The 112,039-nt window shown below is 39.6% G+C and overlaps 7 protein-coding genes across 18 annotated transcripts; 5 read left to right on the top strand and 2 right to left on the bottom strand.

Moving 5' to 3' along the window:
* Positions 1-3,879: 3,879 nt before the first annotated feature.
* Positions 3,880-48,345, top strand: dnmbp (dynamin binding protein). Of its 2 annotated transcripts, XM_065949528.1 has the most exons (17): positions 3,880-4,233; positions 15,162-15,316; positions 16,625-16,747; positions 19,125-21,389; positions 39,736-39,944; positions 40,505-40,604; positions 41,345-41,492; positions 42,636-42,653; positions 43,913-44,112; positions 44,204-44,334; positions 44,430-44,534; positions 45,084-45,212; positions 45,316-45,648; positions 45,768-45,956; positions 46,081-46,279; positions 46,381-47,075; positions 47,242-48,345. In XM_065949528.1, the coding sequence occupies exons 2-17, from the start codon at positions 15,172-15,174 to the stop codon at positions 47,425-47,427; spliced, it is 5,175 nt and encodes a 1,724-aa protein (XP_065805600.1). In that variant the 5' UTR covers positions 3,880-4,233; positions 15,162-15,171; the 3' UTR covers positions 47,428-48,345. The 2 variants fall into 2 exon arrangements, with proteins under 2 accessions (XP_065805600.1, XP_065805601.1); XM_065949529.1 differs by lacking the exons at positions 3,880-4,233; positions 15,162-15,316; positions 16,625-16,747; positions 19,125-21,389 and adding an exon at positions 27,095-28,964.
* A 1,015-nt stretch (positions 48,346-49,360) lies between these two features.
* On the top strand, positions 49,361-55,035 carry LOC109996860 (hyaluronan-binding protein 2-like). 2 transcript variants are annotated; one of them, XM_065950038.1, is made up of 14 exons: positions 49,361-49,491; positions 49,607-49,634; positions 49,721-49,816; positions 50,056-50,166; positions 50,962-51,078; positions 51,173-51,289; positions 51,395-51,566; positions 52,128-52,219; positions 52,307-52,568; positions 53,088-53,230; positions 53,315-53,452; positions 53,668-53,721; positions 54,305-54,450; positions 54,530-55,035. In XM_065950038.1, the coding sequence occupies exons 1-14, from the start codon at positions 49,408-49,410 to the stop codon at positions 54,683-54,685; spliced, it is 1,716 nt and encodes a 571-aa protein (XP_065806110.1). In that variant the 5' UTR covers positions 49,361-49,407; the 3' UTR covers positions 54,686-55,035. The 2 variants fall into 2 exon arrangements, with proteins under 2 accessions (XP_065806110.1, XP_029136480.2); XM_029280647.2 differs by lacking the exon at positions 53,668-53,721.
* A 963-nt stretch (positions 55,036-55,998) lies between these two features.
* LOC109996879 (hyaluronan-binding protein 2-like) lies at positions 55,999-61,872 on the top strand. Its single transcript, XM_065949864.1, has 13 exons — positions 55,999-56,140; positions 56,267-56,279; positions 56,561-56,647; positions 56,741-56,851; positions 57,186-57,305; positions 57,564-57,680; positions 57,976-58,147; positions 58,562-58,653; positions 58,772-59,018; positions 59,112-59,254; positions 59,561-59,698; positions 60,510-60,652; positions 60,978-61,872. Exons 1-13 carry the CDS (start codon positions 56,078-56,080, stop codon positions 61,137-61,139), a joined length of 1,608 nt encoding a protein of 535 aa, XP_065805936.1. The 5' UTR covers positions 55,999-56,077; the 3' UTR covers positions 61,140-61,872.
* Positions 61,873-61,878: 6 nt separating this feature from the next.
* Positions 61,879-83,042, bottom strand: nrap (nebulin-related anchoring protein). 2 transcript variants are annotated; one of them, XM_065949862.1, is made up of 43 exons: positions 82,787-83,042; positions 81,877-81,971; positions 81,650-81,737; positions 78,857-78,961; positions 78,534-78,641; positions 78,302-78,406; positions 78,052-78,156; positions 77,833-77,940; positions 77,642-77,749; positions 77,281-77,388; positions 76,382-76,498; positions 75,541-75,645; positions 75,269-75,376; positions 74,831-74,935; positions 74,588-74,686; positions 74,355-74,459; positions 74,108-74,215; positions 73,891-73,998; positions 73,588-73,785; positions 72,560-72,664; positions 72,364-72,462; positions 72,178-72,282; positions 70,695-70,802; positions 70,407-70,564; positions 70,123-70,276; positions 69,918-70,022; positions 68,135-68,233; positions 67,774-67,878; positions 67,540-67,647; positions 67,202-67,315; positions 66,914-67,111; positions 66,618-66,722; positions 66,224-66,322; positions 65,956-66,060; positions 65,754-65,861; positions 65,337-65,648; positions 65,142-65,246; positions 64,163-64,261; positions 63,942-64,046; positions 63,735-63,842; positions 63,109-63,420; positions 62,266-62,421; positions 61,879-62,172 (listed from the first exon to the last, which is right to left on the bottom strand). In XM_065949862.1, exons 1-43 carry the CDS (start codon positions 82,850-82,852, stop codon positions 61,879-61,881), a joined length of 5,415 nt encoding a protein of 1,804 aa, XP_065805934.1. In that variant the 5' UTR covers positions 82,853-83,042. The 2 variants fall into 2 exon arrangements, with proteins under 2 accessions (XP_065805934.1, XP_065805935.1); XM_065949863.1 differs by lacking the exon at positions 78,857-78,961.
* Positions 83,043-84,357: 1,315 nt separating this feature from the next.
* Positions 84,358-93,375, top strand: casp7 (caspase 7, apoptosis-related cysteine peptidase). Of its 3 annotated transcripts, XM_020651202.3 has the most exons (7): positions 84,358-84,494; positions 84,798-84,916; positions 87,821-87,972; positions 88,060-88,188; positions 89,543-89,718; positions 90,066-90,204; positions 90,319-93,375. In XM_020651202.3, exons 2-7 carry the CDS (start codon positions 84,798-84,800, stop codon positions 90,543-90,545), a joined length of 942 nt encoding a protein of 313 aa, XP_020506858.1. In that variant the 5' UTR covers positions 84,358-84,494; the 3' UTR covers positions 90,546-93,375. The 3 variants fall into 3 exon arrangements, with proteins under 3 accessions (XP_020506858.1, XP_065805732.1, XP_065805733.1); XM_065949660.1 differs by lacking the exons at positions 84,358-84,494; positions 84,798-84,916 and adding an exon at positions 85,299-86,722; XM_065949661.1 differs by lacking the exons at positions 84,358-84,494; positions 84,798-84,916 and adding an exon at positions 86,791-87,165.
* On the bottom strand, positions 93,252-97,788 carry si:ch211-28p3.4 (zinc-binding protein A33). 6 transcript variants are annotated; one of them, XM_020651193.2, is made up of 6 exons: positions 97,711-97,788; positions 97,493-97,588; positions 96,445-96,672; positions 96,296-96,315; positions 95,363-95,505; positions 93,252-95,204 (listed from the first exon to the last, which is right to left on the bottom strand). In XM_020651193.2, exons 1-6 carry the CDS (start codon positions 97,744-97,746, stop codon positions 94,627-94,629), a joined length of 1,101 nt encoding a protein of 366 aa, XP_020506849.2. In that variant the 5' UTR covers positions 97,747-97,788; the 3' UTR covers positions 93,252-94,626. The 6 variants fall into 6 exon arrangements, with proteins under 6 accessions (XP_020506849.2, XP_065805726.1, XP_065805727.1 ...); XM_065949654.1 differs by having other exon boundaries at positions 97,505-97,588; positions 97,711-97,774; XM_065949655.1 differs by having other exon boundaries at positions 97,493-97,567; positions 97,711-97,761.
* A 2,404-nt stretch (positions 97,789-100,192) lies between these two features.
* On the top strand, positions 100,193-111,663 carry LOC109996862 (pleckstrin homology domain-containing family S member 1). 2 transcript variants are annotated; one of them, XM_065949987.1, is made up of 17 exons: positions 100,193-100,304; positions 100,755-100,792; positions 101,078-101,175; positions 101,267-101,382; positions 101,550-101,684; positions 102,407-102,482; positions 102,592-102,621; positions 103,608-103,661; positions 103,938-104,009; positions 104,150-104,236; positions 104,438-104,478; positions 104,678-104,716; positions 104,812-104,937; positions 106,970-107,086; positions 107,665-107,760; positions 109,010-109,145; positions 109,249-111,663. In XM_065949987.1, exons 2-17 carry the CDS (start codon positions 100,768-100,770, stop codon positions 109,318-109,320), a joined length of 1,320 nt encoding a protein of 439 aa, XP_065806059.1. In that variant the 5' UTR covers positions 100,193-100,304; positions 100,755-100,767; the 3' UTR covers positions 109,321-111,663. The 2 variants fall into 2 exon arrangements, with proteins under 2 accessions (XP_065806059.1, XP_065806058.1); XM_065949986.1 differs by having other exon boundaries at positions 100,194-100,304; positions 101,264-101,382.
* The last annotated feature ends 376 nt before the right edge of the window (positions 111,664-112,039 follow it).

The following is a 112,039-nucleotide window of genomic DNA, read 5'->3' as shown; positions in this document are numbered from 1 at the left end:
ACAAGCGTTAATTTGTGTTGCTTAAAGAAAATAAGTCAACGTAAAATGTTATTTATTTCATGTAGTGTTTGTCACTTAACAATATATTTTCTTAAATAAGTGTGTTATGGTATAATATACAGAATAGGTTGGAGCTAGTACACACTGCAGATACTGTAAACACTCTCACGATTCTTTGTCAGTGCATACACAGTCATGAATGTTTAATACATACATAAGCACACAGTTTGAATATGTCTTTATTTTATTCTGAAGGTTTTATATTAGATTGTTTGTTTTGTTGATTTGAAGCTCCTGTATAGAGACTTTTAGCGGCTAACAAAACAGACTGAAATTCATTTCTGATGCTTATTTAATGTCTGCAAAAGCAAACCAGACGATCAAGAAGAAAATTGATTACTTCAATATTATTTATTTTTAGTGCCTGCAATTGTTGCTTCCAGGTTCAGGTGACAGAAGAGGTGATAGACAGCATGCTGCAGAAATCGCCTTTGTTTATATTAGTGATATGTATTGCTGTTTAAAATAAGCAGGATGCCATTTTTCTTCAGAAAACGTTACTCACACATTTCAAGGTCAAGATCAGCAAAGAGATAAGGTGAACTACTTTGTCCACAGGGGGCGCCAAAGTCGACACGAACTCAAAGTTCCTCATGGGAGCTTTAACATTAAATTAAAAGTGTTACATATTGCAAACGTACATGTTTATATGTACTTTCCAGTTAATTTCAGAAATAAATGATATAATTCAACACAAATCCATACATTTTTGATAAAGTTAACTTCAATATATGTTAGTTAACTTGAGGTTTATCAAAGCTAGTTGTTGGTTCTGATGAAAATAGGATTAAAGGTTAGCAAAAGCTGCGCTCACATGGGATGATGTTCAAGATAATATCAAAACTCCATATGACACAATCATGACTATCTAAGCTGTGATTATTATTGTTTCAGATTTTAATAACAATTGCCATGATGTGATATATGAAGCTGATCCGTGTATGTCAAGGTGTGTAGCAAAGCTTGCAGATATGTAAGTCTAAAAGTGAGCCTGTTTTTCATATGTTTTTCAACCTGACCCCTCCTTTTCCGTGACAACACTTGAAGCCAAAAGCATCCAACGCACTGGGTTTCCTGCTATTGTCCTGCACATACTAGATCACAGATGAGGAAGCTGTTATTACTGCAGACACAGCGAAAAAACTGGATCCAGTGTTTCACACCACAACATCCCGAAGCAGTGGCCGAGAAAAGGATTACCCAACGTATAATCCCTTATGCAACAACCATGATTTTCTCTCTCTAAATAAAGGTTGTTGTCTCAATGATTGTCCCAAATGAAAGATCTGCAGCCACAAACAGAATACAGGTTACACCTTCCTGCTGGGTGTCAGAAAGTCCTAATACAGGGTTACATTTTCTGCACAATACTGGAGTATAACATTGGTTAAATCGTGCAAAATGAATAGTGAGACTGCGATGCCATACACAGAAAGATGATTCAGTTCCATAAATAGACAGTGCTACTTCCTATAACTGCAGAATGGTGTGAGGCCTGGGTGGATGGCCAACTCAAACATGTGCTAACCTGCACAGGAATGAGTTAAATGAATTGAGGAAATGTTCGTGTTGTTGTTTTTTTTTTGTTATCCTGTACCACAAAAAGTTTTTTTTTGTTGTCACGTGTATTTAACAAACATCACAAAGCTTTATTAGGCTGTATGAATGTAGATTTTTTGCATTTTGTAAAGAGGAATTATATCTGTAAGCAGCTACATTTTCTTTGATGGGGAATTTATAGGGTATTTTTAAAAAGTGGACGTGATCTATCCTGCTGCATCAAACTGATTAAACAGATGGACTCTAGGCTTCTAATTTAGTGTTTACTTTCTGATAGGATTTATGTTGTCTGCATTGGAAGCGAGTACCATCCACAGTGACATTAAACTACAAAGTACAAAAAATAACTTGGGGGTAATGGGGAAATGCATTAAAAATTTATTTACATATCCCTTTGAGCAAAAAATCAGCTGTCTCGCCTTTTCAGACTATAGGTTAGTTTTCTTTGTCTTATATGATAGTAAATCTTAGTAACCTAGGGAGCACATATAGGCCTACCTACAGTAGGCGTATTTCTTTATTTTCTCAGGGTTAATGGATTTAACTATAAATCATTCAACTGGATTGATTAGTACGGAAGCGTATTGCATTCATGTGGAGAATTTTTGTTTTGCCTGGTTTCTTGTTATTACGAGATAAAGATCTCGTTATAACGAGAAAAGATCTCGTTATTAGGAGAAAAGATCTTATTATTACGAGAAAAGATCTCGTTATTACGAGATAAAGATCTCGTTATAATGAGAAAAGATCACATAACAGACTAAAATGATACTAGAGGGGTAATGAAGTTTGCATTGTGGCAGGCAGAGGAGGGAGGAAGAAAAGGCAACGATGACCAGGATTATTGATTTGATTGCATTTTATTTCCATCTTGGGTTAAGACATGGGAAATATTAGTGTCTTTGAGTAACATAGATGGTATTATCATGAGCATGTCAACTTTGCGCAGGCATCTGAAGGCGTTAAGGTTGTTCAGACGGAAAGAACACTCTGACCTAATTGACATTGCGTTATTCCTCTGGTATAATGTTACACAAACACATACATTTAACATTAACTAGTTAGCCAATTAACAATTACTATAGCTAATACCTGATTCTCCACCTTGTAATGAGCTGCCATAAACAAACCTGTGCCTGTGTAATAACGAGATCTTTATCTCGTAATAACAAGGTCTTTTCTCGTTATAACGAGATCTTTATCTCGTAATAGAGAGATCTTTTCTCATAATAACGAGATCTTTATCTCGTAATAGAGAGATCTTTTCTCATAATAACGAGATCTTTTCTCGTTATAACGAGATCTTTATCTCGTACTAGAGAGATCTTTATCTCGTAATAACGAGATCTTTATCTCGTACTAGAGAGATCTTTATCTCGTAATAACGAGATCTTTATCTCGTAATAACAAGATCTTTTCTCGTTATAACGAGATCTTTTCTCGTTATAACGAGATCTTTTCTCTTTATAACGAGATCTTTATCTCGTAATAACGAGATCTTTTCTCGTTATAACAAGATCTTTTCTCGTTATAACGAGATCTTTTCTCTTTATAACGAGATCTTTATCTCGTAATAACGAGATCTTTTCTCGTTATAACGAGATCTTTTCTCGTTATAACGAGATCTTTATCTCGTAATAGAGAGATCTTTTCTCGTAATAACGAGATCTTTTCTCGTAATAACAAGATACCAGGCAAAAAATAAAATCTCCACATTAATGCAATACGCTTCCGTAGATTAGTACTTGATGTTAATAAGTTGTTGTAGCATCAATTAAGAGAATATGAAGTCACTCTGGGAAAAAAACAGCCCATAAATGAATAGGCTAGCCTTATGTGATTTATATGATTGGTGTATTATCATCTGGTTAATATTGTGATGGTTAGTTCAATAATATATAACACAGACTTGCTGTTAGACTGCTATAGAGGAGAAAAAGTATATTATTATACTGTTTAAGTAGCATATTATAGAAATAATTGTTCAGGGGAACTGTGCAAGTTATTTGGAAGCAATTAGCTTTGCTTCATTAAGAAATAACTATGAGAAAGTGTTACATTCATGAAGTGTATTATTCTTTGCACTTAAATGTAAGCTAAATGGAAATAAGTCAGGTCCCCCTTGTTCTTTAGGAGCAACTTTCTTCTCCTTTTCAGTCAGGCAATCAGCTGAGCCACCTACGTTTTCCCAGTCTGTGGAAAAAAAAAAAAAAAAAAAAAGTGGGTGGCGTTGTTGCGTGTAGGCATGGAGAGGAGCAGACTCGGCTTCTGCTGTGTCTGATGTGATGACAGCTGAGTGTACCGAGACAAGAGAGCCGTGGGACCGACGTGTCAGCGACGCCGAAGTGAAAAGAACTTCAAAGCTAAAGCACACCTCTTCTGGAAAGTAATGAATCTGCGCTCAGCTTCGGCTCTGTGGAGGGAACTTTAAGCCGCTCGAAAACTTTGCAGTGTCGTTGAGGTGGGGGGGAGAAAAGCAACTCCGGCCAACACATCACCAGGCTGAAGAAGAAGAAGAAGAAGAAGAAGAAGAAGAAGAAGCTGGATATCTAGTCTGACTGGATCTAACGGCCCAGTCCCCACGTTTTACCGTTGCACCCAGACACATTACAGGTAAGAAAACACACCAAAAAGTTAACAAAATAAAATAATAAAAAGGTTGACCTCTTGCTCCTGCTTGAACTAGAGGAACGCCTGTAATAACTTGGGAGGAGAAGTAGGCTAGATAATCATGTAAGTTTGTAATGAGACAAAATACAGGCTTTTTACTTTCAAAGCAAACAACATCAGGCTGCACACGCAGTAATAAAAGTGTGGTTTTTTTTTTTCGTGTGTAATAATTTGTGCGTTGCGTTGGTGTCGTCTTTTTAGGGCGTACTTTGAACAGTATCCTCAGTGAACACAGCTATGAAGCTAACTGACTCATGACGTGAGCTGAATGGGTGATATCTGTGAACACAAGCGCTTCAGACCAACTAATCCCCCCCACCACCTCCCCCCCGCTGTCTGTCTGTCACCTGTGGCCGAGCTAATGTCAGTTGTTCCCCTAGGAGAGAGAGAGAGAGAGAGAGAGAGAGAGAGAGAGACCCCAACACAAACCCTCTGAATGAAGGAGGGGTAGATACGAACACGTGTGTGCACTTAATTGGTGATTTCTGGACTGGTCAATTGTAGGCAAATGTTTAGTTAAGTTATTTCTCTTTTTTTTTTTTAAATTCTCGTCTGCTCTATTCTAATCTCTTCTGTTGATTTCTGCTCTGTTACATATTTTTTGTTTCTATTCTATGTGATCCAAATGTTATTAACTTCTCTATTCTGTTGTATTCATTAGTGTTCATGTTCATTCTGTGCTGCTGTTGTTGTTGTTTTTTTTTTTATCATCTATTATGTTCTCTTCCAGGACTGTCTCTTCTAACATGTTCTTTTTCTATCTCGTCTGTTCTATTCTGCTCCGCTCTATTATTTTATTCTGTCCAACTCTCTCTCCCCTTCTGCGTGGTTCTGTTCTGTTCTTTGCCATTGTACTACAGCGCCATACCGAGATGTGCTCGGTGGTACAAATCATTCATTACTGTACAGACCATTTTTATATGAAGACTAGCACATTTACTTTGAAACAAAATGCTGAATTCTAGTTAAAGCCTGCTATGGCCCATAGAACGCACCTGTTATTTACTTGCATTGGCCCGATACATCCGAAAATCCAAGTAAACTATCTAAGCAATAAAGACAAATGCAGTGTGTTGCAATCACAATATTTTCATGAACATTTTGCTGATGTATATGAGTTGTACCGCTTTGCATGGGAATCAGAGTTTTTCGATTTCTTTGCCTGTAGGTATCAAGCCATCATCGTTAATGTGAAAATTAAAGACTCAATAACTTTTTATTTTATGTGTGTCTGTGCATGACCACATTTTTACCTTTTTATTCTAAGTCATACCTGGAGGTGAAACACCTGGAGGCTGGCTATGCGTCCTTAATTAGCATCAACTTTAATCAAGGATACTGTATCTTTGTTCGGCTTTTTGTGTTCAGTGCCCAGTCAGGATTTGGGAAGAACATAAACACCCTACACACACACTGAATTATTCAACATTTGCATTTGCAGCAGGGTCATGTAGCAGGTGACGAAGAAACCTGAGTCTTTAGTGTCAGTCTGCATGTGTTACATGCCACAAACACTGTTGAGTCAGGCAGAGTCAAGCAAAGAAAAAAAGGACAATGATGAGAATAACTTGATGATTCATTGGGGGGGGCAGAAACAGGAACGTCAATTTTTCATCTCATTATGTAATATCCCAGAGGGATGGTGTTTCTCAGACATTTAAAATCACATTCTTCAGTTGTTCTCTCGCAGCACAGTTTTAGTTTTCTTGGCAGAAAAGGCAGAGAAATATGTCGGAATTCAACTGATTTAAAAATATAACTCAGTCCATCTGAACTGGCTGCTGAAGTTGTATTCAGTGCAGCAACACACATGATGCCTCCTTGTGACTTGTTTTCCTGTCAGTTAAAGAGAAAATTGTGTTCCGACAAATAGTCTAAAGTTAAGAAAAAACTCAAGTCAAAGTTGTGCACCATTCACTTTACACAGCTAACACTCTGCTAAATCATATTGTGTATAGCCTATTTCATTGCTTTTTCTAACAATTCATGACTTTCTTCAATAATAAAATTGACGGCGACTATAAATGCCACTGAAATGTGAAATGGCACTTTTGCAACGTGAATTACTCTGCGAGCCAACAATGTCAAATATGTTTGACAAGTGTGGTTTACGTTAGCAGTGCTCGAAAACAACATACGTGACTTTTCGCTTTAAAACAGTCGATTTAACAGAACAGTAACTGTCAACGTGGAGAATTGTGTCTTTCCCATGTCCACAGAGTGGCTGGTTGTCTGTTTACTGCAGTGTGTATCTTTTTCCGCCACCAGTCATCTTGTGAGAAGTGTGTGCAGCTTTACGGCAGTGATACAATGGCTGAGGCTTTAGAGACGGTGACGGATAAAGCTAATTAGAGAAAAAGAGAGAGTGACCAACAGATCGCGATGCAATATCTATAACATCAGTCTGAAAAAGCCAAAAAACAACATGTCTACAAAGAGACAGAGACAACATGTCAATTCTTGCAAGAAGACAGACAATTGAAGAACCACCCAGTTTGAAGGCTCTGCCTGATGAGTGAGCGGATACTGTCAGTCAGACATGTTTTCATGGTACATAGGAGAAGACAAATCAGTAGGGCTTCATTTTTTTTCTAAAATTTCGATTTAATTGCTGAATTTTGATAGTCATCCCGATTAATCTCGTGTTTGAAATTCCATTGTTTAGCTTTAAGAGTTAAAATTGTTCGGCTTTTATTCTCGTTTTTTTGTACTGTCTCAAGCTTTATCTTAGATTGTGTTACAAATAAGATTAATAGTTGTATTGCCATATTAAAATGTCATTCTGGTGGTAACATTTAGACCATGTAGCTTTGTTGTGAACAGGTTGATATCTTTTCTTATTTTACCTTTTTGAGCTTTTATTTATCATTTTTAACATGCACTATATATATATATATATATATATATATATGTGTGTGTGTGTATTTATCTGCATCAGACATTAAAGACCTCTGCTTTGATATTTGCCAGTCACAGTGAGTTTTTTGCAAGAGTTGATTTACAAACACTCATCTAAGCAGACTGGGCTGTGCCATCTCAGCAGTCTCTTGGTCTTGTACTAAGTTTTGGCAGTGAGAACTTGTTTGATTCAGATCTCTCTCAAAGAGAACACATATTTCCCCCTCCATGAATTGATCGTGTTTCTGCAGGCACGTCATGGTGTGATTCCAAGGCAGAGATCAGTTATGTAACAGCTCACATGCTAACTATTAGAGCCCTCCATGTTTTAAGGCCGAGGCATATCGTCAGGCACCTCTGGGGGCCTACCAGGAAAAACCCTCCTGCCGTCCAAACAGATCCCTGTAGCCATGACAACTTCAGCCTCTTCCCCTTGAGCTCAGACATCTGAGCTGTCCTCTTCACTGTGGAAATGTTTATGCAAAAGAACAGTTCCACCCTGTTTGTGTATAAGTGTGTGAGGCTAGTAATGTTCAACATGCGCATGCTTGAGAGGGGAAAGGAGAAACAAATGTGTGCGAGTGAAAAAGAGTGATGGAAAGAAATTAAAAGAATGAAACATAGTCTGAAGAACAACACATGCCCTGTGTGCTACAATCTGAAAAAGATGCTGGAATGCAACGTGAAAGAAAATGTGAACAAGATGGGGAATCTCGAGCTGTGGATGAGCCGAAGAGAGTACTTGCAGTCTTTTTCCAAGGGCCCACCCAGGGTTTTCCCCTCTGCAACTTGAAATTTTGACAAAGTAGAAAGCTAGCATCTTCAAACTGGTTTCTGTTTCTCAACCAAATTGTTTCTCCTGTAGAACCTGGAACAAGACAGGACTTTGTAGAAGTTACATGGGTGGAAGCAGACTTTGTTTGCTGGGCTTGTCCTGCCGTGACTCATCCCCCCCGTTAGCCAAGAAATAAAACAATTGCTGCCATTCAGGACCTGACTTGGCTAAACAGGTATAAAGCTGCATCTAGACGACCCTCCCAGCATTCTTCATGGTTAAATTCCACTTCTTCGTAAAAAAAAAAAAGGAAGACTCTGCACTGGACCATCATTACGGCTGATGTTTTTCCTGTCAATGAAATTCAAGTTTGATGAGGCAAGCAATATATTTGAGCCCCATTTCCACCAAGGTTTAGTTTGTTTTGGTACAGTTTGCTTTTATTGGCGTTTCCACTTTGCTACCCTTCTGTTGGGGTGCCAAGTGTACCGATCCGACCCTAAACGCTAGACACACTGTGGTCCGTTGGTTGGTCGAAAAATGTACTGTGCCTCGTTCCTCGTCCTTGATCTCTCCATGGTCTAGCACCACCGTACCTCACCGACCTCCTCCATCCCTACACCCCGTCCCGACCACAGGCCTGCTCTCCACCCCCAACACCGATCTGCGATCTTTTGGTGACAGAGCCTTCAGTGCCCCACCGAAAACCGCACTGCTGCATCTCTGGTCATTTTTAAAAACCTCCTCAAACACATTCAATCAGTAGATCAACATCAGGCTTACATCAATTCCAATTTACTGATTCATCACCAGTTTAATCTGTGGCAGGTGATGGTTTGCTTATTGTGGCACAAGTATTGGAACCAGTGAGTAGCCGCTAGTCTGGTTTTGTCCATATAAACCCAGCACAACTTGTATAGCAAATATCTCATGATTGTATAATTAAAAACACTCAAGGAACAATGTGTTAACTTTTGTTTTAGAGGTGCTAGTTTACTGGTTTTGTTATCTATTTGTCAGTGTCAGGCAAGCTATTTACACTTGTGTTTAGTCCTAAAGCTAAGCTATCTGCCTGCTGGCAGAAGCTACATATCAATCCATCTAGTCATGTTCACAATTTTTGCAGTCTTAACTGCTTTCAGGGGGGATTTCCTTCTTAGGCTGGACACAGCACTTGAAAGAGTGAATACACAACATTTTTAGAAAGATACAGTGTGTCATGCTTTCCACATAATTCTGCTTTCTGCTTGGGTCATAAAAAAAGAACAGTTCCCTCTGGCTTATGATCAATCAGTTTGAATAGCTGAAGTCCTAAACTGCCTTGTTTCTGTTTCTGTTTCAGTGGTTGTTTGTATTGAAATGTAGAGCTTTCATGTTAGTTTATAGTATAGTGTGTCTGCTTTCTTCTTTAAATATCTCGGTGTATTTGTATGTTTGAGCGTACCAGGAATATTTCTACAGAGTTTGGTGTCTTCTTCAGGCATTTGACTCAGCTTGCCAGATGTGTTCTCTTCCTCTAGCTGGCTGAGGCCACGTCATGCTGCCTCATCTGGATGAAATGTACTTCAGAGCTGGACTGCTCTCTTCACTCTCCCGCCTTGTGTCTGTTGTTTTGGGCGATCACATTCGAACACGATGTGAATGAGAAGGCCTTTATGAGGTGGATAAAAGATTAGATGAACTGCAATAACTTTAGTCAGTTTGGGATGTTTGGGATGGCTGATAACTCACTTACTGTATGGCCCTGGACTGAAATTTGAACCCTTAAATGACATGGTATGCAGGTTACAGCTGAAACACTTAGTGAAAATATTTGTTGAGGCTCATTTGCTGCTTTTTGGTAAATAATTTAAGCGACTGGTCCAAAAAATGCAAAAGTTTCATCTTCCAAAGGATAAGAATGTAATCCCCCCTTTGTCATATGTTGTAGTAAACTGAACATAATTGGTTGTGTACGCTGTTAAGACAAAATGAGATATTTCTTTCCAAGGTAACCTTGGGCTGTAAGACATTTTATAGACATCGCATAACTGATTTTAAGAATAATTGGTAGCTATTGGATCAGCAAGTTAGCTGCAAATCCTGAATCAAAATAATTCCACGTTTGTTCAGTGTTTGCAAAGTATCAGAGATATATCAAAACCAGAGATATATATTTGCTTAATATGATTATTATTTACAACATATTTTGTTGGTAAAGTGAAAAAGAAAGCAAAACTAAAGTAGTTATGTCATGGTGGCTCATGGTGGCTCATGGTGGCTCTGAGTTCTGTGAGGCACTGACTCTACACAAAGGGTTAGAAAACCACATGACTCGTGTTGACAACTGTCAGCCTCCATCCCCCCCCCCCCCCTCCTCGCCCTCCATCACATATGCTGAAAGACTAGACTGTGAAAAGAAAAAGCAGCAGCAGATGTCCCCACGGCTTTTAATATCTAGAACCGTCCACCGGCTGGTCACCTGTTTGGGAGACGTTGTTTGGCGGTGAATGTGTTTCGGAGGACTCAGCACTCTGCATGTGTGGACTACAGAACGAGCTCTCTGTAAACAGTCAGAATCAAAAGATCAGCTGTCATCCAGCTCACTCCAGAGGATTCTACCAGCCTGTGTGTTTGTGTTTGTGTTTGTGTGTGTGTGTGTGTGTGTGAGGCACGTGCCAGTCTGCCACCTCAGTGTATCTGAATAGGATGAATGGCACATAGGCCGTGAATCAGTGTGAGCCTCGTCCTGGCAGGCAGACAGATAATGAAGCAGCGGCTTCATTGTTGGCATCAGATGGCCGTGTTTAATAAAAGGTACAGGCAGTCAGCAGGTCTGACTTCCTCGGTCTGTACTCACATTAACACTGTTTTTCAGCACACTACCTGCAGTACCTGCTATACCCAAACAGATGGTGATAAACTGTAGATACCCATGTAGCGAAGAATGGATCACTGAGGACACTGATACTTGCGATTTGTACCTGAAGTTCCTGAATGAAGGAAAGTATCTGAAGAGTTGCCCCAGAGAAGAATTTACTAGTAAAATGTTAGTGGGTGTTTTTGTTACAGATTTCGAGGGCTACAGCCTCTGTACATGGGCCGCGCGCACTAACCGCTCGGCCAACAGCGCCCCGACATTTGGCATCTTGACACGGAGATCAACCTGAAGTGATGCCAGAAGACAAACAGCCTGCTCAGCCAATAGGTTTAATTGGAGTGTTTGTCCCAGTCGCTTGCAGTGTCTGTGCAATGTGTTACACACAACAACAAAAAAGAAGCCTTTAAACATTGCTACTTGCGTTGCAACTTTTTAAACACAGTAAGCTGTTGTGAAATCAGACATCAATCACAGAAAAAACCCAGAAAATTGAAAAGAAGAGAGAAAGCACTTTAATTATTGTTAGATTTTTACAAGTATCATATCTACATTTCTAATTCTGGTTTAAATACAACATGTGTAAAAAATATTTGCAGACTTTCTATTGTTTGCTCGTCCTTGTTGTACACATGTACATGTAAAGATAGTTAAGTAAAGAGTGATGATTGTTTTAAGGCCATGTCTCGGGTCAGACAGTCGGTGCTTTGTCCCGCTGTCAGCTGTGAACTGAGTGTGTATATTCAGTGTGTGTGGCTCAGCTGTTGATTGAGCTGTCTGCCATAATCCTGTTACTTTCTCCATGACGATGCCAAGTGGAACACACTAGTCCCAGTCCCTTGGTCTCAATCTACCTCTACCTCTCAGTGCCGGCTGTCCTTAAACTGTGTCAGCAGGGGAGCTAAGGTGGAAAAAAAACTTTGAATTAAGAAGAATTTACATTCTTAAAGTTATTCCTGCAGATGCACAACGCTCTCTCATTTTTTTTCTTCATATCCGTTGAATTACATTTCTCTGTTGTCATTAGTTTATTTTAGGATACTCATGATCAGAGTCCTGTTGCTTATCAAGACCTCATAAATCATAATCAAATAGACACACCTGTTGAAGTGTTCAGAAGAAGACCGTACAGTGTGCGAATTGCCCCTTGTACCTCCAGCATACAAGATGTGTTTAGAAGGTAACACCTCACATTTCTTTATATATGAACTCTACTGGACTACAGGATGTGGAAGTTGCTTCTAGTATTTTGTCCTAAAGTGATATATTGCATTCATGTATGGATAGTGATCTTGCCCTGCAGCGTGGTTTAAACAATTGTGAACCTAATTTCTAAATGGAAAAAAAACAACTGTTTTTATTCATTCAGGAAACAAAATCTGTACAGGACTTTATTGCATTTTGTGGTTGAGTGTATGAATGATATTAGCTGATTATATGTAAACAGTTTTGTATAAAACTTCATCAGCTCCTGTATGGAACTACACTACCTCCGGAATCTATCTCGTCTTCATCAGGCAGCTTTAACTGTCAACTTCGGGAGCAGAGAGTAAAAGTCACCGAGCAACAGGGTCCACTGACACACTGACAGACCCGTAAATAACCTTTAAGGAGCTTGTCTGGCTGGATGCAGATCCGAAGGATTAAGTTCAGGAAAAGCTGCTGCAGCAGCCCGGTGACTCCGTGCACGTCCTCGCGCTGCATCACGTGTGGGAAGAGGTTTGGTTTTCTGGGTGTTGGTTGTAAGCTCAGCTGTGTGTGTGTGGCCGGCTGCTGTGAACAAGACGTGATGAGTCAAGTAGTGGAAAATGGTGCATTAAGGAATCCTGCTGATTTTGACAACAATCATTTTGATGCACTATATAACATTTAGATAATAAGTAAATAAAACGATTACAGTCTACATAAAGATTTCACATCTTAGGTCTTTCGAGGAAATCTGCTTGATTGCTTTCAGATGTTTATCAAGAGAATAGGTTTGGGCAGCTGTGGCTCAGTTGGTAGAGTCGGTTGTCTCTTGACTGGAATGATCAGGGTTGAATCGCCAGCTCCTGCAGCCACATGCCCGTTGTGTCCTTGTGCAAGACACTTAACACCAAGTTGCTCCCTATGCTTCGTCGGCAGTGTATGAATTTGAGTATTTTATACTGATGGACACTCTACATAGCAGCCTCTGTCATCAGTGTATGAAGGGGTTCGTGTGACCTGCGGTGTTAAAGTAAAAGAATAGTCAGAAGACTAGAAAAGCACTAAGCAAGCTAAAGTCCATTTACCATTTACCAAGAGATGAACTGTTTCACTTTTTGTTTTAGACGCCTTTCTGCTACAGCTCTGTGACTTTCTCGCATGAGCTATTCAATTTATGCCAATGTATTTTCTGGTGGTTAAAGAGTAGCGAGAAAGTAGGTTAGAGGGAAAAAAACATGTTTTCTTTCACCTGATATAATGAGCAGCCATCCTTTCACAAATCTCTGAAATGTTGGTTGTGTTTTCTAAATTGATTTTAGTGTCCTTTGTCATCTGGTAGAAAGATGAGTGATTGTCGAACGTCCAAATATGACAAAACACACAAATTCAGGAGGATCTACCGCAGCTCTTAATTACTTGTAGAATTTGGAACATCTTTTTTTCTTTAAATGTCGACATCCTAGTGGTGAAGCTGTGAGTTTTTGGGGTGGATCATTATCAGTCACTGTTTCGTCCACTCATGAGTGATATGTGTTCACCTGTGTGCGTGCCAGGACACGTTCTAACTTGCTTAGGCGTCGACAGTCGGCTGTTGTTTCATTTGAGCTGAGGGAACAGCAGAAAGATGAGCCTTAATATGCTTCTAAGTACTTTTAAGTCTTTATTTACATGACACTGCTTGATTGCTATTTGTGTCTGCATATTTTTGTGTTTCCTTCAAAAACAGGAAGAGCGCAACTATTGACCGGCATGTACTGTAGCAGATACAGCCATGCATGTGAGAACATTAAAACACGAATAGACATTCCATATCTACAATCTGACTCTTGAGAGGCTGGTGGGACGACAACAACAACATGGGTCCTGTTTCATTGAATATATGGGAGTACACAGTCATTTGTGTTATTGTCTGGTGTGTTTTTTGGCCTCCCATTTTCTTGCATTAGTTAATTCCTTGGCTTGGGTTTCAGTCTGGCTCTTAACACTGTGTGGTGTTGTGTTCACAACTTCTGTGAGCAGCATCTGCTTTTGTGAAGCAAAAAAAAAAAGAAGTACATAACCTTCACACACGAAGACTCACATATTCAGTTATTTTTTCTTCTTCTGTAAGTACTACTCTCCTGCCTTTGTATCTTTACCTTCACATGGTGGATAACTAGACCCACGTCTCTCCTCTGACACTAAACCGGGTAATAGTCCTTTACCCCCCCCATCAGCCCACTTAACAGAGGCTCCATTGATCGATGCTAACTACAGCTCTCCTCTCTTATTTCCAGTCTCTTTCAGCGCCTCCTTCCCCACCTGTGGTTAGTCTGTCTGAACGTAATCATACACAAGGGCTGCAGAAATACTAATTAAACACATGCTTGGTAGCTTTGTGTGTAGTTGCTCATTATGCTGATACTTGAAATGGTCAGAGATTAACCACAAATGTTGGCAACTATTGTAATGACACGTTATGTGACACAAGGTGATGAATGTCGCTGGTTTTAAAGTATAAATTAGGGGTTCTTCTCACAAATATGCTCGCATTCTTGCAAAGTTTTGATTTCCTTCTTTCAATATATCAGGAAACAGACAGTGTCAGAAATGAAAACACACAGGCTACAGGAAACATACAATGGATTAATCTGTGGTTAGAGAAGGTGGATGGGTGGGATAAGTGACGCGTGAGGCTCAAAGGTCAGTGATAACATACACGAAGTAAAAGTACTTCACTGTTCGATGTTTTGTTTGCCAGTTACCCATCATTCACCGATCTGTAGTTCCTGTGCATCCCTACCCCTGTTCCCCTCGTGAGAAAGAAGAGAAATGGGATAAGGATGGAAGACTGTTGAGGAATGTCTTGCAGCCTACTAAAGCACGCCTCTCTCTTCAGCTTTTTTCTCTCTTTCTCCTCTCTACAGCAGGTTTCTCACGCTCTCACTTTTATTCGCTGTCGTTTCATGAAAGCTCACTCTCTTCATCAGGCATTTGTTGATTTGTATAGCGAGGGTTTTGAATAGCAGCAAGGATGCCTTGTTTACAAAGAGGAGACCAATCTCGCATAGGAAACACTTCCGCTCTTTTTGTTACTTGAAAAAATGGAAATGTTAAACTTTTAGACTAGAAATCGTCTCTAAATTGCTGTGTCTCTCTTCTGTACTCCCAAAGGTAATGAGTAATGGAAGCAGGATCGGTGGTGCGTGCCGTGTTCGAGTTCCTCCCCAGCGTTTCTGAGGAGCTACCACTCTTCCCTGGTGATGTCATCGAGGTGCTCAGTGTCCTGGATGAGTTCTGGTTGCTTGGTAACAAAGATGGCGTCACAGGTAAGGTGGCATGCGTCATAAGTTTTATTTATATTCATATGAATTAAAGTATTTCTTTTGAACAATGTTTGCTTTGTTTACCACAAAAGATTTAAGCTGTTTATTTCACAACTTGAAAGATCTGATCGGTAGATTATTGATCACAAATAATAGCCAACTTTGAACTTTTTATTACAAGAAATTTCATCCAAGAATGCTTCATTTGTTCTCATTCCTTTTGTTTATGTTCTTTTACTTTTAAATGAACTACATTACAAACCAAAACTGGCCTCCTGTGAAATCAGTGTGCAGGGTTTGAGAAGTGTAGGGGACTAAAAATGGAACAATGTCGATCTTAAGCAGGTGAGATATTTGCGAAAAAAATAGATTAAAGCTTCACTTTAAAGCAAGGAAATAAGTCTTTGGTATCTTACTTTAATAAGGAAGTTTTTACACATGAAACCAAACCATGCTCGTTCCAGTTGAAGTTCAGTTGTAGATTTTACACAGAAAACTGTCACAAAGCATTCGTGAGGTGTAACTCGTCACACTCTGCCCTTGAAGGGTCAAAGTCACAGAAATCCACTTAAGTTTTCCGAGAGTCGGACGTCTCTTAAGACGAAGGAGGGGGATTCCCTCAGAGGGGAAGTGCAGATGGGAAGTCAGTGTTGGCTTGCTGGAAAAATGGGATGACACCGGATACCAGATACAAGACAATTAAACTTCCTTTGTGATGAAAAGAAATGAAGTTCAAAGAAACAACATGTATTGTTTTCAGAACACTACAGAAAACCACAACTAATAACCTCTTTTTTTTTCTTTTTAAGCAAATGGATCTTACATTGATCCTAATACTGCTCCTGAAGTAAATATCCTCCTGTGAGGAACTTGTGGTTTGGGTTAATTTTGGATCCTTTGACAAATCTGTGTCCCTTATCTCATCGCTGATTTTGTCCTGTACACACTTTGCAGTGGAAAATCTATTTGATAAAAACAACAATCAGTCTTGTTGCTGATGGTCTGCTTTCACAGATAGACGCTGGTAATAATTCACTCTATTTCAAAACCCGCTAAAAACTCCTCACAGTGGCTTTATAGTAAGAATACTTTGAAAGAAGTTGGGGAATAAAGGATCAAGAATATGGAAACAAATTTGTTTACTTACCAGACAGTGTATTAGGTCTTTAAATTACACTTTCCTCTTCCTGTAAAGACATTATGTGCATATTATAAAATTCAGATGCGGGCACTAGTTTCTCAACAACAGCAGATATTTGAAGTGTTCACTGTAGTCAATCTGTCGTGACTCCCCGTGTCTCTTCCCTGCAGGTCAGTTTCCCAGCACCTTTGTGGAAGAGGTCACCATACCCAGCACCAAATCTGGAGACACGCTGTATGTTTGCATCAACGATTTCAGCTCAGCAGAGCCAGGCAACCTTCACCTGAAGAGAGGTACGGACATGTTTCATTTACTCATACTGACTCGGACTCCTAGTCTTTATCATCCGAACAGTGAGATTGTTATCAGAGCACACATGGGCTTTGTTGTCTGTTTGTTTTTTGGGGTGGATGTTTTATGAAAGATACTGGATGTAACTTAAATCAAGCACTTTGTTTCAAGTAGGTCCTCTGTTAACTCTAACAACCGGTCATGTTTCCTCACATAGCTTAACGCTTCTTGTTGATGTCGCTGCGCTCAGGTAATTGTGACTTTTGTGTTGTTGTGTACCTGTGTTGTGTTGGATACTTTGACCTGACTGATACATTCTCAGCTGCCACAATCTGGGAATCTGGGAAAGAGTGTACACACAATAGTAACTAAAATACAGGTTTCTGCACCATTTGATTTCAGTATCAGGGATTGATATACTTATAACAGTAAAGAAAAAAGAGTTAAAGAAACTCCAATAACCTTTCTATTAATCACACTGGAATAAATCAAACTCCTATTGCACTCACCACAATCATAGGAGATTCGCTATAACTGTCTTTGATGGCATCCTCTACTGCATTAATACCCTTGAGAGTTCTTAGACTGATTAAAAAATTAATACTTTTTGTATTTTATGAAATAATTTTGACCTTTGTTTTAACCTTGTAGTCAATTGTTTAATAGTTAAAAATCATATTCAGTACAAAACACATAAAGACTCTCACTAAGAGTAAAATGTTGCGTATCTTACAGCGATCTTTTTGTGCATGTAAGTGTTTAAAATCCTGTCAATGGTGGTGATTTAATTTCTCTGCACATTCATAGAGTTTTCTCTTTAAACCTTGGGGTATTTTCTTATTTGTTCCACGTGCAGATCATTCTTAAGAAAAGCAGTCCACCTCCTGACATGATATATTGATGATATGAAATAAGAATAACCCTTTATACATGTACATTTGAGAAACGTTGCAGCATCACACCCCATACATAACACATTCCAAAACTCCCCACTAGGTGTCTCCAGATACCAAACTGACACCAACGCCGACTGACTTCACTTGACTGTTTGTTTTCTTTTTACATTCCTGAATTGTTTCAGTCTATTCCATTAGTTGCTGTGTGTTTTTTTTTTCTCTCGTTTTCATCCACAACACTCCCAGAGATACAACAGTGATGTTTGCAGAGATGCTTTACATCGGTAAACCTTTTTATTTATGTCCTTTATCTTTTAATTCACAGAGCTAGTAGTAGACATAGTCATAGTTAGGGTAGTAATAGTTGAAGTATTGTGAATTATACATGGCAATAAAAGTTGATGAACTTTTAAGTGAATCCAGGACATGGATATGTTACTGCAGCTAAAGCCCCCCCCCCCGCCACATTAATGTCAATGAATTATTTAGAAATTCACTCAATATATATCATATATATATATATATACACATTTATGTCTTATTTTATTTGGTTTAGTTTTGTTTAAACCCCATGAACCAAATTGGCCTGACAGCAATATCATAGTAAATTGTTGTTTTCCCACTGATAAATAACTCTTCCTCCGGATCACAGGAAACATTGGAAACCGTGTTTACTGGCCACTTGAGAGTCTAAATGTTCATTTCCAGTATGGTTTTCCATTGTCCATATTGGCTGTGTTCCAGTTTTGGTTGCAGACACAATGGGAGGTGGAGCCACAGGCCTTTGGAATGTGACCCCTGTGACTTCTGGCCGTACAGTCAACACTCCAATAATCTGAATCTCTTGTTATATTAGCAGCAGCGATGACCCTGGTACAGTTATTAGAAATGAAATAACAAAGCCAAACCTAAAAATGGATGTTATGTTACCTGGTCTACCTGAATACCAACTACAGCTTTAAGAATAGTCTTTATTTAGTTTCACTTTTGTCCTTTTTCAATTAGTGTATCTCAGGTGAGTTCAATCTAGTTTTGTTCACTGCATTTTTTAAAGTTATTAACCAAAACAGTGCAAGGTATTCACACAAAAAGAAAAGTTATCATCTCCCAAGCTCAGTGCCAGACTCACTTACCAAGCACTCACTTCAATCTGCAACTATAGGATTATTGTTCTTTGCTTCATTTTCGAGCCACAAGTTTAACTAAAGGTTTTATAAACAATATAAACGTTAGTTATTTTAAATGGATAAGAGAACCAAGCAGTACAGCGTGTCACTACTATCACTACTTTTGAGTAGTGGTAGAAGCTGGTAGAAGTTCAAAAACCTTGACAAACTTGTACAGTATTTTAACTTACTGAAAGCGTCTTTCCACTGGTCAACAGTTAATACTGAAAATACTACAATTGGGCTTTGCATTTTGCCCACATTACAACAGTAATGTGAAAATGGGATATGATTCTCTTTATTCTATGTCTTTCTAGGTGATGTGGTTGTTGGGGAGGCAGGAGCGTCCGTGGACCTTGGAGAAACCTGGCAGCGTGGTTGTAATGCCTGGGGCGTCCGTGGCCTCTTCCCCACATCATGTGTGAAGGAGCTGAACCTGTCAGGCCGCTCCAAGCAGCTGTCTGAACGCTCAGCTCAGGCCCAGGCTTCAGAGCTCCCACCTTACGCCCTGGGTCAAGCCAGGGCCCTTATGAGCCTCCATGCTCAGTTAAATGAGGAGCTGGACTTTCGTGAGGGGGACTTGATCATCATTATTGGACTCCCGGAGCCCGGCTGGTTCCAGGGGGAGCTGGAGGGTCGCCGTGGCATCTTCCCAGAGGGATTTGTGGAGCTCCTGAGTCCTCTGCGATCACCTCAGGTGCCTATGGATTGCCAGTATTCGAACAATGATTCTGAACCGTTTAACTATGAGGACCCTTATGATGCAGGAGAGGGGACTGAGGAGGAAGGAGAGACTTTTCAGAAAGAGGAAGAGGAGCAGAAAGAGGCTGTAGTTGAAGAAGAAGAAGAAGAAGAAGAAGAAGAGGAGGAGGGTGGTGTCTATGTAGTGGCCCTGTATGAGTTCAGGGCCATGGAACAAGGAGAGTTGGACTTTGATACAGGAGATCGCATACATCTTCTAAGCACTTTGGAAGATGGTTGGCTTGAAGGGGAGCTGCATGGGCGGCGTGGTATTTTTCCTCATCGCTTCGTCAAAATGGAGGATAATGGGCAGCAACCCTCAGAGGAAGCAAATGTTGTCGAACCTGAAGAAGACAAAGACAATAGCTCTACTTCTGACTACAGCTCTGGTCAGTTATGTTCCAATGAATCTGAGAATGATGCTGACTGGAGGACTTATGAGGATCACACAGTGTGGGACCTGGATTACTTTGAGAGGACGGAGGAGCGGAGGTGGCAAAGTGAGAACCAAACTACTGGAGCTCAAACTACCAACAGAGGACAAAGAGATGGGGGTATCAGGCCTGACGCTCAACCGCGTAGACCTTCTGCTCCAGCACAGAGACGGCCAGAGAGACCCAGATCTACTCCTCCGACAAGGCCAAGACTCCCAGCTCGGCCTAGCCTTCCTGCACGCAACCGTAGGAGCCATGGTCCATCTTCAGAGACTAATAGATCTAGTTATACTAATGGTAACTCACAATCCTCACGTCCAAAACTAACCCATAGTCTTACCCTACCTAGAACTCTGCCTGATTGGTCTAAAGAAAGCAGATACAATCAAAAGTCAACAAAAGACAGTTCCACCACCAATAACGGAACTTCCAGTCTTGGCCAGGTGTTATTAAACCTTGCCGAGGGCCATATGCAAAGCAAACTAACTCGGCACGCTAGCGCCAGTGATGCTGATCTGAGGATTGGTATTTCTGAGAGGCTTCGACATTCCCATGAAAGGGTGCGTAGCTCCAATGGTTTCATGCCAACATCCATGGCCTTAGATGCTCTAACGACCTCAGCCGGTGACCTGGAGTCCAAGTTGTCCCAGCAGCTTTTTGAATTTGAGAAAAGCTTGACTACTTCATATAGTGATTCCAACATGAGTTCTGGTCATCCAAGGGAAATTTCTCCTCTAGACGACGGGAACCAGCAATCCCAAATCTCGCGCCACTTTTCTATAATGGACTTCAGCGATGAAAGCGATATCATCCGAGGTTCCTCTCATTCACCAGTTTCCCATCTATTGCGGTCGAACTCTGCAAACTCCTCACTTGAAAGACGCAGGACTCTTCGCCCTCCTCCTCCACGTCCCAGAGTCCTTCGTCCCCAAGCCCAACCTGTGTACAGACCTGCTCGCCCTCCACCGCGTCCACCTCCCCGATTCCCAAGACAAAACACTGCTCCTCCAACCAGCAACACCTTCCCCAACAGCCAGATCTTCTACACCTCTGACGAAGCAGATACAAATGTCTTCGACCAAATAACAGACGGGCAGACTGAGCTCGGTGACCTTGCCGCTGCCCAGGAACATGAAATCCGCTGCCAGCTGGAAGCTGAGAGAGAGCTGGAGAGAGCAATGGAGTTGGAGAGTCAGAGAGAGAGGGAAGAGGAGGAAAAGTATCAGCTGCTGCTACGGCTGCAAGAGGTGGAGAACGACATGGATGCATATGCGCACACAGCCGAAGAGCTACGGACGATGTTGGAGGAAGAGGAGGATGAGACAGCGCGCACGCAAGCCATGGAGAATCTGGAGTTCTGTAACTACACACTGGAGACACTGGCCCTGGAGCAACAGCAGCTACAAGGTAAGAAGGGTTTGGACAGGGAGAAGTATTTTAGTAATGTTGTGTCTTTGTAGGATGGTTGACAGCAGAGAAATATTGATAAAATGGTCAGACTAGTATCAAACTGGGGATGTTTCTATCTAAGCCCTTAAAGCCTGAGACCATCTGGGCCTTCTTCAATTGGTTTTTGTTATGTGTCCCAAGATGGACCCAAAATAAGATCGCCATAGAAATGGGTTCATGGATTCAGCACTGAACGCATCTTCAGAACTGCGTTCTTTTGTTTCTGCAATGTTGAGTTGCGTTGTTAAGTCGATTACACATTTGGTCAATGACCAGGAATCTAGATATTGATCGACACTAAATGTTGTGGTTACAGTTTCCAAATATTTCATTGAAGGTTAAATGTCTTTGTACCTAAACCAGTGGTCCAGAAAACCAACTGAATAGTTTTCTTCTGCGTCATTGCCGGCAGGTTTGTCACAGGAGACAGAATGTAATATAGCAGGAATCTAAAAGAGAGCCATCAGTGCTTAGCAGATTTCCTCTTTGACTTGCCATACCAATCCTGAGACACACACACACACACACACACACACACACACACACACACACACACACACACACACACACACACACACACACACACACACACACACATAGAAACAGTAGTTATTCAAATTCCTCGGTGCACTATGCAAACAAGACATCCCTATTTACTGCCACAATGATCAGAGGAAGAAGTATTGTGTATTTAACTCAAGCGTTATCATAACACTGCCTATACTGGTATCTAAGCATTGAGGAATTTTCTTTGTCCCCTGACAATGCTAACTTGGAAAAGTATTCCAAAATTTGGGAGGATGAGTGCTTTGCTGCAAGGTTACGGTGGACACTGGACAATTATTTTTGTCCAATTTTGGCACAAGTTAAGTTTGGTTTTCTTAGGTTAAATTACATTTGAAGTATTTGTAGTTAATGGCTTATTTGGCATAACTAATTTATCCTTTTCAACATGTGTTCAGGAAGAAACAACACTTTTTAAAGTCTCAATGCTCATGCATATCTAAAGGAGACAACGATGTGAAATTGAGGAATTACAGGTGTGTTTTCAAGGATATGAAGATTGTCTAACATTTCTTTTATTGGTCCTGGATGATGCAACATTTTAACGTTTAAGACAAATCAATTTTAAACACAGAAAATATCCAATTATCTCGGTTTGGTTTTGCCATCTAATACTGTCTGCTCGTACACTGCCGTCCCAAACAGCCCAACACTCTTTCACATAGGTACGAAGTGCATTCCACATATCACGAGAGGGTTAGCAATGCACATGGGCCTCTGTCTCTTTTTCCATCCTCCCTGCTCCCTTTCAGTCCTTCTCTCTACATCCAAATTTCCAGTTTCCTCACTCTGCACCTTTCATGCTTTTCCTTCTTCATCAGTTCCTCTTCAGAAAGAGTGAGAAGAAGGAGTACATTAGGTTTTGAAGGGGGTGGGGGGGGGGGGGTTGATTTTCTGGAGACGATCAGGGCATGGCCCACTCCAGAGTGCGGACCAAAGTGTGGTTGTGGCGAGCTGTGACATGGCCCGTGGCTCACCTCTCTACACTGTTTGGACTTTCTCAGGAGGCCAGGTCCAACAGAGGGGCAGGTAGGCTTAAATTAAGCAGATATTTTCCAGACCTTTGAGTTTTTAGACAGGCAGTGTTGCTGTTTTTGAATATCTCTTTTGGCCACACATCTAATAACTGATTTGACGTCTCTGCTTTGTTCTCATTGAGTCAGTGCAGTGTTTTGGTGAGTTACTTGCTCAAAAGCAACCAGCAGGAAGGAGGTAGAAATGTGAATAACTCGTTTATTTACATATTTTAAATCTTGGTTATCAAATGAAGGAAAGCTAACCAGTATCTGTCCTTTTTCATTTAAATTTCGATTTGAATTTTGAATATGTCAAAAAGAGAATTGAACTTACAAGCAAGCAGACGGACACAAAAAAGTTGTATTTACAATCAGCGAAATGATGAACCATCAGTGCTCGAGTTATCTGTAAAGGAAAATCACAGACACTGATATCTGCTTGACAGGAACTACTCGCCATCAACTTTTTCGCTGCAGAGCTCAATCATTTCTGTTACAAAACATACACACACCCCACCAGACATGCAATTGTTCATGAAGTGTTTTTTCTTACTTAATCAAGTTTCTTAATGATCCAAAAACAGATTAGCAGTCTTCACAGTTGAGACTATTGTTCACCTACACTAAGCTCATCTCACTAATGTAATCTCATTAGTACTGGATGATTCCAGCAGTTATAATTGGATGCTTATAATGAGTTAAATCCCATTTTTATTGTTTCTATTTTCGTTTCATTCAAATGACTCATCTCCTATTATCTGACACCCTCTAATGCTCCTCGATGGCTGTCTGATATTTACGTCTGCCAATGAAAGCAATCAGCCTGCAGGCTGGCTACAGGTGCCTCTCGAGGTCATGCAACCACATAGTTTCCATTCACTCCTGACACTGCAGAGGGTTCTCACACCCTCTTTTCAAAGTAATAAAATTAGTTATGCAATCTCTGTTTTTCTGTTGTTTGGGTATTTATTGCAACGTTTTAATGTGGAAATTGACCGAGAATGTGACAAGATTTCTAAGAGTTGTAATCAGGCATCTCTATAGGAGAAACAGTTTGATGTGATGGTAATAAACACATCAGTCGGACTTGTTAATAGGATGTTGTTCCCCTTGAAAAGCTAAGCTCATTGAAAGATTCGTAAATATCAAAAATAGTCTCAAGATCTTGGTCATCGCTTTGTTATGCACACACGCTCGCGGGAGTGAGCTCTCTCCGTGGTTTTGCAGGGTGTGTTCCTGAGTGTAACATTTGAAAGACAATGGAAGCTTATTGTTGCAAGGCAGGGAGTTATTTCCACACGGGGGCTCTGTGTGTACCGCACTGTGCAGAGGTATGTTTAAATCCATGGCAGAAGTGGGGAGAGGCGTTGTAGTGCAGCTCAAAACTAAAAGAATCCATCACATGACATGCAAATAGAGTGAGACTTGTGTCTTTAGACAACTTTTTTAAGTGTAATGTTCAAATATTAGTCTGTACATATAGGATACTAGAGAGACCGGTTCTTAAGTGAGTGAGTTTGAATGTGACATGGGGGGATGGAGATTTGCAGGTTAGGCTGTTTTGCATGCATTGCTGAAGGACTGGGGGATATGGTTGAAAACAATCGGCACAAAAATTGTGTTTTTCTGACATCAGAACCAGAAAATTGCAAATGAAAACTCAAAAAGGAATAATCAGGATGATGTTCTGTTAAAGAGCTCTGTTAAAACTAATATCTCTCAGCTTTAATACTGTCATATAACTCCTTGTAAGACATTGCTTATTGCTAGTGTTTGATAGTGATTCTTTGGAACCAAAAAGATATGAAATGTAATGTTTGGAATGTATTATACTGTATAATGTGTTTGTATTTAAGTGCATCATATCATAGCTGGTGCAAAATGGGATGTTTAACATTATAACTTTTTAAAAATGACTTAAAGTGTGATCGGTGAAAGTTGCCATTCTTCTCACACTTGACTGCAGGACTTTCTGTTTCCCGCGTCTCTTTGTGTTTCCGATTCAAGCTCTTTGACCTTCCCCCTCTTTTGATTCTTAGAACCCCATCATTAAAAGGCCTCCATCAGCCTCAGTGACACCACAGTCTGATCTACTTAAACACTGTTTTGAGGATCTGTTTCAGCTTCAGGTTTCCCTCGATCTGTCTCACAAACTGTGCTTCTTCATGGCTGAAGACAGTTTGATATTTGACCTTTTTCGTTGGATCACACCTCTTTTTTTTTTTAAAAGATGAGCCATCTGTTGATCACGCGTCTGACAGCTTCATTTACATAAGCTAACACAGCCACTGAGAGGAATGTTGTATTATACATTCCTACAGTAGACACCCGTACACAAAAGTAGTTTCGGTCATGTTTTTGTCACTGAAAGCTGAGATGTTGCACACTGTTAATTAAACAGCCTTATGTAAGAAGAGAACGACTAAGTTTCATTAAAGTGTTGAGTCTTAATTTATGAAACTTTAAGTCTGTGTGAAAAAATGGGCCTGTTCATAAAAAATGGTTCATAGACTAGTTAAGAATAATAAACATTTCAAAAAATTCTAAAATTCCTAACAAAATGCAACCATCCTGTCCAATCCTTGAATGATCTTTAAAAGCACTTTATCTGTTAAGATTGTTTTTCAGATTAGTTGGACTTGTTTTGTAGTAAATAACCCAACACTGGACACAAAGGGATGCCAGATAAAATCATAAAGTAACCGGTGTTTTCTTTGGTAAAAAAAAAAAAAAAAAATCTTAAGGCGTGTTTAATGTCTCTATCATGGTTCACTGTGTTTGAAATATAAACAAAGCAAGTACATTACAATAATACATTTTATTTCCTGGTTTGTGAGAAGAGTAATTGAGGCTTGGCTTACTTTAACCAGGAACTTAATTTTACGTAAATATTAAATTCTAGAAACAAATATTTGGCTTTAAAAGGACAAACAAGTCCCAGCTGCAATAACATTGCATTAAAATTGATTTTAAAGTTACACCAATCAACGTGTGTGTGTGTGTGTGTGTGTGTGTGTGTGTGTGTGTGTGTGTGTGTGTGTGTGTGTGTGTGTGTGTGTGTGTGTGTGTGTGTGTGTGTGTGTGTGTGTGTGTGTGTGTGTGTGTGTGTGTGTGTGTGTGTGTGTGTGTGTGTGTGTGTGTATCACGTGTTTTAGATTGTATGCAGGCCCTTTAAACCTGTACTTATAGTTCATGTCTCTTTCATGGAGAGTTAAGGGGGAGGGATATATTATACTCTCCCTGTATGAATAGACTCAAGTTTTTTCTCACACTAAAAGATTGTGTCTCTTCTGAGAGAGGGGACGGTCCTCAACAATAGCTCTTTGTACACACCAGCAGCTACTTTTTCATTGGCTGCTCTAATCAGGCTGTGTAATCTTTTTTGCACCACACTCAGGGACTTGCTTTGAATTGAATAACTTTTCTGTAATACTTTTCTTCATGTTTTCTACTTCACACTTCTCTTTCTATTAAGTATTGCTCCAAAGGAAAACTTGGGTCAACCAAAAACATGTGAATGTAGTCATACGTAGGAATGATTGCTCCTCCCTGTAATGTAGGGCAAAGTCAAACAGTTGGACTGTGGTCAGTTTCTTGTTCAGTTTCAGTTTAACTAACAGTTAAACTGAAACTAAGTGCCTTAGGATTGTGCTGAAAAATATAATGTGAAAGAGCATGTTGTGAAATGTGGTGCATTTGTCACTGCTGTTGAGCATGGGAGTTAAATCTAGAGGAAACAGCAAAACAAAGAAAACAGGATACAAGGAAGGATGGAGAATTTTTTCATGGAAGTGAAAGAAAACATTTGGTGCCAAAGTCTGTCCACCCCTCAAAGGCAGACTAAAGTTTGTCTCCTTCTTCCATCAAAGACAATCTTCTGCCAGACTGTTTTCCAGCAAACAGAGGCACTAGCCAATTGAAAGAATGGGAGGGGCTGTTGGGCTAATCCGCCTCTCATGTGACTCAACTGAATCATTAACCTAAGGAGGCCCCACCTTCACTAACACTGCTCCCCCTCTCCCTCCCTGATTCGCTGAGATAGCTGCTGGGAGGGAACGATTCGGTTACACTCAGGGCTGGGAGGTGCTTGGGCCAAGCAGTTCTGCCGAGGCAGTGGAGAGGAGACAGAGAAAACAAGTGGGAGAGTTACAGACAATATGCCTGACAGGTGGAGTCTCCCACAGCGCTTTGTTATGGAATGCAGGACTTTGGAAAGAGGAAATACGCCACGTTGAACAAGACATTGTGTCAGCTATGGGTGAGCTGATTTAAACCACTACAGCCATGAAGAGCCCGGTGGTTTATGGCAACCCAGTCATGTTTGGTCCAGCGGATTGGAATCATGCAGTTGGTGCCCCAGTCAGGAGAGGGGTGAGTGTGGAGGAGCTGGGGGATGCCGGTTGGGCCAGAGAGAGGGAGAGGATGGCCCATCTGCAACAAATACAACAACTACACCAACTGCAGCTTCAGCAGCAACAGGTTGGATATCCTGGGTATGGAGTAGTTCCTCCTCGTCAGCCACAGGGACCATTTATGATAGCAAGTCCTTGTGACCCAGTTCCCATGCCAGTTCATGGTGGCATGATGGTTCCTGCAGGCGGGCAAATGCCACCTCCAGTGCATATGCCAGCTCAATGGCCAGTACAATGGGACAACCAAGCCCAAATTGGACCAAACAATGTTTGCCACCAAAGAGAGAGGCCTCCAGGCCAGGATGTTTACTTCCATCCTGGTTCAGAAGATGGTCACCTAAATGTTAGGGTTTCTGAATGGAAAGGCAAACATATTTTTTACCAGGGTCCTGAGGATAACAGACGGCAGGACTACAGCAGAGTGCCGAAAGAAAAAGACCCTAATGACTTCCGAACACAAGAGCGGTATGAAAAGTTGGACGAGGACCGAAGAAGAAGGGATGACTGGTTAAGAGAAAATGACCACGATACTGAACGTTATGATCACAGGAGTCCCAGAGACTTAGAGGAGTATGATCATAAGGACAAATACAGGCACAGGGACCATTATGACAGGAAGTATAAAGAGCGCTATGATGACAGAGAGCAACAATATTATGACGACAGGAAAAACGGCAGACATGAACTCAGAAAACAGGACAGTTACAACAGTGAGTATGAAGACCACTATGATCAAAAAGACAATTATGCTCGTAGAGACGACTACCGGGATAATGACCACTACTATGATCGTGAACAGGATTATTATGATTCAAAAGACCGAGCTCGCTATAGGGAAAAGGAATACTATCAGCGCAGAGAGGAGGAGCGGTACAATGAAGAACGAAAGCATAAGGACCAACACTACGACCGGCATGCAGAGGATCGATATGAACGCAGGGAAAACATTTACAAAGACAGGGAAGTCTACAACCGAAGGGATGAGGAAACCTACAACGGTAAAGGAAGGGGCCAGTACGACTCTGAACTGGACGAGTATAGTGGTTACAAGGAGCGAGACCACTATAACAGGTACAGGGATACAGGTTATGATAGAGGAGACGACGACCACAGAAGGAAGGACCAGTACAAAGCAAGGGAGCACTATGAGCGAAGGAATGCAGACCACTACGAACCCAGAGAAGGGGATCGTGCCCTCAGCAAGCCCAGAGACCGATACCGAGAACTACGCTCCGTATCTGTAGATGAGCAATACGAGGACTACCCTAAAAAAGATCGCAAGACACACTGTGAGGAATGGGTCGAACAGCAAAACCAGAAGTTGGCACTCAAGGAAATACAGTCTTTTGAGGATCCTGTGGTATATCGGCACAGTGATGAGCGGGAAAAAGGATACGAGTCGAGTGCTGGGAGCGTAGGTTCAAAACGGCATCGCAAGCCTGTTTACGTGGGCTCACTAGATCGGAACAGCTTCTACAGGAAGACAGCCCCGAGCTCAATACGAAACTCCCAGTTCGCCACAACGAGGAAAAAGAATCAAGGTAAACACAAGGATATTGTCATGTGAGAAGAAGGTAATGCAAATGTTGTATTTGCACAGCATATTGTGCTTAAAGTTTGTGCGATCATTTCTAAATGTTATACTCGGTTCAGACCGCTCAACAGTTCATTCATTAAGAGTAAGATAAAGACTCGGGTACAAACCACTTCACTTCAGTGATCTTGGAAAAAAAAAAAAGACAACATTTGAAAGGGCGGTTGTCTTTCAAACCCTGTGATAAAACAGTCTAGAAAAGTCAACAGTCTTTGGTGTCTCATGTCTTATCACTGGTGACCTCCCAGAGGTGATCTTCTAATCAATGATGGGGGCTTTAAAGTGCTGACTAGCTGAATTCACTTCCATGCAAAGTGTGTGCTGGAACCTGTGTGTGTGTGTGTGTGTGTGTGTGTGTGTGTGTATGGGTCAGTATCACCTATCACACAGGAAAGTGAACTGTCAGGTATTTGTAGGTGTAAGAACCTGCACAACGGGTTTTATTGGCTCTTGGGTTTTGTTGTCCCGGTCATTCTCCTTGTCTGCAGTTTTCCTGTTTGCTGCTGAATTCTACATCACTGATGCTATGTGCTCCCAAAACTAGTCTGTTTAGTAATAACCTTGTAGTGTTGTGGCTCTGCTTTTGTGATATCTTTTCAGTAGTGTATGTTTTGTAAACAGACCATATCTTATCAATCTGAAGACACAATCTAAATGTCACAAGTCACTCCATTTGTCAAAGTTCTTATATGAACCATACTTGAGGCTTTGTGATAATGACTCACATACTGTATAAAGGAGAAAGGAACATTTACTGAAGATACTCAAGCCTTAAACTTATCACTGAAAAAATATCAAGTTTAATGCCAATGCCTTACCGAACCTAAGAGGTAGAAATTACAAATCCTATGTTTTAATAATATTATGTTTGAATGTGTAAAACAAAATCAGGATGAGATTCTACATCTGAAAATTCTTCTGAAGTATATAGAGGACAAAAGAGATAAGAGGAACAACTTTGTCCACAGGGGGCACCAACATAAACAAACCAAAAGTTCCCAACATTTAAGCATTTTTAATGCAAGGTTTTAGTGAAGTAAACATGTTTTAAAGCCCCTGTGAGGAGTTTTTAAGTGGCTACAAAACAGATTGCAATTAACAGTGACATCTGAAAAATAACTTCATTCATTTGATGCGACTATTCTGACTTTCAGTCCTTTCAATGGATATTGTTTTTAGAGCCTGTAGACAGACTGAAGGATGCAAACTTGCAGATTGGACAGATGGTTAAATCTAAGTTTGAACATTTGATGGTGGGATCATTAGGGCTCACTTGGGTCCACTCATAAACAGTCATAGTCTGAAGATACAGAAACTAACAAACTTAGCATCTCAGAGAAAGTGTGCGTGTGTGTGTGTGTGTGTGTGTGTGTGTGTGTGTGTGTGGTGTTTCCTGAGGAAGGAGAGAGCACTCCTCCGTCCGAGTTTATTGTGTCTGAAAAGAAGCAGGTGGCGGACCAGGTCCCCTCCCCCAGTCACCTAGATACACACACGCGCACCGGTCATACACGCACAGCCCCACACACACACATAGTACACACTGGCCCCCACCTCACAGCCTTTTTTCGGGAGTCCAAGTATTAATCCCTAGCGTCAGCATGGTGGGTGGATAGCGGGGGTCTGTCTGGTGCCAGGCGGTTGCAGGCACTAGCCTGACTCCTTCACTTTAGGACTTGTGTGTGTGTGTGTGTGTGCGTGTGTGTGTGTGTATGTGTGGCCCTGCAAGGCTTATTTGAAAGATGACGCCATTTTTTAACACACACACACACACACACACACACACGTACACTTGGCTGTGCAGTGTCTTGTCATCCTTTAATCTTGTTAAACTGTTTCAGCTCTGTCAGGGGGTTTGCTCTGAGTAAAGTATTTGATTGCATGGCTAAAAACATTATAGACAATCTTGTTGCAATGCTTATTGGGCTTACGCTGTAATTGAGTGACATTGAGGTGATGGACGAGGCTTTCTGACATGGCCCTTAACACAGATTGAGGGCCTTTGTTGTTCTCCTGAATCCAGTTTTAGATTAAAGACCTGTCTCTGGGTCTCATTGGTCTTAAAAGGATAGCAGCTGCTTTTCAATATTTCATCTAACATGCATACAGCTATTACAGTTCTTCATTCAGTTATTTCTATTATAAACAGTGTGTCTATGTGTGTATGCAGGCGAAGCAGATTAACAATTAATGTTCAACCTTAAAAAAATAACGTCGTTGTAAGAATTGACCTGAATTTAAATACAAACAACCACTAAACTTTAAAAAATGCTCTCTGCTGTATTTACAGTTTGAACGTCTTTGTGGGCAGTGTGTCATCATCCCTCTATGATCTGGAAGCGTATGCTGTCTTCTTGTTTTTAATCCTTGAGCAGTCGCTGTCATTGGTGGGCAGAAGGGGACTGAGGTGAGGTGGGTAGGGGGGTTTAGGAGCTTTAAGACAGGAAATCTTCGGACAAGATCTCAAATCTTCTGACAAGATTGATGAACTAAAGACATCTTACCTCACCGCAAGCAAACGAAGAAAAAGTTGGTTAAGGCTCACTCGCTGAGTTCTGTGTTGGATATAGGTGTGGGAAAAGACTTAACCTTTTCCAACTGACCAGTTTGATCATGATAAGACAGAGGCAATGATCATATGTATGTATACTACTAATACAAAGTCACAAACATGTATCAAAACCTGAGTCCATCAGAGCTATTCTTCCAAGTATTGTGAGCCAAATTCTCCACTTTACACTCGGTGCTTTTATTCAGTACTATAGCTTGTGCCAGTCATCAGTCCGATAAACAAAGTTAAACAACTGACCTTTATGATGGTTGTTTTGCGGTTAATCCTCCCGGACCTTTCCTTTTTGATGTTTACAGAGTGTCACAGTGTTGTTCTAAGTTATACTGACATTATCTCACAGGATTCAATTTCTTACGTGTTCACACAGTGAAGATGTCAAAATTGTAAAAACAGTGAAGTCACTCAATTGTAAGTCAGTATGGTGTCAAAGTCAAACCCTGGCTGTGTGAACAGAGCCACTTATGGCAAATGTCACTGCAGTGTTAGTGCAAGATTTACATTTTGCGTTTACAGTATTAGTGTATGCATAAACACCGGTATGGATTATATGAGGATATGTGCTGAATGGAGTTACAATTCTAAGAGCAATAACAGGCCTGAAAAGCAGTCATTAGCCTGGTTCAGTTTATTTGATATTATGATAAAACAGAAGGTTCAATTTGAAATATCTGCCCTCCAGGCAGGTAGTTGTTTTGTTGCTCCTAAAAGGGGGTCATTATTTGAAGATGCTTTTGGGAATAAAACAACAGCATTTTGTCATCCAATCATCTATTTGTGCAGCGTGCAGAACACTTCACTTTTTCTCGTATTTTTTGCCGTGGGAAAAGTGAAAGAGCCCTCAGGCAGATCTTTGTCTTTACTTGTCTTACATTGAGCAACAGATACAGTTTAAAGCTGCCTGCTCAGTCATCGCAACGCCTCAAAGCAGTTCTCACACACAGAGAGAACACGTATTTCCTACACAGAAACAAAGACACTAGCATGCAACAGAGTTCAAATTGTATGCTAAACTAACAGATTAAAACAGAGAATGAGTGATGTTATTGACTGGTTTCCTTAGATTTTTTAAAAAATGTATAACTACTGAAAATATAGTGAATGCACTACTGTGTCTCACCAAAGCACCTGTGGGACCCTGTACACCCATAGTCCTCTTCTTTTCCATTAACTTGAAGACAGTAGAGCTTTTGGTTGAATGCGTCCCCCCCCCCCCCCCCCCCCCCCCCACATCCCTTTAATGTCTGGGATCCTCCTGAAGCTCTCTCTGCACATATGCAAAACTGATGGTCTCTTGAAGTAATTGGACACTGTTTGTCGGATAAATGAGACCAAATTAGAAATTCCAAAGGAGCCAAAGACCACATATTCGGTCCACTTTGAAGCAACTCATTTATTGAACTTGTTAATTACACTGTAGCCATGGCCACCTGGGAACAAGAGTATTTGTATGTTATGGGGATGTGAAAATCACAATCTGAAAGCCTCATGTCTCATTACACGACCTGCGCTTGTCGCGATCAATGTGACTTGAATAGATGGCTGTAATTACCAGGAATCCCCAACAATGGTCCATAAATGTTGCTGTGAGATGCGGCCAGGAGAAGGAATGTGACCTTTTGACATTTGACCCTGTAAGAGATAAACAAGATGGTATGCCACTGAATAAACTTCCCCGCTATTTGTTCTATTTTGGGTGACCAACTACCTGGTGCAGCAGCTTGTAGTTAAAAATCAGGACAGAACTCGATTGAATGTAGTCAAATTTAAGCATGTTCAATGGAAACTCCACCCTGCTGTAACGGCCATTTTCTCCCCTCTGTAAAGACTCACAGAGAGCGATACATTTGACTGTTAGAAGAAAGAAGGGTGAGATTTATTTTGGTTTAAAAAAATAATAATAATTCTTACCCATAAGACACTGCTTTTTTCACAAAAAATGTGTCCCAGACCAAAAGTCCCTCACCGGAGCTCTAAGTTGACATGCGAAGAACCTGTGCTGACCTGTTTCTAATGCACGTTACCAGAATTGTGAATTTAATTTGAAGTATTAAATGCAAGTCATGGCCTGCAGGTTGTCAGGTAAATATTGCTGTTGCAGTTGACAGTCTGTTGGCGAGCTTGTTACTTATTCTCAACAACCAAACACTCACACAGTGGCCCATGTGATATTTCAGCAGAGCCGTTCCCTGCCCTCCAAAAACTTGGCTTAATATGAGGAGGCCCCCCCTGCTATTTGTGTTGCCATGGTGACTGTGCGTTCTGCTGTGAACTTTGGAGCAGATCTCAAACACAGCACTGATTGTGTCCGACCTCAGTGTGTGTGCAGGGAAAACTTTTGACTCTGCATGGCTTTTTAATGTGGCATGGAGTGAAGAGACAAAGAATTCAGAGACGCGTAATTTAAGCATATTGTTATGATAAAAACAATACTAAACTTTATTTATTCAGCACAAAAACAGATCAAAAAATGCAGGAGTTAAAACACAAAAAAGAGAAAATGTAAGAATTCAAAAAAGCCTTTATATATCAGACCGTTTTAGGAGATGATTTAACTTCACAGGATTTAAACATTTTATAGAAATATCGTTCTAAAGAGAAAAAGAATATCTGCAAGTGTACTCAAGTAGAGTTGTAGAATATATAAAAGAGTTGAAATATCCCTGAGTGAGAGCAAACTCTGGAGGATTGAGTTGAGGATGGTGATTCATTATTTTGATAGATTTCAGCCTGTTTGAGGAGGAGCCTGGTCAGGTGTGAGAACACTTTGAAACAAGAAGCAGACTTTCAAAAAAAAAAAACCCCAAAAAAACTGGACTCCACTCCTCTTGACTTTGCATATCCCGCAGATGTTGAATTCATCTGGGTTCTCATGACCAGAAAAAATATGGAGTCACTATGAATTTAAAAAACTTAAAAGTCCAAATATGAATGTGAACTGATCAAATCAGCGGGAAAAGTTAAATCCCATCACAAGGTTCATTCAGAAATTAGCATGGGGAAAAAAGTGCATTTATAAAAAACACTCAAAGCAGATGGCATGCATGCTTAACACTGTTTGCTGCTGACATGTAATATTCTCCAACACTGCAGTGCACAAAGGCAACAGTGGAGATGAAACACTTCAAACATTTGAATTAAAAACTCCCAAAAAGTATCAAAATCTTCTGACTTAAATTTAGAAAAAAAAAAAAAAAAAGTTTGAAGGGGCAGTTGATTTCAAAAGTTTCTGTAAGACTCACAGCCCACTTCACCATTATTGTATCATTATCTGTTCAACAGCATCAACAAGCATGTTAACATGTTTTATACTTTGGTCTTGCTTTGATGGTTAGTATAGATTTGAGACACGGCATGTTTAAAGCTGGAGAACAGTAGAGGCAAAAAGTGAAAGTCCAGCTCCAGATTTTCCTTGTAACCAGAGTGGTCGTCCTCCCTCGTGTGTGTGTGTTTCTTTGTGAGTGTGTGTGTGTTTAATGATGCTGGGTTCCCATGCATTCTCATGGTAATTGGAGGTCTGGAATGGAGTTTTTGCAGCGAGACGCTCGGTCCTCTGCAGGGCTCAGGAGCTGGACTTCAGTTTGACAATGGACCATGGCAGAATGGGTGCCGTGGTTTAAAGCACAGTGTGTGTGTGTGTGTGTGTGTGTGCGTGTGTGTGTGGGTGGGGGATGCACTTGGTTTCTGAAGTGGTTTGAAGAAAAGTTACAAGCAGCAGGTGGGTGAAATCTCATCATCTTCACTTTTCTGCCTCTTGCTCTCTTTTTGTTTTTGGGCGTAGCAGAGACAATGTCGTTCAGTTGATATATTTACAGTCAATTTAAGACACGTATCTCTAAAAAAGTTAGAGTTGGGTTTTTAAAGATGAGATTTTTAAGAAGATTTTTAGACATTTTTATTTTTATTAGAAAAAAACATTTTATAGGGGATGTGAAATGAAACCTATATTCAATAACATGCCCTGAAGTATTTTAGCCTTTGCAAAACTTAAACAGATGCACATTTTCACACTAAATATGTTTAATTAATATACCACTGACAAATATGATCAAGGCTGAAAAGCACTTAATATTCATAGTAGAATTTGTATGAAACCAACTTCATCATAGTGGAAGCATGTGATACTCAGCAGTTCACTGCAGCAACACTCTAGCTTCAATCTAAAATTCATCTTTCTGCAACTTTAAGCCACACGTTGTTCCTGAGCTGTGATTTGATCGTGCTTCTTGATTCCCACTCCTTTGTTTCCTTTTGAATCTTTAATGACCCGTGAAGTCATCATGAGACTGTGTATGATTAAGAGTGTTGTAGTGCATTGTGAGATGTTGTCTGCTCACGTCATTTTATTGTGCCATCGTGTCCACTCCCTGTTGGGATTAACAGTCCCATAAATCCACCCTGCCGTGTGTTTCTGACTCTCAGATTAATGTTGAACATGATTCATAAGGTGGCAATTGAGAAACAGTCCAGCTTGAAACTAATTACAAATTGTCTGATGACAAATAAGTAAACATTGCTAAATATGTTTGTTGGTTTGTTGGCATCACCTGTTTTTTTTTTTGTTTAGCTTTATTCAAGAAGAGTAATCTGCATATACAGTCAGGGAAACAAAAAACAAAGTTAAAGACAGATTATACTCCGATCCATACTGCGTAAAACACGGAAGTTAGTATCCATACTGAAATGTTTGGTATACTGAGATACCCAAAAATTGCATACTGAATGACCACGAAAGTTCAGTATACTCAAACTCCCTGAAAAGTACGTACTGCCTACTGAACTGTGACGATTCAGAAAGGGCCACTGTCTGTGTAAAGCATCCAGAGTGTTTTCTCTCACATTTGTCTGAATATGTGGCTTATTATTTTAGAGGGATGATGGATTTACTTCATCTCACAGAGCTGATAAAGTACAGTTCTGACATGAGAGCCTCACTATCAGCCCAGTGATCCCTTTTAGTTCTATTTCTATAGTATTCTTTACTCCTCCCCCCCCCCCACCAATTTTGTGTGGAAACTAAATACAAAAAATTGCCCATTGTAGGAATTTGACTAACACCATTATCCACGTCTTGTCCATATTGTAGACATTTGGTGAAGAGTCAGAATCAAAAAAGTACATTTCCCCTCATGCCTTTATCAGCCTATTGAACCTATAAAGACCCTTTATTGTTCAGCAGACTATATAGGCAGACTCTTTGTTTTCTTTTCTAAACTCTCTCATATGTGTAACCAGGTCAGTGTTTGAATGAGGCTCATTTACAAACCTTCATGCTGCTGGGTCTCTGTACAAACCCTTTGAGCCCCCCTGCAGAGCCCTGTTTTCTCTTGTCCCCATTAGGATTCGATCAAACAATGAAAGGTTGAAATCACGTCACATGTACAGTACATGTGTGTGTGACTAAATGTTCTGTGTACACTCGGGGTTTGAATTTATTCTCCAGTAAAGTCTTAAATGTTGTCAAGGCAATTCTTTGTTTTTGGCATACTCATGTCTTCCTGTCTGATGCAGTCGGTCCTCTTTTAGTTGTCTTATTTCTGATTCTGAGTCAGCATCAACAGGTGTTTAAAGTTCGACCACAGCTGATTAGAATAAAAATGACCTCTTAGGCTTTCCCTACCACTTGTTTGAAACTTTCTTTTTCAAAAGTCCTTTCATAAAACACCTTGTAGATTTAGTTTCCCTCATTAGAAAACAAACACTTTGGGTTCTCTGGCTTGTTTCCACAGTGAGGTTTTGGGAGCAGGTTGGTTGTTTGTTCTGAGTGATTAGCCTCTCTGATTGTTGGCACCCACTCTCAGGTGTGTGATTTAGTTTGTATCTACTGAGTGATTGTTCTGTGGGTGCTCCCTGTGGCTGCTGACGACACTGCAGATCCTGTTTTACACGATGACATGTTACACCTAATGGGCAGCTGTGATTGTGCGTCTGGCAATTTACAGTGTGTAATGTGTTTCTTCCAATTTCCCTTGTCAGCTAAATAATATTTAAAATGTCCCTATTATGAACATAAAGACAGCTGTGAGGATGCATACTTGTGAATTCCTGCACCCTCTTTGCAATACTTTGCAGGACAGAAGAAAAGTAAAATCCCTCAGAAGTAGGTCAAAACTGGGTCATGCGGTTTCAACAGGTTGTCTCGGACGGACACGGCATGTGAAGTGGAGCGTGTGATGTGGTTGTGTGTGCACGCAGAGGATCAAACGTGGGAATAAGCCGATTTGATTCCAATTAAAGTCTGAGTCTTTTGTTTTGCGTCTCCCCTTTGTGTTGTGTATGACTTCTAAAACCCATTAGCGGACTACTTTCTCATCAGCGTGGAAACGCTCCAGTGTTGGCAGAGCTGCAGCAGCAGCAGCGGCAGCAGCGGCGGGTGCTGCAGGGATACGCGGTGCAAACGGAGAGAAAAGCTCCTTTTGAGGGCGAGCTTTAGCCAAGTCACGTGAAGAGAGAGAGACAAAGACAGAGAGAGGAAGGAGGTCAGAGAGGGAGACCAAAGGCGGGTGGCCCAAGGATCATCATGAACAAAAAGTTTGATATTTTTGAAGTGTTTCCTTAAAAAAAAAAAAAAAAAAGAAGATCTCTGATGATTAATTTCCCAAGATCTTATGTTTGATCTTAAATCACTCACAAGTTTAATGTTAGCTTAGTGTTCAGAAGGCGGCCGCTGTGATGCTGTAGCTTCTGGGTTTTGTGAAGTGAAGCATGCTGGTATTTATTTGCAGGGGGGTAACATGAGGGTAAGCAGAGTTAACTTCATTAGCTTCTGACAGCATCTGCTCCAGGAGCAAAGGTGACGTCACCCTCATCTGTCAACACACAGGAGGCTGCACCCTGGACTGAGACGTTACAGAGCTTCATGTTGAAATAAACACGGCATCTTTCCAAAGCAGTGTTTTTCTCTCCTACATACAGTTGTTAACGGATTTCCCTCAACTTATCGTCCTGAACCCCTGTGACGATGTCTGACTGCCTGTAGAGGAACATGCTACTTTATCATGTTCTGCTACTTTCTGTAAGGGGACTCTCCTAAACTCACACATGTAGGGCTCTTTCAGAGGCCGAGGCTGATATCAATATGGGATTAATTCTTCTTTGTTTCCACAACAGAAATCCTACATTTCAGAAGAATCAACTTTTTAGTAGAGCTCTTTCTTTAGAAGTAAAGCTGCATAAAAAGTGCATGTTTAGGGGCTATTTCCAGCTAAGATTGGGTGTTGAAGTATTTCCAGCAGCAGCACAATATGTGTGAGCACAGCGTCCATGTTTGATGCAAAGATATAATGTGTCAGAATGTCCAGCAGTCTGGCTTAATGATGTGTTTATTGTAGCTTTTGGATCCAAATGGACGGCTATGATGAAAAGAAAATGAGCTGTAATAGGATTTGGATTTAAAAAAAAATATGCTTGTCAGTTTTCTTGAAACAGGATTTGTTGAAAGTTTGACAATTATCCTTACTTTAAAGCGCACAAGGGTTAAAAAAGAATCACCGTTATGCATGAAGACATTTGTAACATTTTCAAAACAATTCCAACTGCATGTTAGGTTTAAATTCACCGTGTATCATCCCTCTCCAGCCCCTGTTATCTCTCTTCCCTCAGAGCCTCTCTAACTGCCTCTTCTTTACTGCCTGCTGGTCCCTGAGGGCCTGTCTGTCTGTAGTAGCTGTCACAGGCCATTGTGCCGCGCACAAAGAGCCCAAGTCCACTCCAGTCTGAGCTCCATTCATAAAAAGCAGCGACGCATGAACCGGGCTCTCCCTCCGGTCCCAGGGGCTACCCGGGAGAGATCAGCCCACTGAGGGTGATAGCAGAGACATTGATCAAAAGCTAGTCAGACAGGACGAAGAGTTAAGGATGGGCTGGGTGGGTGGGCAGGAATATGTTTGGATACATGAATGGGGATGTGGGTCGGGGAAGTTTTTCTTTCTGAGAAAATAAGCCCTTTGTGTCACATTTAGCTACAACAAGCCTTGTGTTTGCAACAATTTCATGGTTATTATGAGCAAAAATGGATACTTTTAATATAAGGCTTTCATAGATTTGTCTTAAATACTCTTTAATCCATGAAATTAAACTGATTTGTCTTTGAAAAAAGGTGTAATATCAAATTGGAATGCAGCTAAATTTGTCTCCACTCCTGTCATTTCAGAGATGACACTCCTCTCCTCTCAGCCCGAACCCCTCGACTCCACACCGACCTCCGACTCCAGCCCCATCGCGGGCACCGAGGACCCGGAGCTGAGGATGCAGGAGAAGAGGTCCAAGGTCATCGAGGAGCTGCTGCAGACGGAGAAAGACTACATCAAAGACCTGCAGATGTGTGTGGAGGAGATCATCGAGCCGCTGCAGAAGAAGAAGGTAAGAAATAATGTGCAATCTCTAAAGCCCAGTTTTTGTAAGTGAGAATATTGTGTTTCTTATGCAGGAAAACATAGCCAGGATACTCTATAAATATTGATGACTGGGATTTTTGTATTCTCTGCTGCATCTTTGTCAGTTTCCATCATTTTAAAGCAGCTCATTTGAGGAGTTTTAACCTGGAAATGAAACGGGCTGATGCATGTATACTGATGCCTCTATATGACCCTCAAAAGCCAACGAAACCATCTGAAAGATTGACTGATTCTATGTAGTTGTTTTATTAGCATATCTTTAACCTGTTGTGGGTTAGGTGTCGAGGTAAAAAGGTGAGGTGACTCACTGTAAGTAATAAAGGCTGTTACTCACAGTAAGTTGCAAGTTAGACATTTAAAATATGGAAGAATACAAGACTGACACATGTACAGGAAAAGATCAGAAAAGTGATAGGAGGTAACATATTGTCCACACAGGGGGCCTCCAAAATCAACACAAAATGAAAGTCCCTCGTAGAAGCTTTAATCAGAGTTTTAACAGCTTCGATCTGCTTTTCCTAAAAGGTGAAGAACGTCGACTTTGATGGACTCTTTGGAAACATCAGCTCTGTGATCGACTTGTCCCAGCGTCTGTGTGATTCCCTGCACGACACAGACTCTATCGGTAAGAATAAAAATGTATCCTTTATTAATCACGCAAGGGGAAATTCAGTTTTACACTCTATCTAATGACCATGCTACACAAACATGCTCAAACTGGATCCTATGGACATGCATTAATGGAGAGGTCTCAGAGTGACGGGGCTGCCCACAGCGAGTGCTCCAGAGCAGTTTTTGGGGTTTCGGTGCCTTGCTCAAGGGCACCTCTCCAGCTACCAGACCAATTTCCGGACTTGGTCCTTGCCGGGACTTGAACCGGCGACCCTCCAATTCCCAACCCAAGTCCCTACAGACTGAGCTACTGGGTTTATTTAAAAGATAGATTAATGCTTTGAAAAGAGGCAACATTAACTAAAGCGCTGCACAGTGGATTAAATAAGAAAAAATAAAACCAAGAAAAAAAATACATAAAATAATTAACATACACTCAAAATTCTGTGCATAGAATAAAATAACTTTTAAAACTTTTTTTTATGATGATAATGTCACCTTATATTTATTGGCCAGGCAAGCGATTGAAAATAATCAGTATTAGGGGAAATAAACTTGAGGGTGTGAATGTGAAATGTTGTTTAGTTTATTGTAGTGTTCAGTAAAAGGTGGGAAACATTAAACAACAGACCTCTGATTGGCCTTTTTTTCCAGTGTGATTTCTAGTAACGGACACATTTCCCCCTCCCCCCTCCCCCCCTTTTTTTTTTAAATAACACATGATCTCATGTTTTTGTGTCTTGTTTCTCTCAGGGAGTGTATTTCTGGACTTTAAATCTGAGGTGGAGGAGGTGTACAAGATCTACTGCCAGAACCACGACGATGCCATCTCTCTGCTGGAAAGTTACGAGAAAGACGAGAACATCCAGCGCCACGTGTTGGAGTGTCTGGAGAGGCTGAGGTAAGTCACCGAGAGGAAGGAAACATGGATTGGTTGGATGTTTTAGATTTGAGTTTTCACCCTTGTTTAAACGATTTTGCACGTGAGTGACCAGAACTGAGCATGTGAGTGATTCAAAGCATGAAAACGTGCGAGTGGCCACTAATACAAATACTCAGTTTAAGTCAAAGATTAACTGTGAAAAGCTGTTGTACGTTTACAGTTCTTCAAGTTCAGCATTTATAATTGTTACAGTGATTAAAAAATAACTAGGTTGGCACACATTGAACTCGTTGTGAAGAGGTAGAGGCATTCTGCTTATCTCTTTTTACTATATTTGTTTTGTAAAAAGTCCTGTTGTTTACTGTAATGCCTCCTTATCGCTGATATCCACATGCAATTGAAGTATGATGGCTTTCCTTAAGCGGACTTTTGCACCGTGACTAAAGGGTGTGTTATGATAAAGAAGTGCACCCGCTGTGTGTTTGCTGTAGCAATGCAGGGAAGTCAAAGAATGTCCTCTGTCTGGTTTCACCTGTGGAGTTTCACCGTCAGTGACTCAGACACTTGAGTTGACACTACAGCATTCCCTTGAAGTAACCTTAACAATCGTTGTTTGAAGATAAACACAGGTTAGAGGGCTAGACCGGAAGCTTTAGAAAAAAAGAGTACTGTTTCCTCCACGAGTTAGAAGAAGAGAAAAGTATTTTACAGCTCACAGCGTGCAAATAAGATGTGTTTAGTTGCATTTTTTCTTTTCTTTACAGTTCCTCTCAGCATTTGTTGTCGAACCATAAATATTCAAGCCTTGTCAGGAGAACAATACTCTTTTCTGAAGTGTGCGTACGTCTGTTGCGACCTATTGAGCTTTGAAAAGGTCATGTGTTGTGCCACCTTCTTAAACTGGCCACTTTGACTGCCAGTCTGGGCCTTTGTCCAGCTTTAAGAGAAGATTCTCTAAACAAAACCATAACAACCTGCGGGTGCAGTGGGCTCGGCCGTTTTTAATTGGCCGTACAAAGTTCAAGTGTCTGTATCTGTTCCTTACCGGTGCTGCACAATTGATAATTAAACAAAAATGAAGCAGATTGAAGATTGTCATCAGGTGATAGGTTTATAAATTCTGTCTGTCATTTTTTTTTTATCTCCTCCAAACCTCAACAGGGCCATATACAGAGAATGGTAAGTGTCCTTAAAGAGTGTCGTCATGATTTCTGGCATGAGAATCATCCTGACTGCATCTGACTGCATGTACTTTGCTCACTAACTCCCTCTGGAAATTACCTTTTTGTGTGTGTGTGTGTGTGTGTGTGTGTGTGTGTGTGTGTGTGTGTGTGTGTGTGTGTGTGTGTGTGTGTGTGTGTGTGTGTGTGTGTGTGTGTGTGTGTGTGTGTGTGTGTGTGTGTGTGTGTGTGTGTGTGTGTGTGTGTGTGTGTGTGTGTGTGTGTGTGTGTGTGTGTGTGTGTGTGTGTGTGTGTGTGTGTGTGTGTGTGTGTGTGTGTGTGTGTGTGTGTGTGTGTGTGTGTGTGTGTGTGTGTGTGCGTGCGTGTGCGTGTGTTCCCATTGTGACGGCAAAAATAAATCAGAGTGTGTGTGGAAGACTCTAAAAATATCCGTGCTGCCGTTTCAACTTCCTTCCCTGGACTGAGATGGACTCTTATATTTTTTTGCTGTTTCTGTTTGCATGCGCTTGTGAAAACTGTTTGCTGTTGTTGTGACAACAACATGTGCATGACCCCCCCTCTTTTTTCTCTGCTTTATAAAAGCAAAGTCAAACTTTTAATGCCATCTTCTGGACTTGCGGCGCAACAGCAATCCAAATAATTAATCAAATCTTTACTTGATGACATGTCGACGTATCTTTTCTAGATTTCTTATCAGTTCTCCAGAACATATTCTCTTTATAGAGAATACATTATAACTTTCTGATTTTCAGCTTCTGCTGTTCTGGATAAAAATTGGTGCCCTTAAAATCCACCTCCAACACCACAAACCTGAAAGTATATGTGATTTGTGAACCAAATGACAAGTGTGTATTGGCACGTTTCAGTGTTACATTGGAAAATGACATGCCGTGCAAAGAGAACCATTTTTGTATACTTTTTTCTGTTGGATTGGGAACAAATAAATGCAGTTTAGTTTGTTGCTGTTGCAGACTTAGTCCCCTAGATTGCATTAAAATAAGCAAATCAAGATTTCTTTTTGATTGTGCCTTTCTTGTTCTTTTATATCTCCTGCAAAATGTCTCAATCATCATCAGAATATCTGTTTATTTGATGATGCTCTTCATATCATTGGATCAGACAATCCACATGATACAGAGATGTGAACAAAGGGAGAGCCACTTCTTCTTTCATTATGAATTGTTATAAATTGCTGTTACAATGGGCAGAATCATAACCAAACAATCTCCTTTTCATCTTTTTTTTTTTTTTTTCCAGGGGTAAAACCAACTACATCAACCTGGGCTCTTTCTTAATAAAGCCGGTGCAGAGGGTGATGCGTTACCCGCTGCTGCTGATGGAGCTGTTGGGAGCCACACCTGAGAGCCACCACGACCGCCTGCAGCTGACTCTGGCACTGCAGGCCGTCAAGGAGATCAACGTTAACATCAACGAGTACAAGCGCAGGAAGGACCTCGGTAAGAATCCCCCAATGCCTGGTCGATCTGAGTCACACCTGCTGTTACTTTTTACACTCTGAACCCATTTTTTCCCTTCTGCCGTCCACAGTGGTGAAGTACAGGAAAGGAGACGAAGACACGTTCATCGACAAGATCTCCAAACTGAGCATGCACTCCATCATCAAAAAATCCAACCGAGTCAGCAGCCACCTCAAACACCTTACAGGGATCTCACCTCAGGTACGTCACTGCTCCCCTAACACGCTCTTCAGAAACAGCCTGAATATTATGGATGAATCTCATCTCTCTTTCTCTCTCGTCTTGTTTTTTTCCAGATTAAAGATGAAGCGTTTGATGACGCGGAGAAGAAGTTCAGGCTGCAGGAGAGACTCATCAAGAGTTTTATCAGGGACATTTCCTTGTACCTGCAACACATCAGGGTAGGAGCATTTTTAACACGATCACCTCGGAACATTCTACTTCTCAGTGTGTTTGCACTTTTTCAAACGGAAAGTAAAATCAGATAAAACTCCCTGTGCCTTGTAACTGCATCTAAAATGCACTTCTTAAAAGATGTTAAAGGAAAATGTATAATTTCATGTTTTTTTATTGCCAATACACTTTGTCCAAGTACATGGTAGTATTTCTTAAACGTCAGAAAGGAGACATTCAGTAACCATGATCTATTCAGGTATTTAAAAAAGTAATTCAATATGGACGGTGGGCCAGGTGCCATAGTAAAAACTTTTTTTTTGCTGTATATTATCAAAATGTTTGTGTGAAGAAAAGCATAGTTTCTGAAAACAGTTAGAGCACTGTGTAAAATGTAAAAAAAAAACAAAAACAGAATGTGATGTTGCTATAGCCTCAAACGCACCATCACCACGAAAAATAAAGACAATATATCTAAAAGTATTGATAGTTAAAAACCTAACTTAGTATTTATTTGGAGGATTTCTTTCATATCTAATAAGTATGCATCTCTTCAGGAATCAGCCTCAGTGAAGGTGTTGGCAGCCATCAGTTTCTGTGACATCTACACCGAGCGCAGCATCCTCGACCCCGAGCGTTTCCAGAGAGCTCACCGCTGCATCAGTGACAAACAATTCACACAGTTTGTAAGTCCTTTTCCTTCGTCACCCCTCAGTAAGTTGCTGAAATTGACATGTGTGAATAACCTCTAAACCCCATCACGTTATCTGTCCCATCTCCCCTGAGCAGAAGGAGCGCACGGAGGCCTTAGTCATCAACCCGCTCACCCAGCTGCTCCTCATGTTCGCCGGGCCGCACAAACTCATCCAGAAGCGTTTCGACAAGCTGCTCGACTACGACAACTGCAAGGAGCGCGCCGACCGCCTCAAGGACCGCCGCGTCCAAGAAGAGCTGCAGGTGGCACGCAACAACTACGAAGCGCTCAACGCGCAACTCCTGGATGAGCTCCCGAAGTTTCACGTTGGGGCAGAGGAGCTGTTCACCGGCTGCGTGCGGGATTTCGCTCAAGCTCAGAAGGACTTCATGAAGACGACGCTGGGAGAGCTGAAGCCCCTCCTACAGGTGGAGTGTTTGTCTTTTTTCACGAGCGACCTTATATCATATTTATTGAAATTGATTTAAAAATAAGAACATAGCCGATATTTAATTCAGACCTTTTTTTTTTAATTATGTCTCTGCAGTTTCCAAGCAAAGTGGGAACAGAGGGAAACCTGGTTTCACAGTTCCAAGATGAGTACGGACGAGTTCTCAAACTTCTGCAAGGTTTCAGCTTCTGCCCGGAGAACCTGCCTCCGACCGCCTCCACTAAAAAGCCCTTTGAAAAGAAAACTCTGGAGAAGCAGACCTCTAAAAAGCAACTGCAAGGACCTGTGAGTTGAACACCCATCCCATTTGTCCAAAAATAGATTTTAATAAACAATGCATAAGGAATTATAGGCCTGTATACTAGTTATGATTTTTTCTAATTTTAAACTAATCTTTTTGTTCTTTCAGCCAAACTGCACCCTGCAGACGGACGAGCACAAAGCAGCACTTCTGGTACGCTACGGGCCTGAGAAGCTCTGCCAGGCAGAGAGAAACTTTAACGCAGCGCAGGATCTGGATGTCTCCATCCAAGAGGGAGATCTCGTGGGTGTGATTAAGCAGCAAGACCCCATGGGTAGCAACAACCGCTGGCTAATCGACAATGGAGGTAATTGGATCTATGCTCTGTTTATAAAATGTTTCCACATTCAGCAACACATTCTTCATGCCTAAACAACACAACAACATAATCTTTCTTTCTCACAACAGTCTCTAAGGGTTTCGTGTACAGCTCCTTCCTCAAACCTTACAACCCACGCAGGAGCCAATCAGACGTTTCCATCGAGAGCCAGTCGTCCAATGAGTCCGGCTATGGAGGCTCCTCCCCCGTCTTCTCCCGCCAAAACAGCAACAGCACACTAACCTTTAACCAGGACACGGCCACAGTCAGCTTTTCCACGTCACAGCCCCAAAGTCAGTCATCGCCACACCCTTCATTAGACTCTTCGTCGTCTCGTAGGAGTCACCTCAAAGACCCACCCAACCCAGACTCCATCAGTCAGAGCAACTCCATCAACTCCTCACCCCGAAATCCCTCCAACCGGAAGGAGTTCTCGGACCAAACTCATAGGAATTCCTCCAGTCACAGAGACACAGAGCCTTCTTACCGGCATTCGGGCAACCACAGAGATGCGTACGATGCGAATTATACGAGTACGAGCAGCCACAAGGAGACAGCAGACCTCTCTGAGAGCGAGTCTTACTCTTCACATAGACACAGTCGCTCTCAGCGGTATGGACACTCAGACAAAGCCAACAGTTCCTACCATCGGAGAAACGGAGATACAAGTGGCCAGAAGAGGTCAGCTTACTCCAGAGATGATTACATCGAGCCGGAGCCGGAGCCGGAGCCAGAACCAGAACCAGAACCAGAACCAGAGGAGAGTGAAGTAGATGGTCATCAGGTGAGATTTAATTTTACTCTTGCATTCAATTTGTCATTGAAATCTGACATCTACTGTACCATGACCTTTACCCTATCAAAAAAAAAAACAAGCTGCATTTGAAATATGAGGAAAGCACAAACTGATTATGAAATAGTCTCTTATGAATGATTGAATGTGTTTCTAGATTTACTACGCTCTCTACTCCTTCGATGCACGCTGTGCCAATGAACTGAGCATCTCAGCCAACCAGCGGCTGCGGATCCTGGAGTTCCAGGACATGAACGGCAACGGTGACTGGTGGCTCGGGGAGGCAGGCGGCCGGCGAGGCTATGTGCCATCAAACTACATCCGCAAGTCTGAATATACATGAAGATGTCCTTTTACGTGGACCTGAGACTGTGCTTTTAACTTAAGGAGACTCACTCTGCGAGCAGTAAGAACAAAACCACAAACAAGCATCAGGACACGCTGTGACTTATTTTTGACCTGTCGTCATTGATTTTGAAACTGACTAGGACTGACTATTGCTGCTGGCACTTTTCCTACGAGTTAGCATTACATGCCTTTTTATTTATAGACTTTTTATATTGTTTTTTTTACTTTCTGGATACTGAAGCCTATTCCCTCTTGTTTCCAGAGAAAATCCTGTGAATTGCACCAGATTGTTGCCACATATTCTGGGGCTGAAGACAATGAATTGTATGTTTAAGAGAACAGTCATTGGGAGATTGCAATGTGAATGTTTTGGGATCAGGCTGGCTCTTTCTAAACAAAAAATCCTGTTGTATGCAGATAGACTGACCTAAACACTGTGTTTGTATCTGCATGTGGTTCATTCCACCACCAGAGTGATGCATGAAGATTAAAGCAGTGTACTCTTTTACAATCAAGGTTTGAGGCACTTAGGATGATTACCCACTGGTTTCGAGTTTTGAAGTGTCTGTGGAGCCATCAACCCGAATTTGGAGTGTTTTATGATTCTAAAATGGGCTCTTTGAATTTAAACCAAGTGCAAAGTTGAATGGCATATGATATATAGTTTACAAGCACTCCCTTTTGTAACCAGGTCGACACAGTGCAAACAGGTGATGGCCCATTCAACCTGTGAGGAGGAGGTTAATGAACTGGGAGAGAGATAGCTTGTGGTCTGGACTTAACTCTGATTTTTCCACATATTCCCTGTGTACATTATATATAGTGTTAATATTGAGAATATGCTATTGCTCCCACTGTAAAGTGATCACTGTTTGAATAAAAAAAAACAGCTCAGCTGAAAAAATGAAAATCACTCCAATGTTTTGGTCTGTTGTTTCTTTTGTGTTTAAAGATAATGAATATACTGTCATGGTGTTCCTTTTCTTAGCATGTGTCTGGTTTTATATCACACAAAAACAAAAAAAAGATTAGATGTACCACAGAGGAAGTGGATATATTCACAAAGATGTTTGGTATTTTTACGGTATAATTTTGCTTTAGGGTGGAGCAAGAAAGGAGCAAAGTCTTGGCAAAGCAAAGCTCTCCAATGTATACTGGTAATGCTAACTCACCAAGCAAGAGGCTTCCAAAATGAACAAACGTATACCAAAAAATGACAGTGAAGTGACCTTTAGTGGAACCCAACACTGAAGAAATGTTTCCACAGCTGGCCAATCACAAGGTAGCCACGCCTCTAATTGGGAGCATAAGTTATCATGCTGTGTTTAAGAAGACTGAAAACAAGTGATTGAGATCATAAACTCATTTGGAGAATGTTCACTGAATAATAAGTCAACTGCAAAGTAGAATCCTTTTCTCACAGACTTCCCTGGTACAATTTGTTACCAGGGGAAGTTGCCCCCTGCTGGAAGAAGAAAGGATATTTTTTACCAACTTTGACGTTGGCCTAGCTCCATTTCTTACATACAGACTATGACCAGCAGATGAATACATTAATACTAGGAAAACTTTACAAAACAATCTAGCTCCATACTCTTTAAAAATGTTTACTACACCATTCAGTTGCAGATATTGCCTAAAAAAGGCTCCAACTGGGAAGCATTACAAAATTGAACGCCTTGGGATCCCCCAGGAGAATATGGAAAATGTTGGTGTGGAGAGGGACGTTTGAGGCAACTTGTGAAGCCTCCTGCCACCAAGAGTGTATCGCTAACTGCATCTACTTGTGACGACTTCAGCACAAGTAAAGGCCAGAGGGTCAAAAAGTATTGAATCCTATGTAAGTCCTGTCAAATCAATGCAGGGTACCAATGATTAACAGGTAGGTGGAGTGTCTGGGGGTCTCTATCTTAAAGAGGGGTTTTTAGGACTAGGAGCAGAAGCAAACCATAGAGTTACCCTGTGTGGTCCCAACATGGCTGGGGTGAAAAAACTCCTCTGCTCACTCGTTGTTCTCTTCCAACTGTGTGCACTCGCTGCGTTTGGACAGGAGTATTTTGTAAGTATGCAAATAAAATAGGATGAATTTGCGTGTAATAAGGGATTGAAGCATTTCTAACATTTAGAACACAGAACTGTTGAGTACATGTATGTTTATTTTGGTTTGATTGCAGGTGATCGATGAAACAGATGACACTGATGGTAAAACATTTTTGTCAACCTGATTTCTGGTTTACAAAATGTATCTTTTTGATTATACTGCATAAATGCTTCTTTTTCCCTTGCAGAATATGAGTATTATGATTTACCCACTGAAATCCCTCGAGGGGATTCAGATTTTTCTGGTTTAGATGACTGGTTGTATGAACTCCTAGATTTAACAGGTAAATGACCTTTACTATCCATTCCCCCCCCTCTCAAATAGCAAAGGTGAGCGTTTGATTGCTTGTACTGTAAGCGCTGAATGTAAGCAGCAGTTAAAATAAGACATCTCTTCTGTCTTTACATGTACTGATCAATGCACAGCTGAAGCAGTCAATCAACTGAACTCTGCTCCTTACTGATTTTGACTCTGTGCTGAATCTGAATGTTTTTTGTACCAGCTGATTCTGTCTTCTTTCAGATCAATGTGATCCAAACCCGTGTATGAACGGAGGCAGCTGTGACACTTATCTCGACGGGACTTTCATATGTGTGTGCCCAGAGCCTTACACTGGAAAGAAGTGTCAGACTGGTAAGAGAGTCATGTGCTCATTTATCTACAGTACGGGGGGGAAAAGGCTCTAGGTTAAACGGTTCAATATGAAGGCATGTCCAAATTGAGGTTCCTTTCCTTTCAAAAGTTGGTTTAAGCTTAGAAACCCATATTAAAGCAAAGCAAATCTGATCAAGCACTAGTGTCTGCTTGAAAATTCCTTAATTAATTAATTTGCTTTATCAACGTCTGTGTTTGTATTTCCTCCCTTTATCATTCATACTCACTCATTAATCTGTTTCTCTGTAAACAGAGAGCAATTTGAGGCTATGTGCGTGGTCAAACGCTGATGACCACACCAGAACTCACCTTCACAATGTAGATGGGGCTGATGTAAGACATATGAGGGGTACTATGAACCCTACCAAACATGCCTACCAGATGCAGGAAAGTCCAGCTATGAACTTGTCTCCTACAAATGTAAGAGCAGTTGTGTTTTGCAGTGCAAGTGCAAAAAAGCTGCCTTAGACCCTCTGATACTGTAAATGTTGTGAACACTTTCAAGCTAGGGGTGAATTATTGTCATCACTTATTTTGTCTTTGAATTGTAGCTTCTGAGCAATTCTGAAGTTCCTAATTTGTATTCAGATTTTCCAAATAGCAACTCCCAATAACTGCATCTGTAAAAGGTCAATTCAACCTATTATGTCCTCAATATGATAAATTAGGATGGCTAATGAGTAGGTTCATCTGAAAACAGTTTTGGCTGCCATCTGCCATTCAACTTAATTCTGTATGTAGGCCTAATACGTTTTATATACTTTTTTTTTTTAGTGAAAGAGGTTTGCAAGAATGTGAACTGTGGCCATGGGAGCTGTGTTGTTACATCTACGGCTCCATTCTACGAGTGCAAGTGCAAGCCTCCGTACAAACCACCAAACTGCAGGAAAGGTCTGTTTATAGGGAATATGCAATCAGTTATAATTTTTCTCAAACCTTATTTATTTTCCGCATTTGACACTGATTGTCTTGTCTGCGTTTACAGCTTCTCCCTGTAGACCTAATCCCTGTCAGAACGGCGGCTCTTGCACTAAAGGTCCCAAACGCTCGTCCTTCCAGTGTTCCTGTCCTTATGGATACAGCGGAAACTTCTGTGAAGTTGGTAAATGCAATTCTCTCACTGCCATAAAAATAGAAACAAACATCTTTTGTCCTCTTAGAAGCTTAAATGACCTGTCTTAAGTTCAAACCATTTTTTTTTTCCAAGGGCCAAATGACTGTTACCAGGAGGATGGAGAGTTTTACCGCGGCATGGTGAGCGTGACGCTGGAAAGAGAAGAGTGTTTGGACTGGAATTCTTATTTCATCCAGCAGCATGGTGGAGATCCTTTCAAAGAGTACGCAGGCTTCGATGGAATCGGTCCACACAATTTCTGCAGGTGAGGAGTCATCTTGTGTAAATATTGCATGCGTTTACTGTTGACATTGTGTACATATTTAGTTACAGTGCATATGCGGTATGTACTGTGTACTATGTACTCAGACTAAACTCTGTTTGCTGATTTTTTTCTCACCTCAACAGCTTCTGTCAATGTTGTTGTTAAAAAGTTTTCTCCAAGTTAAATCCATGCGGCAAAAAGTGCAGTTCTTCAAGTGTCCACTTGGGGCTGCTCCCAGAAGCAAGCTATAGAGTATACACATATTTAAATGCCCATTTTTAAAGCAGAAATAAACATAATTAAAGCCTGCTAGGAAGAATAATGTTGGTCTCTTGAGCTCATGTCTTTATTATTACACACTGTACAGGGTTTAATTTTTTAATAACTCATGTTGGGGATCAGAGTTTTAAATCGCTCTGTGTCATGGAGTGCATTTCTTAGATATAAAAAGGAAGGGGCAGAGAAGGTTGAGAACCACTGCTCTACCTTATAACTTAACAAACAGAGAATGCAGTTATAGGGTTTATTCTTTAAAAAAAAAAAAATCTTTGTGTATTACAGGAACCCTGATGGAGACGATCAGCCCTGGTGCTTTATTAAAAAGAACGACAAACTGAGGTGGAACTACTGTAAAGTTAGGAAATGTTCTGCAGGTAAAACACTTACAGAGAGGAAGATTACGATTCTGGCCTTCGCAATTTTTATTCTTCAATTGGATTTTTTTTCTCTCCCTCCTACAGCTCCACCCACCGCACCGACCATCCATGAAATCGATCCAACTCCAGCCAAGCCAGAGGTCCCTGCTGCCCAGTTCTCCCAGTGTGGGAGGCCGCAGCCAGGCCGCTCCGCCAGGATCTTTGGAGGAAAGAAGTCTCTTCCTGGAGCTCATCCCTGGCAGGCGTCCCTGCAGACCAGACCCAGAGGCTCCTCTGGGCCCTTCAGACACATCTGTGGAGGCATCCTGTTAGAGTCCTGCTGGGTGCTTACTGCGGCTCACTGCATGTAAGCTCCAAAATCTGTAGCTTCTCCACTGTTTGATGTAATTCATAACCATCATTTGGGGGCGCCAGTGGCGTAGTGGTTAGTAAGCTCGCCCAGTGTACGGAGGCTGTGGCCCTGCAGGCGTGCGGCCTGGGTTCAAATCCAACCTGTGGCTCCTTTGCCGCATGTTGTTCCCCACTCTCTCTCTCTACAGGATTTCTGACACTATCCACTGACCTATCTCTCTAATAAAGGCACAAAACCACCCCCACCCCCCAAAAAAAACCTCCTAACAACCTTTTATTGATCATATATATCATGTTTTTTCAAGAATTATTCTATTTGTCTACCTTTTAATATTCTGTTTTTCCTTGTTCTACCTTGTTTAACGATTTATTTATCTGCTCTATTGTACCATCTGTACCATAAGAGAGTTATCCCTCTCTGTGTTTTAAGAGGTTTAAAATTAATTAATAGTGATGATGATGATGATGATGATGATGATGATGATAATGGTCTTGATGATTTCATGCATTGCAGTAAAAGTGGAGTGGAAATGCAGGTGGTGCTGGGAGGAGTGGACATCGAGAAGGATGAAACGTTCGATCAGGTCATCCCGGTGGAGAAAGCCATCATGCATGAAAATTACAAGGAGTCCCCATTTGCTCTTCATAACGATGTTGGTAAGTTGAAAGATTTAAAATCTCATCTGTGATGAGATGATACACCCTCACCTTTATTCTTTGTTTTGTGCATCTCCTGTGCAGCCATGCTTCAGCTGAAAGTCACAGACAGGCCGTACTGTGCCAAAGAGACACGCTTTGTCAAAACAGCCTGCCTCCCACACAAGAACTTTGACAGCGGGACGGAGTGTGTCATCTCAGGGTGGGGCGTGACTGAAACACGTAAGGAACATTTGTTTATTGTATTCATAGGCTGTAGAACAAACTGTTGTAACAAATTGATTGGTATCAAAAATGGGGGAGCAAAATAGTATTTTTTCTATTAATTAAAGATAATTTAACTGAGCTGAATGAGTAATGTAAGAGCATGAAACTTAAAGAACAGCCCATTTACGGGATAAGAAAATAAAAAAGTTAAATGTTTTAAACTTTGGCAGCTCATGGATATTCATCCAATTCACCTCTAGCTCGAATTTACATCGGAAAACAGGGTAAAGTATTTTCTTCTTTAAAACAGCGTTTTATATTTACAAACTGTAGCAAACACTTAGCAAAAATATATGTATGGAAGCCCAGTGAGGCAATTATAAAAAGCACTGTGGAGACATTTTCTAAATCTGCTTGAAATTGCTGTCACTTCTTAGGATTGAAGAACAAAAGACAAATGCTATTAGGTCAGCCTCTAGTGGCCAATATGAGTACTACAACAACAAACACAAAAATGATTTAGAGAGATATGTTTTTGGAACCTTTTTTAAAATGGAAAAAAAAGCCTTATTTATCCAAGATAATTTTCCACCTGATTCATATTTTTTTTTTTAAAGTAGCTTAGAAATGTGCTGGCAAAATAATCAAGCTATTCTTAAAACAGGGGACAAGATGCATTAGAGTTGGAAAATAGATAACCAGAATTTATTTTCTTAAATCAGTCTCAGGGCTTCCTTAGATGGAAATGCGGATTAAAGTGTTAAAAACAGAAAAGAAAACACACTGGACTTAATTTGTCATTAAATTAATTTGAACATCTCAGTCCAACTTCACTGTTTGTATTATGCTGCTATCTTGCTGTCTCAGAGAAGTACGGTACCAACCAGCTGCTGGATGCACGTGTCCTCCTGATCTCCCAGGACAAATGTAAAGCCCCACACGTTTACGGGAACTCTCTGGATGACAGCATGTTCTGTGCAGGAAACATGAAAGGAGGCGTCGACTCCTGCCAGGTCCGTCATTTTTCTTTCACCCCAGTATTCATGAAAATAAAAGAGAGATCCTTAATGTGACCTCTGTCTGCCTCTGCAGGGTGACTCTGGCGGCCCCCTTGTGTGTGAGCGGAATGGGACACACTATGTGGTGGGTGTGGTGAGCTGGGGCGACGGCTGCGGCAAGAAGTACAAACCTGGTGTCTACGCCAACGTGATCAGATTTGTTGACTGGATCGCTTATCATTTACTCTGATAAAGATGCAATAACAACACATGCAGACTATGTAAAGTCCTCTTGTCTTAGTAATAGAATGACTTTTTATTAAGATTAGCTTGGATGAAAAGAAAGTTCTCGCTCCATTCTCAGAATGATACAATACCTCATATTTGTGTTTAAACACATGGATACATGTGGTACATGGTTAATAAAGATGATTGAAAGGGGGTGCTGGTGGCGCAGTGGTCGGTGCACGCGCCCCCATGTGTGTAGGCTGTGGTCCATTTCCCACATGTCATTCCCCGCTCTCTCTCTCTCTCCCTGATTTCCGACTCTATCCACTGTCCTGTCTCTCCATTAAAGATTATTGGAAAAACTGACAAAAATGTTTCGTTATGATTCCTTTAAACAAGAAGCTCCCAAGCTTCACATGGACAAGTCTCATTTCTTTTTTTGGTTCACACTGTGGGGCTGAAGATTTTTATTACTCATCAGTTTTGATGAGATTTTTTTTAAAGCAAAGATTTCTACATTCGCCTCATTTAGGGCAAGCTGAGTTGATTGACAGGTCGACATACTGTAGTTGTTAGGCTTAAGGCCTCAGCTCTACCTTTTGGTGCGATTTCTCCCATAAATTGAAAGTTAGGTGGCGATAACGTTAACAACATTGCGACTAACGTTGCAGGGCTTCTGTCACCTCTTCAAAAACACTTTCCAAAACTGATTGTAGCTGCTGTTATGAAATTGTCCTTACTCTGCTTTAATGCTTAACAGGCGTGTCTAATTAAAATGCAATGTGAAGCACTTCAAGTATTTCATGCCAAACAGGCATTTGTGTAATGGAATCGCAACATAGAATTTTGTAGACACATTAATGAGTCCACGACAAAGTAAACAGCTACGTCAAATAAAACTCAAAAAACAAATGAATGTGACACATCGCTTGATAATATTTGTTTTTCTGTAATCTATCAAAATATGTTGCCTCATCATGAGTATAAAGGTGAGTTTGTTTGTCCATTTCTATCTGTAGATAAGCAAAGAATTGTTTTTACAAATCTGAACTTAATGACGATTATCAATGGAAGTCCATGTACATTTTGATTTTCCAAATTGTATGTTGTGTCTGACTTTGAGCTGTGTTTGTACTATTGGTTGGTTTTGTTATTCTTTTTCTGATATCTAAACAACAAAGCAGAAAAATACAGCAGATATAATCACAAATCACTATGCATGATGTATGTGTATTGAAGACAAGGGTTAAATAAATGAAAGCACACAAGTTAGGAATTTCCTAACAAACTCCCACATAATCGATGCGGCTGGCTAAAGATTGACAGCTGAGGGATACGGCGGCCGTTCTGGATATTTAACTCAATCACAGGATCTCCAGTCTTCTACACTGTGATCGCAGTTACACACAGCACCATGTTGCCTGCAGGGGCCTTTCTCATCAGCCTGTGTTTGCTCGGTGTCCACCACATTGAAGCTGTAAGTTTGTCAATACCTTTGTTTGTATATAAGCAAAGATGATGTTTGTTAAGGTGGGAAAAAATGAAGAAGAAGAAAATAACCTTGTTGATCTTTTCTCATCTGTGATTTGTGTTGTCATTGCAGGAGAATGCGTGGTGTAAGTCTCATTTCCATGATTGATCTTTGTGGTGAAATGCTCCATCAGCAGACCAATTTAATGATATAAGTCACTATCTGAATTAAAAGAATTGCTTTAACAGCTGATCAGTCAAACATTCATTCTCACCACATTTGTGCTTTAAAGGTTGTGAAGTTGCTGCTCGCTCTGTTTCAAATTCTTAATTAACACAATAGTTCAATCATTAAGATTAAAGTCTGCATTCTCTGCTTTTTTATCAAGAAACTCCAGTGTTTAAATAGTTTGGTGCTCTTCCACAGTCACAGATTATGGATCCGAGCCCACCGACGCTCCCAATTTTATATTTGATCTGGCAGACTGGGTGTTTGATTTTGTAGATGAGTCCAGTGAGTGTCCCTGAGAAAACTCTGCATGATTGCACATTTTCTGCAAATCTTACCTTCAACCGTGTTATCTGATCCTCGGTCCGTCATTTGCAGATGTTTGTGATCCAAGCCCTTGCTTTAATGGTGGGACTTGTCGAGTGAAATCTGACACAGAATTCACTTGCATATGTCCTGAGCCCTACGTAGGCAAGAGGTGTATTAAAGGTAAGATTTCCAAATTCATAATACATTGGTTTTGTAAAACAATAGAGCTGCAGTTGGTTTATTATTATGTCTCATCTCTATACCAGGTTCAGGTTACTTGATTTGTACCGGTATAGATACATTTTGTTACAGGGAGAGTCACATATACTCAATAAAACACAGAAAATACATGAAACGTACACAGTGCAAACGCATAGTACATAGGTAAACGTGCATAAGGTGCATAAATATCTTAAAATATATACACAACGTTTTAGTTAGGTCATTTTTAAACTTCCTGTGGTGACCTACTGTTAGCCTGCTTTTTAAAAAAAAACATATTCTTAATATTTAGTGAAAGATGTTTGTGAGAACGTCAGATGTGGCCGTGGTGACTGTGTTGTCAACTTGAAGAGACCACCTTTTTATGAGTGCAAGTGCACACCTCCATACTATGGCCCCAACTGCAGGTCATGTGAGTATCCCCACCCCCAACTTTTACAAGATTTCAAATTATTTGTTGAAGAAACTGAAGCGGATATTTCATTTAGTGTGTTGTTTTGATAGATAATGAAGTCATTTTATCCTTAGAATAGTTGCACTTTCATTACATTATAAACAATTGAAACAGAAAGGTTTGGTGGTAAAATGATTTTTGTGCGCTTGAATCCTTTGCTACAGCCCTGAAATGATGTACTGTCGTCTTAAATGGCTTCTTTCTTGTCTGAATCAGTTCCAACATCACCTTGTGTACGCAATCCCTGTAAGAATGGAGGCTCCTGCGTGGCAAGGGACAAGCGCTTAAGCTGTGCTTGTCCTAATGAGTTTACTGGGAGGTTCTGCCAAACTGGTAAGGAGTCAGCCATCACAATCGCTGTAGGAAATCCATTCCTGCAGCTTGAGTTGGCGTTCTACTATTTACACACACACAACTCCAAAGTTCAATCAAAAAAACACAAAAAACCCTCAGCAAATATTGATCTTTTAGCAAACCCTTAAAACCACAATAACCTCAGCAGTCAGTATATTGAGTAACACTTTGAGTAATATTGTTTTTGTTCAACTGCAGGTAAAAATGTTGTGCTTTAAAGTTTTAAATATTTGTCACTTACATTTTTGAGCTCACTTGAACTCTTCTCTTCTAGCCCTCAGAGACTGTTATATAGGGAACGGGGAGTCATACAGGGGTGCTGTCAGCGTGACAGAGGGCGGCATGGAGTGTTTGGACTGGAACTCATACTTCATTCTGTCACAAGGAGAGGATCCTTTCACCATGTACTCTGACTTCCCCGGACTAGGATATAACAATGACTGCAGGTCGAGTCAAGTTATAATTGTACCATCTATAAATTACTTTAGAAGACGTTTACAGATAATGTAACAATCCAGGTTTAAGTAAGAAGTGACATGGTTAGTAGTCAGTCTGTCTTTTCAGTGCTCTAAAGGTTGGTGAAGGAGAATCTAAGTACTAAGAGACACCTACGTCAGAACTATTTTAACTCTACACCTCATTTTTTCATTTTTTATTCCTTTCCATAGTGTGTGTTTCATATACACTACGATCAAATGGACCTAAATGGAATGTCTTTTATGAGAATTTCTGAAAATGTGCACCTGTGAACAAATAAGCATACCATCATTTGCGCTTACCGGTTAATTGAAATAATCTTCCGAATGTATCAATTTTTCCTGTTGACAAGCCTGATGTATTGTTATTGATTTACATTTTAGGAATCCAGATAATGACGACAAACCTTGGTGCTATTACAAAAAGCAGGGCAGACTGGAGTGGGATTTCTGCAAAATCAATAAGTGCTCTGAAGGTAATCTGAAATGCGCACACAAACACACACACACACACACACACACACACACACACACACATTAATTCAATATCAATTCCTTGTATGCCCACGTTGTGCCCACTTTTTTTTCCTACAGCCCCTATTCTGATTCCAGTCCAACAAGTACCAGTGTCTACCCCGTTCTCCCAGTGTGGCAAAGTAGACTTGGGTACCCAGCCTGTTCGCACTGGCAGGATTTATGGGGGCACAAAGTCTTACCCTGGTGCTCACCCTTGGCAGGTTTCTCTGCAGGCCAAATTAAGAGGCTCCTCGTTTCAGTTCACCCATTTCTGTGGTGGGATCCTGCTCTCGTCCTGCTGGGTACTCACTGCTGCACACTGCATGTACGTGTATACCATGTATTTTTGTATTTTCATTGTATGCCAGTGTCCTAGCCATCTTTCTGCTTTATCTTTATTGTATTTTTGTCATTTTAGTAACAATGAACATGAATACCAAGTGGTGTTGGGAGGAGTGCACCTAGAAAAACAAGAACAAATGGACCAGACCATCCCAGTGATACAAACCATTGTTCATGAGAACTACAGGGAGACTCCAGTTGCTCTTTACAACGACATTGGTTTGTTACAACAAATGCATTATCATGTTTTAACATAGGCAGACCATAAATAGGAAAGTACATAGTATACAGGCTGCAACATAAGATTTATGTTAGCTAATGTTTCATGTCTTTTAAGGCCTCTTTAGACATTTGCTTATACTGCAAATGTGCCTATTCATACAGATTGTTGATCTTATATGAGTCATACCCAAACCTTTGAGTTTTTCAAACCTAACTGCAACAACAATAACATAATTCTTTGTTTTTATCTACCACATCAAATACTTAATGTAACTCATTGTATGTTTTTTTTTTTTTGTGTAGCTCTGCTTAAACTCAAAATCACAGAAGCCCCTTACTGTGCCAAAGAAACTCGCTTTGTGAGGGCAGCATGTCTGCCAGACCAGGCCTTCCCCGCCGGAAAGGAGTGTGTGATCTCAGGATGGGGAGCCACAGAAAACCGTAATGAACTATTCATTAAATGTCTTTATTGACATAAAAACATATCATTTTGGAATTTAGTATGTATGGCCACAAAGTTGGGGGAGAAGATGGTCTGACGGTTAGGCTGCAAAAAATACTGAATTTCTCACAATGCAATTTCACAACATCATTTATAAGACCTATCTTTGATCATTTCTTTTAACATCGAAACCTTTTTTGTAATGACAGTTTCTGATTAAGTCTCAAGGTGATCAGATACACTAGTTGCCGTAAATCAATCTCTGGTGGCTTCATTTCTTCCAAACACAGCTAACAGCCCATACCAAACAATGTAGTTTTCCATTTGCTATTTTCTGTCATATTTCCCTGAAACAACTTGAATTTAGCTTGAACTTGTGTGGAATATTGTCCTTTCGATGCAATTTTACTCATACAGAAATATTTGCTGGAAATACAACTAGCTGCCTGGCTAACTGAGCTAACTAAGCTAACTAGCTAACTAGCGCTCCTTTGGCAAATACTTCAGCAAAGCTATCAGAAACCGTTTCTCCACAAAGACATTTTCAAGATTGAGTAAAATCAGATAGTAGACATTATCTATTATATTTTATGATATTTTTGTTTTATTTGATGCTCTTATTGTTATGATTATTTTTTATCAGTTGTTACAAAATCCACAGGTGTTACTACCACAAGCTATGGACGGTTTGGAAGTCAACCAAAATATATTCTAATATTTTCCGCTGTGTGCCTCATACTCTGATATTTCATATGTGTTCAATTAAAAAAACTATTTTTATTCTAATTCCCTTTCTCTTCTGTCCGTCAGAGAGATACAGTCCTCAACTGTTGAACGCTCGTGTGTTCATGATCTCTGACAGGAAATGCAGAAGTCCTGAAGTTTATGGAAGTGTTCTGAACAACAGCATGATCTGTGCCGGGACTCTGCGGGGCGGCATCGACTCCTGCCAGGTGTGTATATGAACGTGAAGAATCCTGATGCATTGTTTGAGATGCCATTGGAATACTCTAATGGAATGCAGCCAACTGTTGTTACTGCAACCTGTTCTCCTCCCAAACTCGCTGTGATTGATAACTTAATACAAAAGAGGGTACTGACAAATACAGATCATACACACATCTGTTCAAAGCAACAGGTGATACACAATGATTATGATGTGAAATTTTAACTAAAAAATCGAATGAAATAATGTTTCATACTGCAGCTTTAATCATTTCCTCAGTGGGCCCTTTACAGAAAAGTTTATAACTTGATTTTATCGTTTTTACTCGGCAGGGTGACTCAGGTGGACCTTTGGTGTGTGAGCAGAACGGTACACATTATATCAGCGGTGTGGTGAGCTGGGGCGACGACTGTGGTAAGAAGAACAAACCTGGGGTCTACGCCAACATCCACGCCTTTACCGACTGGATCAATAGCAAGATGAACTGGAAATAAAATAAAAAAAAAAACACTTCAACTTAGTTTGACATGGAAAACAAGTTTATTTTATCAGCAATAAAACCAAGCATTTACTCCCAGCCCAGCTTTGAGTTAAAATGGGACCTGATACAAACTCACAAAGCTGAACCAGCCAGACAGAATGAAGAGTGGGCTACATATAATTTCTTTAGGCCTATATTTCTTACTCACAGCTCAAAGTGCACTACTGTATATGAACAGACTTCAGGAGAAAAATGAATGGTTTGCATGGTTCTAACAACGTTTTATCCTTGCCTTGTCTAATGATAATAAAAAAAAAACATACATGGCAATCTCAACCCAAACTTCTTCAAAAACACGTAATGTAATAATGCACAATGCAAACTTCCACTTTCTCCTTTACCCTTAAAGCAACCTGAATCCAATTTTTTATGTTTTTCTGGGAACTGGTGAACACAGTCCTTAATAAAACATTAAAATGGCTTTAAATTCAACCTTATCAATATAATTCATCTCCAACTCATGCTTTTTGCTCAACACATACACCGATAACCCTTTTACCTCACTTGACCAGTCCTGTCTTATTCAACTTACTTAAAACCCTTTGCACTCACCATATTGTAATTTTTTGTAACTCCAGAGTCACAACAATCATTTCATCAAAGTCAGTATTTGTAGCTTAATCCATTTTGTAAAATGTAACCATATTTTCTAAATCTTAAAAGCTCTATTAAACATTGAAAAAGTCTCAGCTCTAAGCGTCCTTTATCGCAGCAGCTTTATTAGACATGGATGACGTCACTGAGCTCTGGAGAGCAGCTGATGAGGAGGACGAGGAGGAGCTCTGCTTCTTCTCCATGGATTTGAACGAGGACGTTGTTGTAGTGGAGGACTTTTTCTGGACCGTCTGGATGGTCTTCATCCTTTTGACGTGAAGGACCTCCATGGCGTCCATGTTGACACCTTTGTGAACCTCCTCGCTGGTCTCCACCTCCTCTGAAGTCTGCTGATTTTGTTGCTGCAGCTCCATCTGCTGCTGGTGATGCAGCTGAATGAACAAAGAAGAGGAAGTTTTAAGCGACCTTTATAATATAGACGATTGATTTATCAATGATAGAATTGATCTTCCTCAGGTCCTCACCATCATCATGTGCTGATACTTTGCGATGGCCTCGTCTGTGCTGACCCCCTCAGCCAGCCCCAGCTCTGCAGCCCGGCGGGCGAGCTCGGCCTTATGGGAGCCTGGAGGGGTCCAGCCCGCTCCTTTGATCCAGTTCAGGTCTGACTTGTAGTTCACCTGCAGCAAAAGGGTGCAAAAATGATTTTGGTGAACTGATACTGTACAGTTGTAGGAATCAAATATGTTTAAGTGGGTCTACAATACAATACTTGGATGAAGATCACCATATTTCAAACTAAAATGAATTTTACTTTAGCAAACAAAAATAAATTGCCAATTAGCACGTCCAGTGGATATATGGCAACATTAGTATTCATCATGTCTCATCAGAGACAAAATTAGTCTAATATTTCCTTGAATTTATTCTTGGTCTGCACCATGTCACGAGGGAACCACCCAGCTCTTAAGCAGCTAAATGCTCCACTATGTTCACCAGCAAGTTGACAACTTTGTCTATCCACCTTCAGGATACAATTCTTTTTGGGGGATTTTCTACTTAAAAAGCTGCCTGCTGTGTCTGAAACAACGATTAATGTTGATAAATATGCACACAATTCTTAACTGAAATACCAAAGTTATCAAAATAAAGATATTGATGAAGGGTTGCCCTATCAGGACATGAAGTTGGGGGATATTGCAAGTGTTGTATTACTGTGTTGTAGTTGTGACATAAAGAACAAGGGAAAATCAATCTGTTGCATGTGAAAAACATGACTATATTAATTACATTTACTTGAATATAGGCACTGACTGGTGCAGAACAACTTAAGAAAAACAATGTACTCCAAATTCACCAGGACTTACATCACTCTGCAGCTTATAGGCCTGCTTGGCGTGCTTTACATTGAGCTGCTCGGGGTCACAAGTGTAGTCGTGGAGTTTTTGGCGGTAGGTGAGGTCACTGGCCTGAGCCTGACTCTTCTTTGCCAGCAGGAACTCGGGCTGGTCGGCATGCATTTTGAAGTGGGCCTGATCTTCTTTAGACTGCCGTTTGTACTCCAGGTTGCTCTGGAGTTTGCTTGCTGCCATATTGTGCATCATCTTGGGGTCGTCCTCCACACAGCGCAGCCCCACCTGCTGGCCTTTCTCCTTCACGTGGGACTCTTTGTAGCGGAACTGAAAAAAATAGATAATATTGTTCAAGTTTAATAGCTTACTCTGAGATGCATTTCCTAATTCAAGATTTACAAGCTAATACTTTAGCATGCAGATAATTATGCTTTAAGCTTTTGGGTTGAAAATATAATGACTTGAAGCTTTATGAATGAGGTGTAGGCATAATATTAAAGGTAAAGTGGCCCTACAGCTTCTTTTTTTTAAATCATCATTTAAACAGAAAAAGGTTGCTGCAAATAGACTCATGTTTTCTCTTTGAGAAAGACTAAAGGAGCTGAAATCGTGTGACAAACTGAACCACCACGTGGACTCACATCACTGGCGATTTCTCTGGAGGCCTTGGCGGTTTGGAAGGGTATAGCGTCCAGCCTCAGATCGCAGCCTGATGTCTTCACTTGCTCCCCAGACGCCTTGTAAACTTTCTTCATGGTGTAAAATGTTTAAAGAGTTTAAAAAACACATCACACAGTGGTATCGGCTTCTAATCTGTGAAATGTTGAGATTGTGATTTTGTGCCTTACATCACTGATCTGCTTGGCGTTCATCTTGGCTCTGACAAAGTCTGGATCATCTGAGTGTAAAGTGTATTTGTGCATGTCGTCATTCTTCCCAGCTTTGTACAGCCTCTGCAGTGTCAGGACATCAACAGGACATCAGCATTTATGATTTTGAAACAGATGTTTTAAAAGGTAGAACAAGACTTTGAATCATTTCTCAAGCCTTTTTATGTTTTGCACCTCACCTCGCTGCACTGCTGGTAGCTCGTCTTGGCGTGGACGATGTCCGGAGAATCAGCCACTGAGGTGAACCTCAGGCTGTCTGGCAGCTGACGATACTTCTTCTGCATGACAGAAGGGCACAGGCACTTTAGCAGCAGGAAAATCAGATTGCCATGTTTTTTGTTAAACTATGTCACATTTAAAGTGGAACACACTGTGTTTAAAGGTCACATATGTAAGATATTTACTGAATTAAATCATAAAATCCCCTTACTATATCATCAGACATTAAGGAAATATGTTATGTTGAAGTGCTCGCTTATCTGTCGACGCAGCAGTCAGTATGTCATCCTTTTAAGTTTCAATTCTGGTGCGGATTTTTTTGTTTTGACCAGAGAAGATAGGCGGTTTTAAGGTCATGCAAACCAACAGGTATTGCAGGGACGGAAGCGGGCAAGTAAACTGGTTCAGATATAACTGATTCTACCCGACCTAAAAAGCCTCGGCATTGTTCTAACAAGATTCAAGACCAGACACGTGCAGCAGTGAAACAATGATTTAACCTATCCAAGACCAAATGTTGTTTTTCTTTTTGAACATAGAGCTTAAAGATGACTCTAGAGATGCAGAACAAGTCTTTACATATACTATCCAGTGTGTAGTTACAAGTATCTGCAGGGAGTTTCATCAAAAACAAACATATAAATGGTCTTTTTATGAGCTGATGTTAGTATTTACAGTCACCCTTTTTATTTGATTTGACAACTCTGAAACCAACAAATATAACACTAACGAATGCTTCGGGAAGACTTTAAAACTGTACCAACATCTTCATGTGAGAAAGTAAATTTAACTGAAAGAATACTGTACTGTAAAATGAAAGAACCAAGTATCAACACTCCATAAAACTTACTTTAAGATAATAGGAGTTTTTTTCCCCATAACACTTTGAGGGCGTTCAGGTCCTATAACTTTACTACGAAAATATCAAAATGTTCTCACATCACTTATAAGTTCTCCAGCCTTCTTAGCAGACTCCAGCTGAGGAGCACCCACGCCGTCCCAGGCCACACCCTTCATGTAATTAAGGTCGGACTTGTACAGTTTCTACACGCACGGAAAGAAAACATGTCAGCCAAGTTTGATCCCCAAAAAAATGAATGTCCTCCTCAGCTCCTCTGGAAACTGATCTCTCACCTCACTCTGCAGGTTGTACGCTGTTTTGGCCCACTTGACCTTCATGTCATCAGGCAGCACTGTGTACTCGTGCAGCCTCTTCCTGTAGTCCTGTTCGCTGGCGAGGGCCTGAGCGTTCTTAGCTGTCACCAGGTGGATCATGTCATGGTTGAGGTGGTACTGCCCGCTGGTCGTCAGAGCGTCCTTGCGGTACTCCTGGTCGCTGGCGAGCCGGCCGGCCTGCAGGCAGTGCAGGAGAAGTGGGTCGTCCAGGACGCTTTTCACACCGATGTGCTTCCCTTTTTCCAGCACGTGACTGTGTTTGTAGTTGTACTGCAGGGATACACAAGTTAAAGCTGTTTATTCTTGTATTATGCTACAATTAAGAAGTTATATGACAAATAGAAATCCTGGGGGGGGGGGGGTTTCCGATCTTACATCACTGGCGATGCCCGTGGAGCTCTTGGCAGCCTGGAAGGGGATGTCCTGCATGGTGAGCTTGTAGCCCTGAGCTCGCAGAGTGTGCCAGGACTCTCTGTATTTGCTCTACAGCAGAGAGAAAACAATCTCCAACAATTATTAACCTTAAGAAAACACACTTTTTAAAAGAAGCAATGTTTGTTGGTGTATAGGTCCCTACCTCACTAAAGTTGGCTGCATTTATCTTTGCTTGTGTAATCTCTGGTCTCTCAGATGTTATTGTGTAGTTATGCTGGTCGCTCACCCCTTTCTCTTTGTACAAGCGCTGAGAGAGAGAGAGAGAGAGAGAGGGGGGGGGGGGGGGGGTAAATTATCAGTCTTTTGACCAAGTTACAATGTCAACATTACTCAGCAAATAAATGAAAAAAAAACAGAAAAGAAAAACCAGGAAAGAGTTTCTAGAACAGTTGTAAAGCAGATTTTCTCACTTCATTTGTGATCTGTCCGCTGAGTTTTGCGTGGACAATATCTGGAGAGTCAGCGATAGAGGTGTGCTTGAAGTTGTACGGCTGCTGGCGGTACTTTTTCTGTCACAAAAGAAACAATGGTTAGGCTCTACAATATTTTTTGTGTGTAGATTCAGAGGTTATTTAGTTGAACATTTTGTATTTCTAACAAGAAAACATCCACAATCCGTAAAGATGACAGAGAATAATAGTAAATAACCACACAGTATATGTTCTGAAATCACAATAATATCATGTAGATGACACCTGAAATTCATATAGACTTTCATGGAAACATTAAGTTTGGAATCTACAGTACATTTAAAAGATTGAGAAAGGGATAAGAAAATGACAAAACAAGGTAAAGATGTCTCACATCACTGATGAGGTCTGTGGCCCTCTTGGAGCCTTCTATCTGCAGAGCCCCTGTGCCGATCCAGGCTGCACCTCGCAGGTAGTTCAGGTCAGAACGATACACTTTCTGTGACATACACACACATGGAAACACACATTTTTAACAATGGACGTTTTTTCATATTCAACTCAGGACCACCCAGTTGGGGTATTTGATTTTTTGTATGTTCTAAACAAGAGAAGGAGAAAGTATGCACAGAATACTTTGTTAAAATCAGTACCACATATTGTTTGCAGCCACCTGCTGCCTTGTCTCACCTCACTCTGCAGGGCGTATGCTCTCTTTGCAGCCTGCACCTTCATGTCATCAGGTAGCGAGGTGTACTGATGCAGGGTGAGCCTGTAGTCCTGATCGCTGACCAGAGACTGAGCCTTTTTAGCATGAGACACCCCCAGCATGTCCATGGACAGGTGGAACTTGGAGAGCTCCTTTGCTGAGTCCTTCTTGTATTTGATCTGGAGAGGGAAAAGAGGCCGTGTGTGTTACACATAATCAACTGTTTTATTTGCTTCTGTTCTTTTTGTACAACAGTTACAATAACTCACATCACTTTGCAGCTGGCTGGCATGGACAGAGTGCGCGATGTTGATGTCACCGTCCAGTCCTTTCAGACCGATCATCTTCCCTTTGTTCTTCTCAAATTCTCCTTTGTACTTTTGCTGAAGCAACAAAGAATCATTTTATTCCAGGTGCTGTTGTGAAATTAAATGCATCACTGTGCTGAGCAATCGTTAGGATAAAACTGATAACTCTTTTTTTTAGGTTTAGACTTTTATGAGTGGGCCAGAAAATTTAAGAAAGTCTCCTTAAGTAGAACAAGAAACTATCTGCAACTTTTGCAGGTAACTTTTCGATGATAAAGAAGAGTACGCTGAAAGCTTACATCACTGAGGATCTCTGCTGATGCTTTGGCAGACTGGAAAGGAATGGCGTCCAGACTCAGCTTGTATCCCCCGTCTCGAACCTTAGTCCAGGATTCCTTGTAACAGCTCTGAAAATGTACACAGCAGAAGTTTAAACACAGTTTCACATGAACGACCTGTCCCAAAGAAAAAAACCCAGAGGATGGATTGATTTGCTACAATTTTTTTTATGTATCTGTGTGAGCTTTGCTTACCTCACTGATGTTCATAGCATTGATTTTGGCCTGGACTAGCTCAGGCAGCTCTCCACTAAGTGTGTAGTTGTGCTTCATGTTTTCACCTTTCTCCTTGTACAACCTCTGTAAAGAAGAAAATAAAGCATTACTGATACCTGATCACTTACAGGTGTCTTTGTTTACACCACATATTTACAGTATTCATGTGAAGCCATCAGTGCAGGAGTCAGACATGCAGAAGTTTGCCCAAAGTTTAGCCAAAAAAAAGTCCGACATTTTAGCAAAATTTGACAAATCCATTATGGAGAAGCTTTAAAAATACATCACATTGCATGCATTTGAGTTGCACACTGTATATATATACGACAGCTGAACTTACATCAATGGCCAACTTGTTGCTAAGTTTGGCCTGAACCATCTCTGGTGTGTTTTCAACGCTGGTAAACTTCAGAGAGCTCACATCCTGACGGTACTTTTTCTAGAGAGGTAAATATCAACATTAAATCCTTGTAGATGCCACAGTGTAATACAGCTATAGAAAACTGATGCACATGCATTTAATGAGCAGTAGAGGGCACTGTGTTATCAACTGACTAACAAATAAACTGCCTGCAAAATTATACAATTTAAAAATTCATTTAAAAATGTTTGTATACGAAATAGAGATATACAGTGAACCTGAAGGTACATAGATAGAGGGCACTCAATGTGTCTGTTCTATTCATGCACAGTCTATCATTTCATGGTCTAATGTTGGAAAGCCTGACCGGGATGACCCTTTAAATATGGGTCAGCTGCTTATGAAGAGGTTATGAATAGAGCCTGGTGTTGCCAGTTTGCACTAGATGTGTCACAGAAAGATCTTTATGCACTGCTTGCACACATCTATGAAAAAGATTTTGTAAAAACAAAATGTCATAGGTCAGAAAGAAAGGTTTTCCATATCTATGAAAAAATATATATTTGGGCTTTTATAAAGAGGTAAAAGGTTGAGAGGGTTGATTTTTTTGAAAGATGAAAACTAGCCTCTGAGCAAGCTTTTGTTTGATCAGAGGATAGTTTCTTATCGATATATACATTCAAAAGTCTATTAAAGCTCCTGTGAGGAGTTTTTCAATTTAAATAAAACAGACTGAAATTCATACAGATGCCTCTATATATATAGAGGCATCTGATAATGATTATTCTAAATAGTTATTTAATATAGGAGTCCCTAATATTGGGTATGTGTCAGACAAGGTGACTGGCAGCACACTGCCACAACAGCCTTTTTTATTTTTTTCCAACCTGCCCAACTGGCAAATGATCAGTAAAGAGGTTAGTTGTCCCGCTTTTCCACAGAGGTCGCCAAAATTGACACAACTCGAAAAAGCCTCAAAGGAGCTTTATATCATACGATGTCAAAGATATAAGAAATCCCAATGTCTAACTTCTTCTCTTGTTTTTGTTATTGTAAACTAGAAATGAATGTTAATATAATAACCAGGGTCCACATACGGATTTCAAAGGACAGAAGTTAACAATATAAAGCCAGTATGCCGTGTTTTCCAATAAGACACAGACACTTATACAAGAATAGCTTGGCACAAATAAGCCCTTATGAAACTGGACACTGGGCATTAAGGAGGATTATTATAGTCTTTATCCAAGAGGGGTTGAATGGCAAAAAGGTGCAACGTCAAAACATCCTAATTTTCCTGATCTCTCTAATGACAGTGAAAGAAATGTGAACAAACGAACAAGTAAGCCCTAATGATCCTTTTAATATGTGACAGCTTTAATTAGTGTAATCAGTCTGGTCTCTTGTCATAGCCGGGTGAAGCCCACATACTTAACCCAGTTTCTGGAGAGCAGGAATGGTCCACTGCTCTCAAAATATATTCTGACCTCAGCTGTAAACCTAGATATGTGCCTTCCAGCTATACGTTACACAATTATGCATATCTCTTTCTCATGCCCCTGTGGTAGTATACCTACATGTTTTTCTGGTTGTGAATAGCACTGGGGTGTGGTTAATCAGATGCTTCATGATATGTGAGTTTTAACGTGGGTCAAGGAAAGAATCACACTGGTTTTGTTGGTTAGCATTTAACCACACATCTCTAGACACATCCCTCTATTATATAATGTTTATTTTCCGATTGCAATGGATTAAAAATTACCTCGCTTAGGACCTCCCCAGCTTTCTTCGCCTGCTGGACATCCAAAGATTTTGAGGCCTCCCAGCCGACGCCCTTCATCCAGTTCAGATCTGACCTGTACTGTTTCTAAATAAACAGATACAGTAGACACACAACTTTAAACTTCAGTTGTGTTTCCTTTGGTATAAAACAGGCTTTTATATGACTGTCTACATATGAGACTTACATCGCTCTGCAGTCCATAGGCCTTCTTAGCCCAGGCCACCTTCATGTCATTTGGCAGAGTTGTGTAGTCATGGAGGACAGTCTTGTAGTTGGTGTCAGTTGCCAGGTCTTGGGCCTTCTTGGCATGGCTGATGTTAAGCATGTCCAGGTGAAGACTGTGAAGGAGAATAATTTCATACTGTAAATTTTGTTCTGGTACAACAAGATCACATGAACATAGGTTCAATGGATAGTTATTATAGTATTAAAGAGTTCAAATGGCTTATTAAAGGTAAGGAGCCTCACCTGTATTTGGTCTTAGTGTCCTCGTAGTCCTTCTTGTAGTTGAGGCCACTCTGTAATTTGGTGGCCAGAGCAGAGTGAGCCATCTGAGAGTCATCACTGACCGACTTAATGCCAATCACCTTTCCTTTGTTTTTCTCATAACTCTCCTTGTATTTGACCTGCAGGGATAGTAGATGATAAGGGTTTTAACAAAAGCCAGCATATACAAGTCCAAATCTATGATAGCACGTTCAAGTTTTTCTCCACAGGGAAATTTTAAGTTGCAGACAGTTTTTTAGAATAACTCACATCACTGGCCAGGTCTCTTTTGGCTTTAGCTGTGAGAATAGAAAGAGAGTCCAAATGCAGCTCGAAGCCCTTCTCCCTCTGCTTCTCCCAGTTGCTCCTGTACACTTTCTAAAAACAAAAAGGAAAGGCATCTGTATTAACTCTAATTTTTGAACATATTAAAAGGAGATAGTGAACTTCCTCCATTAAGATAGGTTTAAATGGACTATAAACCTCCTTTGAAAGAGGTTTGATTCTGTTATTTCTTCTTTGATTGATTAAATAAATAAATCTAAGGATGACATTGAAAAAAAGTGTTGACATATGCATGGTGTAATGACAGTTTGAAATTCTCTTTTGCTCCCAATTAAAAAAGTCAGTTGAAAGAATCAAGATCAAATGATCTTTGTCAGAAAATGAAAATTTGAAAAGAAAAGATGTGAGGCAGCTCCCATTGCTTTAATATCGACAGAATATTAAATTGCACGGCACTTCTTGAATACCCAGATCATTTCTGAGGAGACTGTAAGGTTTGATCAACATTCTGGCCACATGCAAGTCAAACTGGCCATGAAGGACCTTTTTGTTCAAAACGTTACATGGACCTAGTGCCATTTAAACTTCTAAACAGGGAAAGTGCATTATGTCATCTTCAAATTAGGGGTTAGGGTTGAAATGGTAATCCAATTGTCTTTATTTCGAATTAATGGACAAAGTCCATCAACGTAATGCCATGTGAGGACACTTGGAGTGTGGAGTCACAAGAATCAGAGGTTAAAGATATACCGTTGGTTCCAAAAATAATTGAGATTGTCCTTCTACTAAGAGCAGATCATGTGAAACCAGGTCAAGTTACACAGTCATAACTGTTTAGTATGCTTTCCTTTACTCTGTTACACCATAAAAACATCCTCCTATAACAACTCTATTGTTGGCGAAACTTCACTTTAAGTGAATTTGCCTTTTGATTAAAAATAAGGTTGTTTATTGTATATTCTATTTAACAAACATGGGAGGCAAACTGACATGAAATGTATGCTAGCTTAAGCATATTGTGGTCTCCTAATAATAATAATAATAATAATAATAATAATAATAATAATAATAATAATGATAAGAGCAACTAGATCAAAATCTTGCAAAAACATTACCAGTCCAAACACTGATCCCTGAGGTACACCACTCACTATCATCAAGAAAAGAAAACTATATCTTACAAAACAACGTAAATTAGAAAAGGTTAGCATATCTCAAAAACTTGTCATATATATCAGTTTGATTGTATACTATTAAAGTGCTAACAAAAGTTGAGGTACATTTTTTATTCATGTTTTTAATTGTATTATTCCAAAAGTTAATTTTATGATATTAATGAGGTATAGTCTTCATCAATGGTCTTCATCAATCAATTTTGTTGTAATGTATAATTTATAGACACTTTTATGTATACACTATTGCTATAATGTATCTGGCTTCTTGGAATAAAAGACAAAACATATCTTACCCCGCTGAGAAGGTCAGCGTTAGCCTTTGCTTGTCTGAACAGAGGCTCATCTTTTGTCATGGTGTACTGGTGTATCATCTGCTCTGTGTCGGCTTTGTATGCCAGCTGGAAATCAGAAAGATAAATGTTTTAAGAGTTCAGCTGACTTAAATGTTAATGACTGCATCATAACAGTGAAGACCTTACATCGCTCTGCAGTTCTTGGCTCTTCTTGGCATGTTTGATGGACAGATCGTCGGCTACATGGGTGAACTTGATGCTGTCAGCCTTCTGACGGTATTTAGTCTGTAAGAAAAAAGGCAGTTAATAGATAGTGTATCTTAAACAATATAAAGTTAATTATCAAATGGAATCAAGTACACAAAGACACAATTTTGCTCACATCACTAAGCATCTCTCCAGCTTTCTTGGCTTGGGTGATATTCATACATCCTTCAGTCTCCCAGCCCACTCCTTTCATCCAGTTCAAGTCTGAGCGATACTGGTTCTGTGGAGGGACAAAAAGTGTCAATAATTTTGGCATAGCAGATATTTTCAAACACCATCAAACACCTCTAATGCCAGTAGAAAAAACTATTATTATTATTATCATCATCATTATCCTTACACTGGTGTATACTAACCCTAGATGTCATGAGAGCCAACATTGTTTTATGGCTTGACTTGCTACCTACACTGGAAAAGTGTCATGAAAGTTCTCATTTCATGACATTCAAAAAGTAAGATTAACCTGCCCCATTATTAGATATGTTTCATTTTTTACAAGCCATTAGAATTTTATTTTTTGCTTATCATATATTGAAATAAGATGTTTAAAGGACTTTAATGTTGAATATGGCTTTATATGAGATATTTTTGACCAGAAGTTACACAAACACACTTTTTGTGACTTGAGTTCTGCAGTGTAACTTATTAGTGTGACTTATGTACAATTATACAAGAAAATCAGATTGTTAACTGCTAAACATTCAGATAACTAACATTAACCTGCTTAATAACTAATCTAAAATTAAAGAGATGGGAAATAGCTGTACCGAAATGTTGTTAGACTTTTTTTTTTACTAACATTACAGTAAACTCTTTGCTAGCAGCACAATGCTGTCTCACATATTACTAGTTCTTCTTTAAAACAGTAGTAGATAGTTGAAGCCATATTATGTATTTTAGCTGTGTCAGTTTCTGTTTCAGAGAAAGGGGAACAGGTACTGTAGATTTTTTGGCAGGGTTAACACATTTCAGTTTCTGGTTGCAGCCTTGATTGGCTTACATGCCATTACCAGATATAACATTTTAGACTGTATCAGAAACATTGCCAATACGATTATCGGTATCAGAAAAACTCCAGTAAAGCATCTTACTATTTGAACAATAAACCCGGATCTTATCTCTTCTTTTTGTCTTCTGTCTTACCTCGCTTTGCAGTGCGTAAGCCTTTTTGGCCTGCAGGACCTTGATGTCATCAGGCATGACGGTGTAGTCGTGCAGCTTCGTGCGATACTCCAGGTCACTGGCGAGCGCCTGAGCCTTTTTGGCGTGGCTCAGGTTGATCATGTCGTGAGGCAGACTGAACTGGCTCTGGCTCTCCTTGGAGCTCTTCCTGTATGCAATCTGATGAAAGCAATTCCAATAAATATACGTCAGAGTGCATATTATGTATACTTTGCTTGGGTCACATGAAATAAACCTGCTTCAGTGTAAAACAAATGTGCTTACATCGCTGCTCAGCTTGGCTGCTTGAAGAGAGTGAAGGGTCTTGGAGTCACTGAAGTTGACCCCAACCGCCTTTTCTTTGTCCTTCATGTACGTTTCTTTGTATTTAATCTGAAACCCATGTCCATGACATGATTTAATTATCATATTTGACTAAACCCAATTAAGTTTTTTGCTCCGACAGTCTCCTTGCAGTGGAGGATAGCGTGTGTTTACTTACATCACTGGCAAGATCACGGGAAGCCTTCGCTGCTCTGACACTCAGGTCGTCCACACCGATGTCGCAGGCTTTGGACTTGGTCTTCTCCCACTCCTCCTTGTATTTAATCTGTACCAATCAGATGTATATATTTAAATCATCAATCAAAAATTCTGATTTTATTTTCTCTGAGCATGGGAATGAGCCTCAGAAGTACACATACACACTGAAAGGATGGATGAGAGATTGTCACTGTGTTATAACTTACATCACTGCACAAAGCAGCATTAGCTTTGGCTGTTTTGATCTGGGGCAGGTCCTGAGACAGTGTGTACTGATGTTTGGTTTTCTCATAGTCTGCTTTGTAATTAAGCTAAAAGACACATGGACAACAAATCAAACTCAACAGTCATTATCTTAGTGCACAGCTGGAAAGTGCTGATGAAGTTGTCATGTTTTAATTATTGATCTTTGGTGGTGAGTTACTTGGCAAACACCTACTTTGCTGTTGAGCTTAGCATTTTTCCTGGCCAAAATAATCTCAGGTGTGTCCGTCACTGGACTGTATTTGACCTGGTCAATGTGTTGCCTGTAGTTCTTCTGCAGTCAAACAGAGAAAAAACAAACGTATTAAAAGTTTCAAATGCGAGGAAACTTTCTGTTCGGAAATGTTAATGTAATTGGCATGTTCCCAGATATTGACTGTAAGAAAAGAAAAAAAGGACATGAGTGGTAAGCGCTCACGTCTTTCAGTGGGTCCAGTTTCCTCTGGCTCTGGTAGCCTGGTGTTTGGGTAGCTGGGTAGTTGTATTCACCCTGCTCCTGTTCAACGCCTTGTTTATAAGAAATCTGGGAATTACAAGAAAACTATGTCAGTGATGTAACCGACATTGTATTTACTATATATGTATACAGTTCTATGATTAAAATACCAAGCAACGAAAGAAGACATTTGTATAGAGTATATCATTACAATAAAAATTATATGAACATATCAGAAATATATATATCCTTTCCTGTCAGCAGAAGAGACACTCTAGGGAATTAGAAGAGCCTTAAGATATCAAACATTTTAAAGATAGCCCTTGATTACAAAACCAGTGCAGTCACTTGTGGGATTTTATAATTTGTGTAAATGCCTTGACTTATAATGACAAGTCAATGATAAAAGAAAAGGCTTACATCACTGGCAAGCTTCCTGGCTTTCATGGCGTGCATCGTCCTCTTATCAATTCCAGAGTCTTCATAGTGGCCCTTCATACTGCTGGTATATTTCTCTTTATACTTGTTCTTTGAGAAATAAAAGAAGCGATGTAGGATTCTGTTACGTAACCATATGCACAGATGACATGTACACTTTGGTCAAATGTTTATATATTTTATATTTGATAGTTTTGTTGTGCTGGGGATGATTACAGAAGGGTATAATTTGTTGAAAAATGCATCACACTTACATCACTTGTGAACTGGGCAACTTTAGCAGCATTTTGAAACTGTGGTGTCTCACAGAAATTGATGCTGTGACCTTTGGTGTTCTCAAGGTCCTTCTTGTACTCGACCTGGTTAAAAATATGAAAAATGACAGCAGCGTCTTTGTTGAAATATTCATCACAGACCCCTGTTTTGTTGATGCAAAGCTAGAGCTAAAGTTGTGTGCTAAATTTAAAGTACCTTCCACTAATCAGTCACCATCAGTGACACCTTTCTATCATTGCTCAAGAGACTCAGAGTCCTGAAATCTTAAATATGTGTTGCTCAGCTTAACAATGACAGCATGGCACCATTCAACATGTCAGTGCCTTAAACACTTAAGCAACCAAACGAGGATAGTTTTGTCACCATTCAACGTTCATGCCATAACAGAACTATGTGCACAGAGAAGATGTGCACGTTTTTTTTATATATATACTCTTAAGGGCTGAGAATGTTGACTTTAACATGACGCTCCTGTCTGAGGTAACTTTATTTTGACAGGGTGTCCTTTGGCCTTGGAGGGAAGCTGTAACCCCAGCGGGTCAGCATGTCAGAGATGCCGAAAATGCAAGTTGGGTGGCTTCATGTCTGCTGGAAACTGACACACTATGCCTGATATTTCCAGCTCTACACATACACACACACACACACACACACACACACACACACACACACACACACACACACACACACACACACACACACACCTAGCAGCATCATTTGTCTCCGGCTTAAGTGTAGATTTAGGGATGCTTTTGATTCCAGCTTCACTGAAATGGAAAGGTTTTTTTTTTTTCACTAAATGAATATGGAAAAGCTCACCTCACTAACAAGCTTGTTAATCTTGCGGGCGTTCATCAAAGAAAGATTGTCCTCAGATGTCAGACTATGGAAGTGTGAGGTGCCCTTCATCTTCTTTAAGTCCTTCCTGTATTTCAGCTGCAAAGAGATGAGAGATAATGTAGTGTTTATATGAGGACAACATGTTGTGTGAGGAGATGGGTGGCATGCACACACATGTTTACACACACACATGCACACACACACGCACACATATTCTAATTTAGTAAGACTTGAGAGTTTAAAGAATGACGACATGCAGACAGGGAGGCTCTCATTGTTGTCCGTCATCTATTCTGCCCGGTGATGACACGGCCAGATGATGGATGAAGCTGTGGCTCTTACATTCTACACTTTGTTATGTTTTGACAGCATGCACAACACTGTTACACATGTGATACAGACTCCATTTTTAACTGCACAGCTTGCAGAGGTTCAGGCGAACCAACCTTTAATGTACTACTTTAATGTTATCCTCAAACTGTAAGGGGGAAAATGGGTGGCCAGTGGGCCTTCTGCTGAAGCACTTTTGTGGTTGAACTTGTGTACTACATTTTTTCAACTTGAAACAAGTACACAATCACAACACTAAAGCCTTTTCTTAACATGTTATATTTCAAATGGACACTGGTCCTAAACAGATTTGGTGACAAAATAAACATACATTGACAGAAGTGGAATATAACATAAATGCCTTTTCAGAAAATAAATTTTGACTTTTTTGTTTTTTAGAAAAAGAGATCCTGAAGGACCCACTTCACCTGTCAACTAATTGGGAGTTTTGAGATTATCCAACAAAATAGCCTCAAAATATACATCCACTCTAATGCAAGTCATACTGTACATGTAAGGGTGATTTGATGCTTTTACTTGATACTCACATCACTCGCGTTCTCCTGAGCTTTCTTTGCATGAGAATAACCAGGGGTGATCATGGCTGGGAAACTTCCTTTGCCCCGTTGTTGCTCGTACTCCTCAGTATAGGCAATCTGGAAAGACAGCATATTTATTTTATTCATTTGTAATTCCAAAATACAATAAATAATACAAAAATATCATAATTTTATTTTTTTACTCCCATAGCAAACTACTTTAAACAAGTCGGTTACCTAAATCTTACACTATGAAAATGTTGAATTTTTTTTTTAAATGACCTTTTATATTGGTTTATGCAAAATAAAGAGCTTTATGAGGCTTTTAAGTATAAAGTCATTATTAAAGAAGTAAGAGTGACTTCCTCACCTGGCTCAAGTTCTCTGCATTTTCTCTGGCGTGAACGGCTTCAGCCACAGCTGCCTCTGTGCTGGCCTTACCCTTTATCTCCTGTTCGTACATCTGACGATACTTTATCTGGAAGGACATTAAAAAAACATTACCAATGCATGATCAGGGTTCTGTAACAGTGTCTAGATTTTTTAATTTGGCTTACTTACATCACTAGCCTGCTCACTGGCCTTCTTTGACATCTTGTATCCAGGTGTCAGATGAGCAGGAAAACTCCCTTTACCTCTCTGCTGCTCGTACGCTTCTGTATAAGCATACTGCAGGGAAAACAACACAGTCATGTCTGTTTTTAACCAATGAAAGCTTCATAATATAAAACATAATTTTACATTCTAAAGTGACCATGAAATGCTAAAGGAAGGGCTTACATCGCTAACAATTTGACCTTGTTTCTTGGCCAGAAGCACCTCTGGTGGGTCAACAAAGGTGGTGTACTTTGAAACTCTCTCCTCATGTCCTTTTTTGTACTCCAGCTAAAGAGAAAAGAAAACATTACACATACAGCAGAGACACATTCATTGACCTCAGTTAATCATCTGATGTTAAATATTAGGGTTTGGATTTTGGCTATTTTGTGCAGGGAGGTAAAAAGAATCAAATATCTCATCGCTGACTTACGTTACTTGCCAGAGTATTGGCATTTTTAGCAGACTGGTACCCTGGGGTGATCATAGCAGGGAAGCTGCCTTTTCCTTTTGACTCAAACTCCTCTGAGAAATTCACCTGCAGAAGAAGCATAAAAGCAATCAAGGTTGACTGTCTAGTGTTGACTAAGAAATACATTCTTATAAAAGACACTGTAACCCGTAACATTTTTTGATTTATAAATGAGAGAAATATCTACACTCACATCACTGATGGTCTTCTGGGCCTGAGACATGGTAACTACCTCCTGGTTGGTCACAGTGCCAGAGTACCAGGTCTGCTGCTGTGAGAACTCAGACTGCGACTTAAAGGCCTGTTTGTATAATAAAGACAAACCTTAGCATTATCAACCACTCAGGAAACTGGTCGCACTGCACCTTTACTGCCTTACACTCAGAAAGAAAATGGATTCTTTGTTATATATGTTATAAAAATCTAAACCACCACGACATTACAAATTAGACCCAAGTTTGGGCTTGAACTCCCTTCAACTGGATGTAACGACCAGTTGCTTTTCTGGGAGTTTACCTGGCTAGACGTCTGATTGGCTAAGCGAGCCCTCTCCAGCTCCATGGACCTCATGTCTTGGTGGAAGGTGGACATAAAGCGTTCGCCATCTTCGCGATACTTCAGCTACAACACACACAAACACATAACAACAAGCGATAAGCAGAGGTCAGCAACACGTGCACATGCATACAGTACATGTGCTTACAGCATCCATTCTGGTATTGAACACACCAAATAAAGCCAACAAACAGTCATACTCTGACTCAGGACCACGGAGACAAGCATTATGCTATACTCAAGTTGTCAACTTTAAACCCGACATCCTGAGCGGGGTGCTTAATATTGTGGGGATTATTTTAAGTTGCTGTTATAAATAAATAGGATGTTCCAGTTAAGATGAAGCGGACCTGCCAGGAAGGATCTAGAATGGAGCACTGAGTGATGAAACTTTGAGCTGTTTGGCAATGATCCTTCAGCTGTTAAAATAACACAGTCATTTTGGAATAGCTGTTTTGCAATGGATAAGGGTCGCTTCTCTTGACAATCATTATATTAAGGGCTTAAAACTAAAGACTATACAAAAAAGAGAAATAGCCAAAGGCATGTCACATGAAAACTTCAGTTTTGAACCTTATAATAATAATAATAATAATAATAATAATAATAATACTTTATTTGTATAGCATTTTAAATACAGGTAAAGTACTCAGACAACAGACAATAAAAGCAAACAAGCAATAAAAACAGACTTAGAATAAAAGATTTTAAATATAAATGAAATCAATGAAATCAGAGTACAAAGCTTTGATGTAGAAGAATGTTTTTAGACTATTTAAGACTCTGAGAGTCTGATCTCCTCTGGCAGGTCTGTGGGCTCTGACAGCAAAAGCCTGTCCCCTTTTGTTTTCAGCGTTGAATTTGAACTGGAACAGCCAACAGAGCTCTGCCAGACGATCTCAGAAATACAGGGAGGGGTCAGCCCATGTTGTCACTTAAAATGTATGAAATGATCTAAAATCAATATTGAAACCAACAGGGTGCAATTGAAGGGATGCCAAAATCGGGGTTATATAGGCACATTTCTGTTCCAGTTAAAAGCTGGGCTGCTGCGTTTTGGATTGTTTGAAGGCGCTGGATTTTACTGAGATATCTCTGTCATCTCGTTCTTTTGATCCGTGACTGACCATATTTAGACAACAGGGCGATAGACACTCACCATATTCACACAGCTACTATCTTCCTCTGCCATCATAAATTGAACTTCACTATTAGTTGTGGGTCATATATATGTTATCTCTTATATCATCAGCATCTCAGCATTTCTCAATAGGCAACTGAAAAGACAACTGATAGACTATAGTGGAAAGCGATTTGTATTTTGGGTTAAATTTGAAGGTAAAACTTCATATTTGTTTACCCTTTTGTTTCCCTTAAACAACAGTTTATGCTAGCATTCAACTACTTCCTTGCTAACATTATGTTTGCAAGGGGGTTAAATCCTACTCCACATATTGATAGCTATTAACTTCCGAGGTAACATTATGTAGCTAGAAATTTACACCTATTCTAATGTACCGTGGTATACTAACAAAGGGTTAGCCTTCAGCCACTTCTTGGCTAACCACAATGTTATAGATAGCCTAGTGCTGGATGCACATGTTTGCTGTTTTTGGTTACATGTCATCAAATATGTTATTTAAACCTCAAAAAAAAAAATTATCTCTCTCTTTTCAGTTGCTGAGCACTCCAGCAGAGGTGAAATAATGTTGATTTGTCAAATACCCTATGTATATGATTTATAACCTGGAACACAGCAGTCTATTTATCAACAAGAGCAGACCCCCTGCTAGCCCCTAACAAAGAAGCCGGTTTAAGTCGAGTTAACCAAACTTTCTATCAAAACTTATGGTTGACTTTTAGCATAACCCAATAGCATCACTGAAAACTAATATTCCCAGAAAACTGGTAAAAAAACAAAAGCTCTGTATGTTATCATGCCGCCATATCATATTTTCAAAGACCCTGAACAGGATGGAGGGTCACTCAGCGTGGTCTAATGTCTGCCCTCAGATCAAATATCAACATGTTAAGTCCTACAACTTGCAAAGTACGACACAGCAGTAGCTGATGAGCTTGCTAGCCTACTGCTAATATAAGCATAAGGGCATTGCATGAGCTGGTAGACACAGACAGGCAGCAGCAGGTGGCAGGGAGAGGAAGGGATGCAGGGCTGTTTTTCCTGATGTATAATTTTAGCCCCCTGAAGTATAAAGTTAGTTAAGCCAAAGGGGGTTGTCTGGTCTCGGTCACTGGAACAGAAATAACCTGAGCCACAATCTCCATTCCTCACTGCTACCGTCACCATGGACTCAGAGCAGCCGTCCATAGTTCTATCTTCCAACCAATAAAGAGGAATAAGAGCTTTACAAAAAAATAAAAAAGATTACTCAGTTTTGAGTCAGATCTTGAAATTTTTACGTTTGAAATTTGAGGTTATTCTTTTTTTTTCAAAATAAGACGGTTTGTGCACTAATACAAAATCTGATCTACTTTGATTGAATTGCAATGCATGCATCACTCTCTGTGAACTATAGTCCTGAATATATAAAGTAACACAATGACCACTATGAATAGCATATTGAGTGTAAAGCCAGTCATGACCATCCCATGATTAATGTTCAACTCAGTCATGGCATAGACAGTTACTTATGTCAGCCTGTCAACAATGCACCTTTACGCGGATCAAGGCTGAAATATTTGGTTTCACGTTGCCACTTGTGTTTTCTTTTCTTGCATATGACATCATCTTACCTCACTGCTGGCCTTGCTTTGCTTCTTTGCATTGATGTTGACGGGGGTCTCATAGACACTTGTGAATGTGTTGTTCCTCGGATTGTGCCTGCAGTGATGGGATGTAATATTGGTTATCATTTTAATCATCAATTTTGAGCTCATGGAAACAAGAGTAACTTAAAAACTACCTCTTTTTTTAAAGATTACACAATATATCGTCAGGTGTTTTTGTGTCCATTACTTACACAGAGCAGTATGGCCTCTTCTTGTGGCTCACAAAGTTATTGGCAGTGAGGACCATCTTACAGACATCACAGTGAAAACATGCTTTATGCCAGTTCTAAAGGACAAAAAAATACAAAACACACAAGGATCTTAAAAACTCAATTCCAAGCTCAGAATTCATTAAAAAAAAAGTATCCTAATCTTTCCTATGTCGACAAAAAGTGCCAGGTAATCCAAAGGACCAAAATAAAGGTGGCAATCAAGCTTGATCTTTTAAGAGAATTTGCTGACCCTCTAATATAGCATGTAGGTCAGCGTTAATTTGTACATCTCATGCTTTCACTCATCCCAAAATCTTATGACAAGTGACCAATAGCACGTACTTCAACAGTCAACTCTATGTGGAAATAAACACTATTAGTTTTGTACAAAATGTGTTCTGATCCATAGCCTGTTGAATACTTTTGTAAAAAAGTTATTTTATATAATTGTTCTATTATCACTAGCAGTTCTTAAGTAGATGATGCATTACCTTGAAACTACTCTTATTGTAACTTCATTTTGCATTGTATACAGAAAAAGACAATCAATTTTATACTATTAGATTGGCTTAAATGTTGGCTGTATGGTTTTTCTGTTTTTCTATGGTAAATCACTTGCTATTGATGTTAACAGTTATCATATATTTGTGGACTACAGATTTTGACAAACATTTTACATGTTTTTGAATGTTTTGAGTAAAAAAAAAGTTGATTTGGAAACATACAATCAATCCCCTCAGTTATTTTGAATGTTTATAACGTACTATACTTAATTGGGAACTCTAACTTTCTTGTTAGTTCTAAATCGGATCAAAATTATTGGGAATGACTGTCAAAAAGTGACGATGGAAGATGTGGAAACTGTCTCCACAATATCTCTACGTGTTACCTGGTCAATGCAGTTGATCTTCTCAGCGGGGTAGACCACAAACCCACATCTGGCACAGGACTGCATGATGGATGTTTGTCCTTTTCTCCAAAATGTTTTTAAAAAATATCAAAAGACCTGTGTAAAAAAACAAGTGGGAAAGTCGGCAAAAGACAAGAGTCAGGTCAGTCAGGCAGAGAGGCTTCAGTTTAGAAGAGAGACGGCCAGTGACTCCCAGACAGTAGTGTAGTGCGTCTCTGGTGGAGGTAAACTTAGCTCTGTGACTATGAACTGACTCTTACTTGACACCATGTCCCATTATGGACCAACCCCCTCCATGGAGCATGCGAGAGGACTGGCTGAGTCCAGCTGTCTGTCTGCACAGAGAGAGAGAGAGAGACAGAGTTGAAATGTCACTGTATATGTGTAATGATCCACAGTTGGACGGTTAGGTCAACTTCACCTCGTCATGACACTACGACATAAAGACTAAACTTTATCAAGAAGGTATAATGACACATAAAAAGAAAATGATTTCAGTATTTAAGCAGCTCTTGACGTACTTGTGAAAAAAGCTACAGAAGTGATGACAGGAATATAAGGAAATAAATGAAGAAATATTAACATTAAAAGTTGAATGCAGTTTTTTTTCATTGTTACTTCTTTAATGCTGACAGTAATTGTGACGCATTCAGAGATCATACATGAGTATATACTAAATAAAGCAGTCTAGCAAAATATAAGCTGTTCTTACACACTGACTGTCTTTTTTTAAACCGTTACAACATGTTGTAAAACTAATAGTCAAGCAAACACACTCCTATCAATAACTATATTTGAGAAATCAATTAGGCTATCACACTTCGATTGTATTTTGGGTACTCAAAATGACATTATAGATATAGATTTGTTGTTCATGTTGGATATTTGAAATTAAAATTATGGTTATCTGCTAAATTAATCTCAAATTTCATATATTTAAAATAAATTTACTAGTCATGGTTTTTAATTTATATATACAAAAAGACAAATAATTTAAGATATCCATAATGTCATTAAATATCCAAAATTTAAATAATGAATCGAAACAACTGGATTGTAGATATCTGATATATGCTCTATTACAGATATCCAGAAGGTTTATTCAGAAAGAATGAAGTTGTAGATCTTTTGAAGGATTAAAAGATAGGCTAACAAATTTCGACAAGAAGAAATAAAGTTTTAGATATCTTTAAATAGCCTACAAGTTCTGCTACTAAGAATGACTTTATATATATTTCTAATTGCTATCTAAGTAGTAAGAAATCATTTTTCTAGGAGAATTAAACATTTCACATTTTTAATGTAATTATTTAATCACAATGTAATTTGGATATTCAAAGAATTGTTTCTCATATTAGAAAGGCCTATCTTAAATAAAAAATGATAACTAACAACAACTGAACTATTGATATCTGAAAAGGGAGCAGAATGATGTGATAGGGACAAATTATCTCATGTCAAACTTGCAGTAAAACCTATGAGTAAAACTTAGCAGCCCTGTGTGACGCAGGGCTCTGACGTAGCGACGCACCTCAGAGACATGACGCAGGACGTACTTTCGCTTTCTTAAGTTTTTTGAAGGAATAGAAAGTCGGCAGAAACTTTAGAGAAGGACCAAAAAAAAACTACCCTGTCAGACTTTTTGCAGAATTGAAGCTGACTCAGCATAACACAAGAACAACAGAGTGTGAGTTAATAATGCTGGCTTCAGTATATAGTGTAATGTTCACTGTGGAGTATTTTCCTGTAACTCCGCTAACCAGACACTAAGCTAACAAGTAGTATATGTTGGCTAACTAGCTTGCTCTTAAAAGCCAGGCTAGCTGTGTGTACATACAGCTGTTTTATCCATTTGAACGGTGTGTAAGTTAGTAGTGTTAGAGAAGGAAACGCTTGTCCGTAAAAATAATGTGAACGTATCCCATGTCGTAGTTGTTGTTCTTTCTTACAAATTGAATGTTACATTGAATTAACCAAATCTTTACAACAGATGGCTGGAGAACCTGCAGAGCCGACTGAACTCACTGCTCAAGAAGATGAAGGGAAGCTGGTGGGAGACGAGGCAGACGCCAAACCTGACCGCAGAGGAAGATTTCTTCTGTTTGGGAGGTAACATGTCCAAAACATCTGGAGAAACACACACACACACACACACACACTAATAATAAAACACTAATGCAGAGTAATGTTTTACTGTAGGGTTCACATTCATTATTATCATCCCCTTAACATTCAGTGTTTGAAAACTGGAGCAATACAGGAAAGCTCAAGTTAATCTTCTGTTGTCAGTGTTGGTTATAATTCTGAGAAAGATTCTTGCCGTCTTTCGATAATTGTTCAGCCTTAAGAAGATCCTTTTTTATATGTCACAACCAGATTTGGATTTGTTCTGTAATTTGCAATCGTATAGCTGCAGAGTGTTTCTAAACTGAATTTCTCTCTAAGCTTGTTCATAGTATCTGTAATTGATTACTCTAATGCAGTGCAGGTATTTATTTAAATGTATTTTAATCACTAATTACAATAAGAAACAATAAAGACCTTTATAAACATCAGTACTTTTTGAGTAGAATCCACTTTGCACATGAAAGTGACATTATTTCTTCTTAATCCTAAATTCAACTTCGAAAGTTATAACAATGTAACCCATAGCAACCCAGTTTTAAATAACCTAGGTAATAATACAGGGCAAGGCAGGTGAAAGCAACGTGGGGCTGATGTCAGTCCTTAAGTGTTAGCTCAAAATTAGATGCTTTACAACAGAGTCTGATATAATGGTTGCATGAGCTCAGTGTGTTATCATACAGTTTGTTTTCTGTCCCGTTTGTCCCTTTAAAAGTGTGGGCTACTACTGACTTTGTGAATCCTCAGTGTATTCCACTGTGACTCACAAGGTGGCACTGTGGACGTTTGTAGGAGAGGAAAATGTATCTCAGAAACTTGTCGTCAGGTACCTGTTTGCTCTGCTCTGTGTGACAATGAGTTTTTTTTACCCTGAACTTCCAGGATAACATTGGACAGTTTTTAATTCTTATTTATAAAAATAAAATAAAAACATAACAAAAATAATGCAAAATAGTTTAAATAGATAGGATCCTCAGAAGTAGGCATACCTTTAATGTTAAGAAGATATGGTGTGTCTGGTCTAAGGAATGGTATTGTGTTCAGCATCACCGCTGAATTTATTAAGACCATTAAATACCTGGGCATAATCAAATAAATCAAACTGATTCAAGGAATAAAAGGGACACTAAAGTAACATCAGCACAGTCATCAGTGAAAGACTGGACCAAACAACAGATTGACTTGTGTTGGCTCTTATACCATGGATGTCCTCTTCTAAAGTGACTGAGGATAATATCTTAATGATTGTCGGTACTTCTTTGGCTTTTTTAAATTTTTTAAGTTGCTTTAAAAAAAGTGAAAAAATCAAGAGATTTCAAAAATGACATTTTGTCCTTAAAATGTTTTTTTCAGTCATTAGTGTTTTTTTTTTTTTTTTTATAAGAACCCTGTCTTGTACATCCATCCCAGAAGGAGGCCTGTAGGTCCTCAGTATGTGTATGCCTACAGGTGGATTCTGTGCCTGTCAGCAGAGGAGCAACTTGTTGCCCTGTCTGACCTCAGCAGGCAGTGGGGTGCTGGGGCTGTGTGTGAATAGGCCTTTAGAAAGCACTGGTGTGGTGGCGAGGCTGCTGACTCAGGGGGCTCACAGTGCGCCGCCCCTGTCCTCAGCACCTGCTGGCCCAGTCAGGTCTCCATCCAGTACAGAGAGCATGTCAGTATCCTAGCACACAGGTAAAAAATAAGGTGCCAGGTCTGGAGGAACATACTCTTTTGGGGGATAACAGAAAAACAAGACTAAACCAACGCATTTCAGATGCAGAGTGGCGTAGCGCTTAATGACGAACCCAGGTAAGTCTTGCATAACAGCTTCATTTTCTTCTTAACAGACCCCCAACCTGCTCCTCTTTCTGCTGTGCCCAGCCCGCAGCAAAACAGAGTTGCAGCTCTTTGCCTAGCCTCCACAATTGTTTGGTTACAGTGTGTTGGCACAATTTGGAGGTGGGAGGGGGGCTGGAAAAAGTTCTGGATCACATGTTTATTAGAAAAAGGATGGCTGGGCTGTGTGTGTGTGTGTGCATGGAACTGTTGGTGTGCATTGCTGTCTATTGTTCCCATGCCTGAGTAAGTTGATGACTAGGCTCTTCTGGAACAAGCGTAGATTTTTGAAGCCCCCAATGGGCCACTGTTGGCTTAGCTATCTGGATGGATCCTTTAAAGAATGGAAATATGACAGGTGTGTGAGATTTGCCACGCGTGGAAGATTTCCTCTTGCTCAATCTACATCGATGCGAGTATGATTTTTTTTATTACCTATGCTAAGGAAAAATGTTTTAGTGTCTTCTATTACACGTTGGTGGATTACTGAAACCAAATTTGGCTGTGACTTTAATGCCTTATTTGACCATGTATGTACCGCTTGATTACTGAGTAAGTGATTCAGAGTGTTTTCAGTTTCATTAGTGTTCTTGTGTGTAGAAGTCTTTATATTTACCCGTATTGATGGAATGCTAAGTGTGGTTGTATTAAAAGCGTTCTCATGCAATCTAAGATTCAAGAATATTTTCTTAGGCTTATTGGCCAATTGATGATAAGTATGTTTTTTTCTAACGAATAGCATCAATGATGTTTAGTTTGGAATGGCCTGCCAGTTAGTTTTTCTTCTTTGTTATTTTCATTCCCATCGTTTTTGCATTATTATATAATAGTTGTTTGGTGTCTGTGTTTTTGGTGTATGGTCCTGAAGCCAGTTATGTTTAAATATTTATGGATATGAGCTGTGTGTTTTCCATACATCTGCTTAATAGGAAGAATTAGACGTCTCTAAAAATATAAATAGACATAAAACATTTTGCATTAAGTTGAAAATACATTATGGATGAGGTGGACTGGTAAATTGTAGTTTCAATGGTACCATCAATAATTAACATCAGTGTCTCTGACTTTTAGTAAGAAGAATAAGGATGGCCAGATGCGGGGGCAGGACTACTCTTCTGAAAGCCATTACCGAATTGTTTCACCAACATTCCAGTATAAGATGAGCCACCAACGAGTGGGCAAGTGTATCATCATCAACAACAAAAACTTTGATGAAAAGACAGGTACAGCAAACATTTTAAACCTCTTATTCAGTTTAGCTCCATATTACTACACAAAGAGAGTGTATTCTGAGCAGATTGTCTTGACAGGGATGAATGTACGCAATGGCACGGACCGAGACGCAGGTGAGCTGATTAAATGCTTCAAGAGCCTTGGCTTTGATGTTTGCATCTACAACGATCAGACTTGTGAGAAGATGGAACGTCTCCTCAGAGAGGGTGAGTAGTGACCACCTCAGTCATTATCATACTTTCCTTGCTCCTTGTGAAGGTAGGAAACAGTAGGAAGCCAAAACTTATCCTAATGACCAAAACTAAGGCTGAGTTTAACCAAAATGGCCTTGGTGAAACATCTTCAAGAATTGTCGTTAAACTGGTTGTAACTCTGCTGTAACTGCCAATTTATCAGGTTCACCTAACTGTCGAATCAAGTGGTGCACAATTAACCAAACTCCTTGACAGTTTTAATGTTCACTTTTTTACTTTTCTGCTCGGGCTGCTAAACTGTGTTAAAGCTGAGGTTGGAGAATCCAACACAAGTTAGGATGTTTGAAAGTTTCCAATCCAAGAAATGTCAAAACGTGTAAGGTGACCAAAAAAAAAAGAAGTTCCTCTTCAGTGAGTCGCTTGCTATTGAACTCTGATGTTAAGGACTCACAGTCAATAGATTAAGTTACCTTTTAAGTTGCAGTTTGAAAGGCAGTTGCATAATTCCAGCCAGGTTGCTGGAAATGTGTCAGTGTGGCGTCACTGTTCGGAGAAGCTTCAAGTTCACTGGAAAGATGATGTACAACTCACCTCTCAGGTATTATGAACTTGTGATAACCTGAGAGGTGACATTAAAAGTTCAAGACAATGTGATCTGACGTTTTAATAGCCTCTATACTTTCAAATCAGCATACATTTTTCCCACGTATCATTGAGGTATAAAGATGACAGCAGGTGAAGTTTCTTTATTTAATAAGACCATCAACTCAACACTGAAAGATAGAGTATCTCTGATGAATCTTAGGGTGTTTACAAACCTAACCTGTTTGGTTTGGTTAAAACCCGGTGTGCAAGCTGTCAATCGAACCCTGGTGTAGACCAAACTGTACCGAGACTGCTTGAAGAGATGGGTCTCAGTCCACTTTTTTCGGACTCCGTTGCGATTTGTTTGTGGTATGAAACTGAACCCCGTTTTGATTGTATGAAAGATTTATAAATGAGACCCTAGAGCAGAGGGGATGAGAGGTGACACTTCAGTGGTTTGTTGTCATTTTCAGACCTGGTTTTAGTTGTTTCAACAAAACACATCACCATTCAGATGTGTCAGTCTGTACATTGTCAAATGCCATTTTCATCAACAGAGACATCTACCCAACATACTGACCCCTGTTTCCCTGTTTATCAAATTAAGGGAAGTTTGAAGTTTATTTCCATCCTAATTCTAAACTATCCGACTAAAAAGGATTAAAGGGCTAAGTCATCTCCAGAGTGCAACAAAGGTTCCCAGATATTTTACTAATTTCAAGTTTATTGAGGCCTTGGCCAAGCTAAGCGACGAGTGTGTTTTTGTGTGTGTATGGGTCAGCCTCGGAGGAAGACCATAGTGACAGCTCGTGTTTCGCCTGTATCCTGCTAAGCCACGGGGAGGAGGGCATGATCTACGGAACAGATGGAGCCATGCCCATCAAGACCATGACCTCATTGTTCAGGGGAGACATGTGCAAAAGCTTAGTTGGAAAGCCAAAGCTCTTCTTCATCCAGGTACGAATATTTATGACGTAAAGACTTTGATTATTATTTTTTTTCTATTTGCTCATGTGATGTGAAAAATGTACTGGAGGTATGTAAAGTAATGTTGCAATTTATTTGTGTCAAATTAGAAACCTGTGACCCAAACAGTCAACCAAGGGGTTGAATGACAAGAAAAGGAACTCTTATTTTGATAAGAAGAAATATTCAAACTGGCCATTGGACATTTCATTGTTAATTGTGTACAGTTTTGCCCATCGCAGCCTTTAAAAACAGAACATTTTTAATTGCTTCACCAGGTCATCGTTGAGAAAGCTACTCAGGATCACAATGAAATGTCATTTCATTTACTTCACCAGGCTTGTCGGGGTTCCGAATTTGATGATGGTATACAGACAGATTCAGGTCCACCAAATGATACCCTGGAGACAGATGCTAATCCGAGACATAAGATCCCTGTGGAGGCAGATTTCCTCTTTGCCTACTCCACAGTGCCAGGTACTTAACACTTGTATTCAGGTCTCTATTTGTTGCATATATTTTTACTGTGGTGTCATTGCTTTGAGCAAACACACAGCATTGTTCCACTGCTGATTAATTTTGATTTTCCAGGGTATTACTCATGGAGAAACCCAGGGCGTGGCTCCTGGTTTGTCCAAGCGCTTTGCAATGTCCTCAATGAGTTTGGCAAACAATTGGAGATCATGCAGATCCTCACACGGGTAAACTACATGGTGGCCACCAGCTTTGAGTCCTGGTCTGAAGATCCACGCTTCAGTGAGAAGAAGCAGATTCCATGTGTGGTCTCAATGCTGACCAAAGAACTCTATTTCAACTGACCGCCAGCCTAAATAACTGTACTGTATGATCCCAAAGACTGACTGACTGACCGACCGACTGACTGACTTGACTGACCGTTTCAGGTACCGACTAAGTAGTCAAAGCATTCAGGGATGATTCAGGCCCAGCAGCACATTGCACGTTTGGAGCACATATGACACTTTGCATGTGTGGTTGGGCCCGAAAAAAAGCACTCTGTGAGAAAAAAGATATTACAGTGGCACTCCTCGTTCATGTGTTGTGGTGAAACTTCTTCCTCTTCTTCAGGTTATTATTCAGAATAATGGCGTCACATTTGATCTAATCTTTTTGACAGGCATTGTTAAATATTCATGTTGTTCTACTAGCCCGCAAAATTTGCTGCCAGTTTTTGTGGGTTCAGCGAATCATATCTGAATATGCGTCTGTCGAATTTTCCAGCACTTGCAATAGACTTTGAAAAGAATTGGATAGTTTAGTTTCAAATTATGCTCTTAGTCTTCTGTTTAACTACTTAACATTGGGAGTGCTAAGAGAAGTTTCTCCAGACTAAGATCAAAGCTACAGAAGCCCTGAGTGGCAAGTGTGAAAACAAATATTTTAAGGTTGTTTTCTTTATAATTTTTTTATGGCATAACAATTAATGAAGAAATAGGAATTTGCCATCATTTTTTAAGTTTCTCTTCAAAAGATTAATCTGTGACACAGCAGAGGGAAAAAAGCGTATTTTTTCTGCATGTATAAACAGTTGAAGAATGTTTGAAAAATAGGGTAGTGGGGCAATTCAGTTTCCCTTGGCCATATAATTTTTTATTTTTTTTTACTTTTTAAAAAATGATCATAATTAAAAGATCTTACAGGCACAATTTATTTTTCACAAGAGCATAAATTATAAACAAAGTCGAGGAAAAGGAATACATACCCAAAGGCCGCTTGGGGCTTCTGTAAAAATTAAAAAAAAAAAAAACTCTTAAAAATACTCTGTCACCAATACATGTACGTAAAGTACATGGGAAACCAGGTGACATTTTAATCATTATGAAAACCCAATTCATTTTTACATAAACAGCTGAAGTGAAGGCTATTTGAGTCTATGGAGCGTCAAGAAAACCCTATGGCATTTAATGCCATAGCAAACAGGAGGGAGCTGCCTTAATTGCAAAACCCTGTCTGGTGCACTGTTCGACACAAAACAAAAAGTATTGCATCTGGAAAATGGACCAGATCATTTTCAGCTATTTGTGTTTTAATGTTTTCAGCTGCAGTTGTCAAAAATAAGAGACGAAAGACCATTCTAGCCTTCCTAGCAGAGTTAAAGTTGGTAGCATTATGCTGGCATCCTCAGGTTCTTTAATGTCCCATGAAGTGGGTAAATGTAATGTTAAAGAATGTCTTAATCACATGGCTTGGAAGGTGTAATCTTTTGCTGTGTATTCATAGTTATATGGGATTTTGGGTCAAGTGCATATTATATAGTTCACTTCCATTCAAACAAAGTTTATTTCTAATTTTTCAGTTTTCTCAGCATGATGTTAAAAACTTACCTTATTGTACAACCCTGAGTAAGTGAAGTTCATGTATTTTTTTAAATGACATGAATTATGCACTTGTCTTCCTAGTCAGGGTCCAGCACATCAGTTGAATATCCCTCTTTTAACCTACATACTATTATATTTAGACATTCCTCTTTATCATTTTTAATAACCGATAGGGTTCATGCTGTAGAATATTAACATCAAAAAGGAATGTCTGAAGCTGTGTTAAAACATTTGAGGAATATAATAGTGTTAAACTGGACCACGACCCAAAGCACAAATGCCACATCATTTCACTGTATATTAGTGTTGTACACTGTTATTACACACTACACTGTTTTAAAAAGTACCTAGCAAGTTCTTCCTTATTTTATTTTTAAAATTAACCTTTGATTAATACAGAAGAAAAAAATAAATCATTAAGAAAAAATAAATTTTACCTGGATAGACAATTCTTAAGCACATGGTGCACTTTGCTAAGTTTTTTAAAAACAACATTGAAGAATAAATTAATAAAAGATGTATCAAAGATGTGTAAAGTAACATCTAGAATATGTATTTTTATTTTTTATTTAATAGACATTTGCTAATGGTATGCAAGATTTACAAAACATTTGTTTCTGCACCTGTGGATATTTTGTCCCAAAGTCTGTCAATCACAGAGGCAGCTATTACTGGTGGTAACAAGTTTGAACATCCACAATTCTCATGTCCGCAATACGCAATCATTGTTGCTGCAATGTTTTTACTTTTTTCACTTGATTGCATGTTTCAGTAACTTAGGGGAAAAGTTAAGCACTAGATATTAGCTTGTCATAATTATTATTATTTTTTACTTTTTACTCCTTGTATTTTTTTCTTTTTTCTTAAATTATTTTTTGATAGCACTATAAACATTTATAGTTGCCAGAAGTGGAACCAATACTGGCCTAAGTTAGAGACATGTACCATTCTACGCTTGTCCAATACAGCAACAAGTCTTGAATTGTCTCAACACATGGATCTCTGATCAGTGATGTGGTGCCCAACCTGTGCTGAAAGGAGTGTTTGCTCCACTTGTTTTGGAATGGAATTGAAGAAGGGAAAATGTATTTTCAGGGGTAAAATTTTTTAATGCTTTCTGGGGTAAATGCTTTTGTCCTCAGGAATATATTTAAAACGATTTGGGAAAAATGAATGAATGAATTTCAATGAAAGTATAATCTGGCCCATTTTTTTATTTGGGGCAATACATTGTTTAAAAAAATATTCAAACAGAGGAATGCTTATGTAAACATTTTGTTGTATGAAACATAAAGAATTTATTGTGTAATAAGTTGTGCGTCATTTTTCTTTAACATTTTTAACAGACAACATTTTAAAGTTAATTTTTACTTGTTTTAAATTTATCTCAAATTTAGACACACTTTTACTTTTTATTTTGCTTTTTATTTAAGCAAGGAGAACTCACCAAGATCTATGTTCCAGAGATAAACTGCAACAATAGAAGTAAAACAAAATAGAATAAACATATTTAAAAACTGTTTCTAAGATTAAATGTACCGTACAGAATTGCATATACGAACTGTTGAGCCCATGCCCCATCCCCATATTTCTCACACACTACTCCAAAGATTATGGCTGCAGTGAAAAGCCAGTCTTCCCCCATCCCTTTCTAACCTTGTTATTGTATAGCGGCCAAACTTTGAAGTCTTGGTTTATGGCTTAAGATGTTTGTAGAGAAGAGTATAAAGGGAGTTTACCAATAAGTGCTTTAGGTTAAAACCAAATCATCCTTGAGATTGACTTAAAGAATTTTACATGTATACTTGGGCTTTTCTGTTTGAATATAAAATTGTATTACCAACAAAACATGAAAACTCATTTGGAGGCAATATCATTTAATCTAAACAGAAGTTGCCCAAAATTAGATCCCTGGGGTACTCCATGATGACCACCATCTGCAGTAATTGCTTGAGTTCAATTCACAAATTAGTTGACTAGCAATCACATCAAGACTAAAAGATACAATTCAGTGTAAAAAATGACAGTTTTAAGAGCCATGATGGTCACTTGTATTGACTTTGTCATTTATCAATAAAAATGCTGAATAGATTGTACCATACCAACGTCAGGTATTTCGTTAGCAGTTGTCTCACAGTAAGAAAAATATCACCCTTATAATACTTTGAGCTAAAAATGCCCATTTACAGTGGACAAATCAGTTTCTTGAATAAATAATCAAATAGCTTATCTAGCTTAGTCCAAGGCAAATTAGTATTATATTTTACATGCTTTGACATGGTAAAAAGACCTTTCTTAAAATCTGATTGGTTTATGGTACGACTTATAGGGCAAAGCATGTATGAGCCACATGACCAGAGAAACTAAAAGAAAGATATGCTTTTGGAATTCACCAGGGCAAATTTAGACTAGCCTGACATGTACAGTACTCAGTCCCAATGCTTGCAGGAAGGTAATAATTTAAAATAAAACAGCTCTAAGTAATGCCCATGCCCCACTGCCAAACATATTCCTGATATTTCTGCCCCATCTACCCTGCCCCTCGAGGTATTCTTGCCCCACCTCAGAGAACAGGAGCTGATCGAGATGCATCGCAGATCTTTAGGGACTTCCAATTTGTGCCTTCATTGTCATGGCCTGGACATAATGCCTGATGTAAGGTGTCAGTAAACGTTCCGGTGCAAAAGCAATGGAGAGGCGTCATGGTGTCAGCTCCTAGAAAACACACCAAACCACCGGGGAAACTGCAGCACACCCCAATGCGGTTGAACTTTTTTCCTGCCAGCATAGGCAGCTCATGTGGGACACCCCCATGCCAGGCTGTGTAGTCTCCATTAAAATATTCCACACACCAAGACTCTTTGCCTCGGCCCAACCAGGAGTCCTCTTCACGGCCCTTGCGTGGGATGCTCGGGTAGGTGAGCCCCAGCTCCCAGTAGGTCTTCCCACTCACATCAACCTCCCAGTACTGGCGGCCCTCGCTGAAGCCCTGCTTGCTTATTACATTCAGGGTGGTGTCAAAGCGGGACACAGCTTCTGGGACATCCTGCCAGGTGTCTGTGTAGGTTACTGAGTCACCTGGGGGGGAGATGATCAGCTTTGGGTGAGCTGTGTCAGCATCAAGGACAACGTCTGCAGCATCTGTGAAAGAAAGCACGAAAATGTAGTGTCTTGTTTAAAAAAGATAGTTCCTAAGCTTGATGCACATCCTAATAAGACAGTAACTGTAGAACCTTTGACATAGCTAGGAGCAAAACTCCTTCACTCTTCAATCTACCTGTCTGTCTGAGAGAACTCACAGCTTTGAAACAGCTTCTTGGTGACGGGGACCTGTGACCTGATGAACAGCAGCAGGTTGATGGTGAGACTCAAGAGTTGTTCGTTCTTGAACTCGTCCATCTGAATCAGGTCAGGGTCAGTCAACTTAAGAATCTCAAATATTCTAATTTTAGAAAAAAACAGAGATAATTCCTCATTAAGAGATAAGAACACATGTCAAAGACACCACAACTGTACAAATCCAAAGAAAAAACTCATTCAAGTTAACCCTGGAACATATCAGATATATATCAGATCAGTTTTTTTTGTAAATGTTATGACAAATAAAGACTTTTATTTGTTACTACTTTCATCAATTTTCAAAATGGAAATCTTTGGTAGATACACTCAGTGATGAGCACAATAAATCCTGCAAATTATTTTCATTTTCAATTAGTGCAGGTTATTTTTAGGATTAATGCATTAAGGTTCAGACAAAGTCCAAAAACGGATCATAAACCTTTCCCACAGCCTAAAGCAAGGCCTTCAAATTGCTCCCTTTGTCCAAAACCCCAAACTCTTCACTAATTATCATAAATAACAAAGACAAGCAGCCAATTTTATAGTATTACAATCAATGGTGTGACATCATTGCCTGCAAAAAAAAAAGCAAATCAATTTTTTCACGATAGTTGGCATCCGGTGTGTACTTCTAACGCATTACTGACTAATCTTGTGGCTCTTTTTGGGCTGTTTTTGCCTATTCATGTGGAAGCTGAAGGGAGACATGAGATGAAAAGAAAGAGGGGATGATAAGCAGCCAAGGGAGAGGCTTGAAATCAAAAGCCCACATGGGATACATGTGGGCCATTTAGATTCTTTGATCTATAATGTGATCTATCAAAACTGATTATTCTTTACTTACACACACAGGTTTTTGAGACAAGCTCTTATTTTCTGAAAGGTGAACTCACCGCTTGTCTTTTTCAGCATTCTGTAAAAGATTGAAATAATTGGCATCATTACTGATCTTGATATCATTGTGAGAGCATGTTGAAAAAAAAAAGTAAAAATGACTTTGCCTCATTCGTTACACAAAATCACACCTTTAAGTTTCGCTTACCTTAACACCAAGTTCTTGTGTTTTAATTTTGGCTAACGCGTCAGACATTTCCTGGTCCAGTTCTTGAGTGAGGTGATAGCACTCCTCTATCCTGTCCTCCACCAACTTCTCTGTGGCCTCATGCTCTGTGTCTAGCTGGGTCAGAGTGATCCGAAGATCATCATCCAGAACCCGCTTCATGTCCTCATACTTTTTTTTGATTTTTTCCTTCACCTCGTTGGTCTTTTTCTGCGATGGAATTGCATGGAGAGTTAAAAAAAAAAAAAAAAAAAAAAGTGTTTGTTACAGTTATGCATACCATATTTAAATAGTGGACATGTCAGGGGCATGTCCCAGCTGTCAGTGGGCGGGAGGCGGGGCACACCCTGGAGCGGTCAACAGTCAATCACAGGGCTGACATACAGAGACACACTCAACTTTCACACCCACTTTACATGCAATTTTAGTGCCACCAATTAACCTAATGAGCATGTCTTTGGAACGTGGGACAAAGCTGAAGTACCCAAAGAGAACCCACGCATGCGGGGAGAGAACATGCTAACTTTTTCTGACGAGGGTTCAAACCAGGAACTTTTTCGCTGTGAGCCAGCTATGTTGACCACTGCACCACCATGCAGCCCATATAACACATTTTAACCTTGAAGTAAATTTACTATAGCAGCACAAGGACATGCTCTGTATTCCACCAGTAGTGTGTTAAATCAAGACAATGAGGCACTTAAGGAAGAAATGTAAGAATCTGCAAAAACCAGTCACTCAGCAGCATGCATTGTGATTTAGGAATGATACTTGTGTTGTTTTAGAACATTGAGGTTACTTGAAACAACACTAATGGAAAACAATCTGCCTTGCAACAAAATTATGTCTGCATATGATTTCAGACTTTTCACCAACATCTAATCCCACGGATTATTTTGCAGGTGTTGGCTATAAGCCTGCAGGCTGAATGCAAAAAAAAAAAAGAAATGATTAACAAATGGCATTTGTCATAAAGCCTTTTGTTCTGTATTGTGAATCTACCTTCAATAGAACAATACAAAAGACTCACTGTTATCTCCACCTGCTTAGCTGCCAGTTTCTTCATCCTGTAGGCGATTACATCTCTCTGTTTCTGCAGGTGCTGCTGATGTTTCAGAAGAGATTCCTTTAAAACACACATGCCGTGTACATGGAAAAAAAAAAAAGATAATGAAATAAAGGTAGAAGAACCAAAAGTTCAGGGTGCACGGTCAATAGTGTTAAAGAAGCCAATGTGTAAGCGCTTACTTCATTTGGGGCCTTCCCTCCTGCCTTACTATTCATTTCAGCTCAGTGGTGCAGATTAAACTCCAGTAAACAGGACAACACGACCAGTAGGGCTTTTATAGTCATGTCACAGGTGTGAAGGCTGTGCTGTGGGGGAGGGGTGGCCTTGTGATATCTGGACGGGTACACTTGCAAGTACATGCCTTTCATTAACAAGGAGGGAACATGAGTCCAAACTTTGTAGACAAGACAGAAACATTCAGAAAGAGAGAAGGGCAACAGATTGGCACAATTGTCAGAGTTGAGGAATATGTGCACAATGTCCTAGTGAACAAATGGCTCTATTTCTACTAAACTGACACTGACCTTGAGGTATGTTTGTGCCTCTGACCTACATGCACCTTTGAGGACGTTTTTAGGAGACGTTAAAGGTGCTTTAGTTACTCATGGAAAAGATAAAATATTCTCAGAAAGTGCGTGCTAACTGTGACCCCTTATGACCTTTTACATGCAATAGCACAAATCACCAGTGCATATTTACAAGCATGTCGCTGTCAAATGCACCAAAGGCAACAAACTCTCCTCCTTTACATGCGTCAGCTTAAGTCACACGCGTCATGGCAAATATATAAAATGTCAATACTCCCTCAGAATTCAACTGATCCATCTCCTCCGCCATGTTTTCCCTTGCATATTACTCATCGGAGGACACGTGTCAGAGTAGCATGACACAACAAATCTCACTGACGTGCCCATTAGCAGAATCATTTCAGAAAGAGGGATGGTTGAAACTGCCCTTTAAGAGAGCGACCTGTCAACTTCGACTGATTCAAGACACGTTAATCTGTCTATTACAAAGCATGTGTTAGCTTCTTATGTTGCAACTAAACCTCACCCTTGAACTCCACTATGGAACTTCACTTCAATACTTTCTATTTAACCATTTTAAGTTCATTATAAACATTCAATACATATTTGCTTTATAAGGTCATAGTAAATGATAAGCAGTGTTTTTTATTATTAATTCAACTCCTCATGCATAGAGGCTTGGGTTTTGACACAAAACAGTTGAATACATAAAATAATGTCAAAGATGTGTTGTCCTATGAGATATGATGCATAAGTAATAAACCTTAAAATTTGCTTTTATCTGTTCACAGCTAAATTAAACTGGCTGTTTTTCAGTGTAGCCCTTTTTTGTTGGAAAATGTCTTGCTCTTTACAGTTAATGTTATTAAAAGAGAAATAGGATATCAAGTCATACACTGTCATAGCTTTGCAGCAATGAGTAAGCTACACAACAGAGAATTGGATATAAGTAAAATATAGGCTATAGGGTCAATAAGACACCAAAGTAAAGAAAGGGTGCTTAATAAAAATCAATAGGAGTCTGATAAGTTAAGCACAAAAATAAGCTTGGTATTAGTAATGGCAGTAACATTGACTGTTGCTTTGTGATAATGTAAGGTTGAAGAAATTATATTGCTAGAGAAACGTTAAGATAGCTGTGATCCATCCATTATCTATACTGTTTTTCCTTTTGGTTCCCATCCCAGCGGTCATTGGGCGAGAGGCGGGGTACACCCTGGACTGTTCACCAGTCAATCACAGGGCTGACACTTAGAGACAGACAACCAGCCACACTCACATTCACACTCACATTCACACTTACATCACGTCTTTGGACTGTGGGAGTAAGGTGCAGTACCTCAAGGGAAACCACACATGCACGGGGAGAACATGCGAACTCTGAACGGAGAGGCCGTGTCACTCACTGTGAGGCAACAGTGCGAACCACTGCACGTCGGTGCAGCCACTGTATGTGACATTACATGTAATTATACATATTGATAATTTAATTTGAATGTATTTATTTTATTTGGACAATGCAATTTAACATTGTTTCAATACAAAGCATGAAACTGAGGTGCTGCACAGAGAGTTTACAGCTATTGCTAATTTCCAACTCAAGTCCCTAGCTGGGCATTCGGGTAAACAAACACGTTTATAAAATATACCACATTCTATCCCATTAGATCCCACCACACAACACTATATGCGGATACATTAAAATACATGTACAACAATATGACAACACAAAATTCTAAAATGACCTGTCCTCTTTAAAACAACCTGCCTTAACTTGTTGATAATAAGCTACACTCATTTGATTTCATAAGACTGCAAGCTATAAATCTGTACGTGTCAAAAGCTGTCATTGAGCTCCAGAATTCATCAATGTGGTGCTCTTTTTTTTTAAATCAAACCTTGTTGCACCTCAGCCTCCCTAACCTTGATTGGTACCTGTATCTTTTCTGATGTTTAATTCAAAGTTCACATTATGATGTTGTACACATCAGGAGAAATGCTTGAACAATTCCCCAGTGTCTTTCCAGAGAACTAAAATTCCTTTAAGGTTCTGGGCACAGCATTTCTGTGGCTAATCAACACAGCAGGGAGATTTTTAAAAAGCTTTTGAAAGAACCAGAAACTCCAGTTCTAGGTATGAATATCTGGTAAGTGTTTGCCAGGATCGAGAAGCAGCTTCCTCATGCAGAGACACTCATTGTCACAGAGAGCAACGTGAGCTGAATCTATCCACAGGTGATCCACAAGTAAGAATATGTCTTTATTTGATTTATTGTTTCACCTTTTTAGAAGCAAAGTACTTAGTGAGTTGTGTATGGTAATTATTAGTATTTTCTGTGATGTTAGGTTTTTTTGTTCATTCACTTGCTCACACATATTTGGCTCTGACATAGAAAAAATAACTTTGTGCATGCTAAAAAGGACACTCAACATTACTGAGGTGCTTTTATTGAAAAAAATAATAATTAAACATGAACATAAAGTTTAAATTATTTTAACCACTCACTCACACCTTCACCTTCAGACAGCTTTTGTTTATGAATAGAGCACTATTTCATGCTCAGCTTTTACAAAGGAATGAGTCTATTTTTAAACCCTACATTGTTTGTTTCAAAAGGTTAACTATTTCCTTCTGGATATTTGGATCGTGTCTGAAGAGACAGAGACTGATAGATTCTTCTGTTATTTTTGTTCAGGTGCGGTGTCACGATGCATAAGAACCAGAAGGGCATTGGTAATGTTTCACACCTTTGAACACTGATTTATTTGGTTCTTAAAGGGGTTTCACTTGTGTTCTGGTGCTGCTTAGAGGACAGATTGTACATTTGACAAGGCCGTTTGGGATATGCCAATGTCACTGATGTAATGCATGTTAAAAGCTGGGGGAAAATGAATGACTTTATCATTGTTTTATCATTCTGTAACAATACTTTCAGCTTTTCATACAATTTGGAGATTTCTGTAAGCAAAGAACAAATAAAATAACGACACAAATAATTGGCTTTTCTTTTGCTATCAGGGGGAAATGCGGTTTTCTACAGACCAGTTGGAGGCGCAAAAGAAATAAGATCGGGATACCTGTTCAAGTCTCCTCCCCAAAAACGGTTAAAGGCTGAGGTGAAAGAAACTTGATTATTTAAGGATATTCTGCAGCTCCTAATGTATGTTTTTGAATTTATTTATTTTTGTTTTGTTTTTCCTGCAGAAGTCTTGGAAGAGGAGATATTTTGTGTTGTTCAAAATCAGTGAACAGGAACATCAACTCAAGTACTTCAGGAGTCCACAGGAAAAGGACCGACCACTTGGAGGGATCGATTTATCACAGTATGTTCCCTAACATGTCCTTATGAGCCTGTTTTCTACACGACATGTCAAATCCACTGTCGTTCATCCATGTCATGTATTTAGCTCTCGAATCAAGTAATGCAGTCGAAACCAGCTTGGTTTTTGATGATCCAAATTTGACTGATATTCTCGTGTCCCTACGTCAGTATCTCCCTGTTGTATGTGAACCCTGAAAACCACCAGAGATGGGGATGGGTGCAGAAGAGTTTCAAGTGCTCCCCGTCCTGTGTGCTCTACATCAGGGTTGCAGACCGGGACTACTTTCTGGTCGGGGAGTGCAGGTCAGTCAGATTTTATTGTTGTTGTTTTTTTTTAACAGGCAGGAATTTAAAGCTTCATTACACACTTCAATGCATTTTACTACACTGTATTATAAAAACTCCTAACGTCAAAAACCATCAATGTAATTTAAAAGGCTGTTTCCTAATCTATTTGATATCTTGAAATAATGATTGAAATTAAATGATTCAAATAAGGGTTCAAAAATCGTTATTGTCTATCACATAGAGAAGAGAAAATGACCTTTGGTTCGAGGCTCAAAGAACATTAAAAAAACATTCATACCTACTAGTATAATAAAAGTTTATTATTAGTCAGTTAAACTGCTAAAAATGTTACTCAAGCAAAATAATATTTTGTTTTTAATTCACATGGAAACATGAATTGAAGTCACTTAAAGTAAGTGATGCATGTGTTAAAACAAATCACTGACACTTCCACAGCCCCTCAGAAAACACTTTCCCACTCTATCTTGTATTTGGGGAGTTTTTATAATGAAAACGTAGAAAGTATTATTCATGATGTGTTTTGTAATAGTCGTTTAGCTGATAATGACTCTGCTTTTCCCTCTGCTTGCCTCAAACTGTTGCTACATGTCATTTATTTCCACTTAACTTGTTTTTTTTGTTATTGATTTTAAATTGAATATTAAATTGAATATTTAACCATGATTTGAAGTGTCTAAAAATGAGGTGTTGTTTCATGTGTACCTTTTTATTTGAAGCGAGGAAGTGGACGGCTGGTTCTCCGACCTGTTTGATGCCCTGAAAAACCGACCACATAAATTTGTCAGTTCAGAGGTGAATCTACATTTCAGTCATTTTTCTTCATGTGTAACAGCTTGTTGAGACCAAACAGTTTGTTAAAGTTAAATATAATATTTTAATAATATTTTTGTTGTTGTTTAAGGACCTGTCTGTTGGGCAGAACATCATTGAGGTAAACTTATTAAGAAAATATAACAAACCTTTTTGACAAGAGTTTGCTGAGAAGATCCATGCTAGCATGCTAGCTTAGCTTAGTTTAGTCTAAACAATGGAAGCAGGGGGAACAATCAGTTTTTTTAATTTGTTAAAAAAAAGAAAAGAAGGACATGTAGTGGTTTTACTGGGGACCATATCAAGGACTAGTTTGGTAGCAGTTTAATCCTGCTAGTAATAAATACCTAACATTTACTGATTAAAAGGAAATAAGTTATTATATGTAAGTTGTCAGATTTTTGAAATCTTTGAATTTAGAGTGCCTCCCCCCTGCTGTCCCTCATTTTGCTAAACTAAACTAAACTAAGCTTAGCTAACAAACTGCTGGCTATAGCTACAAATTAACATTAACTTTTGTCTTTCATATTACTAAATGTCCTGCTGTGTTCCTCTCCAATTTCACACAATTTAAAAGGCTTACTGTAAATGTCTTCAGAGTTCTTAGAAAACAAGCATTAACTTCACACAACATTATCTGTCTGTTAACCACATTTATTTTATTTTTGATTCATTCCTTTCTTTATATCGATTTCTTCATTTCAAACATGTAAAAAACAAACAAACAAAACCGAAAATTAGCTCATTGGCTCTTACATGCCTGAAAAGGAGGAGGAAGAAGTTCGAACTGATTTAATCCTACCCCTTTTTACTTCATTTAATTGTTATTATTACATAATAATATAACATTATTTTACATACAAATAATTACTTAAATACCATTATCTAATTACACACATATATTAATATTCCCATCACCAGAATATAACTATTTACAATATACCATCACCAATAGCATTTATAACAAAACCCACAAAGAAATATACTAAAATAAATAATTACAGACAAACCCCAGGGATTCGGATTAACCCTTCGTTATCCCTGTACCTCATTTCATTCACTCTGTGTGTAGTTCTTTATAGAACTTCTCTCTTCATCTTTTACCAGAATATTTCAAAACCCATTGCACGGAGAAAGAGTTTCAGCGCTGTGCCTGATCAGGTTTGTGAAATCCTTTCATTAATCTGGCTAATATTTCTAAAACAGTCACATTTACTGTTTTATTTTAAACTAAAAAACTAAACAGACATCATTATTAAACCTGAGGGACTATGGGATTATTGACATAAATGCAGCGTTAATGCTGCATATTTTCAGTGGGCTGACACTGTTCAGAACTTGTTGATGTACAGAATAATATCAAAGAAAAAAAGATTTGACTTATCGAACAGATTTTATTTAGATATTTTAATGTTTGGGTGTTTGTTTATATTTCAGCAAGAGTTAAAAATACGATCCAAATCTGATCCACCCTCACATTTTATGGATGGAGAGACAGAAAAAGCAAAGGTACAAATCTTTCTAAAAACGTTTTTTTATGGTGTCACTTTCAAATTGATGTTTCACTACAATGTTGCTTTAAAGGTAGTAGTGGGTCAAATTATGAATGAGGTCTCATGCTCTAAATTATATCACTTTCTGATCATCAGAAGGGTGAACACTACGCCAGAAGACGATCAGCGCCAGTAAATCCAATCTACGACTATCCCAAATCTTTCTTCAAACAACAACAAGAAGTAGGGAAACGACCATTTCAGTATTAATAAATGAGCCACATAATCTCTTGATTAAGCAACAAATGTTTGTTAGTAGAATGTCAAAGAAAGATCATAAATGTCCTTTAAAGTTAGAGTTAAATTGTGATACACATAATCTACTAAGAGTTATATTTGTTTTTTCTCTTTTTGAAATTTGTAAATAAAATGAAAAAAAAAAAGGGTGTGGAAAATGGCGGGACCGTTGGCAAATCAGAGGCAGTGTGAGTATTTATATTTGTGTATATAGCCTACAAATGAATCTGATATTTAACCAAAAATAGATATTTATCCATTCCTTTAAAAGTAGTTTACATATTAATCATGTACATTTTGTTCAAGTGGGAAATCCTGTAATTGTATCCTTGAGTTCTATAAAATGTAATATATGTATTTGTAATGTCTGTTTATCTCTTTCTATAGATATGAAACAATGGTGGAAGTTAAACTTGCCCAAGCAGCGTAAGTTAGATTTCTAAAGCTAGAGGGGAAAATACGTCTTTCCTCATAATAAAAAATAATTGTTAAAGCTGAAATCATTTTCTGGTCTGTTCTAGTGACCGTGAAGTTGAAGAGGTCACGAGAGGCACCCTGATGAGGTCCGTCACTCAGGTCTTTGACAAGCTGAAGACCCAGATTTCACCGCTCCCTACGTTCGATGAGGAGTCGCCCTTTGAAGACAGGTAATTCTCTGATGAATGGCAGGTTCTTTCCCTGTGTATTTTTGACTTTCCACTTTGTCTTTGGTGTCAGTGAGCTTTGCTCTTTGTGTAACATGTTTTGTCAGTGCCCTAGATACCAAAATAGCTCATCAGAGGTAACCACAACCTCATTGGCTCAAACACCTACTCAGACAAACAAGCGTGTAATTCAGCATGTTATTTTTACAGCACAGAACTGTTGACACTTCAGGACTCGTCAGGACTCTGAGAGAGGCAGCACCTCAGAGCCTGCTTAGCAACTTATGACTCGATGGCACTTGAATGAGATGGCACCATAGATTTGTACACAACTCTGCTTTGGAAATGCATTCGGTTATACTCCTAAAAGTCCACCTTTATTAGACTGGCCAAAAAAGTTGCTATAAGCTAATGTGAGCCATGTTTGCTAACAATGGCCACCATAAGCTAGTAGTGGTCATACTGGATAAGTTAGGCTGTAGCTGAAAGGCGTGTGTTTTATTATAACTGATAATAATTCGATTTTTTTTTCTACATACTGTAAACTGAAGTCAGGTGAAATGGTGCACCTGGTTGAAAACATCAGCCACTGTTAGCTAATGTTTGCTCACAGTAGCCATCATAATAAGCATACAGTCTATGGTCATACATGACAAAGTAAGTCTCTGACTGGAAAGCAACCTGCATGTCGTGACTTGACAAAGAGAGTGTTTTATTGAATCAACACAAAACTTACTTTCGAGACTGATTAGTCGTATAATAATCAAATTTCAGTTAAATCTGCAAAAATACATATGTAAAAATTGTTCTTTAAGGTTTGTCTAAAATGATGTGCCAACCATCTTCATATTTTTTTACTTTCATTTTCTTGTGGATAATGTTTTAGTAGGACTGGAAAATTAAGTGCAACTGGCAGCAAACATTAGTCGCAAACAAGACCTTCCTTCTAACATTACCCGACGGTTACCAGACCAAGCTAGGTTGCAACTGGAAAGCACCTGCGTGTCCAGACTTGACAAAGGGTGTGTGAAATACCTTATGAATAACCTTTATTACTGGAACAGGAAAATGTCTTGTTTCCTCCTAAACGGAGAAGACATTGTCTACCTTTCAGGTTGGGGCATTCAAAACAATGCTGCACACATGCCTGATACATTTGAATGAAGCGGAACATTTTTTTTTGTCTTATCTCATGCAAATTGATGGCTAACTATGTTTTGTGAGATTTCTTGTTTGATATTCTAAAATGTTTTTCTTCATGTTAGAATGTCAAAGTAGCAAGGCTGTAATGCTACCTTTTGCTTCCTCTTTCAGGGCGGGAAAGATGTGTCAAGATTGTCTTCCTTGTTTCAAAACAGCATTATTCGAATCGCTCATAGGCTACAGCGGGCAATACCTATTAACCTGCGTTTTGTATTGGCCTTTTCCAGTTGTTTTTTTACGATCATGCCCTGCCTATAAATACTCTATTTGCTGCCCATTGTTTTCCAACGTTAACTTTATAAATTAAAAATGTGCAATAATTTTACTTTAGCAAGGTCTTATTTCTTTCTAAGTGATTTACTACTATGACATTATCTTCTCAAGCACATTTGCCATATGGGTTAGTAGAATAACTTCTAAAGTGCTGTGATTTGAGAATAATTAGCGTCTCCCATCCAACTTTTATCAACTTTTTCTTAAAAAAAAAAATGCCACAGTTCCTGTATTTTTGTTAACTTTCTTTTTCTTTTCTTTTTTTTTACTGTTCCATGCTCTTTGACTCTATATCAAACATTATCGTCTAGGTTTTTTTTCCCCCACAAGGTCAAATGTGGTCTATTCAGAGCTTATAATGCTGCACTTAAAATCTGTTGTTATGCCGTCTGTCTGTGAGTCAGCCTCTCCGCTGTGCATGCAGATTCAGATGGTGTTCTTCCCTTGCTTTGCTCCTTCTGTTAGAAGGTCTTTTGAAGCTGTCTCATCTGTCAAAAGCAATCTAAGAATACTTACAATGTTGAATTATCTTGTGCTGTTTCTTCCTTTTTTTCTGCAGAGGTCGTCTCACTTCAGACTTCAGCAGCAGCTCCAGTGAAAACGGGGCCATGTCTCCTGTAGAGATGATGGAGAAGCCTCATTTAAACAGACTGTATAAACAAAGCTCAACTGAAAGGTGAGAGAGTTGACCCCCACACAACATAAAAACTGAATACACTAGTAGATAGATTTTTTTTGGTGTGGTATCATTGATGTTGGTGTTTGTGCTCTAGTTTAACAGCACAAGAAGACATTTAAATTCCCCCTGAGGAGCTATCTGAGCCTGTCAGAAACAGCCATGGATCCCACAGATTTAAAAAAAGAAGAGATGACAGATTTAGAGTGACGCAGTTAAATAAATAACCTGAGAAGAATGCTGGCATCAACACTGACATGTTGCAGGACTGGTTAGAAAGGTTTTTTCTGCAGGCAGTTTAATAACAATTGAATAATGAGCATGATATATAATCAACAGCAGCAACTCAGGTACATTTGCGACAAGAATTTAAACAAGTTGTTCAATGGTTAATGTTTTAACTGAAATAAAAAATGCATCCTAAACAGTTATGGAGGAATCTGCAGGAGACCCTCAGGGACATTTATTTAAGTCTTTAGCGTAAACCACTTGGATAGACGTGAATGTCAAGTGTCAAGAGTTCAAAAGGTCAAAAATACAAACCACAATTTAAAGCTGTGGTTGTTCTTCTCTTTCAGCCTCGACACCATCACCCCGGAGGAGAGAGAATTTGAGATGAAGGTGGCGGATTTGAAAAAACACCTGACGCTAACAGAAGTGGACGGAAAACCAAGGTAGGTTTGAAGTTATGGAACTAGACCGCGAACACTGTTGTGGTTGGAGTCTAAAAATAGTCTAAGATGTGTTTGCCATATCACAGCCGTTTGTTTGTACTGCAGGCTTGTCCTCCTCGATTAAATCACAGATTCCCATTGTTTAAAAAAAACCCGTTATTAACAGGGAATACTTTTTGACATGGTCCTTTGTTGTTCGCGGTTTTCATTAGTGGTGAACGATTCAGAGCATTTAGCTCGTGGTGTGGATTTCCTGACACATCCTCCAAAGAAAAATATCCACTGCGATTTAAATCTATCGGTTTAATTGCCAAAAGATTTCTTCTTTTGAGATGGAGAGAAAAAATTATTTGAAATAAAGGCTTTTCCCAAAGTCAGGCTTGGTTATCAGAAACTCACATGTCTTTGTTCTCATCTCAGTCTTTGCTCTTCTGAGCTTACAGTACTTCAATTACTAAATACTCACTAAGTATCATGAACTGTTATTTCCTCTGAGCTGCTATTAAACGTTGCAGCTTCACACTGTGTCTAACTGGCAGCATATAATCAATGTAGAAGCAACTTCAGCCCACAATCAGTCTTTACACAGCATAGTATTATAATAATACAGAGATGTAGACTAAAAAGTGAGCCACAAGACAACCTTTGTAGACAGTATACGGCCCATTGAAAAAGAAGCGTATCTGTCCCTTCATGCGTGTGAGGACCAACATAAACAACATAGTTTTCAAAACGTTTTGTGTAAACAAGATTTCAAACAAACTGCAGTAAACAATACAGTAGTTATCTTCTGATCGTGGCAACACATTTGTGAATTTCCATTTTTGAAAAAAATATCAGTTACTACAGCTATGAATTTAAAAAAAGGGGACAGCTTGACAGCTTGAGTGGGAACACTATAAGTTACTATAAGTAAGTGGAGAATTGGAGACATTTCTGTCATCTTATTTTCAACTCTACGCCTTATCATCTGAATCTGAACGTGAAAAGTGAAAGTCAAAATAAAAACTTGATTGCGACATTTCACAGTCCATCTTTCACCAGTGGAACTGATAACGTTTTCTCCCTTCAAAGTGTAAAGTTTGAAAAAGCCTCCCTTCTGGTCCAACTGCTTCTGATTTAACACATCATTCCTTGTAGGCGTTCACATCCATACTTCAAGGTGACAACAGGTCAAACTCTTGTTGTCTATGTGAGAGCAACAGTTTGTATCCTGAAGGTAAAACTGTTGTGTCTGTGTGTGTTACAGTGTGTCAGGTTGGACAGGCCAGCCGCAGTCTGTGTGTCTGTTTCACAAAGAAGACCAGATCCTGGCCATCAATGACCTGCACACCTGCAGCGTGGACGAGTTCAACATGTTCCTCAGCAAGTCTCTCAAGAGTGAGGTACAAACTTCACACACAAAACAAAACAACAGGGTACTGCTTTTGGGACGCACCAATGAGTGTATTAACAGCTCATCTGAGAGGTAAATGATTTCTCTTTCAGGTGAAAGTGACCATCCTTCGTCTTCCTGGATGTCTCCCTCTGCACTCGCCAAACATTCCCTGCATTGACTGACAACCCACCAATTTCTAGAGACGAAACAATCCCTTCCACTCTACGTCTTTGTGTGTTTAAATGACTTAAAGGGACCTCCCTTTTAAAGAAAATACTTGGTTGGACAAAGTTTTGACCGCTTCAGACAACGGACTGTGTTTTATGGAGAAGTGACAAGCTCTCTTTGAAAGGAAGAATGTGCCACTTTTTGATCCAGTAGATTTCGCCCTTGAGCACCAGCATTAAACGAAAACAAACTGCGGTTTGGGAACACCTCCGCTATTCTGAAGCCTTCGCAGGCTAATGTCAGCACACTTTGGTTAACTCATAGCTATATTGCACATACACTGACACTGAATGACCGTGATCTAAAGACACTTATATGTAATTCTTCTTTTCTCTACTCCTTGACTTAAACAGCTTTATACACAAGGCCGTCCTGTCCCTGTAAACATGATGTAAACACGGCTCCAGCCACAGTACAGCTGACGGTACTCACGCTTCTCTCTCATTGTACAGTCATGACTCAGAGAGACATTTATAGAGGATATACTATATTTACTGTATGTGTAAAAATGTTGCTCATTCTTCCTTTAACCTGTCATAGTTAAGTTCAACCTAGTTTACTCTGTACATAAGTCTAGAAGAGTTTAAAGTGAATGAAGCAGATAAAATGAAGGTTATTGAAACAAATCTCACACACATAATATCTAAGAAGATCAGGTGTATTTACGTAACAAATTCCTTTGTTCCAAATAACGACTTTAAGCAGAAGTAGAGAATGCAAATGCTGTTACCGGTAAGTACTCTTAAGTTCATTGTGTATATGTCATGTAGATAGAGGCTCATTGTACTCAAACGCTGTGACTGGAATGAAACGAAAGGCTGAGGGTACTTAGTCATGTTTCCCCAAACGACACAAAAAACGTTCACAGGACAACAGTTCTGATTCACAAGATGAAGGAGAAATTAAACAAGGCGTGTTGTGCCTTGTGCCTAACACCAACTCAATACAAAATATTTTGTTACACAAAACTGTTGTTATTTTGACACTTTTTTTCGACATACACTGTAAAATACAGCAGAAGCAACTAAAAGTGTTGTTTTACGTGGTTCAGAGTGTAAACACAGCCAAGATTTCTGGTGATTCTGGATACGGGTTGCAGCTTTTCTTGCAGAATCCCAATTGTGACTTCAGTAAGAACACTTTAAAAAAAGAAAAAATTTCACAACTAACCGTTGACGTCGAGCAGAAGAGTACAAATGGGTTTTAGAAAATAAAAAACGATGACGAAAGGGAAGAAAACGTAGCGCCCAAAATCTTCATTTTTGATCCCAATGAAGACATTAAGTGTGTTTTTGATGAATTTTCAAAGTCTAATTGATTTCCTAAGAATGCGACTTAAGCAGTAACAGATTCATGACAAGTGTGAATGCCTGCGGTGATGATTCATTTCCAGTCGGCCTGGTATGCTGCACCTGTGATACCACTTCTTTCTAAGCCGTGCCCTCTGATGAGAAGACAAAGAGACGCGCACACGTTGCTCCAGTGTCTCGCTTAAACACATGCTACTAGTTACTTCTCTGATACATCCAAAATTGAAGTTTGATTCATTATTTATCTGATAAGTGCTTCAGGAGACGACAAATAAAAAATAAAAGATTTAGGAAAAACAGCAGTCTGTCATGTCATCCACTGCTCAGGGACAGTCTGGTGAATTAATATGCCGACAGAACGGTGTTTCACCTCGGGCTGTGTTTCACCTGTTCCTCTCTGATTCCAAACAGAAACAGTGACTGAGACAGCCGAGGACAATTTGCTGAAATGTAGCTCTAATTCAAGTCGGAAAATTACTTTTCATCCTTTTTAAAAATTAGGTCAGTTGCACAGAGCCTCTCCCAGATAAAGAAAACGCCCAATTGGCTCCTCTCCAAGGACTCCTCAATTCAAGTGCTACAAACCAATCACCATTTTTGAAATCATGCCAAAGACCAGTGTCCTCAGAGGGCAGGGATAAAGCTGGTCTCTAAACTTAACATCAAATAATTTAATCTTCATTTGTTAATACCCACATGGGTTTTTTTTCCCACGACACTGTATCAGCCGCGCAAAGCTTTTTGTTTCAAGTTTTAATGGAGCTGCTGTATGGATCAGATATGAGTTCTGACAAGGCAATTATTCCGGATGTTTAGTCTTTGAGGCTGTACTTTAACTGTGATGCTCAAGCTGTGCTGTATTATAAATGCACTTTATTGTAATGTAATGCAATCCTTTACAAGGCTGCAGATGATGATTGTACTGGGGGAAATCTGTGTTTGATGTGTAACATACTTAAAAATAAACTATGCAAGATTGATAAAAAAAACACTGTTTCCTCGACATGTTAATTCTTGGACAGACAAATAAACTACATTATTTATTTGAATCTTCATTCAAACTTTGAACCAGAATTGTAACTTTTTTGTGTGTAAACTCCAATGAGGAACTTTCAGGTTGTGTTGATTTTGGTGCCTCGTGGACACAGAAGGATGATGCATATATTTGCTTATCTTCTCCTGCACGTGTGTTGTGGTGTTTTCTGACCCAAAAAACATTTTCTTTTTCCCCCTTCTTTTTTAAATGTCTGACATGCAACTCAATATAATTCTTTGGTGTGTAGAATAAAAAAGGCTGTCTGCAGCCTACAGTTAATCCCCTTGTCCAATGCCTACCCTGCGGCAAGGAAATGGTTAATGGACT

The sequence above is a fragment of the Labrus bergylta genome, chromosome 21, assembly GCF_963930695.1.
Source record: "Labrus bergylta chromosome 21, fLabBer1.1, whole genome shotgun sequence".
Lineage (NCBI taxonomy): Eukaryota > Metazoa > Chordata > Actinopteri > Labriformes > Labridae > Labrus > Labrus bergylta.
Note: the sequence above shows the minus strand (reverse complement) of the source record. Positions and strands in the feature narration are given on the sequence as shown.

Coding starts and splice junctions, on each gene's coding strand:
- LOC109996862 (XM_065949986.1), top strand. CDS start 100,768: ATGCATAAGAACCAGAAGGGCATTG. Junction 104,237..104,437: donor TCTTCAAACAACAACAAGAA/GTAGGGAAACGA, acceptor AAAAAAAAAAAG/GGTGTGGAAAATGGCGGGAC. Junction 107,761..109,009: donor GAAGTGGACGGAAAACCAAG/GTAGGTTTGAAG, acceptor TGTGTGTTACAG/TGTGTCAGGTTGGACAGGCC.
- nrap (XM_065949862.1), bottom strand. CDS start 82,852: ATGCAGTCCTGTGCCAGATGTGGGTTTGTGGTCTACCCCGCTGAGAAG. Junction 70,803..72,177: donor ACGCTGACCTTCTCAGCGGG/GTAAGATATGTT, acceptor TTTTGTTTTTAG/AAAGTGTACAGGAGCAACTG. Junction 67,879..68,134: donor GCAACAAGTTGGCCATTGAT/GTAAGTTCAGCT, acceptor TCTTCTTTACAG/AGGTTGTACAAGGAGAAAGG.
- LOC109996879 (XM_065949864.1), top strand. CDS start 56,078: ATGTTGCCTGCAGGGGCCTTTCTCATCAGCCTGTGTTTGCTCGGTGTC. Junction 56,852..57,185: donor AGGCAAGAGGTGTATTAAAG/GTAAGATTTCCA, acceptor CTTAATATTTAG/TGAAAGATGTTTGTGAGAAC. Junction 58,148..58,561: donor GGATATAACAATGACTGCAG/GTCGAGTCAAGT, acceptor TTTACATTTTAG/GAATCCAGATAATGACGACA.
- si:ch211-28p3.4 (XM_020651193.2), bottom strand. CDS start 97,746: ATGAATAGTAAGGCAGGAGGGAAGGCCCCAAATGAA. Junction 97,589..97,710: donor GAGGGAAGGCCCCAAATGAA/GTAAGCGCTTAC, acceptor TGTGTTTTAAAG/GAATCTCTTCTGAAACATCA. Junction 96,673..97,492: donor CTAAGCAGGTGGAGATAACA/GTGAGTCTTTTG, acceptor ATTCCATCGCAG/AAAAAGACCAACGAGGTGAA.
- LOC109996860 (XM_065950038.1), top strand. CDS start 49,408: ATGGCTGGGGTGAAAAAACTCCTCTGCTCACTCGTTGTTCTCTTCCAA. Junction 52,569..53,087: donor CTTACTGCGGCTCACTGCAT/GTAAGCTCCAAA, acceptor CATGCATTGCAG/TAAAAGTGGAGTGGAAATGC. Junction 54,451..54,529: donor GAGGCGTCGACTCCTGCCAG/GTCCGTCATTTT, acceptor CTGCCTCTGCAG/GGTGACTCTGGCGGCCCCCT.
- dnmbp (XM_065949528.1), top strand. CDS start 15,172: ATGGAAGCAGGATCGGTGGTGCGTGCCGTGTTCGAGTTCCTCCCCAGC. Junction 16,748..19,124: donor CAACCTTCACCTGAAGAGAG/GTACGGACATGT, acceptor ATGTCTTTCTAG/GTGATGTGGTTGTTGGGGAG. Junction 45,649..45,767: donor AGCTGAAGCCCCTCCTACAG/GTGGAGTGTTTG, acceptor ATGTCTCTGCAG/TTTCCAAGCAAAGTGGGAAC.
- casp7 (XM_020651202.3), top strand. CDS start 84,798: ATGGCTGGAGAACCTGCAGAGCCGACTGAACTCACTGCTCAAGAAGAT. Junction 87,973..88,059: donor AAACTTTGATGAAAAGACAG/GTACAGCAAACA, acceptor TTGTCTTGACAG/GGATGAATGTACGCAATGGC. Junction 88,189..89,542: donor GGAACGTCTCCTCAGAGAGG/GTGAGTAGTGAC, acceptor TGTATGGGTCAG/CCTCGGAGGAAGACCATAGT.